The sequence below is a fragment of the Vigna umbellata genome, chromosome 1 (assembly GCF_029865625.1).
Source record: "Vigna umbellata cultivar VRB3 chromosome 1, Vumbellata_1.0, whole genome shotgun sequence".
Classification (NCBI taxonomy): domain Eukaryota; kingdom Viridiplantae; phylum Streptophyta; class Magnoliopsida; order Fabales; family Fabaceae; genus Vigna; species Vigna umbellata.
In genome coordinates, this window is record NC_142165.1 from 99,259,248 (window position 1) to 99,403,426 (window position 144,179).

At 31.9% G+C, this 144,179-nt stretch overlaps 15 protein-coding genes across 21 annotated transcripts in view; 7 read left to right on the forward strand and 8 right to left on the reverse strand.

Annotated features, from left to right (window-relative positions):
* The window catches only part of LOC124835263 (agamous-like MADS-box protein FUL-L), a 5,842-nt gene extending 2,339 nt beyond the window's left edge, over window positions 1-3,503 (forward strand). Inside the window, exons 2-8 of the mRNA XM_047310159.2 lie at window positions 841-919; window positions 2,123-2,187; window positions 2,266-2,365; window positions 2,540-2,581; window positions 2,793-2,834; window positions 2,928-3,037; window positions 3,233-3,503. Coding sequence (XP_047166115.1) covers window positions 841-919; window positions 2,123-2,187; window positions 2,266-2,365; window positions 2,540-2,581; window positions 2,793-2,834; window positions 2,928-3,037; window positions 3,233-3,332 — 538 coding nt within the window. The 3' untranslated portion in view covers window positions 3,333-3,503. The remainder of the gene's footprint in view (window positions 1-840; window positions 920-2,122; window positions 2,188-2,265; window positions 2,366-2,539; window positions 2,582-2,792; window positions 2,835-2,927; window positions 3,038-3,232) is intronic.
* A 5,497-nt stretch (window positions 3,504-9,000) lies between these two features.
* On the forward strand, window positions 9,001-10,307 carry LOC124835269 (uncharacterized). The gene is made up of 3 exons (XM_047310165.2): window positions 9,001-9,315; window positions 9,480-9,565; window positions 9,650-10,307. Exons 1-3 carry the CDS (start codon window positions 9,027-9,029, stop codon window positions 9,932-9,934), a joined length of 660 nt encoding a protein of 219 aa, XP_047166121.1. The 5' UTR covers window positions 9,001-9,026; the 3' UTR covers window positions 9,935-10,307.
* Window positions 10,308-16,572: 6,265 nt separating this feature from the next.
* On the forward strand, window positions 16,573-20,440 carry LOC124835267 (hexosyltransferase GAUT11-like). The gene is made up of 2 exons (XM_047310162.2): window positions 16,573-16,998; window positions 18,614-20,440. Exons 1-2 carry the CDS (start codon window positions 16,843-16,845, stop codon window positions 20,066-20,068), a joined length of 1,611 nt encoding a protein of 536 aa, XP_047166118.1. The 5' UTR covers window positions 16,573-16,842; the 3' UTR covers window positions 20,069-20,440.
* A 3,973-nt stretch (window positions 20,441-24,413) lies between these two features.
* LOC124835272 (isoaspartyl peptidase/L-asparaginase) lies at window positions 24,414-26,220 on the reverse strand. The gene is made up of 4 exons (XM_047310168.2): window positions 25,950-26,220; window positions 25,612-25,845; window positions 25,432-25,518; window positions 24,414-25,084 (listed from the first exon to the last, which is right to left on the reverse strand). The coding sequence occupies exons 1-4, from the start codon at window positions 26,109-26,111 to the stop codon at window positions 24,599-24,601; spliced, it is 969 nt and encodes a 322-aa protein (XP_047166124.1). The 5' UTR covers window positions 26,112-26,220; the 3' UTR covers window positions 24,414-24,598.
* A 976-nt stretch (window positions 26,221-27,196) lies between these two features.
* BASL (breaking of asymmetry in the stomatal lineage) lies at window positions 27,197-28,532 on the forward strand. The gene is made up of 4 exons (XM_047310167.2): window positions 27,197-27,333; window positions 27,455-27,780; window positions 27,855-28,126; window positions 28,311-28,532. Exons 1-4 carry the CDS (start codon window positions 27,276-27,278, stop codon window positions 28,417-28,419), a joined length of 765 nt encoding a protein of 254 aa, XP_047166123.2. The 5' UTR covers window positions 27,197-27,275; the 3' UTR covers window positions 28,420-28,532.
* A 1,316-nt stretch (window positions 28,533-29,848) lies between these two features.
* MPB2C (movement protein binding protein 2C) lies at window positions 29,849-34,266 on the reverse strand. Its single transcript, XM_088105071.1, has 5 exons — window positions 33,983-34,266; window positions 33,627-33,710; window positions 31,554-31,886; window positions 30,718-30,936; window positions 29,849-30,237 (listed from the first exon to the last, which is right to left on the reverse strand). Exons 1-5 carry the CDS (start codon window positions 34,148-34,150, stop codon window positions 30,067-30,069), a joined length of 975 nt encoding a protein of 324 aa, XP_087961197.1. The 5' UTR covers window positions 34,151-34,266; the 3' UTR covers window positions 29,849-30,066.
* Window positions 34,267-46,791: 12,525 nt separating this feature from the next.
* On the reverse strand, window positions 46,792-48,153 carry LOC124835270 (dof zinc finger protein DOF5.4). Its single transcript, XM_047310166.2, has one exon. It carries the CDS (start codon window positions 47,870-47,872, stop codon window positions 47,006-47,008), a length of 867 nt encoding a protein of 288 aa, XP_047166122.1. The 5' UTR covers window positions 47,873-48,153; the 3' UTR covers window positions 46,792-47,005.
* Window positions 48,154-61,170: 13,017 nt separating this feature from the next.
* LOC124835266 (uncharacterized) lies at window positions 61,171-69,028 on the forward strand. Its single transcript, XM_047310161.2, has 6 exons — window positions 61,171-61,651; window positions 61,980-62,080; window positions 65,782-65,879; window positions 66,603-66,808; window positions 67,690-67,742; window positions 68,742-69,028. Exons 1-6 carry the CDS (start codon window positions 61,396-61,398, stop codon window positions 68,760-68,762), a joined length of 735 nt encoding a protein of 244 aa, XP_047166117.2. The 5' UTR covers window positions 61,171-61,395; the 3' UTR covers window positions 68,763-69,028.
* Window positions 69,029-71,966: 2,938 nt separating this feature from the next.
* BIM1 (basic helix-loop-helix (bHLH) DNA-binding superfamily protein) lies at window positions 71,967-78,974 on the reverse strand. 6 transcript variants are annotated; one of them, XM_088105073.1, is made up of 12 exons: window positions 78,843-78,916; window positions 78,640-78,749; window positions 78,418-78,459; window positions 77,918-78,307; window positions 75,466-75,568; window positions 75,238-75,365; window positions 74,280-74,385; window positions 74,064-74,133; window positions 73,886-73,981; window positions 73,215-73,660; window positions 72,526-72,661; window positions 71,967-72,412 (listed from the first exon to the last, which is right to left on the reverse strand). In XM_088105073.1, the coding sequence occupies exons 2-12, from the start codon at window positions 78,653-78,655 to the stop codon at window positions 72,305-72,307; spliced, it is 1,641 nt and encodes a 546-aa protein (XP_087961199.1). In that variant the 5' UTR covers window positions 78,656-78,749; window positions 78,843-78,916; the 3' UTR covers window positions 71,967-72,304. The 6 variants fall into 6 exon arrangements, with proteins under 6 accessions (XP_087961199.1, XP_087961202.1, XP_087961200.1 ...); XM_088105076.1 differs by lacking the exons at window positions 78,418-78,459; window positions 78,843-78,916 and adding an exon at window positions 78,956-78,974; XM_088105074.1 differs by having other exon boundaries at window positions 73,215-73,657; window positions 78,640-78,931.
* Window positions 78,975-85,932: 6,958 nt separating this feature from the next.
* On the reverse strand, window positions 85,933-93,922 carry LOC124835260 (uncharacterized). The gene is made up of 3 exons (XM_047310155.2): window positions 93,500-93,922; window positions 86,705-88,004; window positions 85,933-86,335 (listed from the first exon to the last, which is right to left on the reverse strand). The coding sequence occupies exons 1-3, from the start codon at window positions 93,797-93,799 to the stop codon at window positions 86,100-86,102; spliced, it is 1,836 nt and encodes a 611-aa protein (XP_047166111.1). The 5' UTR covers window positions 93,800-93,922; the 3' UTR covers window positions 85,933-86,099.
* A 909-nt stretch (window positions 93,923-94,831) lies between these two features.
* On the reverse strand, window positions 94,832-95,610 carry LOC124835258 (uncharacterized). The gene is made up of 2 exons (XM_047310154.2): window positions 95,447-95,610; window positions 94,832-95,361 (listed from the first exon to the last, which is right to left on the reverse strand). Exons 1-2 carry the CDS (start codon window positions 95,492-95,494, stop codon window positions 95,035-95,037), a joined length of 375 nt encoding a protein of 124 aa, XP_047166110.2. The 5' UTR covers window positions 95,495-95,610; the 3' UTR covers window positions 94,832-95,034.
* A 14,877-nt stretch (window positions 95,611-110,487) lies between these two features.
* Window positions 110,488-111,955, forward strand: LOC124834834 (uncharacterized). Its single transcript, XM_047309635.2, has one exon. The coding sequence runs from the start codon at window positions 110,755-110,757 to the stop codon at window positions 111,772-111,774; it is 1,020 nt and encodes a 339-aa protein (XP_047165591.1). The 5' UTR covers window positions 110,488-110,754; the 3' UTR covers window positions 111,775-111,955.
* A 2,520-nt stretch (window positions 111,956-114,475) lies between these two features.
* On the forward strand, window positions 114,476-115,395 carry LOC124834841 (uncharacterized). Its single transcript, XM_047309653.2, has one exon. It carries the CDS (start codon window positions 114,589-114,591, stop codon window positions 115,222-115,224), a length of 636 nt encoding a protein of 211 aa, XP_047165609.1. The 5' UTR covers window positions 114,476-114,588; the 3' UTR covers window positions 115,225-115,395.
* Window positions 115,396-121,978: 6,583 nt separating this feature from the next.
* On the reverse strand, window positions 121,979-131,752 carry LOC124834825 (serine protease SPPA, chloroplastic-like). 2 transcript variants are annotated; one of them, XM_047309623.2, is made up of 13 exons: window positions 131,332-131,752; window positions 131,057-131,240; window positions 129,866-130,003; window positions 129,502-129,672; window positions 129,320-129,423; window positions 128,949-129,016; window positions 128,138-128,304; window positions 125,056-125,125; window positions 124,582-124,736; window positions 123,907-124,012; window positions 122,797-122,884; window positions 122,570-122,713; window positions 121,979-122,484 (listed from the first exon to the last, which is right to left on the reverse strand). In XM_047309623.2, the coding sequence occupies exons 1-13, from the start codon at window positions 131,668-131,670 to the stop codon at window positions 122,254-122,256; spliced, it is 1,965 nt and encodes a 654-aa protein (XP_047165579.1). In that variant the 5' UTR covers window positions 131,671-131,752; the 3' UTR covers window positions 121,979-122,253. The 2 variants fall into 2 exon arrangements, with proteins under 2 accessions (XP_047165579.1, XP_087961203.1); XM_088105077.1 differs by lacking the exon at window positions 129,866-130,003.
* A 6,908-nt stretch (window positions 131,753-138,660) lies between these two features.
* On the reverse strand, window positions 138,661-140,871 carry LOC124834776 (uncharacterized). Its single transcript, XM_047309570.2, has one exon. It carries the CDS (start codon window positions 139,293-139,295, stop codon window positions 138,870-138,872), a length of 426 nt encoding a protein of 141 aa, XP_047165526.2. The 5' UTR covers window positions 139,296-140,871; the 3' UTR covers window positions 138,661-138,869.
* Between the last annotated feature and the right edge of the window lie 3,308 nt (window positions 140,872-144,179).

The following is a 144,179-nucleotide window of genomic DNA, read 5'->3' on the forward strand; positions in this document are numbered from 1 at the left end:
TTAAATATTTTTATAAAATAAATCTAATTTATCTAAATGTTATTTTATATTACTTTTAACATTTACTTTGGTAATCTTATTTTTTTTAATTAAATATTTTTTTATCTATTAGATCACTCAAATCATTCAAAAGAATTTATAAATTTTATTTTTAAATTTACTCAATTTTATTTCAAAATCCCTTAAAAAAAAGACAACGTAACTTTTGGTCACTCTTGGTCAAATCAATCTTGTCAGCACAACCTTACTCCTCAGTCCTCAATCTTCCAGAGCTTGATACTTATCCACTCGAGAAAAGCTGAACACAATATCTCATTGTTGAAATATCATGACAGAAGCTTAAAGCAATGTTTGACCGCTATGGACGGAAACGTCCAATAAGTTACAGTAGAGTATAGTAGATCTTTCAAGGAAAAACATTCGGTATTAACAAAATATTCTAGGTAGAAATTGATAATTATAAATTTCCCTTATATTATTAATTGATTGATTTTTCAAATTATTACATTAGTTTCATTGTATTTAAATGGTTATTATAAAAGAAATTTGAAATTGTTAGTTTGTACTACGTTTCTTTTTTATATTACTTCTCTCTCTTACTAAATTAATAATGGAAATAATTTTGTTAAATTTTCATATTTTTGTTAACCACTTAAACGCACAAAAGGATTGAATTAAAAAATATAGTAAAAAAAGCCTTTAGCCTGCTATATTTGAAGTATGAATTAAAAGCTATTTGCTTTCCAATGCAGTTGTTGTGTTTGTTTGTAGGCTTTTAAGGTGATGCAATGAGCATATAAAACTTTGCTCACTGCAACTTTTAATTTCCTGAGTTAACAGTATGGAAAGAATTCTTGAACGGTATGAGAGGCATTCGTATGCGGAGAAGCAAGAAGGTGCAGCTGATCAACCACCAAATGTAAGTCTTTAATTTCCTCTTAATCAAATTTTAACTCTTATTTTCATATATAGTTTTCCATTGTTGTCTAAACTTTTAGCTGTCAACTAATTAAAGATTATTATCAGTATCGTTTTAGTATAGTTTGATACTAAATTGTTAAAGATATTGGAATGATGATTAAATTTTCAGCAATGAGATGAATTTGGACTGCAAAAAATAAATAAATCTATTGCATCATCTATCGAGTTTCATCATAGTTAAATGCGGACCAAATTTGTAGGTTGGTTGGAGAGTAAAGGAAAATACCAAATGCAAAAACAATGGTTGCTTGGACAATGTATATAAGGTGGATGAGATAGAAAAGGACTAGGTCACGAGGTCATTGAAATTGCTTTTTAAATTTGGCAAAAAGAAAAAAAAAATAGTTTAAAACTCATATTAAATAGAAATGTAGAGTTAAGTTAAGAAGAAGAAAAAACTCACAAACACTAAAGGTTTAAGAATTTGTGTTAGAAGTGGTATCGTAACATCTTATATAAACAATTTATATCTTAGATACAAATGATAAATATTTCCAAATTTTTTCTAATATAAAAAATTGTATCGAAATTATTTTGCAGGTCATAATTAGTTTGTTACCGTTTTAATTGGGATAAAATTTAGTTCCAACTGCAATAGATTTTTTCAAGCAATATGTTTCCATATTTTTCTTGTTTTCTAAATAATTGAAGATAGAATATTGTGTAGTTAAGTTTTTTGTCCTCATGAATTTTTAATTAGTGATACAAATAATTGCAATTTCTGAAAAATGATTATCTAATTCTAAGAAAACAATTAGCTTCAGTTGAGTTGTAATAAATTTAATTTATTTTATGTAATTAACAATAGCTTCGGCTTATTTCATAAAAATAATGCCAAAATCATTTTTCAAAAGTCAATTTATTCATATTGCACCATTCTACTCAGCGTAATATGTTATAATTAGAGAAGGAATATGTAATTCAACCCTTATGGACCCAATCTTCTTCCTTTCTTTCCAAACAAATAATCTTAAATACATGAACCCAAACTCATGTTATACATTTAATCATATTTCTAAATGGCACGGATCTTCAAGAAATATTCTCTTACAATCATTAAGATAAATAATTGTTAGCTGTTACTGTTACAATAAATTAAAAGCCTTAGAATACTGGTTTAATCATCTGCTTGCATTGCTAGGAAAACTGGGCTATAGAACACGAAAAGTTGAAGGCTAGGGTGGAGGTACTACAGCAACACCAAAGGTATTGAAATTTTGTGAACAAGACATGTGTTTGTTGTGTAACAAAATATGCAGTGACAGTTTTAGTGCTTCCTTTCAGGAATTTCATGGGAGAAGAGCTTGATAACATAAATCTTAGAGGACTTCAGAGTTTAGAACAACAACTTGATTCCGCCCTCAAACACATTAGATCACGAAAGGTGAAACAAAACTATATATATATATCTATATATATATATCTATATATCTATATATATATATATATATATATATATATATATATATATATATATATATATATATATATATATACATGAAACCTACATATCCACAAATGCATAACTACGTATCATTATCTGTGTGTTAATGTGCAGAACCAAGCCATGCATGAATCTATTTCAGAGCTTCAGAAAAAGGTGAGTTTTTTTTTGGGGTGTATAATATTGAATGTAGTAAACCACCGGGTTGTCATAACATGAAACGTAGTGAACAGTTTTTGTTTCTCTCTTTTTACAGAAGAATAGTGAAATATTGTTTTCATTGACAAAAAGTTCTGGATCAGTTACCCGTGTATGAATCATGATTTGATTAAAGTGACATACGTACTTGTATTATTCTGTCATGCAGGATAAGGCACTTCGGGAACGTAACAACTTGCTCGCCAAGAAGGTTATATATATTGTTGGTTTATGACAGCTTGTGTACTAGTTTGTGAAATTTGGATTTCAAATCTTAAACATACATGGTTTGAGTGCACAACAGATAAAAGAAAAAGAGAAGGCAGTGGTTCCTCAAGAACTGGAGGGGTTGCTAAATAACGGAGATGTGACTTCTCTCATGGTAACTAAGCCATTGGAGTCCCTGAATATTGGGTTAGTATCTTTCCTCTGAATCTATTTCATGTTTTTACATCATTTATCATATTTTTTTCACTGCATTCTCAAAATAAGTTGTATGCAATTAGGGATAAGAACTCCAAGAAGTGTGTCATTTTTGTAATTTATTATGAGTTCAATTGCATTTGTAACTAATGATACTAATTAAGTGACTTGGGAGACTTGATGTAGAGGCTCCCCAGAAGCGAGATGTAATGAAGGAACTCCAACATCAACTCAACCTAAAACCATAATTCCTCCTTGGATGGTGACTCTTCCTACAGATGAATAGAAGAAGCCTGTTAGATCATTCCACTTGTATATAAGTTCACGTACATGAAGACATTTGCTGCTGTCTATACCGCTTGGGTTGTAACTTGTATGTGAGCTATGTTACTGCATTTTGCTAAGTACATCAAAGGTTCTGCATATAATAATACTAATTAAATTGTTTCAACTAAAAGGGTTCGAGTTTACGACTTGTCCAATATAAAATTCTTGATAACTTTACCTATAGTGCCGAAGCTTTTTTTATAGGCAATGAATATATTAAAAGGAGCATTTTATTCATATGCACAAAAAACCGACAAACTCACGATGATCACTATGTTATATTGTATTAGTCAACAAATATTAAATAATCACCTTTGTGACCCGGTGTAGAAAGAATTCGCAGTCCAATTATATTGTTGCAATACCCAAAACCATGGAGGTCATTACATAACAGCTCTTGTCATGCCTATCTGTGTAACCTTTAATTATCTTTGCTTAATATCTGATTTCTTAAATTTCAAATCTCAAAATTGATTGATTTTCTCCTTTTTGTTTATTTTTTAATTCTTGTTTTCTTATGAGATTACATCTATGTTCTAATAACACATAATTTTGTTTGGATGATAATTAAAAAAAATATTCATCTAGGTTCTCTTCTCTTTGTAACACCATTTTCTTCTTACATGATGTTTTTTTCGAACAAAATCATGCTAGAATGAATGTTCGACATATTCATAGTTGTCCAAGTAAATAAGTTAATGTTAACCTTCGGTGTCCTTTCTAGAGCCTTCTCATGCTCTCGACTCAAGGAATTGTCAACGTTCATGACTTGACCTTTTTTTTACTAAGACCTAACAACTTGATGTCGCTTTGTGGCTCCACATGGTCTTTTGTGTTTGTTCATGGGTCTAAATCGATCATCGTCACCTCGAATCTCTTTCTTCTTGAAAGGTATGTAGGATTTAACTTTTAACTCTATCACGTAACACTCTTGAGCGGTCTTATGGTCTGCGTGGATTGTGCATATTGTTCCCCTATTAGAAGGGAACTTCATAACTAGGTGAGACGTGGTGACGATTGCACCAAAATCAGTCAGACATGGTCGCCCAATTAGCACATTGTATGAGGTGTTCGCTTTCGCTAACATGTACATCACCTTCTTTGGATGGTCGATTTTAACATACATATGGAGGTGACCCGCCTGGATCAACTTCTCTATCTTGTTGTAGAGGATTGCGCACTCCTCTGTTGTTTGCCTCAAGTTTTGATTATACTGATAGTGTTTTTTAGTGTCGACATTCCATGCACTAATAAATTAATAATAAAACTAAAAAAAATGAAATAATAAAAAATTGACACATATATGAAGAAATAAAAAGGATAAGTGAACAAAGTAAGATACCTTAAACATCTTTACTAATAAGATGTAGACTTTCAACTAAGATAGGAAATGTATATATTTAATCAACATAAATACTAAATAAAGTGCATTGAATACATAAACTATTGTGGAAAAATAAAATTTCTTATATAATTTAATTAAGAAAAAGATAACATTTAACTTGAAAAAAAAGTATTTATGTTATCCATAAGTTTCTACTTAATTTATATTGAACTTGATCTTTACCCCTTTTCCAACTCTCTCTTACTTTCCACTCTATGACATATGCATTAAATAATGACTACATTAAAACATAAAGTGAACTTGACTAAACGTAATTTTTAATTATAATACGTGCACCATATGATCGTCTGGTCAGTCACAGATCAAATGATCAACTGTTATTGGGACCTATAAAAAAAGCTATCATCAAGATCAGATGGTTGGGAAGTTGGACTGATTGGTCTATGGTCAAGATGATTAACTTTATTGCTGAACAACTTAGAGATAAAATGTCATTATTAACAATTTGGTCATAATTAGGTCATTATTAATCAAAAACTTATTTCAATGCCTATAAATATAAGTTTGAGATAACGAGGTAAGTGATATGTATTTATGGTACCATTAATAATTAAATTGTCAAACCTTAAAATAGATTATTTTTTGGTGTATTTACTTATTAATTCTTAACATATTTGGTTTAGAATACTACTTTGATTCATCTTTCGAAAAGTTTGGAATGTTGATGGGTAAGATTTTCTTTTCAAAGTTTCATATTTGAACAAATTTTTATAATGAAAAAAAGTTGTATTGATGAAATCATCGTTCAAAAGTTAAATAATGGTGGCTTAAACTTAGTTTAGGATTCCAAAAATTTTATTTGTTCTTTTAGATATTTGTTATTGTCATTTGTTTAATAATCAATATCAAATATTAATTTTAGGATTGAAGGATGTATTTTTAGACTCCACATCTATACAAAATAGAGAATCCAACCAGTGATGTTTTTTTTTTTATTTTGGAGTCAAATATCGAACCAGAGTTAAACGGTCAGGTTTGACATTTTTTCACTTTTAATAGATGTTATAAATGTTATAATGATATTTTTATTAAAATTGATATTTTTATTAATATTTTTAATAAAATCAAGTTTATTTAAATTAATATTTTACATTAAACTTTATTTAAATTTTGTTTTTAAATTTTAAATTGTTATAAAACTATTTTAAATTTTATATTTGAATTTATAAGATTTTTATTTTTAAATCAACTCTGACATTTATATAGAATTTATTAATATATAAATATTTGAAACAAAATTTAAATAAAGTTCAATAGAAAATATAAATTTAAATAAATTTAATATTGTTACAAATATTTAATAAAAATATCAATTGTAATGAAAACATCATTATACATCTATAAAAAAAAGTTAAACTTAGTCTTAATTTGAAGATGAATGAAATTGCTCCAATTTAAAAAAAAAAGACTGAATTGTGACAAAATACAAATAAAATGATTAAATTAAATATTTTTGCATATGACACCTTTTTAACCGTAACTAATGACATTGTCATGTCACACTATCTCTACCAGATGGTAAAATCTTCATTTGACATGTGACAATTTTTTTTAAAATATATAAAATAAATTTTTTAAAAAAATAATAAGTTAAAAAAATTAACAAAACCACGTGGTACTGAGTTAACATCATTGGTACTTTATTAAAAAAAAATAAGACCAAATTGCATCTTATTTTAAAAAATGAAAACTTAATTGAAATAATTAAAATCGAAAAAACCGAATTGAAAATCCAATACAAATAAGAATATCATCCGATAGTTTTAACCTATTTAAAAATTATGACATTGATATTCTTTAATTTTGTATACTTCATTTTTCAGAATTTTCTAAGTTTCAAATAAATCCAACATTGCTAATTGCGAAACTGTTGACATAAGCATAGATGTTGTTTCGGGCAATGATGTGGCAGTCGCGCCACTAAAATCAATCGTGGTAGTTTTGTAATTAACACAAAATGAGTTGTCGTCGAAGACTTCAAGAATAAATGTAAAAATTAAAAAGTGATTATTACAATTTCAATGTATTTGTCTAAAATGTTAAACCGTGTAATATTGAGATCAATTTTTTTAGCTACTTATTCTTTGGGGTAGTTGGTTTTGTTACATGTAGTATGAACAATTATCACGATTCGGTAGAGGAACTATGATACTATAAATATATAAATAGGAATTGTTTAAGTTTATTTGTATTGAATATGAAATTATTTAATCCTAATTTTATTTTGAATTTTTTTATGTTTTTGAACTCCATGACCCCTCCTTTTTTGGGCTACAGAACTCTAGACTCCAAACCATTGAACGAAGGCAGTTGCTCCATTCCACCACCATCAAATGTTTCATACACCACTTCATACCAATTTTGTCCTTCTCTAAAACGGATATCAACATCCGTTTCACCTTCAACGGATATTGACATCTATCCGTTCATATATTTTATATTTTAATATATTTTTTTAATTTAAAAAGAAAAAAAAATCTTCAACAGATGTGGCGAGGGATTGCCACATCCGTTTTAATAAAATTTTTAAAACTATTTTGATTATTATTTAAATAATAATATATAAAATAAATAATAATAATTATTTTATTAAATAAAATAAAATTAATTCATAAATAATTAAGTAATAATTTTAAATTAATTAAATAATATTTATATATTAATTTAAAATATAATAAATTAAAAACTAAAAAATTAAAAAGAAAAAACTTCATGGATGTTGCCACATCCATTTTAATAAAATTTTAAAAACTATTTTATTATTTAAGTAATAATACATAAATTAAATTAATAATAATTATTTTATTAAATAAAATAAAATTAATTTATAATTAATTAAATAATAATTTTAAAAATTTAAATAATATTTATATATTAATTTAAAATATAATAAAATAAAAAACTAAAAACTTTAAAAAGAAAAGAACTTCACAGTAGCATCCGTATCCGTTTTATTAAATTTTTAAAAAGTATTTTAATTATTATTTAATATAATAATACATAAATTAAATTAATAATAATTATTTTAAATAAAATAAAATTAATTTATAAATAATTAAGTAATAATTTTTAAAAAAATTAAATAATATTTATATATTAATTTAAAAACTTAAAAAAACTAAAAACTTAAAAAAAAAAACACTAAAGAGATGTGGGACATCCGTTCAAGAGAAAAGGAGGAGGTGTAGGATATTTTAAAATATAAAGAATAGTTTTGGAATTTAAAAAAAAATGTGGTGATACAAGGAGCAATGTGTGATGGTGTAGGGATAACCCTCTTGAACGAAATGGCTGAGATTCACAAATTGATGTGGGCCAAACAGTATTGGACCAAAAAATTTAACAAAGACCTAATTGAAAGTTTTTACTTCATTTTACCTTAATTTTATATTATTATGGTTTTATATAAGTCAAATAATGGCAATTAATGCTATTATTTTATTTCATTCTATTTGAAGCTTGTTTCATCCTTTTAAATATAAACTGAGGTTAACGTTACACTCTTTTAAATAAATAATAGAGAATCAGGTGGATATAATTTGTAAAGAATTAAGCAGAAACATCAACTATTTCTATTTAGATCTTCTGCTTATAAATTAATGTTGATTAGATTTGACACACTTATTTAATTCTTCACAAAATTATCGCAAGGAAAGGAACATGTTTAATCATATCTTTGGGAGCTTAATTGTCATCGTTTCCTTTTACATAGAACATCCTCCCATCCAATAATGGAAGGATGTTTTGTGAGTTCTGTGATGAAGGAATCTCTGAATGATTGAGATTACGTGACTCCATGTTTCGATCGCTTAAAATTCTAAATCAACGTGATCTCCATGACTCCACAAACTGATATAAGTGCTTTTATTTTTTTTGTTTAATGATCAGTGCGCACAATTCTAAGTTAATAATTTTGTATTGGTGGGTGTTGTGTCGAGAATTATTCTTCCACGCGTGTGGAAAACCATTAAGGATTAAAGAATTTATGTCAACATTGTCAACTCCGGTTTATCATGCAAACTCTTCTTGATGGTTGGCACGTTCAAGATTAGGCCCACATCGAAGACATCACACGGAAACAGACGAAGAAACCATTAATTAGCATTTGAAGGAGAGACATAAGAGAACAAAGAGGTTCAAAGTCAAGGGTGAGTGAGAGTACGACAAAGAAGCTGTCCTTCATTAATTTTGTTCCTATTATTGTGTGTATATAAGGATACAGTTTGAGTGTTTTGGGACCAAAACAACATGGGAAAACCACGTATCAGGCTGTGCTTTGGTCACGCCACGCCTCGTGTTCGAGCCTGTTCTGCATCTACTTTTCGCTCCAAGTCTCCCTCCTCTGCTTCCATCAAATATGCGAACAGAACAGAGTTTACAGGCCACCACTCTAATGGGGCAGACGAAGGCAACAAGATAATGGTGGTTGTGGATTCTAGCTTTGAAGCTAAAGGGGCTCTTGATTGGGCACTTTCTCACACTGTTCAAAGCCAAGACACTCTTGTTCTTGTTCATGTCACCAGACCCAACATGGAAGGTCAGAAGTGATATTCTGTTATTTTCTGATTCTACCTTATTCTAATTAGCATGCACTTAAAAATTGGCTAAAGCCGTAGAAAAGAGGTAAAAAAGAGAGGCAAATTAAATAGGCAAGTGAATTGTGTACAAATATTAACAAAAGCAGTGTGTTTGTATTGACAGATAGGGAATCTGGAGGGAAGTTTAATGTGAAGGCTTATAAACTTCTCCTTGATATGAAAAGCATGTGCGAAAGGAAGAGAGCAGGGGTAAGTTTGTTTTGTGATGAAATGGAGATGCAAGAGAAGAAGAAGTAGTGTACTAACCGTGTTGTTGTTGTTGTGGGGTTTCAGGTGGTGGTGAATGTAGTGATGTTGGAAGGAGAGGAAAAGGGTGTTGCCATAGTGGAAGAGGCAAAGCAACAGAGGGTGTCATTATTGGTTGTGGGACAAAGAAAACGATCCTTCTTAAGGTGCATCTTGCGAACATGGGCACGAAAAGGAACAAGACCTGGCTTAGTCGAGTATTGTATACAGAACTCACCTTGCATGACAATTGCCATAAGGAGGAAGAATAAGAAACATGGAGGCTACTTGATTACTACCAAACGCCACAAGAATTTTTGGCTTTTGGCTTAGTGTTATCACCATTTCTCAAATCTCATCAACACTTTTCTCTCTAAATTTCCTCCTTCTTCATATTGTTTGCTCCAACTTTTACTCTACTTCAAATTAAATTATATAGATACCTTTACTTGTGCATTTTACAAATACTCCTTTAAAAGCTTGCACAGCATTTTGGGTGATTCTCCACACTGTTCCACACCACGCAGGGGATATAATTGAAAGCTCAAATTTAAAGTTTATGATTGAAGGAAGTTAGAAACAGAAAATGGTGGACAAAGTACAGATATGAAAGTTAGAAACTCAGATATAAGAATAAAATAAAAAACAATGAAGCATTGTTTTGGTATGGGCTAGCCCGATCTAAAAAGGTAGCCCAACAGGGTGAAGGGTGAAGGCTTTTTCTTGTTGGAAGAACAGGTTTCAACAATTTTAAATATCTGAATAAAGAAATTAAAATATCTTATATTAATTCATTTTAGAGAAATTATATTTTTTTTCAAGGTCAAAATTTATTTTCCAATATTAAATTTCAAAATTCAATTTGACCAATATATAAATAAATATATATATATATATATATATATATATATATATATATATATATATATACACACTACTGAAAACATGTGTTCAATTTTTTTATGATAACAAGAATAACAAAATTATTATCGTTATAGTTATAATTTTAAAATAAAAAGTCAAATAAAAAATATCATTTTAAAAAAAATAATCGATAAAATGGTAAAGTAATTATTTTAATTTATAAAATCAGTTATTTAAAGGATAAAATGTAAAACAAATGTTTATATCAAAATGAAGCCCCTCTGTATAATAAATAGTACAGTAAAGATAGCATTGATAAAAAAAAACAATAAAATAGTTAAGATTAAAAAACAGTAAAAAGAAAAAGAATGATTAAATTTCCAAAAAAGAATTATTACAAGGATAAAATCAATAAAATAATCATTTTAATTTAAAAAATATATTTAAAAGATAAAATTAAAAAACAAATGTGAAAACAAAAAGAAAAATTCACTTATATATAGATATAGATATTTATACTGGTAAAATTTTGAATATTCATATAAATTACATTTAATTATATAATATTTAATGATTTAAGTACACAAGCATTAATATTTTTATTTTATATATCAATGACTTTTATAAAAGAACATAATGTTATTTACTGATTATTTCACTCAATAACGACAAAATAACTTAGTTATAAACGTTAGAAATACAAGACATATCATAAAAGCGTAATATCATTAACCACGTATAATTTAACTCACTATAATAATATAAACATGTAAATCGCTGTGAATCTCTTTCTTATAATTTGTTTTCCAATCATCTCTTAAATTTATGATGTCTTGAAACCCTTGAAATCCATAAAAATATTAATATGAGCTCAATTTGAAGTAACATATGCTAGTATATTCTTACACTTTTGTTCACTTAAATGGATGTGGAGAGAAAATAATTGAATGTATTTTAGAGAATTTAAAGTTAAATTTTTTGTTATTTATTCAAGTGAATTTGGAGTTAAGTGAGAGTGGATTTAAAAATAATTTTTTTAATCTGTCATATCAATCAAATCCTACACTAATTTTCATAAACTTTACTTCCAAATCCACTCTCACACTTACCTCCAAATCTACTCAAATAAACTACAAAAAATTTATTTTCAAATCCTCTCAAATCTATTCAATCACTCTCCCCCAAATTCATTTAAGTAAAAACAAAGTCTTAACGAGTTTAAAATTGTTCATATTAAATTTCTCAACCTATTTTTGTTGTTCTATATACAATTTTCCATTTCCTCTTATCATGAACAACTTTCATGCCAAATATTTGTTTTACTATGAAATTATCTCTTGCAAAAGATTTTCTCAATTCCTTTTACACATTTTGAATATAGTTCATTTCATGATGAATAATTAACATGTCATCAATATAAAGTAAGAGAATAATAAATCTTTCATTATAAAATTTCTTCACAAAAACATAATGAGGTTTTGTCATACCTGTAGTTCATCATGAAACGTTGGAAACCCATAAAAGAAAAACGTTCTTTTTTCTCTTTTTTTAAGCCAGCATGACCCATAAATTAGTGACACGTTTTCTCTAGAAGAGCATTTGAGAAAAAAAATTTAACATTCACAAAAAACCATTTCATAATCAATCAATTTGATTTGTGTTTCAGTGGTAATTTTTGTGGGACCTAGACACTAACCTTTCTGACGTGACTTTCCTTCTTCTAACCTCTGAATCTCCTGCTCCAAGTTCTTCAAGTCCGAGGCGAGGGGAGAAGTACCTGCAAAAGGCACTCTGACGCTCAAGTTAGGTGTCTATAAAAGGAGCTGTTGCTCACAAATGATTATGATAATTGAGTATTATGAACTCAGTAGAGTATGAGTAGAATGTAAATGGAATGTTTTGGAGTATGAATTGAGCCTACCTGGTTGATGTCCCTGACCTTGTATTTATAAGTTGTCACAAGCCAAACAGACTTACCTTAAAATTCGGGTGGTTGAAAACAAACTTCCCTTAAAATTCGAGCGGTTGCTCATAAACAACTTTATGAATATCTTTTAATCAGATATCTTTGACTGTTTTGATCATCCACTGAACACTTGGCCCAATAAGCGCTAGCCCAATTTAATAAAACTGATTACCCTTGTTGGCTATAGGGTTGACCGAACGGTGCTGAATGTATGACCGTTTGGTATCTATATAATTGACAAGCGTTGTCGTGGTTTGACCTGGCTGATGAACGTTGTCTGGTTGACGAGCACTGTTGCAGTAGATAGACCGATCGATGTTGGATGCTAACCGTTCGGCCTAGATATCATACTATACATAATGTTTCCCAAGTCCGAGTTAACCGTTTGGCTTTACCCAAGGTTAAGTATAGGACTTATATGAGCTTAGGGAAGGCAGTCCTTGTTCTATTGGTCGATCAGCTTGTGATTGGAGTTCTTTTTAGAACTTTTTCCCTATGTTGATTAGCGACTTTGATAGCTTTTGTTTACCTGCAATATGAAGTCGACTGGCTGAATACTTTTTGGACCAAATGGCCAAATGTCTGTGAAGCCGAACGACCTAGTACTTGTGAGGCTGCATGGCTGAGCACTTTTGAGGTTGAATGGCCGTGTACTGGTGAATGCGTACGAGTGAGCGTTCGTCCGGATGATAGTCCACGAGGGACTGTCTTTACCGCTTGGTTTATATATTCCAGGAGGACTGTCGTTATCGCTCGGTTTATAGTCCATGGGGAACTGTCTTTGATTTATAGTCCATGGGGGACTGTCTTTGATTTATAGTCCATGGGAGACTGTGTTTTGATTTATAGTCCATGGGGGACTGTCTTTGATTTATAGTCCCTAGGGGACTGTCTTTTGATTTATAGTCCATGGGTGACTATATTTGATTTATAGTCCACGGGAGACTGTCTTTACTGCTCGGTTTATAGTCCATGGGGGATTATCCTTGATTTATAGTCCATAGGGGACTGTCTTTGATTTATAGTCCATGTGGGATTGTCTTTACTGCTCGGTTTATAGTCCGTGGGGGACTGTCTTTGATTTATAGTCCATGGGGGACTGTCTTTGATTTATAGTCCATGGGGGACTATTTTTGCCGTTCGGTTTTGAACGTTCCCTGAGTTTTGTGGACGACCCTGTAAGGCTGATTGGTCGAGCGCCTGTGAGGCCAACGAGACCGAGCGCCTGTGAGGCTGGATGGCCGAGCGCCTGTGAGGCCGGATGACCGAGCGCCTGTGAGGCCGGATGGCCGAGCGCCTGTAAGGCCGGATGGCTGAGCGCCTTTGAGCCTGATGGTCGGAAGGTCGAGCTTCTGTGGGGCCGGATGGCCGAGCGCCTGTGAGGCCGAACGGCGTAATCGAATGCATGGGATGCCGAATGGTTGAATACATGTAAGGCCGAACGGTCAAATGCATTTGATAAAGCGTGATGGTAGTGTCATAAACGTTTATTCCAACAAAAGAATTTAAATAACAAAAATATCTTTTAATCAGATATCTTTGACTGTTTTGATCATCCACTGGACACTTGGCCCAATGAGCTCTAGCCCAATTTAATAAAACTGATTGTCCTTGTTGACTATAGTGGTGACCGAACGGTGTTGAATGTATGACCGTTCGGTATCTGCATAATTAGCGAACGTTGTGTGGTCGACGAGCGTTGTTGCAGTAAATAGACCGATCGATCTTGAATGCTAACCGTCCGTTCGGGCCTAGATATCACAGTATAGAATTTGTTATCAAAATGATAAAATGTTGAATTCATTCCTAGTTGATCTTAGAGAATTTTGGGTGTGTGGAATAATGCAATATAAGTATAATAAATACTTCGATAACTTCTGTTGTTTAACACTTTCTAGAAGTTGCCGAAGCATATCTTCACTTTAGGAAAATGCCATGAGTTAACTTTTTTGCCAGCATACGGACAAGGATCCTTGGATGACCTCATATTTTTATTTTTATTTATTTTTTAGAACTTTTACTTGTATTACTTGTATTCCTGTTTCATAAGATAAAAGAGGAGGAAGAGAAACTGATGACAGCAAATGGCATCATGTGAAGCTTCATGCACAAAGTACATCTAATTAATTAGGTTATGTTTCCAGTTTTTATGAAACTATCATAATAAGTAAGAAGTTATTTTAGTTCTATGAAAAAATTTCCGACAATTAATGTCATTTATCATACCTTCATATATGTGGAAAGAGAGTTATCGGTTTAAACTCTCTATGTTACTTTCACATTATTTCAAATTTTATTGCTTAATTAAATTTTTATTATAATATAAATTGCATTTCTGAAACTTTATATTGATATAAAACTGTTTAATATTTTACAGTATACACTAAAAATTATCTTTTTTCACAGATAACCTATTTTTATATGAAAATTATCCTCTTCTATTTCATTTACATACCCTCTTTTTATTTACTTGTTATAATCGAATCCTCAACTCATTTCATTTATTTATGATAAATGATGAGTATCAACATGAGTAACATGATTTAATTTCAAATATTTTTAAAATTAAACAAAAATAAAATTATAATAAAATATAATATATTTTAAAAATTTAAGATTTAGTTAATAATATAATCTCTGTAATAAATAATATACGCGATGAGAGTTTTGAGAGAAAAAAAGTAGTCTGTAAATATTTTTAATGAATTAAATATTATTTTCAATTCGTTTTAACATTTTTCAAAAATAAATAACTTTTTGGAAAAATAAAAGAGGCCAAATTTGTGATTTAGAATAATAAATTGTCGTCCTCTCGCATACATTGGAAATAATCTTCGTATGTCTCGCAGAATTTAAGCAATTGCTTCTGTATTTTTAGGGTGAATATTGATGTAGTAATAGACAAATACATTGAAGAGTGTATAATGGAGAAGCAACTATGTGATATGCTGCATCTACTTTATCATATAATGCACCAAAATTCTAAAGATAATAGTATAAAATATGATGAATTACACATTTATATGAACTGTCATTTTCGTTAACTTATTGATTTATTAATCTATTACTTATTTATCTTTTTATTTAATAGTTCATTAACATATTAATTAATTATTTTTTATTCCATTAGTTTATCAAGTTATTTATTTAAAATATCTTATGAACTTATTAATTTTTTTAAGTAAATTTTTTAACTTATTAATTTTTTTTGACTAAATTTCTGTTGACTTGAATTAATTTAATAACTTACTAGATTATTAGTTTATTTTTAAAATGATTAGACCGACTCAACAAGCAAATGTATGCCTCCATTAAAAATTAAGAGATATTTAAATCTTAATATATAAGTTTTTAAAACGATGACTTTAAGTTTAACTTAATTTTATCAAAGTGATTCGTAAGAATAAAATTATATTTATTTACGTATTATAATTTGATATTATTTTTAACTAATATGAAATTTTAATAAAAAATAATTAATAAAAATTTAAATAATTATTATAAAACATATTTATAATTTAAGTATTCTTAGTAAAAGATTAATCCTTTGACATGTTGAGATTATTTTAAATATGGTGTGACATGATAGTTGATTACATTATGTGATAGATTTTTTCTTTATTTCTTTAACTATAGATGTCAATTTTTAGTAGGGATTAAATTTACGTCCTCTCTTGCTCATTTCTCAATTTTTATTATCAGGTCAACTTTATCATATTGAAATAAATTATTATACTTTTTATATTAATTCCTAATTTCATTACTTAAAATCAATTTAGTATATTAAAATTTAATCACTTTAAAGACTAAAATATTTGAGTAATTACATTTAAGGATTAAAATAATACTAAGAAATAAAATTCAAAAAGTAAGGTGATAGTTTTCTAATTAGAAAACTAAAGTGATAAATAAATTACTCTTTCAATTTTTTATTTTTATTTTTGAAAATGAACTCTCTCACAAATTTGAATAATGATAAATAATACTTCCATTTTCATTTCTAACAAGAAAAAATTTATATAATGTTTAATACAGTAAATTTTTCTAAACTTAAAAATACGACTTTCTTTGTATAAAATATAGCGAAGGTATTAATAAATGAAATTTGAGTTTTGAGAGTGGAAAGAGTGTTTTTAACTGTAAGAAATAATATAAGAGTTGGCTAACAGGTCCGAAGTGACAAGTTTCAACCTCTATGTGTAGGTTTCATTTGATGGCATCATTCATAATTTTTGTCTCTGATTCATTGAGGGAGTAAATGAATCCACAGTGAGTGAAGCCTCGCAATTGCATGCTTCTTTGCAATAGCAAGTGCCGTCAGATTCAGATTGGAATTGGAATCCACAGTTGAATTTGAATTTATGCTGTTGGGCTGCCGCCGGTTCTGGATTGACTGGTGAATCGGTGAAAGATGCGACGACGGGCTGCCGATTTTCGGCGCCCGGTTCGACGGAGGTTTTCATATTGGATCTGGCTTCTCCTCGCCTTCTCCTCTATTATTGCTCTCCTTCTCTTCCTTCTCCAACACAACCACCACCACCGAGATCCGCATCATTATCCTTTGCCGGTAACTTTCAACTTCTCTTTTCACTTTTCATTCCCAATCGCAACTAATTCATACTTAACTCACATATATCTTACATTTACTTAACCGATAAGATTACGATGCCACTCATTAGATCCTATTTCAAATCATGTGTTTTCGGTTATTCACTCTTATTCACTAGCTTCACGCCATTAGCGTGCTCCTTTGTGGTAATCCGGTGTCCGTAAGTTTGGTGATAGATGAAGTTTGTCTACAGTGAGCCAACAAGAGTGCTTATGTTTTTTAATTTTAGTAGGATGAGTTCACTGCGCGTTTTATATCAAATCTAGGGTGGATTCAACTTTACTTGCTCCTTTCGGAGGAATTTATCTATACAAGTAACAATAGTAACGTTTATGGTTGGATGGGTTTTTGGTCGGAGAGGAGCCTTCAGGACTCTGTTCATATGGTCTGAATCTGTTTACTTTTGTTACCGGTGGCTTTAGCTTAGCATGTTAAATCTTTTTTTTCATTGTACATTGGGTGCACTGGAATCTGTGTTTGAATCGTATTCGAAACACGAAGTAATGGAAATTGGTGATTGTTGAATTAACAAAAAAGAAATTTAATTACCTTTTGTTCTTTTGAAATGTAAGAGATTAGAGAACTGGTACAATAGGTGGAGATCGTTTAGTGATTAACTACTAAAATGGGAAGCAGACACTAATTACTGGGTTTGGGAACTGTTCTGTATTACTTGCACATCATTCCCCTTACAACTGTTCACTCACATGCCACCCAATCTTAAGAAATTTTTATGCCATAGTTTCTCATTTAATCAAAACCTGTGACTTGTTTCGATAGTCATTCTACTTTTCAACAACAATCTATTACTCATTTGACTCCCCTTTCCGTGTCATGTTTAGTATCCATCTCTTGTTCATTTAACCTGTTTCCAGATACGTAGTTAATCCGAATGATGATAAACTTTTCGTCATTCTATTATTTGCTATCCTTTGCTGTGGTTATATCATGTGACGCTCTTTGAAGTCATCCAACAATCAGGAAAATATCTAAATCGATGACATGCTTCTCAGGAAATGTTTTCATTACTGAGTTTGGTTGGGATAAAATTATCGATAAACACTTACAGGAGAAGGAAATGCAATGGTAAACTAAATCAAACTTCTCTAAACAAAAACTGAATTCAACATATGTACCTCGCCTGTTCTGAACTTTTATCTAATTTTTCCAAATCCGGTCATGATGCTAAATGTACGCATTTACTTCTGTATGCATAAATTACTTTCAAACTCAATTTTCTGTTTGATATCAAAATCATATGTTAAGTGAGTTCTCATCAATATGAAATAGTAAACAGGATTAAATAAGCTTTGATAGTGTAAAAGAGTGGGTCTTGAAGACTACTGATGCATGTGAAATAGACTATAGAAGTTAGAGACCAGAGACCTTAAATTAGAGTCCCAGAGAACTTATCCATTTCTATGCACCACTGGAAGAGATATATTATATCTGCATATATCTTAGTTGCTTTTGTTACCTTTTAGTTAATATCACTTTCTGTTGTTACAACTTACAAGTATTCCTTTATTTGTCCGTTTTGGATACTGATGGAGCAGGTTACTTTGCTTTGCAGGAGAGAAATGAAAGAGTTGAACAATTTGCTAAGGAGAGTTTGAATTTTACTCAAGAGATTTTAAGTGTTACATCATTTTCACGACAGTTAGCAGAACAAATGATTCTGGCCAAAGCTTATGTGGTTATTGCCAAAGAGCATAACAATCTTCACCTTGCCTGGCAGCTTAGCTCAAAGATCAGGAATTGCCAACTTTTGCTTTCAAAAGCGGCCATCACTGGTGAGCCCATCACGTTGGAGGAAGCAGAGCCAATTATTAGAAGCCTTTCTCTTCTGATGTTTAAGGCACAAGATATCCATTATGACATTGCAACCACAATAGTGACCATGAGATCACATATTCAAGCTCTAGAAGAGCGAGCCAATGCAGCAATAGTTCAAAGCACCGTGTTTGGTCAAATAGCAGCTGAAGCAGTACCCAAAAGTCTTCACTGTCTAAATGTTAAACTCATGTCCGATTGGCTAAGGATGCCTTCCCTGCAGGAACTCTCAGATGATAGGAAAAACTCCCCACGGCTTGTGGACAACAATCTATATCATTTCTGCATATTTTCAGATAATGTACTGGCAACATCTGTAGTTGTAAACTCAACTGTCTCCAATGCTGACCATCCAAAGCAATTGGTCTTTCACATTGTCACTACTGGAGTCAGTTATGGGGTAATGCTAGCGTGGTTCCTACGCAATGACTTTAAAGGAGCCACCATAGAGATACAGAACATTGAGGAGTTTCATTGGTTGAATGCATCTTATTCTCCACTTGTCAAGCAGCTCCTCAATCCTGATTCAAGAACCTTCTATTTTGGAGCATATCAAGATTTAAATGTTGAACCCAAAATGCGGAATCCCAAGTATCTTTCTTTATTGAATCATCTTCAGTTTTACATCCCTGAGATTTATCCGCAACTCGAGAAGGTTGTCTTCCTGGATGATGACCTTGTAGTCCAGAAGGATCTAACCCCACTTTTCTCACTGGATTTGCATGGGAATGTGAATGGTGCTGTGGAAACTTGTCTTGAAGCATTTCATCGATACTACAAGTATCTCAATTTCTCAAATTCAGTTATTAGCTCGAGATTTGATCCACAGGCATGTGCATGGGCATTTGGTATGAACATTTTTGACTTGGTTGCATGGAGGAAGGCAAATGTGACCGGAAGATATCACTATTGGCAAGAGCAGAATGCTGATGGGACACTCTGGAAGCTGGGGATACTTCCTCCTGCTCTTCTGTGTTTTTATGGTTTGACAGAGCCACTTGACAGAAGATGGCATGTTTTAGGATTGGGTTATGACCTAAATATTGACAATCGACTCATTGAAAGTGCGGCAGTCCTTCACTACAACGGGAACATGAAGCCGTGGTTGAAGTTAGCCATAGGCAGGTACAAGCCACTATGGGACAAGTACATAAATCAAAGTCACCCTCATCTTCAAGATTGTGTCACAAGTTGAAATGCACTACTTCTCGATTGCTGATGGATTATGCAATCTCGGATTATTTTATACTCTTGATCTTTGGTTGCCTAAATGTAGAGTCAGAAGTAGAATTTTTTTCTTTTCTAGGAATTATTTTTCATCCCCTCTCTTATCTATTCCCCAAATTTTCTTTTGAATCAATCTTGAAAGGAAGCAGAATGATTTCTTATACACGACAAAGTTTATATGCGTTAGGTGAAGAGATATGGGAGAAATCCATTTTTGGCCGGGAGGGCTATCTTTTCCCTTTATGCAAGTGGTAGAGTGATTGTTCTTTAGTAATTCTTGTAATAATTTATCAGCTCTTTCAAATAGCAATGTAATCGAATGAAAACATTTTTTCCCTTTTCCGCGTGTTATGGGTTACAGAAATCTTACAGTTGCCTTTTGTCTTGTGAACGCAACTTTATTTGCTAAACCAACTGTAATTTGTTGGGTGTTGTGATCCATTTAAAATACGTATCATTGTGAAGGATAAGGCAAACCAATTCAAAGCTGATTCTATTATCACTGTTGATTTTAGGTAATTGGTGGAACAAAGACAAGGACTGAGGAACAAACCAGTAAGTAAATTACCACAATGGTAGGACAATGACAGCATAGGTTACCATTTCAATTCCTCGGCTTTAATTTACCATAATAGCAGAACTGGTTAGACTGGAAGCATGTTTCAAACAACGTCTTTGCAATACATCTAACACTTAACATCAAATCACTAAACTAATGTACAATAGAATCACATTAAAACGAATAGCTGTTGTGTTAACTACTTCGTATTTTGTTGCCTAAATATTGTTTTAATTGTAGTTTTTGTTCTCTCAGTACGTAACATTTTTTTTTCAAATTGTTTTCTTTAACCGTGATTCACCAATAATAACATTATAATTATTAAAAATAGTTCTTTAAAATATTACATACTGATATCTACCCATAAAAAGTACTTAATGAAAGATGGAATGATTTTACTTTAAAATTTCATAAATGAACAATATACGTAGTACTCAAACGGTTGAGATTAGGAATGACAAAAAAATCCGCATCCACGAATATTTGCGGATAAAATCTGCGACGGATAGTTGATTCTCGCAGATATTTACTACCCCAAAGTTGTGAGTAACGAATATTTTCATACTCGTTTATAAACGGGTCGGGTACGTGTATTATACTATCCGTACTTGCGGATATTTGCTATCCGTAAAAAATAAAAATAAATATTTAATTTATATTTTATTAAGTTGAATTTAATTAAAAATAATATTAATTTATATTTTATAAGGTTAAATTTAATTAAAATTAAATTTTAGTTTATATTTAATTTAATTTATATTATATTTTATATATTTTTTATAATTTTATTTAAATTTTATTTTAATAATTTATAAAAATATATTTTTTAAAATATCCGCAGATATTTTTTAAGCGAATATAATGCGAGTAACGAGTTGAGTTGCGGATAATTTTTTCTTTTGTCGGATCAGATTGCATGGGTAGGCATGTATCCAATCCGACCTATTATCATTCTTAGTTGAGATTGAAACTCTAATTACCTAATTTACCAAATTGACTTGTGTATTTATTTAAATATTTTTTTTAAAATATTGTACCATTTTGAATCATGAGGAATTGACGCAAATAGAAATTGGATTTAATATTTTCTCATAATGACTCATTAAAGCATTGAGTTGAACCAATTTTTACAATTTTAATAAATAATATTGTTATAATGAGTTAATCCAATATAATTTCTCCTGAACTTGAAAAAAAATTGGGTTTGGTTAATAAAAAGAGAAAAAAAATATGAAAAATGAGTAATACATAAATTAAATCACCAGGTAAATAAGGTGATATAGTAAATAGTTATAAATAATCTAAATATAAACATAATTTTACAATCATATTTATTATCCGACTAGATTATTTTCGCATAAATGTTCTTCACAAACTATAAATAACAGTCTAATAAATATAGTGTAAAAAAATATTGTAAAATTCACAATAGTTTACAAAAAAGATGTTTCACAAAATAATATTTAACAACACAATCCATCAAAATATTTTCCACTAAAATCCCAACCTATCATGCTTAGATGTATGAAAATGAGTTTGAATCTCTAAGTTGGAATGACTCATCATAAGACTGACTCATGTTAGATTGAATAAAATATATTTTTTGAAGATTAAATTGAATTTGACCTACTTAATCTTTGTCTTTTATAACTTTGATTCGAATTGAAGATGGGTTGACCATTAATTTATTAACAAGTCTTTTATTATTTTCTTATTATAATTATTTATCACTTTTAATTATATAGAATGATATTTTGGTTTGTTTTAAAACAAAAATGCCGTTAGATGTTATTTGAATTATTTTAATGCTTAATTTTTTATTTGTCAAATTATATATTGCTAATTTGATTTTCATATATTATTTATATAATATAACTTAATAATTAGGCTTATTGTTTAATTGAATAGATGAACACATCACTGTAATTATGTAAGCTAAGTTATTTTACTTCTATTATACTACAATGATCATATGAAATAAGTTAGAAAAACAAAGTACAATATATGCTTAACTTAACCATTCCACCTAACTCACAAATATGTGTTGGCTTAACTTAAGTAATCGACTTTTTACTCATACAAAGTGAGTTAAGTTTGGTTAAATTTTTCTTAGTTGGTAATTAACTATGGTGAGTAAACATGTATGAATCAAACTAATTAACTTTTAACAACCTTCCTTCTTAATCAATTACGGTACTGAGCGTGTTATGCAAGTTAAAATATTATATCAAGTAACTCAACCTAATGCCATTTAACATTTGACATGCTTATACATAAGTTATATTTTCAACACTCATCCAATCAAACAATTATATCAAAAAAATAATTTTCCTCAGCCCTCTTAACACTTAATGGTAGACAGAGTTCATGGTGGTTGTTAGGAATCCAAGTGTGAGTTTAAGTTCCACATTGAATAGAAATGAGAAAGTAGAACATCTTATAAAGGTGAAAAACCCATTAATCCATTGTCTTAAGGCTTTGGGTAGAGCGTAGTGTCAATCCTTTATATAGTTGGTTCCAATGTTATTGGTGTCCCTACAGGGAGTATTATGTTTATTTTACTAAAACCTTGATAAGTACTTGTGCATTTTTTTGTAAAGAATCTCCTGGATTATTTATCTTCTTCCATATGTATTTATACTTGTATTATGATAGTTTTTTCCTAAAAAATCATTGCTGTATTCTTCATATTCTCTTTATAATTTTTTCCTCAAAAAATCATCGCCTTATTTCATGTTCTCTTTCTTTTATGAATGAAAAATTTATTCCTTTCTTTTCATGAAATTAAATTGAATGTTTAATCCTAATTTCATTCTAGTCTTTCATCTTCAACCTAGCTCCAAATGTCACATTTTAGTGGCAATTTTACTGTAGTAAGTAGTTCATCAGATAAAGTGCTAGAGTTTCTTCTGTTTACGGTACATCATTATACATTGTTCTTTTTCTCAAATGGGGCAATCTCTTCTACGGAAGTTAGTAGTTCTGTCACGCTTTGTTAGAAGTTTGCGTTGTTGCTAGGAATTTTAAATGAGGGAGGTTTATTACAACTTTCCCTATCAATTATCAACAACTGATACATCAAATTAATCAAAACCTATCTCATCATTCCGAAATTAACCAGTGGTTGGAAAAATAAATCATGCCAGATAGTTTTATCCCTCTACCTTACCACACCAAAGTTAACATTTTATAACATTACGAAACTTTTCCGTGACTTCTGGTTTTGAACTGAGCTTGGTACTTACTGCTAAACTTAAAATGTAACCTAATTTCTTCACAGAATGGAAAGAATGTCGTCCTCCCCCTTCCCACAAAACAAAAAAACTAAAGGAAAAAAGATAAGCATTGTATGAGAAAGTCTATAATAAAGGAAAACACTGATATATATTGTAGGAGAAACCAACAAAAAAATTAAAGTACTGTAATTCTGCAAGAACTGTGCATAACAAAACAAACAAAGAAGTCTGTATGCTGATCATCTAATTTGTGATAAATTAACTCTTGAAGTCTTTAACCTTCCCTGGCCAGAAAAGTTCACAAGTTCTCTAACACTCCGACAAACAGGAAGTGTTGGTTATCGTTTTGCCTTGACAAAGTCCATGTGGAATCTCACGTGAGATTAAATTTTGATGTTTGATCTGGTTCACTAATAAAATTTACGCTGTTATTGACAGTTATGCTCTATCAGAGGTCAAGAGCATAGGTTATATTGCGTTATGGTTGTTTTCCCGTCAGCATTTATGGAAGACGATGATTATAAAACACCTGATAATGATAAGGTGATCACATTCACAATGTGGCACAAACTACACAAAAAAACACAGATGTCATCGATAATGGCAATCTGTACCTTGAAAAGCATATAGATTCTCCTTTGACATAAGCGCATGAAGCATCATCAAATGTCAGAATACATTAAGCTTGGGAATCGGAAAAAGATCACTCAAATTTGGCAGCAGGCCAAATTGAAATCTCAGAATACCCATCTTCAGTAGCACAAGCTCTGAACATGCCTGTTGTATTAAAAGGCATTGCAACTTCTCCTTTGGCAGACACAGCAACCAAACCAACAGTGCCTTTTGGCGTGCGTTCATGCACAACACAAGTCGCAGCTTCCTCGAGAGAAAGACCCTTAAACTCCATCAGAGCAGCGACATCTCTTGCCACAGTTCCTCGTATTATTGCTTCACCTTTGCCTGTTGCCGAAACTGCACAACGTGTATCAGCATAGGTCCCAGCACCTATGACCGGTGTGTCACCAATTCGGCCAACCATTTTGTTCACTAGTCCACCAGTAGATGTTGCAGAAGCTAAATTTCCATTACCATCAACAGCCACACACCCAACAGTTCCAATTTGACTATCACCATTAGCAATTGCTGTTTCTTTCTTGGTATCGTTTTGGATAGGTTGGGTGTAGTCAATCTACATATATGTGAATCAACATCGTTGGAAGAATAAAAAAGAAACTTTGAGGCGATTAATGTAGGAAACAACTTATATGTACTTTCTTAAGCATGTTTTAGTAATGTTGTCTGATTAAAATTAGAGCACTTAAGCAATTTATATTAATATTTAATGCAAACCTACATTGTACAAATGATTAAAATGAAATTACAATTCCGACAAGAGGATGAGAATAAAAGCTACATTAGCATCAAAGTGTAATAAAAAAATACTGAAAAGAAATGAGTTTTGATAAGAAAACAAACAGTATGACATAAATAAAATATATGCAGAGTAAATGCATGCTTGCTTTCAAAATTAAGTACCTGGACCCTATTGGCTTCTATTGCCTGCTTTAGCCTTTCAATGTTTTCTGCGGTGATAAAATGGCTTGAATGGAGAGTCTCAACTCCCTGAAGACGAAGGATGATTAGGAAGAAAGACGAGTGTTGTTGAAGTTATAGTAGTAATAAATGTCGATGATAAGAAACGGAAAGGAGAGTAACTTGTTGTCTCGCAAATTCCTCTGCTCCATCGAAAGCGAGATAAATGTGAGGCGTCTTCTCCATGACCAATCGAGCGAGAGAGACGGCGTTGACAACCGTAGTGAGGCCGGAAACGGCTCCGCAATTCATAGTGGTGCCGTCCATGATTGAAGCTTCCATTTCGACGGTGCCTTTGGAAGTGAGCACAGATCCCTTCCCCGCGTTGAACTGAGGAATGTTCTCCAACTCCCGAACCTAAACGCCCTCCAAGACAAAAAACAAGACAAAAAACGAATCAATAAATCACCATACATAAATACGTAATACGTACTTGTGAGGATGATTGATATGATACGTACGACGCGCTCAACCACATCGAGAGGAGGCAGTTTGGCTTTGAGAGCTTCGACGCCGATTTGGAGGCAGTGGCGGAGGGCTTCCTCTCGTGGCTGACGGCGCTCCGGTGGTAGCGAGAGAGGGATGTCGCCGGCGCCGCCGTGTAGAGCTATGGCCCAACCCATACGTTGCTGTTGTTTGTTGAGTGTGTCTCTGTTGTGAAGATGACTCGCTCTTAACTACCCACACTAACTCCCATTCTCTGTCACACCAAAATATTATTTCATACTTTCACACGTCAAATCTCAAATACGTGTAAACAAGGATAAATATAAACACTCAATTATTATAAATATAAAAAAAGTTCATAAATCTTGTCAATCTTGTCAATCTACAGTAAGCATGAAAAAAAAAAGGGTGAAGGTGGGATTTAGTTTCAATTATTTTTGTGAAAATGTGGAGAAAGTGGTGGATGACTATGAACATGCTCCTCATCCACCTCAGCCATGATTTCAGAACTGAAAATCACTTTAATAAAAAAGTTTCTTCTCAGTTTCTCCTAACAGTGTAAACTATGATATTAGGATTAAACATGTTTGCAGGATTTGAATACTAAATTAAAATTAATCTTTGTTTCAAAATTTAATGTCAAATTTTAAAATTGAATAGATATAATTTTTTTAATCTAATTAAATGAATTTGTTTTGATATATTAGAGAGTGTTTCATAAGAATGTTTGAGTTTTTTACATCATCTACTACATTTCATTTCATTTTTAAAACACTGTTTAATTTTTATATTTAAGAACCAAAATATAAATAGGGATGAATTTCCATTTTATTTTAAAATTATTTTAAATGTGCGAAAGAAACCCTTTGAAACTATTTTAGTTATATTTTGGAAATAGGTAAATATATATTAAAAAAGAAGGTTAAAATTTGATACCCAATAAAGATCTGTAATCCCTAATGGCAACGGTCACAACTCACTGAGGATAAAGTTTATCCACAGCCCATTTTTTAAAATACTATCATTATTTATTTTTCTGTTACAATCCTTTATTTATTACATCAAAATGAAACATTTGATCAGGAATTTAAGCCACGAATTATGGTACGTTTACTCCAAATTTATGTTAGTTTATTGTAGCAATTAAAAAAGATGCCATGTAATGACCTTTCTTTCTTCAGCTTCATTTTCTCTTTAATTTCTGGTCAGTTTCAATAGGCAAAATGAAATTGTGTGACATTTGGTTTTTGTCTAAACTCTGATGTTAAAGCAAGTTCTCCTAATTTTAATCTGTTTCAGGTGAATCATATCTCCTAGTATACCCCAACAGAGAACAAAACATGACCACAATGACGTGTCTACTCAGATCATGTTTCTCTGTTTGCCGGTTGCCCTTAGGTAAAGTGAGAAAGCTAATTTCTTGCTTAATATTTTGTAGCTGTACATTTATTTAAACAGGATAAAAAAAATTACAATGTTTTCATTTTTATTCTCTCACCATTTTCTGAACTGTTGTCAGATGATCACGAACTGACTTCACCCCCCTGTGTGGCAGCGAAAAACATGACATTCAACAAAAGCGAGGAAAAAAACTTCAACAGTATCTGCAACAACAATTTCTCACGGTCGAGCAACAAATGCAACAGCAAAAAACACCTGAACAATCCAATAATAAAGGACAAAGATGTTGGTGGGGTTTCCATCGGAAAGAAGTTGAATCATTCGAGTTGGTCACTCTCTGCAGATGAAGATTACATAGTTTTTTGCTTTGGAAAGGATGTGACACAAGAAAACAAAGAAGTCAAAGATCTCAATCTCAGAAGTTCAAGGCCGGTGAACAGGAAGGTACGCAATTGCACATCATAAAATTTTGTTACCCTGTTTGGCTTTGTTCGATAACCTTCGATAATCTTTAGCAGCTGAAGTATGGTAAGGATGAAGAACAAGACAGTGTTTGGAACATTCATGACAAAAGTTCAAACTTTAGCCAGCATCGTAATGATGAACATGATGGAGCTTATGTAGTTCACTACCACCACCCTCAACTATCCTTGCATGGAAAGGAACGAGTGATGGTACAAATGGGCACACAGAAACAAAGGGCGTGTCACGTTGAGGGAATTGAAGAATCTGCAGAATCGAGAAACTCTGACCAATCTGAGAGCAGTAGAAGTTCTTTTGCCTTTCCTGTGTAAGTTAATTTTTGTACGAATTTTCGGCAAAGTGTGTATTTATAATAATAGTAGATTAGACTCATCCTAGTAAGTAAATTTCATTACACAAATAGCAAAGGAATAGTTTAACTATGATTAGAAATAGACAGTATGGATGAAAAAATGAACATATGTATTGATGGTTTTGTTTGAAAAACACAGACTAGCTTGGGAATGGATTGGAAGCCCTGTACAAATGCCAAAATCAGAAGGTTTGCACCTGAAGAAGCACAAGTCGAGAGCGGTGACATTTCAGTGTTGGAGATTCTGATTCCTGCTCATTCTTTTATTTTATTATTGTGTTCCTCAAGAAAGAATTCTTTTAGTCAGCTACCAAATTGTACTTTTGTTCATAGTCAATATGTTGTTATGTATTTTCATATCTTTGCTTTGCTTTGATTTTTCACGCATCAATTTACATCCATGTGTGACATATCATATCCAATGTACAACCAAATCCAGTGTTAGAATGAGACAATCAATTTACAACCAAGGACATATCATATCCAATGTAGGACCAAATACAATGTTAAAATAAGATAATCAATTTACAACCAAGGTTACTGGTTGCGCCACACAAGCCAAGCTTGGTGTTAGCCCATTTTAACATGAGGGATAAACTTTAAAATTAACTACCAAATCAAGGTTATAGTAAATTTTCATGTAACATATACATCTATAACTCAAAATATACATAACAATTATATTAATTATTAAAATAAGTTTATTTGTAGGTCAAAATAAATAATTATTATGTAAAAAAAATTCAAAATTATTCCTTTGAAAATATCTCACTTAAAATTTATGAAATTATAAAATGTTTCTTATCAAAATTTATTTATTTGATCGTATCATTTAAACAAACAAAATATTCATGCCAAAAGTATATTTTAAATAACACAACATATATTTCATAAAATACCTCTAGTTAAATATCCTCAATAATCCCGTATCCATTAAGATTAAGCACAATTTAAATATTCATTATAATTTCCCTTCTTGTTCCTTGGCCGGAATTAACTTTATAAGTAAAATAATTACAAATTACTACTACTATTACTGTTATCATCATCTTCATCCTTACTTTCTCTATCATTACATTTTTATCATCATTACAACAACTGTTACCATAACTACTGTTTAATGTTTATCTTGCTTCTACTGAAATATTATATCATATTATATAATATCTTCACCAAATGTGTCATAAATCGATTTATACAAGAGTCGATAGATAAACATAAGTGAAAATAGATAATCATCAACTGGGTCGACGCAGAGAGGTAAAAGGCGTATAATGCCTACTAAGCAGTCATCACCGTTCCTTTCATTCAAGATAAAATAGTACAGGTTTTCAAATTTCCACCGGTTTGCATGTTCAATGGATATGGACTATACAAGGAATTAACCAGAAAACAACTTGGGAAAAAAGTGTAATTTTACACAAATACTTTGCCATTGTCAGCCGTAACAGTTGCAGCTCGCAGGTGTGAAAAAAACACGGTACACAAATCGATACAAGTATATATATATATATATATATATATATATATATATATATATATATATATATATATATATATATATAACTACTGCCAATGGGAATCAGCTGCTAGAAGAAAACTTGCAGAATGCCACTTCAAAGAGAAACTAAAACAAATCAGGTCATGATTAACTCTGGTTTTGAAAAATCCGATCCATTGGTCTGGTGAAATTCTGAATGCAGTTAGACCCGCGAGAACACATTTTCATTTCATTGAACATGCTCGTTTAGTACTTCGTCACATAAACGGCACAACTTTAAATATTTGTTCAGAAACAGGCTTGTAAGAAAATCAATCTCCCTAAGACAGGATAAGTGCCTTACCATTTTGACTAAAGGGACATAACGTGTAGACATCAAATAAAACTAGTGACTTTACAGGTTAAAATCTTTGGATTTGAAAACAAATGACTGAAGATGTAACCTAGCATTAGCAGCAGCCGCAATAGATTCCTCGTCTTGTCTTTCCTTGGTAATAGCAACAGCAGCCATATAAGCTTTTCTTGCTTCTTCCATTTCCTGTAAATCCATCTCGTCCAAATCATCCTGTTCAACGTTTACTTGAAAAGCTCAGCATCCAAGAATTAGATATTTATGCACACTAACACAATTCTGTTCTAGGAAACAAAGATATACACTAAAAGTCGATTTGGTAGGTAAGAAAGAAGTAGAATGGACGAAGCAGGAATGGTAGAATGAATGAAACAGAAAAGGCACATGAAAACAGATTAGAAATAAATCAAACAACCAATATTGTTTTCACTCTCTCCCTCCTATTTTCATTCTACCAAACAATGTATAAATTTATAGTCTCGTACCATATACCCCTTTACGGAAGTGAAAAGAATTAATAGAATCACTGAATTTGTAAGCATGCACAAGTGGAAGCCAAGCACGCTGATAAACAAGTTATTCACGTATCTTGAACCAGGAAGGCAATCCAAATCATAGGACGGTGTTGAAATTGTTATCATAAACATGCGGAAAAATGTGCCGTGTACATTTGAAAAATATTCATAAACTCACAATACTTGGCAGATGACTGAAATCATAAGGCTTCACATCATAATTGTCGGTGTATTTAGCAGTGTCAGTTTTTGATAATCCTTCCAGTAATAACGTGAATGATGAAATATCCGCTTGCATGGAACCTAGCTCATCTTGAAGTTTCTCTACTTTCTTGGTGGATGTCATAGCTTCCCACTGTATCTTTTCAAGAGCAGCTTGCTTGTCTGCGAGCTTAATCTGTGGAAAAAGGAGACTTGTTAATGTGTGAAAAGAAGTACTTTAAAACTTCCCTAAGGGATACAAGGTTGGTTTGGTGGTAAAAGTGGAAGGGAGGAAGGAATAGATGGGTCATGGGTTTAAATCCCGGCTAACAAAAATTAACATTTAACAACTAACTTCTTGCTGATAAAAAAAACAAAAACTTTAAAACCTCCCCCTCACCAAGGAATTGAGGAATTCTTCCCCACTGTATATTATCCATCAGAAACTAAGATTGGATAAGGCAGTATAAGATCTGAACACAACATTTTATTTCATTGCATTCTATGATTGAGGTTCATAAAGTCCAAATAAACCTATAGTAACAATTTCTGTGGGGCAACACGCGTCAAATATTGAACCGTTGCAAAATCTTAAGTAGAATCGAAAACAAAATCAAATCTGTCAAAGTTAATCGTGTTGCAATTGTTAAGCCTTTCAGCAGATAGATAGATAGATATATAGATGTATGAAGCGTCCGTAATAAGTGAATAGGTATCATTAAGACTAAGTGTTAAACTTGGCTAAAGTAGATGTATAGAAAGACCTTACGACAAATTATTAATGGAAAAAAGAATTTAGAAGCGGATCATTACTTTAGCATCAGAGAGCTGCTGTTGTGTAACCTTCAGTAACGTGTCCTTTTCTGAAGCCTGGTGCTTCAGCTCATCAAGTTTTGCGCTAAAAGCATTCAACTGGTCTCTTGTGTTTTCTGCTGACTTTAGAAGTTCATCTTTCTCCAACAATTTCCTCTGAAGTTCCTCTACCTGTTCCTTCAACACATTCAACTCTTCACTGTCTCTTGAAGAAAATGTGGAATAAGCATCAGTGTCATTGCCACCAGTTTTTCCTTGTTCTTTTTCTCCATGATCCCTTTTCTTTTTGGCAGGAATAGATTGGGCAACATTCCTACTTTTAGTATCCGTTACCTATTAGAGGATGTAAATGATTCACTACAACAATCACGGTAAAGAAATGCAGTCACTCAGTCATAATGCACTATGCACAGAAAATTTAGCATTTATGAGAAATTATTCTTTTCAAAAGAATAGTTTCAGACTACCTATGAACAAGACAGGAAAAAAACTAAAATAACGGCAATAAGCAAGTTGAATCAATAGTAAGAAATCGATACAGATATTTATAAATTGAACTTCAACATTTGGAAATAGGACTAAAGCTCATGTTACTTGAACTACATAATACCAATGGTCAGTCAGAAAAACAACCTGATTCGAATAACAAAATCTACATCACCAGAGTCATACGAATGGACCTAGCATTCCTTTGCTTGTGTTGTATAATATTATTATTATTATTATATCACATTATAAACAAAGACCTTTCTGCTCTCCATCTTACTGAAGGTTTTCCAGTCTAAACTAATGGAAATTTTTTGTTCAATGGTTCAATCTTCACTGACTGAGTCAAGGTGGTAGCAGTGCCAACCACCTATGATGAGAACATGGGTTTGAATCTCAACTTCTAAGGAAGCAGCTGCTGTAAAGAGGCAGTCAACCCATGTATTAACATGATCACACAGGGATTAGTCTCCCAAGTAATTCAAAGGGCCCAAACCAATAGGGATACTTCATGGGTTCAACAAAAGGGAGAAAAGGGGAAGTGAACTATTAAAAGGAAGGGATTTAATCAGGTGAAGAAGTATGTAAAAGGTCCTAATACACAAGCACATATTTCAGATATAATATGAAAAAAAAGGACAGTCAGCAACGCACGGATATTTTTCATAACATACAAAGGATCGAAAATTATTAAATTTCATATCAAAAGTCCAAGTATCGCTAGAACTACATTTGTTTCAAATCAGGAGATTGAAGAGACAGAATAATAGAGATTTGTTATGTTACTCAAATTGTGTCCTCATTTACATGAATAACTATCATATTCAAACCCATGCACAAAAGTTTCCTGAAGTAAATGTTGCTAGGCATTAACTTTTGATTATGGACACATGTACAACATGCATTTAAGAGCAGTAAAAAGTACCAAATGTGGTAAGTTGGAAATATACAGAGCTTTTCTGGTATTTGTGCTTGAGGAGGAAATAGCTTAGTTCCACAATTTTTCATATAGAACTTCCATCATGGCACCACTCATAAATCATAAACGCAGTCAAAATATGCAAAATCATTCCACACACAAGGATACTTGTACTAATACCAGAGACTCAAAATTAGGTAAAGCTTCAGCCTGTATTGATAACTGAAACTGAAGTGTGACAGATTCAAGTGGGAATTTAAACAGAAAGATGGAAACAATAAAAACTAACTCTGCATCATTGCAAGGTTGTCAAATTTTTGAGTTGACTCCTAACTATTAATTGTTTACTAACCTACGCAGAGAAAACAAGTTAACTATATGATACGCATAAATTTTTCATATTTTTTTTACATTAGTTAAGGAGTTGAGTCTATCAGCCAGGTCTAAGGAAGTTCCATTAGTAAAACAATCTTGATTGCAACTGCCATGATAGAGAATTTCAAATATTTGCATAATATATCCAACGAAAGGAAGTCCTTAATTGCTCCCATGATTGAACGTGTAGAGTAAGATTTATGAAGATTAGAATAAACCCAAAAGAAAGGGAAACTTCGAAGAAATGGAAAAAATTTAAACAACCGCAGAGGGAAAAGGTGATCCGGTCTTACTCTTTTAGACAACGATTCTCTTGTAGGTGTCTTGGTGTAGATCATGGAACCATGCCGCGTGAACGAACTGTTCGCTTTACGATCCTAATCATAATTACACAACAGAGTACTTAAGATAATTAAATATAAATTCAAGAACACCAAATGTCAGAAGATCGCCAATTGTCACAAGTCACTAGATTTCAAGATGTTGTCAGCACACAAGCCAATACAGTAAAGTGGAAGTTACATAATTCCCAAGTTGTTATTTCCTTTTCCTCTTGCACAAAAAAAAAAAACAAAATTTTCCTCCTTTTTGCGTTACCCTGAATTCGGAAGAAAGGAGAGGGAAAAGGGTTGAAGGGTTAGAGGGTTACGATGAGTGACTGAACGAGAGGGACAATGCCGACGAGGTCGTTGTAAAGGTCGCGATCCACATTAGTATTGGGCGCCGCACCGGAAGCTAACGCGTGCTCTTTCGATGAAAGCCATGAATTGGTCTCAGACAACTCCGAATTCTCCTGCAAATCCATGAAACGCTGCATTTTCTGCACTTCTCGCCGCAGTGGAGAGGAGAGAGAAAGTTAGAGAGAGAAATACTCTGAGCTGACTGCACTTTGAAAATGCCTCACTCCTCTCTGCAGACAGACAAAACAAAACAACGGATATTCATCTTTAAATGACGGATATGCCCCTACACCTTCCTCTTACAATTATATAACCCTGCTAAAGTTTAATTATATTTGTAATGTTGAAATTTAAAGTGAATTCAATCTTAATCTCTTAAATTAAAAATATTCTATTTTCCAAAAACTATATTGTTTTTACCTCAAAATATTAAAGTTTAGATACTAAAAATAAGTTTTAAAAATTATTTTAAATTCTCAAATTCAGTATTTAAAAGTTTTAGCCATATTTTTTTTTAAATTTGAGAAATTAAAGTAAACTTTTTTACACTTAGAAGATATAAATAAATTTATTTAAAATTTCAGTAGATCATTTTAATGGTATTGAAAAAGGAAGAACTAAAATAAGTTATTTTTTTCTAATTATTTTAAATTTTAAATCTTTTAAAAGTAAAACATTATAACTTTAAAGAATTGTTTCTCCATGATATAGTATTGCAAAAATGACAATAATGTGAGAAATTCCTACAAGTTTTGTAATCATCTAGTTAAAATGTATGTTTTTATATTATATTAGTATACATTATTCATCCACAAAAATGATAATTAACATTACGTAGAATTAATTGTGAATAAAAATTAATAGTGTTCTCTCAGTGTGTAAAACTCTAGAAAATGGTATTTTTAAGAGTGGTGGTAGTATAAAAATAGTGAGACTCGACTATTTTATTATTAAATGGTTTTATTATAAATAATTTTATTATAAAAGAGTTTCATTATTTTAAAATGTAGCATCACTCTAGAAACCACTTTTTTAGAGTTTTATATCTTCTCTCTAAGAGTTCTAACTCCTGAGTCATCTCTTTGACCATTAGGAGGTCCTAATCAACCACGACAACGAGGTCTACTTTTCTGCCCGATCAGTTTCTTCAACAGAGCAAGTAGGTTTCGACTTTTTTTCCCCTTTCATTTCCAAATCTGTTTTAGACGAATTTAATATTTTTGCATGTGTAAACATGTCTCTCTTACTTGTTCTTGGTTCATTTAGAGTTCTAAGAACTTTGTTCGTTTGGAATTTGGTGTTTCGTAGGTTCGTCTAGGTATTCCTTGCGGTTCAAGTAATCGGTGGAGCGTAGACAGTTTCTTTGAGAGGTAAGGGAAGGTAAACCTTGTCTTAATTGTATTTGTAGTGTAAATTTTATAATTTTATAAATTTTATACGTTTTAGTAGAAATTGGGGTTAGAGTAAAGTTGACGTATGTGAAATTTGTGTTTTTGTGATATGGTGTTAGTGCAAATGATATAGGGATGTATTTGTTGTTGTATACTGTATTGTTTGTGTGTGATGAGGATCTTTCATTGTTTAAAACAAAATTCAAGTGGTGGTAAGAGTAGAAATTAAGTTACTTAGAATTTAAGCTTAAATGGAGGGGTCTTAGGTAGTGAAATTTAGAAATAGGTATGGGAATGTTATGGGATCTGTTTTGGCACTCTCATGAGGTTATATAGAACTTGTTAGAAGGGTTATATGATTTAAAAATTGTATGAAATGAAAAGGGTCATTTATAGGGGCTATTTTCAAGTGTTTTTGGTGTAAAAAGAGGGTGTTAAGTGGTAAAATGGTGAGGTAAATGGTTTGCATTGTTTTGGAAGGTTACAGGTATGTTATCACACATATTAGGACTTGTCTAGGTGCTTAAACCAGTAACATCTGTTCTAAAATGGAAAATGGCTTCATAGGTTGAGTTTTTAGCCCATTTAAGGGGTTCTAAGAGGTGAAAATGAGAAGTAGGACAACTGAGAGTATTTGGACTTATTTATGCAGGTTGCAAACTGGTTTGATGGTTTAAAATGATAGAAATGAAATTGAGTAGATTATAGGAGTGAAATTGGGTTTTCATAGGTCAATTTGGGTTTAGAGGGGTCAATTCAAGTTAGATGTATGTTTAGGGGCTTTGTGTAAGACCCATAAAAAAAAAAAAAAATATATATATATATATATATATATATATATATATATATATATATATATATATATATATATATATATATATATATATATATATATTTATAGTAGTAAATTTTAGTATTTTATTAGTAATAATAATTTTAATGGATATAAAATTGTAAATTTTGGATATAAAATTATAGTAATTTTAGAAGGAGAGGTTCAAATTTTTGGTAACTTATTTAGTAAATTTTTTTTAATGGAATAGTAAAAAGTAAATAGTAAATAGTAAAAAGTAAATAGTAAAAATAAATTTTCAGCATTAAGATTCCTTAGCATGGAAGAAAGTAGTAGGTAGAAATTAGGATCAGATTTGGTGAGAAAATGATTGAAATATTATTTTTAAATAATATTAAAATAATAAATAATATTAAAATATTAATGAATAGTAATTTTTTTTTACTATAAATAGCCATGGGAGGGAAGGGTATTTTGCACTAAGAAAAGAGGAATCAAGTGAGAGCTTGAGAAATAGAGAAGAAAGAGTTAGGGAGAAATTTTTAGTTGCAAGAAGAGTAGAGGTTCTGAAGGGTTTCGGGGAAACAAATTCGGAGCAGGAGATTAAGTCTGGAATAGAGGTAAGGGGAGCTAATCTTTCTTGTATATGATTTTTATCCATGTTATGATAATGAATATGAGTATGTTAAAATTTTGGTAATGGTAGTTATCTATTCACTTATATAAATTTAGTTTTCATGATTATAATTTTCTTATTTTCAAGTTAGTATGGTAAAAATTTTCTTTTAATTATTTTGACCGTTGGATTTAGCTAAAATTTTAATATATGAATCTTAAGACCTATTTCTTCACTTTGACCGTTGGGATTTGTAATTAGAAGTCTGTACTTAGAGAAATAAATCCTGCATGTTTGAGTAAATTAATTACCCCTGTAGATCTGTTACTGAGTCATCTCGGTAAAATATATATTACGACTTATTTGACCGTTAGATCAACTTGAAAATTTTATATATGATTCCTAAGATATATTAATACACTGTGACCGATCGGATTATAAATTGAAAGTCTATGTTTGGAGAAAATAATTTTTAAGTTTTGAAAAAATCTGATGAACACTATATTTCTGTTCTTAAGTTATTATGGTAAACATTTCATATATATTTTATTTACCGTTAGATTGAGCCCAAAATTTAGTATGTAATTCATAAGACATGTTAAGTCATTTTGACCGTTCAGATTTGTAATTAAATGTTTGTACTTAGGGAAATTAGTTCCGCATTTTGAGTATAATTGAAAACCACTTAAAATTCTGCACCTAAGTTACCTCGGTAAAACCTCAATATCTATCTAGTTAACCGTTGGATCAACCTGAAATTTTAATATATAGTTTATAACAAATAGTGAATTATTGTGACCATTCAGATTTGAAATCGGAGTTACAGATTTATAGATATTAATTTCGTATCTTCTCAGAGATCTCAATATTGCTTAAATTTCTATTTTTTGATATCTATATTAAATTTCGGTGTTAATATTATATGCTGTTGTTTTAAATCTGTAAATAAGAAATTTGTTAAAAACTATTTGAGGAACACTTTGGCTAAGGAAAGACTTGGTACTTAAGTTGTCCATTGTGACGCACCTCTCTTTCCTGGAAGTCTACTCGACAAGTTTTTAACTTAAATCCTATTGAACAGATTATGTACTGTTAAATTATTGTGTAATATATCTTGTTGGAATATATTCAGTTTGTATGATTTCTGAAATAATTGGACTTTATTAGATTTGAATTTATGCATCTGAATAAGATTGTGAATTATAATGATGTGATTTATGTGGAGAGTATGTGAATGTATGCGATATAGTCAATTTGTATGACTTTTGGGATGGATGGACGTGATGCATATTGGTGTATGCATTCTGATTTGGTGTTTGATGCATATTGGTGTATGCATGATGCATATTGGTGTATGCATGATGCATATTGGTGTATGCATGATGCATATTGGTGTATGCATGATGCATATTGGTGTATGCATTCTGATTTGGTGTTTGATATATATTGATGCATGCAATGTGGTTTAGTGTGTAACTCATATTTGTTTATGTAATTTGATCTGGTATAGTGAGCATAGTATGGTTTGATATCGAGGTATGTTTATTGTATTGAATTGTTAGCTCACCCTTACATGTGTGTGCATGTGAATGCGATGATCGTATAATGCGTGATATTATACGGGAGCAGATGAAGGAATGTCGTCTGAAGCAATACCAATGAAGAAAGAGATCGAAGATAAGTTAGAAGGATTCAAGTTATACTTAGGAGTTTATAGTTGAAATCTGAGTTTAAAATATGTATATCAACTGTGAATTTTTAAGTGTGAGATTACGGGATGTTACCGTAAATGTAATAATATGAATTATCCAATGTGAGATATTGGGATGTTACACTTTGCCTTGGCCTAAGGCGAGTCATGTCATGAGAATAGCAAGAGGTCATAGTTTAGGGGCTTTGTCTTGGCCTAAGGCGAGTGATAACGAACTAACCTTGTGTGGTAGCTTGGGATAGACCAGCTATTTCACCACAACAAGTGGACGAACTGCTATAGCTACATATTCATACTAATCTGGATGGTCAAGTAAAAATGGGTTGTCATGCATAAAAGTATTTGGTTGATTTGGTGTGAGATATATATCATTAAGTAAAATGTTTAATGTGTTTTGATGTATTATGAAAATATTTTGTAGCACTAGCTTACCCTTGCTTTTCTGTTGTTTGTCTTTGTATGTTGTTTCTCTTTTTGCGATGATCACCTAATGGTATGAGCTTAGGAGTCGTCTTTTCAGTCGTTTGAGCTAGAGGGAGAAGTAGATGAGTTGTTAGATAAATCTACGGAAGTAGATTTCTTATTTAAAAGATGTTTTTTTTTATTTAGTTATTCTTTTAGTACTATGTAACGTTTTATTTTGGTGGTTTTATACTATTAAAATGAGATGCTACAGTTTGTTTTATATTTAAAATAGAATCCACAATTCAATATTAATTGATTTAATTTTAAAGAATTAAAAAAAGCATATAAGAAAATAACACAATATTTTTAGGGTTTAACTTCACTAGCTAATTGATTTAATTTTAAAGAATTAAAAAAATATATAAACTTCACTAGTTTGGAATTATGATAAATTAAAAGTAAAAAAAAAATTAACAACAGAACACAATAATGTAAAATTAGAATAAGTATTTTTTGAAAAATAATTTATCTATCACATGATAGATATATAAAAGCTAACATTAAAATAATAAAAAAAAAATCATGGTTAGAAAGAATACATGATATTGGATGCAAAAGCCCAAACCATAAAGACAATGGAGACCGACATCACTGAAGATAATATAACTATCAACCTTCGTTTTGACATAACATTGGAGGCCATGATCCAACTTATACATGAACAAGTATCATGATATAATAACTAGAAAAGAAACCAAGTTATTTATTTAACTATGTCTTTTTTCCTTCTAATATCTATTAATTATTTATCATATATAAAGTAAATTTTATGTGTTAAAGATCTTTTAATGGATTGATATTTTTAAGTGAAATGAAAGTAAAAAAATTCACCAAATAAATGTATGGATTATAAGTTCCATAAAAGTGATTTTGAATGAAAAAAAAATGTTTGTTAGTTAGTGATTCAAGTTTTAGGGGGTGGGAATTCAGGCATGGAACTTTTTACAAGAATGGTTTTATATTAAATACAGGATACACCCTTAAAAAATACTAAATTTGGAGATCTTTTAATCTTAAAATGGACGTCTCCATATTTTAAGTGAAACCAAAATAAATAAATAAACTTTGATTTATTGTTCTCTAAATTTGTCTTGTGTCATCCCAATATAGTAGGTTCAAATACAAGATTTAGGATCTCGGATAAATAATCAGAATTAGGAGAAAAATGTCAACTTTGACAGAACACGACTTTTTACTCAGGAAATTTTGGCATGAAACATTTTTGTATATATATTTATATTACGGGAGTCTGATATTTCACCAAAAATATGATGATACACATTAGAGTTATTTATCTCACTTTAAATGTTTATTTTGATGTAAAACTCTTAAGCGTTACAAGTTTAGAATTCATCTTTGCTTAATTTGAAAATATTTTCATACTAAATTTTAAATTCATAATTCAAAACCAACTCAATTTAAAAGTTATTTAAACCTACAACTTTAAACAAGCTTCATTTTCAATAGACTTGATAGTATTCTAGTAAAACAAAATTTTGACAACTTTATTGTAATATCCTTTAATTTTTTTTATCACACCATTAAGATGGTAAAATATAGTTCATATTTATATTATAAAATTTGACATATTAAATATTATGGTATATTAAAAATCTATTGGTTAATATTATATCTACTAACATTGCTAATATGTTTTATCTCTTATTATAAGTTTGATTATACATATTTTTTTAGTTATGTTCAAGTGGTGCATTATTAATTTCAGCTAATCAAATAAAGTTTAGGTATTCTTTCTATTTATGAGAATGTTTTATTTTCAATTTCAAAAGTTCAATTGCATAACTTCATTTACTAGGTAATAGAAAAAAAAAACTTATCTTATGTATTTGCTTTAATCCTTAATCGTTGTTTCAATTGAATATTGTTTTTGAAAAAAACAATTTTTATCATCACTTAACTATTTGACCAATTAGATAACTAAAAGGTTTATCTACTTTTCATTTTATAATATCCATTAATTATACATTTTTTTTTCATTTGTACAATTTTATAATTTATTAAATCGTTTCTAAGAATTACTTTTTAACATTTTAATTTATTATTTATTAATGTTACGTAAAATATGATTGTGATAATTTTTTATATAATTAATTTTGTTTTCTAACTCATTTTTATAATATAAAAATGTTTTGTCTATACAGTAATTTAATGTTATTATTAGGAATCTTGTTTATCATAATGCAACTTAGACTTAAACTCAAAAGATAAAATTTGTATGTTTAAATTTGGATTATGGATGTTTTTGTTTTCTGTGTGTGAATTCATTCAAGTGGTATGCTATAATCTTTACTAGTGTGGAGAATAAAAGCTAAATTCTAACTATTTTAGCTGTCAATTGACAGTCTATTCCTTTGATCCTCTTATGTACATATATACTTTGCTTTGTTAATGAGAAATTAACTCGTTTCTCTCCCTCTCTGCCATATACTCTTCCCACTGCATAATTCAATCATTTACGTTTAGAGGCTAACAAATGGTATCAGAGCCCATGGTTCAAGTCTGGTGACCAGGCTTAGACGAGTACGTCCCTCCATGATAAAGTGAAGTCTAACAGGTGGTCGGATGTATTATGAGAGGTGAAGAGCAAGACATGCTCAGTGTTGTAATCATGGATCGTGAAAGAGGGCAAGGAGATGCTTAGTGTTGACCATGGTGTACTCGAGGATAAGAAAAGACTTTTGCTGCAGGGAGGTAGAGTTGGAGAACCATAGTCCTTTGTTTGAGGGAAGAATGTTGGGTACAAACAAAGTCCCACATCGGATAAAATAAGATATGGACATGAGTTTATATACTCATAAGATACCTTCATTGATAAGAGATTTTTTGGATTGGTACCAAAAAGTACATATATACTTTTTCACTGACAACTAGTGTATTAAAAAAGAGATTTCATACAAATTTAGAAAGGAACTTAAGAAAATATTTATAAATATGAATATTTGATTTCTTTTTCTAATATTTTATAACTTTATCAACTTTGTTTCATTAATGGTTGCAAACTTACTATATGTTTTTAATCTACATATTGTGTCACTTTGGAAAAGGTTTTCTTAGTCATGAATTCATATTAAGTCTTCTATAATGTGACATTTAATTATGTGTGTTCATTTGTGAAGATTTAATCTCTAATGTCCATTAAAAGATGGTGCCTTACTTCACTCTAAAGAAACTCATTGAGTCATGAATGTATATCAGGTTTCATGTAGTGTATAATGTTCAATCTTGTGCGTTGATTTGCCAGAATTTAATTAAAAGGTTGTGCAGTTATTTATACATTACCTTACTTTGAAAAAGATTGATTGGATCATGAATGCATTTAGGATCTTATGTAATGTAACATTCACTCATGTGTGTTCATTTGTTAGGGTTAATATCTAAGGTTCATTAAAAAGTGATTAGTTGAAAAGTTATCTCTAAATTTTAATTAATATTAGTTTAATCATTTTTATATGTGTGATTTTGGTTAAATAATATATTACAACCTTAGTGTATAAAAAATGAAATTTCATTAAAATTTTAAAAATTGAAGTCAATTTTTTAATAGAAAATAAAATAAAAATAATTTAAAAAATTAATTTTTATATATTATATTATTTGAAGGGTGTAAATATACAATAATATTATAATTTAAATTATTAACAATTATTAATTAAGTTTTAGTTATTAATTATAATATGTAAAAATAATAGATATTTCATTTATTCATTAAAAATATTAATTAATCAATTAAAACTTAAAAATTATTTAACGTATCTTTTTAATATATATATATATAACTTTAAATTTAACCCTGTAGAATCACCTTGTAATTCTAAGTTATTTATTATAAATATGTTTTATTGTATCACATTTTTAAAAAATAGAAATCTAATTTAAAAAACAAAATGAAAGACTATTTGAAATTTTCTTACAAAAATGAGAACTGAAAATGTATTTAAACCTACCCTGTAAGTTTGTTTTTATTTTTAATTGATATGAATTTCCAGCACACCTCACTCAGAAATATATATATCTTCAATGTTTGACTATATATTAATGATGACTCAATAATAATAATAATATTATAAATTTAATAAATAATAAATCTTTTTAAAAAGTATACTTTAAATTTAATTTTAAAAAATAAACTTGTAAAATTATTTACTTTAAACCTGTCTTATTTATAGGAGATATGAATCTCAAACTAAAAATTGTCACTGCCAACAAAGAAGTGATGATATTCAGGTGAAATATGGAACGCACAAATCAACAGGTTGATCTACATGCAGAGTTATCTGGAAGAGCATGTTCTTGTGCATTAGATCCTCAATTTCTCCTACATCGTAAGTTGTTTTTGGAACAAAATCTGAACGTGCGCCGTAAATCCAATGACAGCAAATTAAGCAGAACATATCCTCAACCAGTCAATTATGCAGCACATATTAATGATACGTGTTGTCGATACCATACATCTGTCGGATACAATATGTTATATGTATCATACACTTATTCTTAAAAATACACAAGATATGATTATATATCTATACGGGTGTGCGTTGTACATATTTATACCAAAAAAAAAGGACTTAAGAATCATAGAGAAAGCAGCTTGGACCACAACTGGAAAAACAAAACCAACAACGTGGACAACATAAGACAAGGGAGGAAAAAGAGAGAAGCCACTACACTTTTTTTCTTTTTGAGTGTTTTGGATATAGATATTCTACACAGGAACAGTCTAAAAAAGAGGGTAGGTTCCATTTTTAGTTCCTCAAGAGCAATTTTGTTTTCTCTTGCTAAAAGAAACCATAATTATATTAACTTTTTATAGTTTTTAAAATGATACTTATTTATGAGATATGAATAGTTTAGACAAATTAAAAATTTGTGTTTTATAGCTCCTCGAAGTGCAGGAACACGTACATGTGGAGGGAATGGTCGGTGAAAATGGTGGAAAGACAGTATTGAGAGTATTAATGGTGGAAGACATATTTACTCTGCTGCAAATTCTCAGTGCTAAACTTTAAAATTTTCACCTTCGTTGTTGACACAGAATTGATATTAAATTCTTCTAATCAACACATAGGCAAAGGGAGAGGAGTTTCATTTTCAAATCCTTTTGCCGGGAGACATTTATGTTTTGTGTAGTGTGAGACAAGCAGAAAACTTTGCGGTTCCATGTTTCACTTTCATGGTGTCATACGGTGCTAGTGGTGATAATGTAAATTCTCTTGGCGTTGCCATATTTATGACTAGATATATGTCGTTTTACACATGAGGTTGGAGCTCCTCATTATTGCATAATAACCAATAGAAAAGATATTTTTTCCCCAAAACAAGATAAGGATTTACGATATTTCATGCATTGAAAAGAGGGGTAAATGCTAGCCCCACATCCAATTATTTTAGATGAAGAAGTCGTTTTTCTATGTCTGCAGGAAGTGTTTATGCATGTTTAGCCCGAGTTGGAATAACGGGTACCTAATCCAATTAATCAATGAAATATAAATTTACAGATGAAGGGTGAAAAGAAAAAAGGTACAATTGGTTTAATTGCGAGGTTGAAAAGAAGGTATAATGTTCGAACATCTTTCTGTGCAGTTTTTTTCCGTGAGTAAAGTCTGTTAATTTGGATCTAAGTAAAGTTTTGAAAAATTCTGAATGTATTCAGGGTTGGGATAACAATGTCTTCATAACTCAAACGATGGCTGAGTACATAAAAAATGAGTTTCTCACTTGCTTCGAATTGAATGCGAGTTAATAAGTCATGCAAAAGCATAAGGTGTTACTGTGGTGGAAGAGTGGATGTAAGTAGGAAGAGCAGAGGCATGGCGAAGAGAATGAAAGATGGCATTAATAATATGGGAGTTTGATGGATATGCATTTGAGGCAGAAAGTACAGAACCTCGTCCAAATGAGCCCACACCGGTTGGGTAAAGTGATTGATTGGATTATTACGGAGAGGAGAAGTACATGTAGATAAAAAAAAGTAGGAAGACTTGTACGTTACGTAATTAATATAAAGGGAAAAGATCGTGGGAAATCTGTTGGCAGAATGGGAAGGAAAGGAATACATTCCTAACCTTAACATCAAAGGAATACATTCCTAATATTAACGTCACTCGTCACCAGACATATGGTCTACACTCTGACTCTCTTCCAGAGAGCAATATAATAATGATAATAGTATTAGTTGAAGTGTGATTAGGGAAAGGAAAGAGCTAAGCAATAATGGTAGAAAGCACGAGTTCAGACGTCAAGGTTTGAATAGGGGCAGCTGTGTATGACAACACAATAGTGAGTGGAGAGAAGGACCACGAAAACCATGTGCCTACTTCTGAGGCCCTAACATGGGTGAAGTCGCAATCCACGCTGCTCTGTCACATTAAAAGGCCACGCCATGGACCAGTTGTCTCTAGTCTCACTCCATCCTTCCATCACCTATTTTGGCAAACAATATGGGCTAACTCTGCACACCCCCTTGACTTATCTTCATGCATTTCCCCCATCCCTTCCAACCTCTTCCCTACGTCTTACTTTACTTTTTATTACCTCCTTTGTTCACTAACCCATCGACAACAAAACATTCACCTTCGATCTTACATCTATATAAATAGATAAATACACCCAGATTGCTCGCTCCTTTCGCTATTCATTCTACCCATCAATTCTTCCATCATATCACTCACTTTCGTTCAAACTTTTATCTTATTGTTTGAGGATTGCACTGTGCATGTATGTATGCGTATGTAGAAGAAAAAAAAACTACGAAGCCACCACACCTAGCCGATGATGAGAAGGATTCCCTCTAGCCCTACCTAGATTAATTTAAATATACATTATGTGAATTTGGGTTGTGACTGTATTGGGACAGTGCAGTAAACAGTATAGATGACAAAATTTGGTATGTGTTGAGACGGGGGAAAACAGTAGAGTATATGGTGAACGATAAAGAAATGTGATCCTATTTTAATATGGTAAACAGAGGAGTGAGGGAGATTTGAAACGAAAGGTTGTTGGTTTGGCGTGTTGGAACAGAGGCATCCGCGTCATGAATAAATAATCAGAGTCAGCTTCAACTGTCGTTGATTTCTGGTGAAGAGAGAGGCCATCATCATGACCACCTTCTGTTCCCATGCATATCCCCACAAACAACAGTGCTTGAGTTGATACTCCACTATGAATGCACTACTTTAGATATGTCTTCTCCACCACTCCTACATCCAGATTAATTGCTCTTCCCTTCTCATCCACCACACCACACCACATCACATTCTTCTCTTCCCACCCAAACTCAAGCCCACGTGTCCCCATTTAGATAATTCCTCTCACGCACGCGGACTCATCAACATGATCGCGCATGCAACTCATCACTACCCCACGCCCCAACCTACCCTATCCCACCCAATCCCTAATTTCTTACTTTCATTTCCCTCGTCTTAATCTCAATAATCAAATCCCCGCAACCCACGCTCCAATCAATCTCACACTACAAAACCAGAATACCAACCCAACTTACGATTTAACTAACATTCAACCAATACTTGTTATTTCTTCGCTCATTCTTCGTATATAAAATAACAGACATGCCATGATCATCGTACGGAAATAAATAAAAAATGCCAAACATAAGCGACCGACTCGATAAACAATTACGCTCCGTATTAAAACACTCTGCTATAATTCTCTGTTAATCAATCAAATTCCACAAACATATATTAAAACGTGATCACATCAAACAAAGGAAAAAGAAAAATCAGATAGAAATTAACATGGAATTAGTTGTGCATGCACATCACTGATTAGAATCAAGCTCAATCACCCCCCAAATTTATAAATTAAAAAAAAATATACACCTCGTAATTAATTATATCAAGTCCTTCCACCTTCGCTTTGGATTTTTTTTTACTTTGAGTTTGGTTTCAAATATCCTTTGCCCTCCTTTAGAGTTAAATTATATAAGAGATTAAAAAAAACAAAAGGTGAGATGAGATTTGTGAAGGAGTGGAGCCGTTTTCAGGGGGGGAGATGGAAGAGAGAAGAATTGTCGTGGTCAGACCAGTGAGTGTGACTCCAGTAAGCGTGATCGACGGTGTTAGGGAGATCGAACAAACCTTGATCCGCACCGCCCTGCCAATCCAACGATCCGAATGTTCCGTGGTTGGTTTTACCATGCAGAGTCGACAAATCAACGGTGTGATCGAGGAAGGAGCTTTCGGCCAACTTCAATTCCTGGTTGCTGCTCACCTTCGAGTGCTGCCACTGAAACGACGACGCATCGGGCAGACAGTTGCCGAAACCGAAACCCAAGGGCTCGTTAGTGGAAGTAGCGATCAGGCTGGTGAAAGGTCCAATCTCTGAGAAGATACCACCGCAGTCCCCTGCTCCCTGCTCCAGAGGATTCGTTCCCAAAACAGGATCCACGGGGACCGACAACTTCGACTCTTGCATGTTGGTGGAATCGGAGTTTATCGGCGCCGATACGGGCTCCGCGGCAGCGGCGGTCAGGCTCGAGCTCTCGCTGCTCGAATGGTCCGGGTCGGGCGGCGGGGGCGGGGGGGCGGCGTCGGAGGTTTTGGCGGGTTTGTTGGAGCGTTTGGATTTACGGCACCCGCCGCCGACGGGGACGTTGCGGAGGACGCCGCCCTTGGTCCAGTAGCGGCGGCAGTTTTTGCAGAAGTGGCGAGGCTGGGAGAGGTTGTAGTTGTTGTAGTAACAGAACTTGGTGTTGAGGGAGTCACAGCGGGGGCACTTGAGGGCCTGGTGGTTCTGGTGGTGGGGTCGGAGCCTCCTGTCCGCGGAGGCGGTGCCGGAGAAAAACCTGGCTCCTCCTCCTCCTCCTCCTCCCGCTGTTCCTGGTGCCATGGAGTGTATTTGCTGCATTTGGTGGAGTTAGATGGGAGGGAGAAGATTTGATTAGATGCACCTGAAAGCAGTGTTTATGTCAGCGAGTGTGTTGGTGTTGTGGTCGTTGAGTAAACACACATGTGTCTGTGTGGAGAGAGTACGGAGAAGAAAAAACAGAGAGAGAAGAGATAAGAGAATTGGGATGCGGAATGAGAACGGCGTTTGAGAGAGTGACAAATATGCCTGCACTCTGCAACTATGTCCTTCTGAGCTCTCTATATTACTTACTTACATCTGTGTCTATCTAGTGAGTTGTAATGTTTATGTTATGTTATGATATCTTTCGGGATTTCGACCGAAGGTGAATTGACCCAACAAGCCCTATAACATAGCCGTAACTACTTTCGCAGCCCAACCCACGCACTTTTTAATACGCCTAAGATCTTTAATAAATTCATATTTATTCTCTATAACTCTCTCAATTATAACATAACTCACACCATAATTAAAACCATATAATATGCATATTACTAAGTTTATATACCAAACCTACTTATCCCTCTACAAATTTGGAAACCGTATATTTGCCTCATATAACTTGGTTAAATATTACGTGACAGATTGGAATGGATAATTGCATTTTTCTTATTTTATAATTATTTATTTCGTGAAAGTATCTGGTAATTATTACCACATTATTCTTATATAAATCAATTAATTTAAGACAGTGATTATCAATATACTTTTAAAAACATATGTTAAACAATTATTTTGACAAAATTCAAGTACTGTTTTCTATTTAAACTATTTAAATCCAAAGTTTCCGTCTCTTCCTCTATTGAAAAACTAAAGTGTATTTTTTTTTAAATAATTGGTGTTAGTTACTACATTATTGATAAACTAAGGTTTTTCCATAAAAATATGGTTATTTTTAACCAAAACCAAATAGTAATCTTATTTTCACCTCTCTTGGACCGTATAAATATATGTATTTTTAGATCATTTTTAATTAGAAAATACCGACACACTCCAATAACAAGTATATACATTAATGAAATTTAAAAGTATTTGTTAGTGTATACTTACTTTTTTAGTTTAATGTTAATAAGATATGTCATAGATGTACGCTAGAAATTTAATAACTCGTACATTATACTAATATTTTTTATTGGCATAAATTTTATTGTGGAATTTAAATTATTATTATTTTTTTCGTAACAGGTAAGTGATGTTGAAATTAATAATTGAATTTATATTAAGAACAGCATATTGATTATGACATTGTTACTGTTAAATTATTTCAATATTCTATTGTACTAAAAATAATATTTAATATCGATATGTCTTGATATCAAATTCAATGATTTTTCAATAAAATTGAGTGATACATTTTAGTTTTAAATTAATAAGTATGTTATGTTTTTTTGTTGTTTGTAGTTTTATATTAATATTTGTACTAGATGATCCTGGACGACACCCAACAAACATCTAGGACGGACGGTATTTCTCAAACACCCAGGACTGGACGATTATGATAGATAAGTCTTCAGACATGATTAAGGTAAAACATTGGTTAAAGGATTGGGCTCTGGATTGGCCCGTAATTAAGGCTTTGCTAATCCAAGACCCATGACCAAAACTATAAATACATGTTAAAGGTAAGAGGTAGGCATATTCATTAATTACGCATTCATTGCAGCGTTTAAACTAGCTATCAGACCATTATTGACTTAAGCATCATAGCACCTTTGACAGGTACCCTCCCAAACGGACAGAACGGACGAACTTTGGGAAACAGAGGAAAGAATCTCACGAAGACCGGACAGAGATAACAAAAAGTGTGCAGATTTAGGTGACTCGATCCCATACAATAATATTTTTAGAATGTGTTAACAGAAGATGTTAATTTTGTCCTACAACGCTTAATTGTATGTTTTATATGTATTTTTATTAAACATGACTAGTAATAAATTACATGAGAATTCTATATTTCTATATTAGATAATTATATGACATCAACTATTTAAAAATAATAATATATAGTATGCTTAAATTATCTATTAACATTTTTTTATGTTATTATTGTCTGTAATATCATTTGTTTTCAGAGCATGTATTATTGTAATTACAATAATACAAATAAAAATGAACCAATTATATGTGTGCATATCACATTTATTTTATAATTCTCACTTTACATTATAGATTATATTGTTATACCATTATACTAATTGAGACATTATTAATATGATATTAAGATTCGTAATTATATCAATGAAGTAGAAAATGTCTTATTTAAACACCTTGTTACACACTAATATCATTCTAAATATCTAAACACACCATAAAGGGTCATATATCATAAAAATGTCATGTAGATATATTATATTGCATATCATTCATTAATAATGTAATATTCTAATTACATATGTTTTGTAGTTAATAAATTATATTAATGTTGATTAAATTTTTCTCTAGTTTTTTTTACAAGCCTATAAATTACATACTCTCTAAGGTAAAGAATAACACTTTAGTTATTCATTAAACTTATTTTCTATCCCCTTTCACCTTATTTCCATTTATCTCATCACTCACACCCTTATTACAAGATGTTTTGTAATGATTGTATCTAGTTGAATTTCTACTTCCAATATTTTTCTGATGGTTTGCAGTGCAGTGTAAAGCTTGCGACTTGCCCACATATGGCCTCATCCCACCCTGTTTTTTTATTTAACTAATTATTATTATTATTATTTATCATCAATATTGTAATAATAATAATAATAATTTTAACTAATTTATCGATTTTTCTAGCCTATATATATATATATATATATATATATATATATATATATATATATATATATATATATATATATATATATATATATATATATATATATATATATATATATATATATATAACAAACCATGCAATTAATACATCGTTATTACAATTTGATTATTATTATAATTTATTCTTACCTTATCAAATAGATATATATACACTTAAAGAGTACCAGTAACAAACTTCAAAAAGTTTCTTCATTTTGAATCAACCAAAAATTCATGTTTTACAGGAATAATATTATTCACATATAAATAAAATTAATATTTTTTAATAAATACCCACTTCATAATCACTTTTACTTTATATATTTACAAACATTTTAATTTCTTTTACTTACTTATCACCGTTATAATTTTGTCTACATAAATTTAGGCTCAAAATTATGATAAGATTACAATTATTACCACTTTAACACATTAACACATGCCTCCAAAAATCATAATTGGATTTCTTGTATATTTATTAAGTATCAATTTTTTTTGGTTAAGTATCTCACAATTTGCATTTCTCTCATTAATTTTCAAAAGTTCAAGTATTGTTTAATTAACGCTTTAGAAACTAATTCTCACTTAGCATACATCCTCACATGGTTACATAACTTGTAAAGGTTTTAAAACTTGTGTAGTAATATCATAATCTTGTTTTAGTGACTATTGTGCAACATCAAGATTTCCTTCTAAAAGATTAAGTTTTCATAAATTTTTTTTCTTCAATTATAACTTTTCGCTTGAGTTATTTTCTCAATCACTTAAGCGTTCAATTATGACAATGAGTGATGAAAGCAATCACTAAACACAACTTAAACTTGAGGATATTAAGTATAAGAGCATTTGTTTTCATATTTCAAAGAAAAATACAAGGAAAAATAAATCCAAACCATATTCAAAAGTCAACAACACATTTCTTTATCAAAAATTAACTCTATCTGATTACTACTTCCACTTATTATTTGTTAGGATACAAACAAAAATCTCACATAGAATAAAACAAGAAATGGACATAATATACATATAAGATACTTCTATTAGTAAAAAACCTTTTGAAATAAAACTAAAAAACAAATCCATAAGGACTTAACTTAGAATGGACAATATCTTGAAAACAAACATTAGATATTTTATCTACCTAAAACTAAATTCATTGTAATTATTAAATCCTCTTACTAAGATGTAGGGTGTCTACAACATTTATATTCTATTGATAAAAATTTTATTTTAGTTTTAATTTTTTTTAAATCATGTTACAATACGTAATGAAAGTGATAAGCATATTTTTATTTCAATTTTGTAAAAAAAATAAAAATATTCTAACAAATTACACATCTTCTAGATTTGAGCAAATTGCAGAATATTGAGTAGTTTCCAAGAAGAACTGCATTGATATACTAACTAATAAATTGGACCAGAAAATTACTTTCCAAAGTAAATCAAATTATGTAAGTTTATTTTAAACAATTCATATCTCCAACTTGTTTGGTCAATATAAACATAATGTTGTCATTCTGATTTATCATTTGCCGTAGAAGTGAAATTAAGAAAAACAAAACACACTGAATTTCAAATTTAAATTTAAATTTAATAAGTTTGTTACCATCATGCTCATAGTTTAACTTTTACTCCTTTCATTTCTATGATTTTATCAAAATTGGTATTAAGAAACTAAATACTTTGCAACTATTATGGGTTGATGCTAACGTCTTTCGTGAGGGGTTTCTTATTTTTTTTTTAGTTTTGAAATTATTATAGACTTTAGCTTCTTACAAAATTTAATAACATTCACAAGGGAAGATACTCCAATCAAAATTCAACATCAATATCATCAATTATTTTGTTATTAAAGTAGAAAACAAATGAACGAATAAAGAAAAGATGAAGATGAGAGAAAAACAAATTGAATAAGTGAGGAAGGTAGATTAGGGTTAGGTGGGTGTTTGTGATTTTTTCACTTAAAACTACTGTAAGGATGACAGAGAAAAGGTTGGAGTCAGAGAGATGAAAGAGAAAAGGTTGAGAGAAATGAAGGATGAGAGATGAGAGAGATGAATAAGGGTTTGGGAGTTTCTTGTGTTTTTTTTTTGTTTTCAAAACAAAAATTATTGAAATATTATTGACCTTAAAACTTAGAATCCATAATGAGAGTATTTTTGTCTACTAAAATCCGGTACACTTTGTTAAAATGTATTAACTGAATAAAGAGTCACGTGTCTTAGCAAAACTCTATATATAATAAATACAAAAATATGAGAAAAAATATAATTTTCTAATATAATCAATTCAATTTTAATAAAAAATTAAATTATAAAATAAACTCATGATAATCGATATTATGACATTTTTGTATATTTTTCTTGAAATTAAGGTGAGAGCATGAGAGTACTAAAAAGGAAAATAAAAAATGAAAGAGTTGAAAATGCAACAGAAAGTTTGGGGATGTAGGGTAGGGTGGGGACATGGAGCGAAGTGAGGGGTAGTTGAAAGGTGTAATCCAGAAAACCAGTTGTCGCATTGCTTTGTCGGCCACTCCTATGTGTATGTGTATGTGTACATCATATCTATTCATCCATAGTTGAACAACACAACTAACTCCCTCCTTCCTTGTGTGTTTTTTTTTCAAACACATGGTGGACAATCACCCACGTCCCTCGTCTTCTTCTTTCACAAAATCTCAAATCTCTCTTCTTACCGATGTATTCTGATAAGAAGGAACAAGTTTTTTGTACAATCCAACACCTGCATTCCGATGCTCATAAAATGATTTTTGACTATATTGAAAAAAGTTTAACAAACTGAGTTATTGTGGATTCAAAAGATAAGTTTAACTCAACATTTAACTTCCCAGAAAACTTCCTTTTGTTAGTCTATGGAGGTTAATGTAATGATATCAGTAACTTGTGGCATACTTATTCAACGGTTAACTAAACATTATACTTGTTTGACTAATTGTTTAACCTAATTTAAGTAGTAACCGTAATTGCATGTCTTTGTTTGCTGTTTATGTGCTACTGAAAAAATGTAATAATTTTTCTGGGAATTTTAATGTTTTGTAATAAAATATGTTTTGTTAATAATTTTTTAAAAGAATATGATTTTAAAAGTATATAAGAATGATTGAATTATTTAAAAATAGATAAATTCAAATTCACCTAAAATATAAGAGTTTGAAATTCTTCTTATTATCAAATTTATGTCTCTTTTTTATACATTATCTCAACAATCTAATTATAGTGGTGGTGTCATTTGTTTAACTAAGTATAATATAATAATTTTTTATATTAAAGTAGATTATGTTCACCTTTTTTTTACTGACATCATTAACGTTATTTTATTGTTGATGTGTGTAGACTATCGTTATTTTTTAGTTAATTAACGTTAGTGAAAGTTTTCTTGGTCTACATTAAATATATTCTTACTTAATCTTTAAAAGACTTTTCTTTTTCAATTTATGTCAACTCTTGCAGTTGAGGTCAACCATGCTTATTTTTTTTAATCAATATTAAATATAGTTATTTTTTGAACAAGGTAAGTAAGAATTATTTTTTGATCAATACTTTGCGCACCACTTTTAGATTTTTTTTTCTTATTAATGTTAATGAGATTTTTTTTTATCTCCAGTATTAAGATTATGTTGTTCTTCTATATCATTGTTATTTTTCAGTCAATATTAGTTTGGGTTTTCATTATAAATGTCAATGAGACGGTTCATGCATGAAAGGATGTAGAATGAATTCTATTGTTATTATTTGTTCATCATCTATATTTATATATAAAGGAACTTTTCTCGTTGTTGATATATATTTTTTTAATTTAATTATTTTTTAATTATAAAACTACTTACAAACTAAAAAAAATATTTACAATAAAATTATTAAAATTATTTATATTTAATTTAATAATTATAAAAAAAAATCAATTTTATTATTTGTAATTGACTATATGTTTTTTCAATGAATTATGGAACATTTTCAGCCATATTAATACAAAAGTTAGTAAAAAAATGTGTGTATCTAATTTGATGATTATGTTCCTATAACTATGTTGTTTACTTCTACAACTGAGTTATTCTAATTCAAGAGTTTTCATATTCACAACTATATTATTTACTTCTACAATAATGAAATATGATTCACTTTCTTAACACGATTTAATGTACAATTTGTTTAAATTTTGAACTTATCCTGTATAACGATCAAAATGATTAGAAAATATAAATAGAATGATTTTGTATTTTACTAAGATGACAAATTGTGAAACAATACATACATGTTGAAAATGTTACGAATAGAAAAAAAATATTATTCCAGTATTAAATGTTGCAATTTGACCACTTTTATTAATTTAGTTTTCAAGTTCTTTTACTCCCATTGGTAATTTAGTTTCTTCTTTTTATTGTGTTCTTTACATTTCAGTACAATTTGTTTATTGTCGTCACCTCTACATCATTTCTAAATTTACTATCTTAAATTTATTCTTCATCCATTTTAATTTTGTTCCATTTTCATTGTTAGTACAAAGAAAAAAACACAGATTGTGTTAATGGACATACATGAAATTCTACGTAAAAGTTTTACACAATAAACAACTGTTACATCAAACTAATCTTTTTTTTAGAAGTTTAAAGACAAAACATCCTAATTAATTAGATTAAAAAGTAATTATTTACTAGTCTTATGAAAAAGAATTCACATGATTTAATTTAAAACAATAACAATACAACTATCAAAACTAAATCATCAAAAAATAGTTATATACTCAATCCAAAGCTTAAAAAAAGAAAAATATCCATACTCATTGTTAAGACTAAGGTATATAAACTTACAAACTATACTGTAAAATTAGTGAGTAGTTTCTCTTATTTTTTAGATATTATTTTATTTCGAGCATAATGTGAATTTTGTAACGTTCCGGCAACTTACATGGAATATCGACTGTCCCCACACATCACCACCAGGCTTTCCAATGTGCTTTGTCCTCACTCGTACACTTTCTGGGAACCCATCCCTAAATTGCTTCAGACCAAGCACGCTTAACCATGGAGTTCTTATGGGTCAGGCTACCGAAAAGCAAATGCATTTTGGTGGTATGAGTAGCCAAATCAATCCCTTTAAGCTATCTTTCAACTGTATAGTCTCATACCTATACAGTCTCTAGATCCCTCTCATTCCGGTGTATGTTCGATTTGTTCCTGTGTCCCTTCCACTGGAAGCCTGCCAGGAGCCGCTCCTTGTCAGTGTCCCTTGCACCATGCCTCTTGCACCGACGATCACTCCTCGCCTACGTCAGTGTCCGGGTGTCACAAATTTGTATTTAGATAATTAAAACTTGAAAAAGTACTTTTCAATAAATAAAATTTTAATTTTCTCTGCTACAATCATTCCTTTTTTCAGTGTCCTCTGCATGCTTCATCCCACCCACCATTGCCACGAATAATTCCCCCCTCTCCTTCACTAAATAACTTTTCGTTTGATATTACTCCTATTGTTTATGTTATAATTTTGATGCTTTTGATACCTATGCTTAGTTTACTTTCATATTTTTCTTAATAGAATTTGATAACAAAAAAATTATACCAGAATTTGTTCATGGTTTATCTTCCTAAATTTGTTTGAATTATGTCAATCAAATTAAAAAATATATATTTATTTAAAATTAGTTTTAAAAAATTAAAATTTCATTTTATGCTTTAATTATTTTTCTTGACAGTTTTCCTTATTTAAAAATAGACTCAATACTAAAGCACTTTAAAATCCAAATTGTTTAAGTAGACATTTAGTAATGTTGATTTGTTCCTAATTTAAGCCTCTCTGGGGGACTCATATGCTGAACTATTTCATTGCCAATAGTTACCTCCTTGGTAATGTTTGCAATTTCTTCCTCCTCCAATATTTTTCTTTAATTTCTCTATTACTCATCAAATCATTTTTCAGATTTGGTTGGTTTTCGATTTTGGTGATATTAATTTGAGTCATAAAATTTGTCAGCGGTGGATTTTAAACCCAACGAATAGTTATTAAAGTTTATGAGGTATTTAAAAGGCCCGTTGGATTAAATATCGGATTGGTCCACGAGAATGTGAACAAGCAACTTGTGAAATATTTTTGTATTAGCATGACACTAAATTGAAATAAATAGTTATCGGAAAGAAAGTACTAATTAAACAAAAAACTAATAGCATTATTTTCATTGTTACAATTGTTTGACTAAAAGAGCGGTCATTAATTAATGTATAAAACATTTCGTAAGGGTTGACATGACATGTAAAATAAATGGCGTTTGTGTAATTGAGGATTTAATTTCCTCTTACACCATACAAAGTCACAATGAAGAGTAATTTTCACTTTGTAATACATCCAATTATAAAGATTAATTTGTTGCTTGTTAGGAAATATTTATAAGATTTTACGTTAAGTTTTTTAATAATATTTAAAAGAGTATTGTCAAATGTTTCTATTTACCTAATGGTTTTACAACCTAAAATAATTTAAATACTCCTTTCACTTTTTTAAGGATATTGTGACAAAATTTCAGTTTCCAAAATCGACAATATTTTGAATGTATGATGATTGATGTCACTCAACAAACTTGGAATCGGAACATTGATGTTTACCGTGAGGTTGATAATGGAACAATTGGTTTCTTAAGTCCTCCATTGAAGATGATCAATCATTTCTTAGACCTCAACTAAGGGTTTATGTTTCTATTACACCAAATAGTCTCACATCACTAAGAGTTGAAGCTTAAACAATTTAAATATTTATTTCACCTTTCAAAACATATTTTAAAAACAAAGCTGTAACAGAACTCCAATCTCCAAAACAATAATACTTTGAATCTATAATAATTAACCCTAAAAATATCATTTAACGAATTTGGGATCGCACCACACAAGATTAATTATGTTAAATTATTCTTTTTCTTTCAATCCCTAAACACCTTAATCTCCTTCCTCCTTACTTTCAAAAGTGATAAATTCCAAATAAAATAAAATAAAAATCAAGTTGTAAAGATAATTGAAATTTAGATGGTGATTTAAGTTGTTCAATAAAGTAATGTGGACTTGTAGTCAATGCTAATATGTTTTAGCAACCTAAATCTGACATTAGTTTGCATTAGTTAATGATGGACTTGCTAGTGTCCTTCTATAACCTCCACTTTGTCTTACTCATGGTACGTGTTTTCTCCACAAACTTTTTTAAGACATCAGTGTCAATTTTATAACTCTAAGTTGTCGGCAATTTTTTCAATACAATGCATTAATTTTGGGCATTACTATAGCGTAATGCCAATATTTGATAAAAACAAGTTAATATTTGATAAACTAATAAATAATAATTCATTGTGTCAATGAAACATACCTCCATAAGAGAGGTTAGTATTATTGTGGTGTAGGTACATTTCTGATCTTTATCTAATCTTATACTTCAAAAGATAATGGTTGTTCGATCTTATTTTTTTTGTCTGTCTCCACTCTATCGGTTTCCTATTCATCATTTATTAATGTATATTTAATAAGAAAATTCTGATATTGTCGTTAAATTTTTTTAATTACTTTTTAATAAACGAATATTACACTAATAAATACAGTAAATCACACAGTAAACAGGAAATATTAATATCAGAACAATTATAATATATTATGCTATATAAGAGTACAAAATCCTCTTCCTACTCCTTGGATAGAATAATTATATTTATAGAAATTTGAAAATAATGTTCTTAGTATAGATGTAAAATTTTATATATAAGTTAGATAAGTAAGGTGGAATTAAAAATAAAATTTACTTTTTAATATATCATCAAATTCTATTAAAATGAAGTATGTTGGGTTTATTGTGTCAGCTATGTTAATAAACTATTGATAAATATATCTAGTTTCACACTTGAAATATCATATCTTCAATGTACCAAATTGTATAGATTTCACGATGATTTAAGATGATTATAAATCAGAAAAAAAAAATTTCTAACTTATAGGACAGTTTTGTTTTTTCTTTTTCATTTTATCTTGAACTAGATTTAAAACACACTAGTTGACCTAGTTGGTGGAGTTTGGTGAAAAAAACATAAATAGGAATATCTAGGTTAATTTTGGTGTATGCAATGTTACCAGAAGTGGTCAAATGGTACGAGGGAGTGAGTGTCTGATCAGTATCGGAGTGAATGAAAGAGAGATCCTGGCTTATGTTGGGATTAAATCTTTACTTAGTTAATGGTGCGATAATTGATAGAAAAGTTGTTGTGCCTTTGCGCGGTGATCAAACAGAGTTTGGGGACTAGGATTGGATTGGTAAAATATAAGACTATCCAAAAGAATGCTACTTTAGAGAATTGATAACGAAGTTGTGATTGATATCAACATTAGGGATATACATGTGTGTCTGACCCAAACGTTAAACATTGTACGAGTACTAGGTAGAGAGTACATGTGTTAATTTGAAGATATATATATATATATATCGTTTAAAACATGGAATGGTGTTGTGGCAGAGAGATAAAACGATGATCGCTCTCGTTGTTTGGACATGTTATGTGGAGGAGTAGGCAAGGAGGACCACCATATCCAAAAACAATAAGTGAAATTACCGTAACGAAATTGATGGACAAACGAATTGGACAGGCAGCATCAAGAACAGTATAGAGTGTGGAGTATGTAGATATTCAAAACGGTAGAGCTCGATGTTCTGGTGTTACTATTATTGTTGTTGTGATGATTATGAATGTGTGATTGGAAATATTGCAAAGTGTGGCGGGCGAAGAATAGTGAGTGACACTCGAAGAGTTTAATTAAACACATAGATAGGACACCCACCCTTAATTATTATTCCAACTAATTTGGACAAAAGTTGATCGATCCACGGTCAGCAACATATGCCTGCTATTTATTCAAGACTTAATTGTTGCTGTTGGTGAATCATGGTCACATCAAAGCAACAGAGCAGTGAAGTGAAATAATTGGTAATAAGAGAAATAGTGAAGCGTGATTGGAAGAGGTCGATATGCACATGGGACGGTGGGGGGCTCCCATTTAGGTCTACCGGTACTTGTCCACATCTATGAAAATTGAAAAATTAAAAGCTGGGTGCCTTCTTTCTGTGTTTGCTTACGTGTACGTGTGTGCATGAATAATAACAATAATGCTAACACAATTACAAGTTTAAACGGGGGGCTGCATCTTATGGACTTTTTCAAAAATCTCCCTCCAGCTTTCACGATCCATCAGATCGTGAAAGATACGCTATTTCATGCTTCTTCGTTTAATGGATGTCACTGTCACGACCCACCAACCATGGGCTTCATCCCTATGCCTCAGGCCCAGTCTGTTCTACCTCTTGGGCCCCACGTTACCCCTATTGTCTTCTCCTTCGGTCCCACCACCGTCTCCACCTATTATTGCCTCTCTACTCTGCAATCAACTACTTAGCTTTTCCTTTCACGCTTTTAAGGAACAAATGTGAAACCCAATTCATCGTTCATCCAAAACACGCCATTAACACAACATTCACACTTGTTAGTGTTCCATGAATTAATTTTCAGAGTTAAATATATAGTATATTTGTGGATGACTTTACTTTAAGCTATATGTTTTTTATTTTATGTTTAAAAATTTAAATGTTTAAATAATTCTATAATAATCACATTTCCTAACTAATTATGATGCTTTATTTTATATGAAGATATTATGTATTCTGAAACGCATTCTGTAAAATATAGTTTGGTTTTACAAAACGAACATCGTATTTTTATTTAGTTTTATATAATATTAACATTTATATATCATGTCAATGAATTTATGCCTCTGGCCTTTTTTTTTTTAATATTATCGAACTTTAATTGAATTTGGTTCAAATTGAAAAAAAAAAAATCAATCCAAACTCGTTAAATTTAGATGAATTCTCGGATGAAAAAACTGATTAAATCTGTTGCAGTGGAAATAAGAAGAAGAATCACTTAAATTATATTTATGAATTTTTACGATATCATTTGGTTTTTTATATATATTTGAAATAAAGAAAGTGCTATAAAAAGGTTAAATCTGGCTAAACAAGGGGTAAATGTAGAAAAATTAAATTCGCTTGGATGCAAATAAAGCCCAACCCACTAAGAAAACAAGACAAAGAATTCCTGCACCTATCAAATTTCTTGGTGCACTCTATGAAAAGTATCGTAATAAAAATAGGATGATTGTCTATAAAAAAATTTCCAGAATTATTTTAATGTGTTCCGAAAAAATGAATTTCGAGGAATAATAGGGTGTAGGATATGGGCCAAGATGTATAATTTTAAATTATGAGATGTTATAACAGGTGTACGTTTTTTTATTTAATTTTCACACTTTTTCTTATATGTTTAACTTTTTTCACAAAAATACCTAATTTTTTGTTAGATCAACATGTCAAATAAAAGTACATTTTTGTTGTGCACAGCGAATTCGTCCACCCTGTTTTTGTTTATGAAATTAGTATATGTTGTTTTACTATGGTCATAATTTGTTCAAGATATTTTCTTAAAAAAGGAAAAAGTTGTGACCTTGAGGGAATGAAAATAAGGAAGAAAAAAAAAAAGACAGAGAGAGTGATGAAGCACAGTACGTGGCAACCTGCACTTGTTCTTCTCTTCCATTCCCAATGAAAATTCTCGTCGTTAATTTGCGATAATTCTTTGTCTGAAATTGGTAAGAAAAAACGTGTAATCAATCAGAAGAAAAGAGAAAGATGGAGCTGTGGAACAGAGCCCGAAGCTTTGCGGAAGAAGCAGCGAAACGATCGAATGATCTGTCCTTGGGAGCTTCCAAATTGAGCGATATCATTACAGAGACCACCAAAGAGATAGCGGCACAAGCTTCCAAGCACCTGACCCAACCTTCGCTCATAAACGACGTCGATCTCCACCGTTTTGGCATCACCGAAGAGTTGAGAGAATTCGTCAAAGGGATCACCATCACTACCTTTGAAGATTTCCCCCTTGAAGGTCTTTTCTTTACCTTTTATTGTTTCTATGGATTGACATTTGCTTCGTTTTAGTGAGAAATGGAAATTAGACTACAGAGTGAAGATAGTTTGCAATTTGTGTCATATTCTAAAGTGAAAATGGGGGCATTTTATTCTCTACCATTTATTTTTTGTTATTTAAAATCTGTTTTAAATGATTTTTCTTTCCAAAATTTCCGTCATTATCAAACACTAATAATTCATTACAAATGCTACCTACCAAGTTTGAATTCTGTATCATTCGGCTGCTACTTTCCTTTATTTCACGGGAGGATCTTATCGCAGTTTTGGTTCTCATCTATTTTCAGATGATACGGAGTTTTCTGATGTTCCTGCGATTTCAAATGTCAGGCAGGATCTAACCGATTGGCAGGAAAAACATGCCGGTCTTGTTCTTTCTACCGTCAAGGTAGCATCTGCTGTGTTTCTGTGAATCAGAATGTTATCAAAGCTGTGCATGGCATGGCTGCTTTTATTAATATTAATGCGCCGCGTGTTTTCGCAATGCTTTCATTAAATTTAAGAGAGGCACCTTATCACATGCAAATAATGTTTGGCTTAGAAGTACTGATTACTTTTATTTAAGGAGTTTAGTTTTAGATTCTTAGACATTTTTTTTTTTAAATCAATCATATTAACTTGAAAACTTGACATGTCTTGGATATTATTAGTATTCTACACCACCTCACACAAGAGGAGAAAGAGAAAACGAGAGGGGAAAGGAGACCGGAGAGAAAAATGAATCTAATTAACAGAATTGAATGATCTCAGTTTATTAGAATATGTACATACTATGCTATTAGAATACACCAGAAAGAATGAAAAATTAGTTACAGCTTAACAGGCTAATCTTGAAGTCCACTAATAGAATTAGTTATATGTAAGATTCACATGGGATCAGTGGGAATTTCATCCTTATTGTCTAGTAAGGTCCCAAAAGCCGGAGTATGTATATGATACAAGTTTGACTTGGACAAGTTCTCATGATAGAAACATGAATGTAGAAGTTTTGTCAACATACCAACCACTTGGGCAGGGAACCGAATTGAATCCCAAATTGACGGGTTAGTGTGAACTTATCCATGCGGAGTAAAAAATGAATAAGACCTTCTTGAAGCTTTCTCAGAATAAAATGAGAGTCAACTTCTATATGTTTTGTTTGACAAAAAAAGAGTAGAAATCTCTCTGTACAAATCATTACACAAATACTGTGACTACTGTAGGTCACACACAAGCAATTCAAGAGCTCTATACTCTGTCTCCATAGAAGACCCGGACATTGTTGCTGTCTTTTCAGATTTCCAGGGAAATAAAAATATTTCCCATGAACACACAATGATCGGTCACTGACCTTCTGGAGTTAATGCAAGTACCCCAATCAGAAAATCCTTTGATAAATAGTTGATTATCACTTATGAAAAATAAACAAAGTCCTGGATATCCTTTTAGGTATCTTAATATACACGTTGAGCTGCTGTTGTATGATGTTCTCGTGGGACTAAAACAAATTTACTTAGCTTGTGAATTGCAAAACTAAGGTCAGGCCTAGAGCGAGTAAGATGTAAAAGGCATCAAATTAACCTTCTGTATTCACAAGATTGGAAGTGACCCTTATTCATCATATAAATGACAAGATGGCTCTATAGGAGACGCGGCAGGTGTGCAGCTAAGAAACCACTATGAGAGAGCAGATCTAAGCAATATTTTTGTTGGTGATGAACAAGTCGCGAGGATGAGCGACTTATTTCAAACCAAGAAAATATGTGAGTACCAAAATCTTTGATGCTGAATGAGTAGTGAAGATGAGACTTAACATGTTGAATTTCTGGAACATCATCACCTGCCAATACAATATCGTCAACATATACAAGCAAAGTTATAAAGCAACGACCAGTTTTGCAGACAAATAAAAGATTATCACCTGAACTTTGAACGTAACCAAGGTGAATCAATGTCTAGGTTAGTTTTGAATTCCTTTGCTCGCTAGCCTGTTTTAACTCGTACAAATTCTTTCTAAGTTTACAAACTTGTTTTGGACGTGAAAGAAGACCAGGAAGGAAGCGGAATCATGTAAATTTTTTCATGGTTGTCTCCATCAAGAAAAGTGCTATTCACATCTAACTAATGTAGAAACCAGGGCTTAGCACATGCCTTTAGCAAAATAAATTAAATGGCAGTAATCTTTACAACTAGAGAGAATGTCTCAATGTACTAAAGACCTTTGGTCGGAGTATAGCCCCTGGCAATCAAATGGCTTTTTATATATCAATATAGCCACTGTTTTATGGTTAGCTATATCAAACCATTTACTCCCAATAGGGTGCTTCCCTTGAGGCATATCCACTGAAGACCGAGTTTGATTACACTCAGGAGCTGAAAGTTCGTGATGCATTGCTTCTTTCCAACAATGATGTTGAAGAGTTTCTTCAAAGGGTTCAGGCTCTTGGATAGATAGAGGAACTATTAATTGAAAGATGAATATGTTGAAGAATGACTACGACAATAAATATAATTTTGAATAGAATATTTAGTACCTAAAGAATGATTGGAAGTATCCATTTAGGAAAAGAAAGTAATGTGGTAGTCTTTCCGGTATCTTGTCTTTTGTTTAGGACGAGTAGAAACTCTATTTGGGTTGAGGTTGTAAAACATGATTTGGATTTTTTAAACCAAGAATTTCATTTGACTGGGATGAATTGTTAGAATCAATATATTATCACCGATGACAAAATGGGTTCTGAAACAGAAGGGACAACATCTCTAACAGCTGTTGGGACTACAATATCATTATCACAAAAAAATAGGGAAAGTAGGCACAACTTTATATGGATCAACTTTATCTAAAATTTCATTCTCGTGAAATGGAAAACTAGTTTCATGAAAAGTGACGTGTTCTAACAATTTTTTTTTCTAATCCCGATCAAAAAGTGTGTAACCTTTTGGTTCATCTTTATAACCAAGAAAAGCAAACTTTGTTGCTCTGGGACTTAGTTTTGCCCTTTGTTCACCATTAGTACTGGCAAAAGCTAAGCAACCAAAACCCTTTGCATGAGAAAGATACGGGACTACATTGTAAACCATTTGAATGGTGATTTATTATGTAATAGGAGTAGAGTAGGTGTTCTATCTATATTAAATGGACAACATGCTTGACCACATATGACCATAGACAAAGAGAAAACTGAGATTGAAAAATGAGTACACGAGTGACATTAAAAATATGTCAATGCTTTCAGTCAACAATTGCATTTTGATGTAGTGTTTCCACACAACTAATTTACTGAACAGTCCCTTTTCTATCAAAGAAATCATTCATTATTATCACTTCTCAGCACTTTCAAATGAACATTAAACTGACTTTCAATCATGATAATAAAAGTTTCCAAATGGCTGTTCCAGCCTAAGCTTTCATTCATGTATATATCTAGTAAAATCATCTACAAGTGTTATGAAATATTTGTACCCTTTAGCGAAATATGACTCAATGGGCCCCATATATCTACATGTAGTAGATCAAAGAAATTAGCTGATTTAGTATAACTAGAAGAAAAGGGTGATCTCTTATGTTTTTTATGATGACATATATCACAAGGTTTGAAACATTTGAGTGATATGACGACAAAGCTGTCAACCTATCATGAGATAAGTATACCGTTCTAAAATGTCAACTTTTTTCATTATCAGTATCTATACAAGTTTTATTAATATTATTAGCCTTATTTTGTTTGTGTACTTGAGGAAGAGAGGAGTGGTGGGGATAGAGCATTGGTGTAAGAGTTAAAAATCGTGAATTGCACCATGGTGAGTTATGGTTGTCCTTTTTCATTCTCCTGCAATTGTGACCTTGTCAGATGCACTCATGATGGTTGGTGATATGCTGCATGGTAAATCATAAGATGCTCGGTATTTTTATTTCCAAGTTTGTTGAAGCAAATCATTGTGTCAAAGACATTGCATGTTTTTATGTTAATCTCGCATGACTAAAGTAAAATCTTTCACCTAGGTGTATAGGGTGGTTTGTGTATTATAATCTGTCAATTAAATTTTTTCGTGCAATCACATATTTGAAACATAATGCACTCCCACTATTTAGTTGATTTTTTGTTACAGGAGATTTCTCGATTGAGGTATGAACTGTGTCCACGAGTCATGAAAGAGAGGAAGTTTTGGAGAATATATTTTATACTTGTGAATAATCATACTGCACCGTATGTAATTTTTCTTGTTGCTTGAGTATTTTGGTTACACATTAAGTATTGTTTTTGAGTTTCATCTGACTTGGCTTGATTTAATAGACGACTGCTAGATGTTTGTAGTCTTGAAATACTAAAGGGTCATGTATTCTATGCAGGTTTTCTTGATACTCACCAAATGAGAATTGAAGAGAGATATATAATATGCTGTTTTCAATTGTAAATAACTAAATATCATATTCTAGGCCTTAAGCAATGAATCCTCCTAATTTAGGACATAGGAAGTATAAATGTTCCCATAGTTCCGAAAGTACGAAATACTCTCATCCTGGAGGTATAAAAATAAATACGCAGAAAAAGAAATTGAAGGAACTTCTGCTATAAGAATATGAACATGTGAAGTTTTTAGAAATGTAATTTAGATGATTAAAGGAGAGTTCACACAAGCAACAGAATGTCGTTGAATTTTTTAAAATAACAAGTATTTGGTACAGTATAATAACAAAATTTAGTTGGATGTGCATAACTTATTGCAAACAATAATTTTAGCAGATTATTGGTACACTTAAGCAATCAATATACTTGTGGAAAATTGTCATGCTAGTTATGCTAGCCCATGTGTCATATGAAATGCATCTAGCAATTAACTCATTCAGCTGATCATAACTTGGGTTATATTATTATATTTATGCTGTTTTTGTGACATTTAGTAAACTTCTGTCTTGTGATTTCTGTCAGCTATGAGAATAAGTACATGGAAGATGAAAAACTAAAATCTTCTGAACAAGGAAAAGATCGCATAGTCACGATGAAACCATTAAATGCTGAATTGAGCTGTAACCAAGAGGCGCAGGAAATGCCAAAAAAGGACAATTTATCAACTTCAACTGAGCAAGACTTGGATGTATTTCTTCTGGGAGAAGGAAACAGTGATGATGAGCCCGGTACACCTTATTACTTTAATCTATTAAAAATTGTTATTTATTTCTGAAACATGGCGTATATGAGTTTGGTACATCCCCATTTATAAACCATCCAAACACATTTAAAGTCTCAAAGTAATTGGAAGGATGTTAACCGTATAGGAAAATAGATGTATTGTTGGAAGTCTCCCATCAACTAAAGATAAGATCAATTTATAGTATATATATAGGTCCAAATTTCACTTTACAAACTGGATTTGTAAGATTGAGTTAAATTTAAAGTTCACTTCTTTAAGTCAAACAATTTATTTTTTGGATAATTGAGGTCTTTTGATTATTCACGAAATTTCAAAGTTTTTAAGAGAACGAGATAGACGGGAAGGGAAGGGACAAAATTGTGTAATTTTGCATTCCTCGTGTTTGGATGATTTATGAGAGAAGAAAGGGCAAGGTAAAAATTGCTCCTAATATCACCTTTAAAAAATTTCAATATGACACGTTTTCATTCAAACAACTAAATTTATTCAAATAGTAAATGGCACGTTCTTAAGATAACAGCAAAGCTCCTTACCCTCATTACACCCTAGTTTGAATGTGAGCAAAAGTAGAGCTTGAGGGCATTATTTCCTTTCCATGACTTCCCTTTCCACTCCTCATCAAGCAAGTAATCTAGATGTAACTCTTAATCAATGCAGACAGAACTAAAGTCACTTGAACTTTCGTCATGTTTTTCCTATTTGTTAGCCTATATACCACCATGTTCTCTGGAGTTGGAGTTATATCCAATGACAGTATTAGATTATTCTTTTGGGTGTTTGAGTTAAAGTATAGAATAACATGTGCTCTGGGTGAATTTAAAATTGGTGACTTTACATTTGCCTATAATCTCTCTGGACTTTCAGATGATGGCGATGGAAGATACAATGAAGATTTGGACAAACTGATGGATAATTCGGTAAGCATGATATAATCTGTACTCGTTAAAATTTAGGATTACTTAGCAAACAATAATTTTATATTTGGCAAAATGTTTCTGAAACGGTTGCTTGTTAAAACTTCTCTGTATGTCTTTTATATTCCATGAGTGAAAATGTTATCTATAACATGAACTCAAAAAAGAACTACAATTTGAAATATTTTTGGGGTTACATTAAAAATTTAAATGTTATAGCTGATTCTTCTTTTTGCTTTTGTTCCTTCATGAAAAATAAAAAACATTTTTATTTCCACATTTACAAATTGGTCCCTCACTATTTTCTGACATGATAAAGTTAAAGTTGTCAGATTTAGTACTTGCCAATAATTTTCGATTTTGTCCATATATGAAACAAATATACACTTTGTTTTGATCTTTGCAAGAAATAGATAGAAAAATCTACCATTCGATTCTTCCCTTGACACATTTTCTTTTGTTTTAATTCTACTTTTTTTATCACCCATTCAATATTTTAAATTTAGGTTACAGTAAAATATACTTATTTGGTAAACTTCCCGGTGTTCCAGTTTTTGTTTACTTAATTCTAGATCAAGCCTTTTGTTATTGGATAAAGAAGAAGGTTAGCCTTTCCGTTTGAAATAAGAACCGTTTTCTTTTATACAGCCATAACCCTAAATCCATTGTAGTTCTAAAGTTAGAAATAACAATATAAAGAAGTTACAGTTTCTATAAATTAATTTTATTACCAAACAAAAAAAAAACTTAATTTACAAGAAGATCCCATGCACACTACAAAATATTAGTATTACTTTGTGTTATAATTTGGCAGTAAAAGAGGAATGTGTTTTGGTCAGCAAAAATACTGTTGAACCATATATCGGATACTCTTTTCCCATAATAGAAGATATATTTGGCCTTTGGAACTTCAGTTTGGTCTTGAAATTTGATTAAATCATTCATTGAAGTTGGTGGCACTTATGGATATTAATTTATTTGAGGACTTACTTGAATGTACAGGATGATGAGAAAGGGAAATGACAGATGTTGGATGAAATTATTGGCTGACACATACGATGGCTGATAAGTTTTGTGATGCCTACGTTTATTGTTTCAACCCTTTCTTGCAACTTTATTGAAGTGTTAGTAGTCGTTTCCCCTGAATGTTGGGTTTCTGATCATAAAATTTATGATTATACGGTGTCCAGCTTTGTTGTTGTTTAAATGTTTTTTTCTCTTAGCGTGTAAAAAAGTACACATTGAATGTTCAGAAAGGAAAAGGAAAAATCATACTTATATTAATTGTAGATCCTTTTGTATGGACAGTTAAGAGGTTTGTCTGGGTCAATAATGTTGAGGTAAAGGAACTGTTGTAGTGATTTGAAAAATGTGTAGCTTTGGAAAATAGAATGACTAACAATAGCAGCTAAAACGATGTAAAGAACAGAGTACCGAAAAAAGAAAGAGCGCAGTTTTTAATCACCCCGCCCTCTTTCTTTTGTTGTTTCCACCAAATTAAGGCTAGGTTCCTTGCAGATAATATGTTCTTGTTTTCCTATGGCCTCCGTATAACATCGGAGAAATCACCCGTTTAGCTTCTGCAAGTATTGCAGTATCATAGGCAACAATGTTCTAAGCACATATGTACCAAATCACCGGAGACACACTAGCACCAAAAAAAGATAAACTTTCTCAAACAAGGATGACACAATTGCCTTTACTTAGATGGTGGGAACTTCAAAGGCATAAACAAATGTCAACTGGAGGATACATAATACAAATTTGTATAGATTTTTATAATAGTTTAAAATGAAGGAACATAATGAAATTAACAATTGAAAAAGGTGACTTTCTTGGTGGTGTAAGGTGTCGGCATTATGCTAATTGCTGAATAGTAGTGCGTTGTATTCCACTCTGAAACACTTCACCATATTCAATTCCTCATTCACACCATAAAAGTGGCAAACACACAATTTCAAACCACCTTTTTCTCAAACCCTAAAAATAAAACTTCCAGACAAGAGATGATGGAGAATCTTCTTTGTTTATGAAATCAAAGAGACTCTCAATTGACAGCAATTAGAGGTAAATAGAAAAATATATTTTGGTACATATTTTTGTAATAATATTTGAACAGTATATATATATATATATATTATTCATTATTTATTTGTTGTAGTATGAAATCGAAGAAAATACCGAGAAACTAATCCAGTAATTATATTTTAATATAGGTTGAAGGATCCAAGAAACACCAACTGTCAAAAGTATCCACTTCTATAAATTATCTGAAAAGCTATATATAAATGTCATTAATGCTGCTAATGGTAACACTAACTCAGAGACTTCATAACTATCAAATTATTATTCGCCTTTGATAACACGTGCTTATATTAATGCATGCTGCTTTCATGGACGTTTGTCTCAATTAACAACCGTTAACACGAGCCATTATCAAGTAGATAATAATTAATTAAATGGAAGCTGTTTTCTAAAGCTTTAACATAAAGCGACTAATTGTTGACTTTTCAATCTAATATACTATCGTTCTTATACTTTACACCATTAATAATGAAATTCTTTCCTTCTTTTATTTTAGTTTATGTTCATTTCGAAATATGGATTCGATGCATAGTGATTAGGTTGATTTTGTGTTATTTCTTTTAGAGAATTTGAAGATGAAAATAAAATTTGTAAAAAAATTGATGAATGTAACAAAATAATATGTTTTAATAGATTAACATGTAATATTATAATTTTAATTTTTATAATTAAAATTAATATAAAATAAAATGTTATTATTATATATCATTCTTTACTTTAAAACATTAGAATGCATTCCTCCAGCACCGATTCTATCATTCCGTGCTCTTCATAAACACTTTCTGTAGGAATAAGAATGTGTTTGCATATTTAAATGAATTTTAATATTGGTCATGCTAAATTCAGATTAAAGGGATCACAAATACACATGTAGACATTTTAGTATTCATTTATGTCAGAACGTTCTATTTAATTTATTAAATAACTAGTAAAAATACATTTGTAATATCTGTGTTTATTTTTTTAATAATAATAAAAGGTAATGAAATTATGATTATAAAAATAAATATAAATAGCTTTTATATTGTAGTTTTTATTTATTTTATAGATAATTTTTTATAAAAAAAAATTAATTTAAAAATATTATTAAATAAAAAAGAATTAGATACAAATAATTAAATTTTATAAGTAAAATTGATAAGATAACTATTTTAGTTTTAAAAATGTTACTCATTAAAAGATAAAGTTAAAAGAACATATACACACAAAAAAAGATGAATATATCTTTATATGATGATGATATGAATACATAAAAAAATTAAATTTTGAGTTAAATTTAACTTGGTAACACGAAAAATGAACACGATTTTTTTTTTTCAAAAAATTTAAATCCACGCTCTAAATGCGAGTTACTCGAGAAATCTTTTGCTTAAATTTATTATTTACACTTTCATCCTCAAGTAAAATTTTAATCACTTTATGTAAATGTATTTATTATGATATAAAAGTGTAAAAGATAAAATAGGAAATCTCGTAAATATCTTATAAAAGATAATTCTTTTTTATTATATTTCTTAATTTGTTCATAACAAAATCGTAAAGGTCATGCTCTCCCTACCTCTTCGTTGCTTTGCCAGATAGAACTACCACACGTCTTCAAAGGGATCAATTTTCCGTACACAGTCATCAAACATTTTAACAACAATGCTTTTAAATTTTAAAATACCCAATAGACGTACACACAAAGAAATTCACCAACAGTAGCAATTTTTACAGTTTTAAACCGTCAAAAATTTATTTATAGTTACTAAAAACTAAAAACAATTGTTGAATTTTTTTTAACCCACTAGTTTCTTCACGTTGAAAGTAAATGTGATGGAAAGAACTACAGTAAATCACTTAAAAAAATATAAAAGATCACACTAAACATAAAAAATAGGATATAATACTGCAGGTAAAATTTGTCCTGTGAATTTTGAAAATATTAACCAGAATTGCTATTAAAATCGTTTGAATAGTTGCCTCCTTTTTAGTTTTCTAACTTTGATCCATTTAACGAGTTCGTCATTCTACTAAAACTCAACTATGGTTGGCTATATTATACCATCCAAACATTCTAAATATATAATAGGTTTTCGATGTAGTTTATACGATTTCATAAGAATTCACTAGACCACCAAAACAAATACCACCAAGACGAAATGTCAAACAATATGCAACAAATAAAGGAGTCAGAGTTTACAAACTTTACATGAATAGAAGCTGTGGTTAAAAAATAGCTTCTCAATTAGTATGGAAGCCTTTTATATTTATATGATTAGAAACTAAATTGATTCATATTATTTTGTTGGGGTGAGCCTAACGATCCCAACAAACTAAGAGGACACTGAATGTACAGTCGATCTCACCCTCGCAGGATAGCAGGCCAGCAGAAGACATAAATACCCCTTCCAAAAATTAATTTTAAAAAAGTTACCCCCAAATAATTAATAATTAATGGAAATTATAATAATAAGGAAAGAATGAATATAACGGTCCAATTAATTTCTGCAGATCTTTAGCTTCTTAATTGCTTGGTCAGACTTCCCTGAGCTAGCAACTCTTGAGCGCATCATCTTTTGATTGTTGTTAGAAGGTACTTCACCATCCTAGGGGAACATCATCGACAAATTAGATAATGTGAAATTTTAATTTAATACTAGAACATAGCTTATGTTCAAAACAAAGACCCGGAAAATAAGTAATTAGAGTGTCACTATACCTTAGCACCACACACTGACACGGGTACAGTTGGTCTGATGTTTGCTTGTTTACCAAGTTCAATTTGCACTGAGATGCTAGCCTGTGACAGATCCACTCCTGAACTTTGCAGTGCATGTGTAAGCGTATGCAGCAACCTGTTCAAGTGTAATACATTTATCTTAGTATATTATAACCAAAATGCTCCTACCGGGTCCATAAAAATATTTTCTCAAATTATCTGAACTAGTTTCTAATGTTGCATACCTAATTGTTCGAATGGAACAGAGCAGCACTATATGCCATCATTGCATAAGACAATTGATCTAAATTATTAAGAGATAAAAAGGATAATTTTTCAAGTATGAACTGAAATCATGAACTTCTTCCACAATTACACAGCATCATGAATTGCAAATCATAATCAGCGAAAAAAGTGAATTTAGTTTAAATTAAGGTTGCATAGCATAATCCAATGACTCTTCGGCATTATGTCAGGGTCAAGATAAGTATGATGCAACATTAATAGGTTATTATCAAAAAGCGTATCTCCATAACGTGCGACATCTGCGTTTCCTTTACATGAATGATTACTAGAGAATAGATCCATTTTTTTATGTCCAACAGACCAACATAATTTCAAAATGGTATAGCGATTTCAAAACTACTTTTTATTATACACAAACAAATAAACATTATATAAATACTCACCCTTTTGAGTACACACTTGATATGCTAATTGCACCACCTTCAATAGCGAGCTCTTTCTCTTTCAGCTTTTCACTGGTAGCCGCCATGGTCTGACACTCCACTGAAGGTTGATATTTGTTCTCGGCATCAGAAACCGGTATATGTGCGACCTGAGACACTACTCCACCTGGACCACCCATTTGGGCTGGAGGGAAGAAATTTAGCTGTGAGGAAATAGGAATTGGAAAAGCGTTATTCACTATTCCGGCCTGATGGTCCACTGTCTTGGAGGTAGTTGCTGTACTCAAGCCAGATTCTACATTCTGGGTACTCCCAGGAATTGTTGGGGAGATGCTAATATTTCTCTCCTCATTCTTTGAAGAAAAAAGCAGTGCTGGAGATGGACTTGACCCATTATCAGTGCCACGATGTTGGAAGTTTTCTGCTGGCTTGTCATTATTTCTCTGCTATAAAATTAAGAAAAAAAAAAAAGAAAAATAAGTTTTTGGATGGTTCGCAATCGTTATTATATTTCTAAATTCAAATCCGTTGCAACATGCTATTGATACTAATGAATGAACCCAACAAACATATGCGATTTAAATGATAGGAAACAGTAAATATCTCAAGGAAGATAAAGTTTTAGTCCTTTAAATCCCGCGCAGCTTATGATAGGTATATATGGTATTTACCCATGGCATCAATTTTTCTTGCTCGTTACTCCACCCTTGAAATGAACCTTCATACTTGTGCACCTTCTCTTGTAAAAAATGAATATACTCAATGACCTAAAAATATTTCAGATTTAGCACTAATCAGAAATATTGTAAACTTATATAAGATAACAACTGTTTTCTCATATGAATGTACCTCTAATAAAAAAGATGCTTTGTCCCTCTTTTGGTCACTGTGTGGAATAAGCTCTCTTAGCATTTGGAATCTGCATAATTAATTCAAATGTTCTGTCAGAAGACTATGAACACCATAAGGAAATTTGCTTTTAACCATGTTAGTTTATGTTCAGTTCTTAAATAATAAAGTAAAAAGGAGAGTTCCTTTAAGCCTGCATTGTTAGGGAACACATGCCTGTCATTAATTTTGCTCCTTCTCCGCTGTTCTGTTGCAGAGTGTTTTGATCTTGGTGTATTTGGCTTTTGATCGGTACTCTTACCATCCACTTTCACCCTCAGCTCTGTCGTAAGTAATCAAACAAATTAACTTGGTCAGAAATTTTTAAATAAATGACTTTGAGGACAAATACTCACAAGCCGAAACGATATAATTACATAAATAAGAATTACAAAGTGGTTGTTGTGCACAAAAGTTTCTCCCCCTCTTTACATTAAATTAAATACAAAAGCATGACACAGAAGAATAATCATCAAAGAGTAAAAGATATAGTTTATGCTAAGCATCACCGGAATGCATCACAAACTTCGACTTGTTTTGGATTGAGATTCCTTTCTAAAGTCTCTCCCAAATTCTACTTGAATGAAGAGAAGTGTAATTGTACGATATTTTATTTATAAGAAACTTCTTCCAACACATTTTCTATTATTAGCTATAATTTATTAAGAGCTATAAAAATTATAAATAAAGAATGAGACTCACAAATTTATGTTTTTTCATATGTTTATGCAACATAGAGAGAGAGGTACAGAAGATAAAAAAAATGTGAGATAAAATTATATATATATATATATATATATATATATATATATATATATATATATTAAAAAAGATACTATTAAAAAATATTATAAAAATGATGAATAAATAATACGTTTTTAAAATTAGAGAATAATAAAAACTGTTCGATTAGCTACTTATCCATTCATAGTAATACATTTAAAATTTATTAATTCCTGAAATTTAAAACAAAAATGCCCCATTTGTGTGGAAAACCCAATATCTAGTTACAACTTTACAGCTAAAAGGACAAATTTAACATGAAAATTATTTAGCAACCTGAGCATATTGCATGAAATATGTACGGTCAATGGTTATGGTGCACCTTTCTCAAGAATGGAATGTTAAAAGTTACCTCTTTGGTTATTGGAAGGTTCTTTCTTGAGAAAAAATGTTTCTTCATTCTCCAGCACTTCATCCTGGGCACTATCCCTTGCGGACTTCATCATTTCCATAAAACTCTGGTTCTTCTGCCCAGTTGTCCTGTTCATCAATTCCACAAATACAACATAAACATTAATAAAATTAAGAAGACAAAAAAAGGAGTATAAATATGGAAGAGGTGGCAGAGAGAGAGACTGACTGAGATGAAGAGCGAGAGCTGAAGCTGTCGTGACGATTGGTACAAAACGACTGTGAGGTCCGCTCCGTTGATGTCCACTGCCCTAGCTTTGTCGCCGCACACTCTGTCATATATTAAAACCGTTAGACATACCAATTATAGACAAACTAAATATATGTATATACTGCAATTCATATTTGACTCTATCATTATTTCTACTGTTTTTCTTATTGCCGAATACCGATAGACAAACACTGAATTTGGTCTGGCTAACTAGCCCACAACGCTGCTTCGGTCTATCTATGACATTACATGTAGATCTTAATGAATCAGCATGTTAGATCATGTTATTAAACCTAAAAAAATTGTTAAATGAATCAACGGACACATTATTTATAAGTTGAATTATTTTTCACCTTGATATTCCTATAAAAAATATTTGAACAAATGTTTTTCATAAAATCTTTTAAATACTACGAACATAATTTCATATTGAAGATATATGACTTTTTCCATCTACTGGGTTAAATTTCCCAGCAACTATATTAAGATTATTTTCTTTTCCGCTGTGAACAGAAAGGTAAGAAATTCACATGAACGAACAACCAAAATTGACAATTATACTAGTTGACATAATCAGATTATTTCTTCTGCCGGTGACTGAATTTTTATGAAATAACGGAACAAATTTACAACATGAAGAACACCTTTATTATAATATTTGTGGAGAATAATTAAATGAATAATCGAATACGTTACAAGTAAAATAAAGATATCTTACAACAATGACGTGATAATACACAAAAAATACAAACACGATTTTGATCATTTCCAAAAATAATAGAAAATGTGGATTGTATTTCACGAATTTGTTTGAATTATATACAAACAAAAAAAAAACAAAAAAAAACATTGATTAGTTACAAATTTAAATAAAATTCAAAAATATAAATTAATCAATTTAATATATATATATATATATATATATATATATATATATATATATGTGTGTGTGTGTGTGTGTGTGTTTTAGTGTTATTAATAACAGTTGCATATTTCATTATATTAAATAGAATGAAATCAGGAATGTAACATGTTTAAAATAAATAAAAAAGATAAATAACCAATTTATTCCTTAAATATGTAAGGCTGGATTGATTTAGATCTTAATAAAATGAGAATATAATACAATTTAAAAGCTCGTAAAATACTCAAAATGGTTCGTAATAATTTAACAGTAAAATAGTCCTATAAAACTTAAAATAGGACATAATTTCAGGAAATTTATCAGATAAATATTTTCTCTCTCAATAATAAAATTAAAAATGTCTTGGACCAGGTCATTTAATTAAAACGGAAATTACTAAAATCAACGGTCGTCAATTTATTTACTGAGAATATCACCAGATTTAAAACTTAACAAAATCCAACTTAAGATTCATTAAATTAAAAGTGTATTTATCCACAAAGGAAAAATTATACATAACTCGATACAATGTGTCAACTTTTAAAATAAAATGAAATTAAAATCAGAAATGATATTTGGAATGAATAAAAAAAATTAAAGCAAAAGTAATTATTTAAAGCAAAAAGTGACTTGAGTTAACAATCATGAAAATCACTTTCAAATTATTGTAAAATGAGGGTTCTGATTTACTATGGAATGATAGATTTTAACAAGTAAACTATGTTTAACACTGGAATTTTCAGCAAGTGGGTAGAGTATAGTATTTCAACAAACTTTAAGGATACCGTATTATTTTTTCAAAAAGAAAATACACAACAAGCTTGTCAATTTGAAATTAATTAAATATTAACTATTTATTTATGTAAAATTGCGATTTTTTTTTTTGGTTTTAACAAAATTTTGTAACTAACTTATTTCAAATATTTTTTCCCTTTAATATTTGTTTAGATAATGTTTCAATTGATGACATAAAATAATTTAGATCAGGGTTTCGACACTAAAATAAAATTAAAAAATGTTGGAATAAAAATTTTAAAAATAAAAAATAAAAAATAAAATTCAGTAATTTCTCAGAAAAAAAAACATAATTTAGTCTTATTTTATGAAATAATAAAATTATAAGAAATATAAATTCGATTTCGTATTGCGGAAATAGGAAAATAATTGTGATTGCTTGACCTTGTTTTGATTTAGGTCTATAAAGGTTTAGGAAACTCCATGAAAAATGTAGGAAATTGGTGGGACAAAATATTTAATAAACATTTATTCAATAAATTACCATGATACGAACTTTATCTAGGAAATTTATTGAGATAAGATGAAAAGTATTTTTACATTAACAAACCAAAAAAATATTAATAATCAATAATAATAAATTAAAAAGAACTTACAAATGTCATTTATTTATTTATTTTATAAATTACAATCAATTGGATGAAGTTTTTCCTAGATAGAGAGAGAGAAAAAAAAAGAAAAAAAGAAGGAGAGAGAAAATTTATGGTTTACCTCCAGTAGAGGGTCTGTCGCCCGAATTATTCTCCTTTCCTGTTTTGCCCCTCTTCCCCGATGAGTCTTCCCACAAAGTGAAACCGCTCGAAGTAGTATACGAACTGCAGTTGGAGTTCTCATCGTTCCTGTCCGTACTAGTTGCCTGACGCGCAAAAAGAGACGTCTCCGCTTTGGGAAGCCTTTGATTATTATTGTTATTGTTATTATTAACATATGAAATGTGGTTAATGCTGTAAGTCCCAATTCCTCCAGGTAAGAGGTGCTCAACCGAAGGTCCTGCCTTCTCAACAACCCATGATATTTCATCCGTGGCTTCTTCCTTCGCACTCCCCTTCGTCTCTAGCCGCTCCAGTGGCTGCAGGAAATCATGAGTCTTCAGACAACTCCCTGTATGTCCACAGGTAAAAAACGCCAATAAGATCGATGCAAGTCAACGGAACACAAACCTAATTCATTCGTTTCTCGCAACTTCTCAGCACTCTAATCTTATTACAAACCGTTCTCACACAGGAGCAGAACGCAACAGACTCCCGTTCCTCCTTAAGAACAAAATTGAGTTTCAATATCTCACTCAACCGGCACAAAATTCTGATGAAACTAGGGACTATAGAGATCAAAACTGGAAATGAAAGGAAAAAAATACGAAACTAAATTCCAGAACAGTTCGGGCAATGAATTAAGTAATTAAAAAGATAGAAACAAGTAATTTATGGCGAAACCTCCGTTGGCAGTCATGACGGTGGTAGCGGCGAGGAAATCTTGAAAAATCGGCAGCGGTTGGAGGACGGAGATCTAGATCGACGGCGGTGGTGGTCGGACGTGAGCGGATCTGAAATGGTGGAGAAGAGTGGAGGAGGTGAGAAGAGCAACGAAAGGAGAAAGCGAAGGGAAGGAGTAGATGAAGAGAAAGAGAAACAGGTACATGCAGTGTGGGTGGAGAGGGAAGAGAAGAGATGATAGAGAGGGAAGGGTATGTATGTATCGTGGAATGTGTGCGTTTGGGTTGGAGAAAGAAAAAGGGAGAGAAATACTTACATAGACATCTACCCAATACGTAAGCATTACACACTACCACTCCGTTAATCACAGCGCATCAACTCACACGTGTAACACAACAATAAACACCTACCTTCCTTTCATAACCCTCACACCGTCATAAATACATTACTTCTTCTTTAGTTCACTCCTCTCTATAATTCCCTTCTTAAACTTAATTAAAACCACTAAACCTTTTCCATCTTAAACCGGATAATCCCTCCCACCACACTCAGGAATGTTTGGATTTATTACTACAATAAAAAAGATAGGTTTCCAGTTTCAAATGTTTTTGTAACAGGTGATTAAATACCAAAACGACAAAGGTTTATGAGTTTTGAGTGTAGGCGTTGAGGAATGGTTAAGGTCACGTGAGAGAGGAGGGTAACGTAACGGGTAACGGGAGCGTTGACACGGGAACAGGAGGTGGTTGACGTGGTTAAATGAAATTAAGAAAGTGTTAAATAGAGGCCTGTGGTGATGATTAGTGCACAGATCCCTAGCCGGAGTTACTAATTAAACCCCTCCATTTTTTTAAGAAACTGGAAATGGATTTACATTTCCTCTGTTTCGTTTTTTATCCATAAAAGATGAAAAAGAAAAGAATGAAGACAGAGAAAAGGAACAGAAGATGTTGGTGGTGAGGGAGGAAATGTCACGTGCCGCACGCACCACCTCACCTCACCTCCCCACTCTTCATATCCCCTGCTCTATCATGGATCTTTTTGCCTGTGCCGTCAAACGCCCCATTTTTCTTTTCTTTTTTATTTTTTATTTTTTCTTTTACTTTTAAATCTACCCTTCTCTCCATTCCATCATATCATGCCTTCTCCTATGCCTCCATGTGCATGCCCCTCAACATTCTCTCTCTCATACCACCACACATATCTATCTACATTCACATCAAATATAATATAATATTTTTTTAATTTCTCAAAATATACATCATTTAAAAAAATATATTTTACTTAAGCGCATTAAGAAGTAAAATAATTAATTAAAAGCGGGAACTGACACCGAATCATGGCAATTAACTAGCAACTTTATCATCTGCCTACGAACGCTTTATGATTATTTAAAAGAAAGAGTTGTTTGAAGTATTTAGATATAATTTGCGATAAACAGAAAATTTAGAAAGTTGTGACGTTAGAGAATTGATTATGCAGAGACATGTGAATTTTGAAGGTTTGTCGTGGGGTGCAGCTTCCCCCTGGCTTCTTTGTGTTTGTGTTTGTTTTGTTTAATAGTGTTTTACAATAATTGTTTGTTTAAATGGCTTTTAATTAAAGAAAGAAAGGAATATGAATTGATTAGTGAAAGGATTCTTTAGCCCTCCGACAATCATGGCGAGCATTTACAGTGTGATGCAAAGATACAATGGTACAGCTTGGAGTTACGATATCCATGCATCTTTATCTTTCTTCTTTCTCTTTTCGGATATATAAATACACACACAACTTATCTTTGCTTCGGACTATACTAATTAATCCATTCCTACAAAGTACAAACACACTCAATTTTCGGACACATGCCAATGCTTTTTCCCGTCAAATATATAATACTCCACGCTATCTCATTACACACCTCAAACTTTTATTCCTATTAGTTGCCCTGCTTTATAAAGAGTTTCAAGTTTAAAATGTATATTCTGGTCCGCAAACAGGTCAGTGAACATGCATTACCAAATTTTTAGTTATTCTCAAATTATGAACGTTATATGATATTCTCAAATCTGTTCATATAGATCGATAAGGTTAAATACTGTTCTTTTAAAAAAATTATTTATAATATTAAGGAAACAATATGAGGACTAACAGATCAGAGGTTTTTTTTTAAACCATTTTTTCATTATGTTATTCAGATTTAATTTACCAACTTCAAATATATTGGTATATCAGTATCAGAGTAAATTATCATATTTAAAATATTGTTCACTTTATCATAATTTCATCTTTAAAAAGTACTTTAATATTTTAAAATCTAAATTTAAATAATCTTACATTGAATTAAAAAGAAAACATTACGTAACATATAAGAAAAAAATTCATAAATTCATTAATTTTAGAGTTTTGATTTAAGGCACGGTAATTCTTTAATTCAAGTTTCATTAGTATTACTGAATATTTCTTTTTATAACTGATTTAAAATAGTATATATAAAATTTTCATTACATTTTAAATTAAATTGGTTATGCTACCATCGATTATATATTGTGTTCTAATATCATCATTTTAATTACATTATGCATCATCTTTCTAATTTAGTTGAAATATATATATATATATATATATATATATATATATATATATATATGGGTTTGCTAACGCGCGTTTCAGTTGGTACATTTTAGGAATGTGTATCGGGTTTTAGTAGACAAAAATACCCTTATATATAATGGATCCTAAGTTTTAAGGTTAACAGTATTTTAATAATTTTCATTCTCAAAACTAAAAAAAACCCAAACTCTCACTTCGACTGTCCTGTCATCCCCATTGTAGCCCCAATTGAAAAAAATTAAAACAGTTGTCGTTAAACAATCTTATAATGATTTTATAATAAGTTTTCATTTTATAATTTTTGTATTATCTAATTTTATCCAATTTTCACAAGCATGAAGGAATTGGTAATTGACTTGGAAAAAATCAGAAATAGTCACTCTTAAACAATTTCTCACTAAAAATGATTTTATAATGAGTTTTTATTTTATAATTTTTGTCTTATCTAATTTTATCTAATTTTCACAAACATAATGACATCAAAGGAATTGGTAATTAACCTGAAAAAAAAGTCAGAAACACTCGTTGTTAAACAACTTCTTACCAAAAAATGATTTTATAATGAGTTTTCATTTTATAATTTTTGTCGTATATAATTTTATCTAATTTTCACAAGAATAATGATATCTGGAGGTGAATTTGTCAATGACTCAACTCTTTACAAAAGCTGGAGTGAGAGGAATGAGAAAGATGAGAGAGAATGTAGGGTGAAAAAGTGATGAGCGGTGATATGGTTAGGTGGGTGGGGTTAGCGATGGAAGGGGATGGAGGCCACGTGAGGTGATCGAAAGTCACGTGCATAAAAACAAAAGGAGTATGCGAAACACAACACAACACTGCATACTCAACTTGTATGACCTCCCATAAATCATATGATATGTGCAGTGCAGAAGATCACACACACAGCAACTCTACTGTCTCTCCGTGGGCCCACTTATGTAATGGGGTCCCCCACTTTATCCCTCACGCATTCCACTGCCCTCACATATTTTCTTCATTTTCATTTTCTATTTCCTTAAAATAATATTATTTTAGGGTTAATAATCCATCTATTTATCTAATTTCGGTGTATACAAGTCATTAATGTGTAATCTTCCTTTTGCTTAATTTTATTTTTTACGTGTAATATGAAGAAACGGAGTGTTGTTTAAAAAACAAGATTAAAATAGAAAAAGATTCTGATGCGTGAAGACAGCGTACAAGGTTCATGCACGGAGTCGCAACTCAGTGCTTCCTCAACATAAAATAAAATTAATATCATAAAAATATTGCTTAAAGCTCCTTATCGGCATCGGACTCTGTTTGGTTACAATAATTGTTTCACTGATATTTTATTAAACTGATGAAATGAAAGCAAAATGTAAAAGATGGATCGAGCCCTATTCAGTGACCACAGCTTTTTTTCATACAGAATAACAAAAGTACCATCTGACTATGCTCTACCATTATATAAATATATATTTATTAGAGAATGAATTGCACAGTCGTACTTCAAAAATCGGAAAGCAGAAATAAAATATACAACCAAGAACGTGACACTCTAATTCTGTAGTGCAATGCACTTTTTCAAGTACTAATTCATTTACTTTTTCTACAATATTGCCTATAAAGATGATCTCAATCATTAGTTATGTTTTTCATATTTAAGTAACACTGAAGATAGATCAACACCGAAAAATGTATACTAAAAAAAGATAATTATATACACAGAATAGATTAGTATGATTATTAAAAAAAACAGATTGTCTCACAACACATTAACATAAGCAATGAAATAATTATGAAAATTTTAAGCAGATATAAAGATTCGGTTAATTTTGGTGAAAAAAATAATTTAATATTTATGGCATGTGCTGGCTGAGAAGGTGGTGACATTCCTCTGTTAAGGAATCAGTTTAGGGATCAGTTAACAAATCCATTTTAATTAAGGTGATTTAATTATTACGAACTCATCCCCTCCACTCATGATCCTAATAGAGACATTCTTGCTAATAATCTAATTACAGAGTCGTCGAAGAACACTTCTAAAGCTTTTTTTTTTTTAATTTTAACTTATGTTGGGTGTGTTTGGGAATCAGAAGTTAAATGAATATTTAATTAATAAATAAGTTGTAATTAGCTGTGTATGAGTTATGGCTCAAGTTAAGGCAACCGAAATGGAACAGAAAAGCATATCGGGTTCCTGCACGTCTTAATTGAACGGACACGTGTCGATTTCTCCGGAAGACCCGCACCCCATCACGTGATTAAAATGTATGCACACTTTCTCTCTTCACGTGGCCAACTCACCTATCATAGTTGGTGGCTCCACCATATTTACGTTAATTAATTAATTAATTAATTAATTTAGAAACTTAATCCCTTATGCATATGAAATATGGTTCCTCTGTATAATTTAAGCGAAAAGGAGCATACGGCTCACATGAAGTTTTAATTATTTAAAAGCGGTTATGGTTTATGTCTAGTGGTCACATTTGGTCCAATCAAAGTTATGGAAACAATCTGAAAATGGTAGAAATGTACTAAAATGAAATTCAGGAGAAGGAGTAGGTGCAATTAAACAAAAATTCCTAATAGTTGTGTATATGTGTTGGTGAAGAATGAGAAAGGAGTTGAAACGTTGAGTTACTTTGTAGAATCTTCAACGCCATTCAATTTTTCCTCGTTATTCGTTTGTACTGCCATCATGTTGCAGAGTATGTGATACATCAAGTGACTCTTCAACTACTTCTACTTTAGCTTTTGTGATGCAAGCGTGCGTCATTTCACTCACTTTCATCAAAATGAAATAGTTTTAACCTTTTTATGATTAATAGAGAGATTAATTAAAAAATAAAAATTAAAACGAGAGAAAGAGAGAGAAGAATGGAAAAGATAAGAGGTTACGAGAGTTGCAGGGGATGGTAGTTTGTTGTTAGAAATAGGGGAGCACGGTTGGGAGAGCACGTGAAGAAGCAGTAGGTCACGTGCGATGATCCCCTGCCGTTGGTCTACCCCGCGTGCGGTGGGGACCATTTCAGCTTTAACCGCCGTTGGGTGGTTTAGTTACTTGTGTGATGGATGATGATGTATGTGTATGAATGGATGATGGATGGGATGGGATGGGATGATGGGGTAGTGGGTGTGGGTATCTTAGTGGTGAGGGTGTCACGTGGGGGTGGGTGAGGGACCCACAGAGGAAGGGATGGAAAAGTGGGAAAAGAGGAGAGTGGGGGCATGTGCTTTCCTTTCTCAACTGACCTGTCGTTTATGGGTGATTCAAATCTGAAAGCGATGCAATAAGAGAGAGACTTCTTTCACATGAGGTGCCTCACTCACGTGCCTCACTCACGTGCTTCTCTTTCTTTGTCGTTTATCTCATGCATGCCACCCAATGGACCCACTTCTGGTAGGACAAGTGTCTCCATCCACCCCACTCTGTCCCACATTCCATTACTTTTTTTTTCTCAATTTCCTATTCCTATTCCTATTCCCTCCACTTTACATTTCTTAATACAACAATAATACTTTTATATTTTTATTTCTCCAAAATTTAAACAATATTCATTTTCTTATCCTCGCAAAATAAATACAACATGCCTCTCTACCATTCAAAAGAAAAAAAAAAAATCAAAGAACGCGTACACTATATTTTTTTTTCGAACTCTAAATCATGTACGACTACTGATTTAATTTTTTTATTAAACAAACAATCCTGTCACGGGAAAACTGTTACAGAGTGTCCAATTGGCATGAATCCAATACTATTTAGATCAATTTCATAACGATTGCTATTTGAAAGCGTTTAAGGATGAAACAATAAATTATTGGAAAATAATATAGAAGCTTCAAATTAGAAATCCTTAGAAGTTTGTCGAGATTACATTATTTTGTTTATATTATAAGCAATATTTTATGTGGAAAATTTTGGCAAAGCATTTTTTACCTAGTTAGTAAATATATAAATGATTGCAACGTGATATTTTTCGTACCATTAAGAGATATTGATGTGAGAATAGAAAAAAATAGAGATTAATTGTGTAATTTCTCCCATTATCATAAATAGTTAGAATAATTTAATATGGAAATTAAAGCCGCACCTGCTTTAGCTTTATTTCCTCTTCCAAGCTTTCCCAATTCTGATGCTCAAATTTTTATGGACTGGGCCATGAGTTCTGAATCAATGCTACTGTTGAGTTTGTGCTCGGAAATAACCAAACACTCCACATCCACCAAAGAGCATGTTTGGAAATTCGTTTCGATATCATTTCAACATAGATTTACGTGTATTGAATATATTTCTTTCTAAACACGCAAGAGTTTGTTTAAATATGCAAAACGAGTAACTTTGTACCCTGATATATACTTAAAAATTTTAAATTAGTGACAAAATAGTCTCTGCTTATTTAAAAAATTCTTCATTCAAATTTACTGATCCAGTAATTAGCCACAAAAATGTCACTGAAGGGGTTGCAAACAGAAGCTGCTTTGGTACGGCCAAAGTTCGTGCCGAACGTAGTACAACACTCCTAATGTTTTAGTGCTTTCATGATTCGTGACGCAATAGGACTGGAGTTTACACACTCATTGGAGGCAACTGTACATTTTGCTTTTTCCCTGTACGACTGTACCCAAATAAGTGATACACTTACATAGTGCAGAAAATAATGTCATCATGCATAGGCTTCGAGTGATGAGAATTGTGCATACTAGAAGAATAGGTAAACAAATACTACGTGTTTTCAATTTAAAAATCCTCTCTTATTCCATCCAGGTAGAAAGTAAATAGATTACACTGCTATCCCCTAACTCCGACTTGAATTTTACAATGGAGAACCATAATCACAGCAATAGATAGAAGCACACAAGAAAAAAAAAAATAACGCAGATCAAGCACAACCCACTTTCTCCATCATGGTGGAACTGACAACGTTGTTTACAAAGGCGTAAAAGCATTGCCTGCAACAATTCGGCATTAAAGTAGATTTCTGAAACTGAGGAGTATTGTCGGAATGACAGCATACTGAGCAAGAGGAGGATGTGCTGCACTTTTGCTGCTCAGAACTGCAGGCAGCCAAGATGGTATGGGTGGCCTGCCTAGCAACTACCTTGAAGGTATCAAAACCTGCATCACGAACAGAAGTGAAATACTTTCATTCAAGTAACAATTATCATTTGCATAAACATGTTTAACAGTTTTACAACAAGCATTCGAGAAAAACCACTTCAAAATAAGAAGTTTCTCACACAATTTTTGTTTTGCGTGATAAAAATTGAGAAACCAAGATGAGGGATGGAATTTATGTTTGGTATAGGAGTGCATTCGGCCACATGACTGATTATTTCTCCAAAATAAGCTGAACTATGCACACACGCTACCTAATTAAAGATCACATATGGATTGTAAAATGTGTAGACAAAGCACCTATAAATATTTCAGCCAATACGATAATGTAAATCTAGCGCAAAAAACTGAATTTTTATAACTAATTACCTAATTTTTTATCTCTGGTTAAGAGCTTCAGATTCAATTTGACAAGAGACTGGATCTCAGTTTTTGCATCGTCAGTTTTTCCTGTGCTTCCATCCTCGAGACTAGCAGCTAATTTCTTTTCTTCATTGACAAGATCCTCCACGTCCTTACAAGGGGAGAGGTCACTAACAAACTTGCCACGCGAGGAAGCTAAATCTACCGAAGTTACCTGGCAAGCATTTCTCTCTTCTTCACGAAATGGAGCACCACCCTGGATATTAGTAGGGACCTTTCTAGACAATGGACTTTCACAATATCCTTCTGAATGAGTAGTATGGTCCCTTACACGGTGTATCATCTCCTCACATCTAACTCTACTTTTCTTTTTCTCTTCCAACTTTAGAGTTGAGCAATTTTTTAAATTCTGGAAGAGTCTAGAATAGTCACACTGCTTCTCTTTCGCAGTGTTCCTTAAGTTTAATTCTTTGGAATGTTGATCTTTCAGTTCTGGGAAATTAGAGTGTTCAACTGATGTTTTACGAGCTCCACTGGATGAGGGTCTATCTACTCCCTGCCGATTGCTTCTAATTCTTTGAGGATTTACTTGCTTCCTCCTTGCTCTGTCCACCATTTTCCAAGCCTTGTCAACATTATCTTTAAAGACTCTCTCATTCAACGTTTTGCTAGAAGAAGGACCACCCTGGACAGTGGATTGCTGCCCGCTTGTGGAAGCCCCGGATTGTGAATCATATAGTTTGCCATGTGATGATGATCTAGAATCTTGCTTTTGACTAACCGTACTGCTGGCTTGATCTGCATCACAATGGAACCGTAATGAACCACTCCTCAAAGCATTCCAGTTCTCACGAAATGCCCCAATATTACGCTGCATACTATTGACACCTTCGGCAGGACTTTTTCCTTTGAATCTACTTAACCTATCTGATAAAGGAATAGCAGAAGGAGATGACAGGTTCTGTTGTAAAGGAGATGTCCTTGGTCTTTTAACCACCCGACTGCCTGTTTCCCTCACAATATCAAAGATATCAACGGTTTCAGTTGGCTCAGCCTCTGGCACAACACATTGTTGGTCTGATTCTTCATTGGCATTGGTCCCCCGTGAAATAGCACAATCGTGACAAAACCAATCACCTTCAGGAACAGTATATCCCAGGCCAACACAGTATGTGTGTGAAGCAGAATCACAAAGATCACAAAGTAGTAGAAAATGTTCATCTGTTCCAGCACGACAAACACCACATTTGGTTTCGCCATAAGAATCGACAGGACCAATTGCCACATTCCCATGAGGATGATAGGCCTGCAAAACATAAGAGATCATTTGCATATTAGCATTAGTTCATCTACTATGTAAATACTAGCTCTTCATTCTTCAAGTTCATTGAGTCACCAGTTAGAATTAATTTATAAATCAAGAGTAGTATGATTTCTTCTCTGGTTGCGAAAAAAAAGAAGAGAATTATGATTTCTTTGAACTTTGTGATTCCCTGTTTGGTTTAAAAGAAGTTTTTACGCTAACTTATAATTTTGCCATTCACTTGTGACATCATGAGTTTGACAATTTGAGATGTCAAAATTACTAAACAATGGCATGTTAGATAATGTAAATTGTATATAAACACCAAACTTTTGGCGGGACAATGTATAGCCACAAACAAAAACGTACAACGAGGCCGAATGATGTATAGGACAGTGAGGCAATAGCAATTCCAAATTTACACTTTGTTTGGACTAAGCGATGGAAAGTGGGAGAGTGTAAAACGAAAGAAAAAGGATAAATAGAGTGGAAAGTACCACTGTTTGGATTAAGGAATAGACGGTGAAAGGAGAGGAGAGTGGAAAGTTTGTAAGTGATTATTATGATTGATTTGAAAGATATAAAAATATTTGGTAATTTCTTAATTTGGTATTTGGACATTAGGGCATAAACAAATATTTGCTATGACAATGAAAAGGGCTAAACATGAGAGCTTGTTGGTAAGGGTCCATACATTGTTATTTTGGCACACACATAGACATATTTTGTTATGATTAGGGCATAATCGATTATGCTCTTCAAAACATAAGCATTCTGATGACTTTTACATAATTATGTAGGTCTGTGGTGCCACCATGAAGTGATCGAGGATGTGCATAATCAATTATGCATCATACATAATTGATTATGATTGGATAATAATTGATTATTCGTGGTAACATAATTGATTATGATTGGAGTATGATTGATTATACATGATAGAGAATCGATTTTGCAACCATGGTAAGTGAAGGTATGGTTATTGGTTGTTCTTTGAATAATGATATAGTACCAAACCACTATTGTGTTCCTTCACAACGTCTTCATCCTACTGAAATGAGCTTCACAAATCACAACATTCACAGGGTGCTAAGTTCATAGGATGATGCCAATATGTGGTAGCTAAGTTTAGAATAATGGCAGTGTGTGGAGTGTTGGCAGGGTAGTAACTGATAATGGATAGACACGTGGATGTACCAAATGTCAGTACCACAATGACTTTCCTTGCATTTTGTTGAATATAGTGAAAAACTATATTTGGATTAATCTTCCTTGTGTAAAATACACACATAGGGTTCTCTATTTATAATAGAAGAAATATGGGCTAAGCCCAAAATACAAATGAGAAATAATAACAAACTAACTAAAAGATAAAAGATATAATATATCTAACACTCCCCCTCAAGCTGGAGCATACAAATTGTATGAATTAAGCTTGGAATAGATGAAGTCAGTGTTGAACTAGATGATTTGTCTTCAAGAGTGTGAGGCAAACATAGATGGACTAACAACATCTTGTGAAACTTCAACTTCAAAAGTGGATGAAAGAGAGCAGTGGACAATGACAAGCTGCAAGGACTGATTCTCAATCAATGATGGATGAATGACAGGATCAACTGTAGTAGCTGAAAGCTAAGAGCTACAAAACTGCAGGGACTACACTAAATCCTCATCAATGATGGATGGGTGACGGGATCAACAGTAGTAGCTGAAATCTACAAAACTGCAGGGACTACACCCATATTTATGTGACTTGCAGTGTCTTGGAAACGTACTCCCCTTAGTGTGAAGGTGGAAATGTGAAAGATCACAGTTGCTGAACCACTAAAACAAAACAAAATATTAAGCTACAATGCTGAAACAAAGGCATCAAAGATCCAAAGACATGTTGGAGGTCCAAAATTCTTTGCTGGACAACTCCCAAGTGGTGATACTTAGCAGTGTATCACAAGAAGATCGGGCTAAACTCTAGCCAAGAAGAACTGACGCAGTTGTCTGAGGCGGTAGCGACTGCAGCGGCGGTTGACTGCTATAAAACTGTAGGGACAAAATTGCCATCACTGACTGATGGGGCCTGTAGTGGCTGGAAGTGACAAAACTACAGACAAAACTACAGGGACTGCCATCACTAACTGTGTGATGGGGGCCTACAGTGGTTGGAAGCACACGGCGCCTGGACAGCGGCAAACGGCGCCTCGACAGCGGCAAACGGCGCGGACAGCGGCAAACGGCGCGGACAGCGGCAAACGGCGCGGACAGCGGCAAACGGCGCGGACAGCGGCAAACGGTGCCTGGACCATCAATGGCGGAGATGAAGACAGACGAAGATGGCAGCAATGGCTGCTCTGGAGGGTCTGAACAGAGAGAGGGAGGTCCTGCGACGGCTATGGAGGTGTCGCGGTGAAACTCCGACACAGGGAAGGCGGCGCGTGCAGAACACGCGGCCGAGACTGGCCGAGAAGAAGCGGCGCGTGGAGGCGCGTGGAGTGGAGTCTGGTCTTCACTCCGACGGGGTTGGTCGTCGCTCGAGGAGACGCTTCAGATACGCTGGTCACCGGTCGAAACTGTGACGGTGGCCGGCGGTGGCCGGCGATGGCGGAGTGGCCTGAAAGAAGCACTTCGTGGCGGCGCGTGACTGAGAAGCAGCTCTCGAAACCGGCGTGGTTGGCCGTTGCTCGAAGTGACGGTCCAGATCCGCAGGTCACCCGTCAAAACTGTGACGGTGGCCGGCGGTGGCGGCGACGACGGCAGCGGCGGCGACGGTGGCCGGAGTTAGCAGCGATGGCAGCGGAAAGTGGCGGCGACAGCAGTGGCACACTGGGTCTGGACTGGTGCTGACTGTGGCATAGATTTAAGAAAAAATGGACTGCCCACTGAGATTTTAGGGGCCGTCGGCAGACAGCAGAGACCACCAGAAGAGGATCAGAGAACTTGCTCTGATACCATGTTGAATATAGTGAAAAACTATATTTGGATTAATCTTCCTTGTGTAAAATACACACATAGGGTTCTCTATTTATAATAGAAGAAATATGTGCTAAGCTCAAAAAACAAATGAGAAATAATAACAAACTAACTAAAAAATAAAAGATATAATATATCTAACACATTTTTGATGGTTTGAGCAAGGGACATACAACCAAGGCACCCACATACTTTGTTTTCATTTCTCCTCAAATCATCCAATCCAAACCACCAATTTCCCATGCAAATTCAGCCCTTCACTTTCCTCAACAACAGTACATCACTGGAAGCAGACAAAGTCTGATTGCAGTTATGCAATGCAACATGGCATCAGTTACATAAATATTTGTTTAGTGTCTTTTAAGCTTTTGTTTCCTTATTCAAGTCACTTTGTAAAGCTAAGATTATATCAACTTCAAGAATAGAATTGCTTCTAATAAATATGAGGGTTTAAATTTAAAGGCTAGCTGATTCTTAACCTCCAAAATAGCTTCCTACTGGTTGTGTGGTATATGCATCCATTCTTTTATCTCCACTCCTATCTAACATCCGGAACCCTCCAAATGATGTTGAATTTAATTAAAATGAATTAGCATTAATGAATAATTAAAACATTATTTAAATTATTTGAGTCTATGGAACCATAATTTTTACTAATGCATTTAATCAATTTTTAAAAAGTGTAACTGAACTTTGTGACCCGTGATGAATTGGGTCATTCAAATTTAGTGGCCTGCTAACAGGTCCATATTCTCATCCTCATAACACGCACACTTGCACTTGCTAGACGGACTATAATTGTCTCTCACAAACCGATCAATGCAGTAAATTCTCTTCAATTATCATGGATTTTGAATAAATCCAGGTACTTGTTCTTGATATACCAACATCATAGCATAATGATGCTTCACATGTTAACTTGTGTCTATAAGTAATCTGGACGTTCTAAATTTGCATTAAATTCTTCAAGTGATATCAAATCCATGTAGATCCAATTTTGAAGAGTTCAAGTGATGCCCACTCACAAGCTAGCACACAATTAGGTGTCTGGGCCCATCTAAAAGGTAAATTTATATATCTATCGAAAAATATTTACAAATAATCTTGTAATTTTGGTAGGTTTTCTAGATTTTTATACACCAGTTTAGTCCCTCAACTTTGAGGCAAAATTGAAATTAGTCTTTGTCCAAAACTTTGACGCACTTTTGTTCCAAACTTTAAAAATCAATGGATATAGTCATTTTAACCCACCTATGTTAAATTGTTTTAACGTATCAAACGCGTTTCATGATATCATTTGAATTGTTTACCCTGTTTGACGCGTTCCCGCTTCAATGTCAACGGGAAAACATGTTTGACACGTCAAAAAGATTTAAAATAATTGGAGTAAAAGGACTTTATCCATTTATTTTTTAAGTTTAAAAACCAAAATATATCAAAGTTTCGAATAAGAACAAATTCCACTTTCATGTCAAAGTTGAGAGACTAAAAACATATCTATCATTATTCTTTTCAAGGTAGATGAATTCGATAGAAAGTATGAATTGGAAACCCTATTTTCTGAACAGCAAATCAAATCCTACCTTGAAATGTAAGATTCATGATCAATAATTAAACATGGCGTATAAATGACATAAATAAAAACATATCTCTAGGATCATTTTAACCTAAGGAAACATATGAGAATTGAAAATATATATATATATATATATATATATATATATATATATATATATATATATATATATATATTAACATAATTCCAAATGTTATATGTAAATGAGACAAATCGAAGCTATCTGATGGGCTTTCAAGTTTAAAATTGCACCCCGAATTAGCTATTTAAAATAAACAAAATAAAACATAACAAACAGAGATTTTAAAAATTCATACGACGCACTTAGCTTTCTATGTGTGATTTCTTAAAAACATATAAATTTTGAAACCAGCAAGGCCCATACCCGATGCCCACACCCGACCTAGTTTTATTTCCTTTCCTTTCTTCCTAAACCCTGACCACCACTTTCTATCCCTGACCCGCTGGCTGGATTTAGCCTCTGTATCTCGTCAGAATACCCTTGACAAAAATGCATAGCCTAGGACGCAATTCAAACCAGTGATGCATAAGGCAGCTGCAACTGCCTCTGTTGCAGACTTCACTACGTCATCACATTGCACTTGCATTTATGTCGAAACCCGCAAAGTTGTGCCAAAGTCGTGGGACTTGGAGATCGCAAATTGCATCATCAGGCTTCCAAATCATGTCAAATCAATAATACCGTATGCTGATGCGTTCGATACTAACTAGCATGTTTATTTTTATCAATCTGAGACTATTTTAATCATAAGTAGAATACTTTTAGGTAGTTCTGCTGTTGGGAGTAACACAACAAGATTAATAAGACATCTTTTACGCTACTGAATGTGTTAAAAGCGTATCCCTATTCCCTAAATTAAGACACCGATTAGGGAAGGTATTCTTCATCATCTTCACTAAATAATAGTCATATATAAGAAAGGAGTATGACAAGAACCTGGTCACGATGAGGGACCTTCACGTCCCGGGAGGAAGAAAATACGCCGTGCATGGGGAGCCTGCGAACGTTGGAGAATCTCTGGCGACAAATTGGGCATCGAGACTCGTGCTTAGCCCATTCCATGATGCAGACGAAGCAAAAGTAGTGGCTGCAGCAATCGATTTCCCCTGCGATCGAAACGCCTCGCTCCGCGTAGCAAATCCCGCAACAAACGCTCTCTTCGTCGTCCTCATCCTCCTCTACCTGGGATTTCGCTCTCTTCTTTGGAGAACTTAACGACGCCGACGACGACCCCATCCTCGCCGGATCTCTCAACTCCGAAGCCTGCACCACTTCTCCTTCGGATTCCGAATCACCCACTGTTCAGAACCATATGGTGAAGAAGACGACAAGCTCCACCGCACCAGAACTTTGTTGCCCTGGCCCAACTCATCACTGCCTCGTATAACTCTTACTCTTGGGCCGGAGGCCCAATTTCACATATGAATAAGAAGTGGCCGTTTGAACTTGCCCAAACGTAAATTTTCTGGAAGAAGATCATATTTTATTTTTGTTAATTCAATTGATGAATTATAACTATTTATTATCTTAATTATGTATGAAAAATTATTATAGTATTAGTAAATTTATAGTTAAATAATTTCTTCTAACATATTTTAAAAACATAACTAGTTGTTAGTTTTGGGTTTAAATATATTATGTCTCTCAAAGATTTTTTTATTCATATAATAAAAAAAAATCTTACTTAGTTTCTTAGTCCAAATGTCTTACCCCTAAACTTCCTAGAAGAATAATTTGAAAAAAAAAATACATAACTTGTTTGATGAAAAAAAAATGTAATATTAAAGTAATGTGAACAAGTCGTAGTTATCAGACAATTTTCCTTTTGAAAAACTAAAAGTATATTTACTTTTTAAATCAATATTAACTTTTAATCCAATAATGAAGTATTCATTTAAAAAATATTTAACAACGTTAGAAATAATATATCTACAATCGCTCAGAATGTGAATGTGTTAAAGAATTAAAATAAACAAGAATTATAATATGTTAATAAATTTTCATAATAACTTTTTTTTAGCATAGATTAATTGGTTGGTATATTTGAAATAGACTAATAACATCTAATGTAAGTGTTGGAAAGGAGTTGTCAACAAAATTATTAAAAAAACATTTTTCAATAAATAAAGCAAATGTTCCAAGTTGGGAGAATTTTGTTCTTTTAAACGAGTTCAGTAATGGATTTGTTAAATGTCGGATTTAACCAAAGAATACTATATATTTAAACCAAATCTTAATATAAGTAGTGGAAGAGCTCCTTTTGGGAACACTAGCTGAGTTCACATTCAAAGCCTCAATTTACATACAAGTATAATCACCTATAATTTACTTGTAACTATTCTAAACAGTAACATTACAAAACTGAGAGCAAAACCAAAGCAAATATGGTTAGAAGTAGGTAAAAATTAACCAAACTAAAAAAACACTACATATATATGTCAAATCCTTATATATGCTTCAAACTTTGTGATTCAGTTGTTCTTGGGAGGGTGAGGTCTTGGAACATAGTAATCAGCATTCAGAGGCACCAAACCAGACATGTTGACTTTCCCAGAATGCCCACTTATATTTCTTTTACCAACTTTATACTGTTTCACATTCAAAACTTCTTCATGGTTGCAGTTTCCAACCACACAACGCGCTTTCCGTTCGGTGGTCAAGCCCTTTGCCGGATTACTTCCATTCTCAGCCTCTTTCACCTTCAACTTCGAGTGCACTTCTCTAGACATCATCTTTCTCCCAGAAAGAAAACTCGTTCTCTGATCTGTCTCAGCAACTGCTGGAACACCATGATAAACCTGTTGTGAAAAAAATGCTGCCACATTAGTTAACTCACTGTTTGAATCATCACTATTCATAGCATATATACAGTATCACACATACCTCCAAGTTCACTTGACTTCTTGATGTTTCAGTATTGGTAACCACCATGGTCTTCTTACCTGAACAATTAAGGTTGCAACAAAGTGAGGCAAACTGATTCAACACAATATGACAACAACAGAAAAGAAAAGAGAGAGATGATGAGGAAATAGAAAAGTTAGTGAACCTTGGTTTTGGGTGTGTGCGCCGGAGAATATTAGAGGAAGCAAAATGAAAACTAGGAGAAAGGTGGTGGACCTTAAGCTTGCCCACACCATTATTGCGAATGGAATAACAGAACGGTAATAAGGGTATGTCGTTGAACAAAAAGAGGAGAGGAATCCTGAGAAAGAGAAAGGGTCTTTCCTTATAGGGTCCACATGCATCTCAAATTCTTTTAGCTATTTGTGAACAAATCACAGAAAAACGATTAATTTATTACTGAGACTTCCATGGTCGTTACTTGGGAAAAGGAATTAACGACTAGCGAGAACAATGTTGAAAAAGGGATTTGTTTTGTTTGTGGGAGTGAAACTAGGGTTGAAGTCAAAGTGAAGAAAAAGGTGTATGATCGCGTGAAATGGAAGATACGAGATGTTAGCTCTTGTCGGCCGTCATGCATGCAACGAGGAGAACTTGTTCGGTCAATCCTCCATGACTCCATGCTCCATGCTCCACTTCCCATGAAACTTCATACACCTTTTTCGATTCTCCTAACATACAAATGAGACAAGAGATTAGTGGCTATATATATATATATATATATATATATATATATATATATATATATATATATATATATATATATATATATATAATAAGTGTTCGATTAAGTCTATATGTAAATAGAGTTGTTTCTTAGTTATAACCTATGTTTATAAAAGATTGGTCTCGGATTCAGCTTTTAGAGACAACGAGTCCAATATGTAAGGTTTGTTTGTTGAAATCAATATACTATTATTAAACAGTGATTTTGATAGCTTGAAGTTTATACAATTACCTAAAAGTGAGTGGGGATGAGAGAAATAAATTAGGGCACGCTATAAACTAGGGCACCCTTTGTGGTAAACTGTGTATAATGTGCATTATTATATGAAATAAAAGGTGGTTAGTGTAGACTAACAGTTGTATCTCTCCTTCTTGGGGTTTTAAGTATGGACATCCCTTGCAGATAGCTTTAAGCCTTTTCCCATTTTGACCAAGATTATAGGATATTTTGTAAGAAGTGTTCTGATTTGACCATTACCATTGGCCAGCAACAATGTTATAATTAAGAATATTTAATTCATTCAAAACAGTAAGAAATGTCATTACAGAAGTGATTAAATAATGACGGTGACCACAAATGATTAAATATAAAAAAAACATTTTTTTTGTAACCTTTGTATTGGCAGACAAGAAAGAATAAAGAAATGTTGTTTTTTCTTGTTTCTAAATTTTTTAAGCTATTTTATGTTTAATTAATATATATAAGGTAAAAATGAGGAATAGTTAAGATTTCGAATTAACCGATGATGTTTTATTTGACCCGCCTTTTTTATACATATTATATAGAAATTTATTTAAATTTTATGATAAATAGTTAGGAGCTCAAAAATTAATGGAAGAGAAAATATATTATATATATTAAATATTTAATATATATAAATTAGTGTAATGATTTGATTAAATTGGTATAATGATTCGTTAATGATTGAACTAATATATTGATTGTAGCCCATCCAAACATTACATAACCATTAAAACACATTCATCATCACCATTAACATTGTGATAACATTAAAATTCAATATTCACTTGATTATGATAGAGAAACATGACCTTCTAATTTTATTTTATTTTTTTAAGATCATACACTCTTTTATACCAGTACAATATTTTGATTAAATTAATACAATTAAAGTCTAAATAAGTAATGTCAATTTAGTATATACAATTTTAGTATGTTTGCATATTATAATATACGTATTATCATTCACACAATAATATAATGCAAAGTTGTGGTTAATATGCAAAATGATGAGATTGCATCATTATTTAATGTGTACCACTAGGCATTACTATAAAGTAAAGTGAAACCCTATAAAAATTGGATATGATTAGATAGAGTGATGACGTAAATCACCAATAATTATGTAATTTATTAGTAATATTGCTAATATTTTTATCGTGGATGAGTACTTGTAAAGAAATTGTCCATGACTTATATTTGCATTAATTAGTTGGTAAAAAAAGATCAATATTAGTATTATACCTCTTTTTCTTATTGCTGAATATGAATTGTCCTATTTGTTAATTTTTAATTATCAGAAGATATGAATAAAATAAAATATAAATATAAAAATTAATTTTATTTTAAAAATTAATTATATCAAGTTTAATTAGATTTAAATTCATTTTTAATTTGATAGTAGAAATAGTGAGATTTTAATATTAAAAAATGTGTTTAACATGAGTTATTTTTATTATTTTAGCTATTTTAGATCTCTTGCGTGCGTGCGTGTGTGAACATATAATAATAGTTACAATGCAAATTATTTAAAGTTGAGTAAATTAGATTAATAAAACATCCCAATAGATCAATCCTAAAAATAAAATTGTAAGAATTGATAGTTTAATTTTATACCAGTCAAAACATATCTTATATTTTAAGAGCATTTTGACGAGGTGTTTATATCAATGTATATAAACATTAATATCTTTGTATCAAATCTTGAGAGATATGAGTATCATTTTTTCTTATAGTGTTTTCTCTCATATATCTTAATAATTTATTTTCAAAACAAACTATAAGATTTTTTTTTAAAATGTTTATACTATTATTTACAAAATTCATTTGACAGAAAAAAAAAATCTTACAATAAACATCAACATTAAAAGGATCTCTTAAAAGTATGTTAAAATTATTTTACACTAACAACATCTTAGAAAGATGTCCCTATACACCAATCTCATACTACCCTAAATGAAGTTAAAAGATATCTTACAAAAACTTCCAAAAATTATGTTAAATATTAATATGTGTCTTCAAATTGGAGTTTATATTAAATGATGCACGGAAAACATTTAATAGAACTTTGGATTAAAAAAATGTCTCTAAGTCTCACAACAAGTATAAAATAAGAAGTCACATCTTTCCAAATATTTCATATATATATATATATATATATATATATATATATATATATATATATATATATATATATATATATATATATATATATATATATATATATATATATATATATATATATATAGGAGTAACTTTTGAATAAAGAATAACTCTTGCACAAAAGTCTGTTGGCCTATGATTAATCCCATAAGTGCAAAAATCTTGTAAACCTAGCTTGTTGATAAAACAATGTTATGGTTTTTAGCAATATAGTAGAGTGAACATTATATTGTATCCTTATTGGGACATTATAACTTATTTTAGTAACTTCTTGTAATCAAAAGTTTTAATAAAGTGTATTTCAAACAATATTTGACTGTTTAGTCAAAAATAATTAAATTCCAAACAATATGCAGTTATTTAATTAAACGAATATGGGTCAAACAATAAGTAATTGTTTAGTCAATGAATGTTTTTGAACAATATTCTTTTACTAAAAGTGTTTGTTTATGTAGTGCAACTTGATTGTATATCAAGAATTATATCTTGACTTTTTTTAACAAATCAACCAATATAAAAACACAAATAAGAATTTATATACCTTTATTTCGTTCAGATTGCATATTATTAAACTTAATCTAATTTTAAAATGTGTTCTTAAAATATTTTTAGGTCTTACACATTGCTTCCTGAAATAAAATAATAATAATATTTTATTTCATTTATTATTATTTATTATTATATTTAATAACATTTTTTTGGTATTTTGATTTTTAATCGATGTAATTTTAATTGGTATCTTTATTCCAAACAAATGGATTAAGCACTATTATACTATAACAATGTTTTATTAAAATTGATCAAACACTATTATACTATCCTGTAGTCGCTAACAATGTTTTATAACAGTTAAATTCGTAATTGTAAATGTTAATGATATTAAGTAAATTCGAATAGAAAAAAAATACATTGCAAGATTTTAAAAATAAAGAATTAAATCGAAGTAAGATGGAATTCAAAGTATAGATAAATAACATGACACAAAACATTAATAACGTGTGCAATAATTTATTTAGTCTGTTTGTATAATCCCGGCACACTAAAGGATACTTAGTACCAGTGTTATTTTATACACATTTTTATGTTAAATAAATTCACCATTTTAGTCAGAAAAACCTAGTTATTATGGAAAACTAATTAAAATGATCTTAAATGGTTGATATTAAATTTAAATAACATTTTTTAATTTATTTCTTCATTGTCTTGTTGACAGAGTGATTTTCAATAACGTCATTTCAATTTTAAAATTATAAATTTTTTATCGAAAATTACATTTACATATATAAAACTTTAAAATGAATAAAATATAAAAATATTTCCATCAAGATATATTTAGGAGCAAAATGTAACAAAACAGGGTGTTTTATTCTACACTTCCAACCTTTTCATTCAGCACCACCAACTTCTTCACCTGCACCTTCCCAAAGATATCCTCTAATTAATGAAGTGATTGTACCTCTAACCTTTTCACCTGCATCTTCAATTTCTAGAAATGTCATCTAATTAATAAGGTGGTTATGCTAAATATATATATATATATATATATATATATATATATATATATATATATATATATATATATTAAGATATTTATTTATTTATTTATTTATAATAATTATAATAGTGTATATATAGTAAATAGTTAATTATTAAAATAATTGTTTTGTTATAATTATTTAATTTTGTTAATATAAAAATCCATTTTAAATGTTTAATTTTTATAATATAAAAAATACACATTTATAATTATTTAAATTATTTAATTTATTTTTAAGTTTATTAAATTATTTATAAATGCATAACTTATTTTATCAGATTTTATAATTTAATTATAAATGTTTAATTTATTGTATTAATTTTTTATTTTGTTAAAATTTTTGTATAAAAAAATATAAATAATTGAAAACAACAAAACTTAATTAAAATATAAATAATTATTTATTTAATTAATATAAATATATGTCTATGAAATAATAAAATCTTATTAACAATAAAAAATAATAAGACATAAAATTTAAGCATACAATTTTTTTAGAAACGCAAAAATAAAGATACAAAAACTCAAATTAAAAACGCAAGACATTTAAACATAACATTTTTATAAAATAAAAATAAATTAGAAAAAAAATATTGTCTCTTGAAACGCAATCAAACATATCTGATGAAATCTATATCGCGTTTCAAATTTGTTATTGTACGAAAGATGAAAAAAAAATGAAATATGAGATAGAGGAAGTTGTGCCCCGAAAAAAAGAGTGCGAAGAAGAAATCAAAGCCCAAATAAGGAAGAAGAGGGAGCAAATGAGAGAGATTTTTGTGCTGGACAGTCTCAAACTCTTGAGTGTTGCTCCTTCTCCCACCCCAAGTGCTTCTGCATTTTTTCACTGTTTTTTTTTATTTCAAAAATATTTTATATCTCTTTACTGTTTTCTTTTATTTCAAAAGTACCCTACACCTCCCCACTATCCTCAATCTTCTTTCTCTTTCTCTCTCTGCATTAATGTAGCATCCATATGGCTTAGATTTGAACTTGTGATATATTACAAAATATAAAATTCAGAGTAAACTTCAATACTAGTGCTTCTACCACTTCCATTTTATAAACTTAAAAGTTAGATGCAAATACAAAATAATAAACATAATAATATTAATAGTAAATGATATATTATTATTATTATTGTATACTAACTTTACAACGACAAAAGAACTAAATAAATTTCAAATCTTTAACAAATAACTTTTCTTTTATATTGTAAGTATTTATTTAATAATATTTTTATATTATTTATCTAATAAATTAAATACTTTATTCAAATTATTTGAGTCAAACATGTCGGTAAGTTAAAACATAATATAATGTTAAAAATTATAGATATTAAATGTAAAAGAAAACACACACATGTATAAACATTTTTCTAGAAATTTAGAACAAAATTTTATTGAAGAGTGAAAATAAGATTGAATCAAACTTATTTAAGGGAAAGTGTAAATAAAATTTTGCAATAAATCACAAGTTTAAATCTGAGCCATGTGAATGCTCCATTAATGTGGAGAGAGAAAGAGAAAGATTGTTGAATATAGTGGAGAGATGTAGGATATTTTTGGAATAAAAGAAAATAGTGGGGAGATATAGAGTATTTTTGGAATAAAAGAAAATAGTGGAGAGATGCAGGAGTATTTGGGGTGGTGGAGGGAGCAACACCCGAACCTCTTAACTGTTTCAGAATGTTTGAGTAAGATATTTTTTGTTTTCAAGAATTATTATTATTATTATATACTAACTTTATAATGACGAAAGAACTAAATAAATTCCAAATCTTTAACAAATAACTTTTCTTTTATATTTTAAGTATTTAATAATACTTTTATATTATTTATCTAATAAATTAAATACTTTATTCAAATTATTTGAGTCAAACATGTTGATAAGTTAAAACATAATATAATGTTCAAAATTATAGATATTAAATGTAAAAAGAAAAACACACATATATATAAACATTTTTCTAAAAATTTAGAACAAAATTTTACCATTTATTAAGTAATTTGAAGAAAAAAAATATTGAACAGTAAAAATAAGATTATTTAAGGAAAAATGTAAATAAAATTTTGCAATATATCACAAGTTTAAATCTGAGCCATGTGAATGCTCCATTAATGTGGAGAGAAAAAGAGAAAGATGATTGAATATAGTGGAGGTGGTGTAGGATATTTTTGGAATAAAAGAAAATAGTAGAGAAGTGTAAAGTATTTTTGAAATAAAAAAAATAGTAAGAAGGTACAGGAGCATTTGAGAAAAAGAGAGGGAGCAACACCCAAATATGAATTGAAGAGACATTTTAACTTAAAAGAAAAGTTTAAATTAGCTTTTAAAGTAATTAAAATTGATACCTGTACAGAAAAAATAGTATATAAGATCATTTTTATAAAATTCAGACTTTGTATTTTAAATAAACAATTCCAAGAAGATTTTGTCTATGAACAATTCTTTTAATATTCAATATTCTTTAACTGAATATTTAATAAACTAAACATTTTAGTCTGAGTTTTTTTTTCTTTTTTATATCTATTTTTTATTTTTATATATTTATTAAACTAAAACATATATCAAATAATTTAAATTGTTAAATGTTATTATTTAACAACTCGACCATCACATTTTACAAGATTAATTTATTACATTTTAGTGTTTGTTTTTAAGGATTTTGTGCTAACAAATAAATAGATATAGTATTTCATCATAACATATATATCCAATACTCTCTTAGTTTTTCTTTTATTCATACAAATTAAAAAATTCTTTTATTAAATTGAATGTCGATTTTTTTTTTCAGATAAATCTTTATCATGTACAATAAAGAATTGATTCTAATAATAAGAAACATTCAAATAATTACTAAAATCTTATCACTTGTTCAATTATTCATACCACAAAATATCGATAAGAACGCATTATGTAATTTTTATTACATGTATCATCAAAACATGTGGAAAATAAATCAAATATTACAATAAAAAATTATTAATAAAAATAATTATAAAATATTTAGAAATCAATCCAACAAATCAATATAATAGAAGAACATATAAAATTATTTTAAAAAAATAAATAGAAGTATTTATAATTTATTAGTTCAAAACGTTTAAAAAACTATATTAATTTAATATTATTAAACACTTAAAGCTAAAATATGTCGTATATTAAACCCATAACACTTACTTAAATCTTAAAGAAAATTATAACAAATGAATCACCAAATCCTTGTAATTGAATTGAAGGCTATATAATACAATAAAAAAATGCATTATAAGTTTTTTGAAGATATTATTACAAAAGATTAACTTAACAAATTAATCTGTTAAAATATTTGATTTATCAGAATTCTTCTACGACGTAAGAAATAAATGTAATTACTTTTTTCTTATGGTTGATATATTTTATTTATTAGAAAATTTTATTGAAAATTATATTTAATGGAATATTCTTTATGTTTTTTCTAGGATTCTGAACGTGAAAATTCTGCCAATATGAGTGGATTAAAGAATTTTAATATATATGTTCTTGTGTATCTTTAAGATACTTGAGTCAATAAAAAAATTATATTTTTATGAATAAAAAAATATAAAAGAGTGTATATTTCCTAATAAAATATCGTGTATATTTATACATTTTTTGAATTTTATAATTTATATAATAAAAATTTATAATATTAAAAAAATATCAAATAATATTAATAAAAATAATAATTTACTATGTATATGGTAATAAAAAAATAATCATAATAATATAATATTTGATTAAAGGTTTAATACATCATTTGGTCCTACTTTTGGGGTTTTTGTTCAAAATGGTCCTATCTTTCGAAAAAGTTCAGTAAAGTCCCATATTTTGGTTTAAAATGTTCAATTCGATCCTTTTCGTAGACGGCGTTAGAAACTTAACAGTAGTGGTGCTACTGTGACAAAATTTGAGTGAGCTGTTATGTTTTGATGGTTAGGTGGCACTGTAAATTGGGGAAATATCCTAAATTGGGAAAACCCTAAAGTTTTAATAATCCTAAACCCTAAATTAGAATCAGAAACCCTAAATTGGGGATAAATCCCCAATATCAAAACCCCGACCCTCAACCGGTTAGTCTTTCTCATATTTCCCTCCAACAACACTGCAGGGGACTGAGGGATAGGAGGATGAGACTTTCCCTTAATGTTGCAAGGAGGTTTTTTGGTTTGCAAGATATGTTGTGCTTTGACAAAGCTAGCAATACCATGGAGTGGCCGCTGAACCAAGCAAAAGCTGAAATCAATCGTCTAGCGAAGGAGAAAAAGAAGTAGAAGAAGAGTGTTCACCGCAGTTGCTGCAGTGCTGGTTCGGAATGTGAAGAAGGTGTGTCTAGTCTGGATGAGGTTGCAGGGAGTAGAGATGAAGAAGAAGCAGGAGAAGATTGGGGATTTTTCCCCAATTTAGGGCTTCTGATTCTAATTTCCACTTTAAGATCCCCAATTTAGGATATTTCCCCAATTTACAGTGTCACGTAACCATCAAAACATAACAGCTCACTCAAATTTCGTCACAGTGGCACCACCACCGTTAAGTTTTTAACGCCGTTCATGAAAAGGATCGAATTGAACATTTTAAACCAAAATATGGGACTTTACTGAACTTTTTCGAAAGATAGGACCATTTTGAACAAAACCCCCAAAAGTAGGGACGTATTAAACCTTGATTAAACAAATATTATGTGTATATAATATTAAAAAATACCATAACGTAATTACATTATTAAAATTTAATAATATATTTTGTTAATATATAAATATTTATATTAACAAATATATTTTAAAATATTATATTGTTACTTTATATTAACAATATTCAAATAAGTTTTATTATACTCTGTCGCTAAAGAACATGTTGAATTATATATTTTTACTTGGTAGTGATAAAGTTGAGAGTTAAATTTATATTATATGAACCAATGTAAATAGGAATGAAATTGTTATCATTAAGACTAGAGGTGTCATTTGAGCCCCTAGCCCATGGGTTGACCCTAACCCCTTCCAAAATCAAGTCCCAATTTTCTAACCCACTTAATAGGGGGCTTTTTAAAAGCCCCAACCCCTAAAGCCCCACATAAAGTGGGCTGGGGTAGGGTTAGGATGGGGCTAGCCCCCAAACTAAATTAATTCACTTTTAATGTTTTTTTAGTTATTTCTTTTATTTACTTTACAAGTTCAATAATTTTCAAAATTTACATGATATTTAATATCTTTTTAATTAAATATAAATGTATAAATATTGATTTTATAAAAACTTATTTAAAATAATTTTTTAATTATAAGTACATTTTAAATATATAATTTTATTATTTTGAAAAGTTAAAAAAAATTATTATTATTATTTTTATTTAAAAGAAAATGAAAAAAGTTTCAAAACAGAAATTATAAAAGTAACACAGTTGAAAATTCGATTTTTCAATAATCGAATTCTGATATTTATATAAATATTTGAAATATTAATTATGGATAGATTTTAAATTCAAATCTACTGATTGGATGAATTTTTAATATCGGTGTAAAATTTTTATTTTTTATAGTTTAACATATAAAATTCTTTTGTTGAATGTTTTGTATAGATATATATACATTAAAAAATTAAACCACAAAACTTTGTAAAGTTTAAAATTAATTTCACCTAATAAAAGAACTAACTTTTTAGTGAAAATCCTTGTTAGACAAAATTCTTATAAATATCATATATGTTAGTATACAAGATCTAGATGTAATCCTAGTGGTTATAAAATCAGATTTTTTTTTCTAACCTTTTAGATTAAATTAATATTTTAAAATCATACTTATCTTTATCCAACAAAGATCGTTTTTATTGAATTATTTATCATAATTGAGTCGATTGTAATAAAAAATAATTAAATAATAGATACAATATTTTTAAATAAATATAATGTTATAATTTATAATACTAAAATTAAAATTATTATTGTATTTAATTATTAACATATAAAATAAATAAAAATTATAATAATTATAATAATAAATAAATTACATCAATGTCTCTTAACAAGAAATTAATAAAAAAGACAAATTAATATAATATAAAATATATGAAAAAGACATAAAAATATATAAATTGATGTAAATGACTAAATTATACGTTTCATAAATTTTTTTTTAAAAGAATTATATAGCTTTGTAAATAATAAATATTAATTTTATTAAATTTGGAAAATTAAAAAAGTTAAAAAGTTATTAAGTCAAAATTTTAACATGTTCACACCAATTAAAAATAATGTAATTTTGATCACAAATCTTAATCGAATGATATTGATTTAAACTAGTGACAAAATAGATTACCATCTATAAATAAATTCGTTAGTCCATCAAAATTTTACAAATTAAATTAAATTTTTTAACTTTTAAACCTATTTTATGTGGATATCTCTGAACCGTCAAATTTACAAACCAAAATTAAGATGAAAAAATTATCAAAACAAAATTTGGAAATTAAGGAATAATTGTATAAAAGCATTATTATTAAACTAATTAATATAGAAACAGTTATGAAGTAGAAAATTAATTTTATTGGTAAAAAAATATAATTACACATGAATCAATTATAGTTATAAGTTATTACTAACAAAGATAAAATGAAAGCTGGATAAAAAATACACATGATTTGTGATTACTTGTATGATAATATTATGTTTCTGGACGTTAAATTTTGTAAAAAGGAAAGCCCATGGACTGGCCCTGGCCTATAGGGCTTTAGGGGCTTTTAGCCCTGTGGGCTTTTTTAATAAAGAGTTTTTTTTGGCCCTGTGGGCTTTTTTGGCCCCAACCCACATGGGCTAGGGCCAAATCTTATTAAAGGGGCTCATTTGACACCTCTAATTAAGACCAATAGCGTAAAGGGTGAGATAAAAGCATTTATGGAAACCATAACGTAGGAAGCTTTGATGGATCATAAAGATGCTAATAATAATCCCATTCCATCTTTTATTAAAGAAGGAAGCAACTAATGTCAGAAAAAACCATAACATTTTTAATGTTCTTGAAGTGAGAGGAATCTTTCCTTCACATCTAAGTACCCTTTCTTAGCCAAATAATATATTATAATAATTCACCTTTATTATACTCTTATTTTTATGTTAATACTATATATTAATATTATTTTATCTTTAATTTTTTGTAGTATACCTTTTTATTCCTAAAGGGAACTGAACAAAAAATGGTTTAAACTATTTAGAAGTACTTAGTTAGATTCTCGTTTTATTGGATTCTCCAATTTAGTTATAAAAAATAAAAATTTGAGTCAATTGAGTCTGTTTAAGTTTTTCTATAAGTTGGGCGTTGACGTGCCCAGTTTTTGAAAAGTGACATAAGCAGGGTATTACATGAAATTTCTTAAGTTTGACGTGAAAAATGTTTGATTTAAAAATTTAAAAAAAGGTCATCCTCAATTATAATGAAATCATCTTCCATCTTCATCACCCATAAATCTTTTTCCCTATGCATCACACTTGTGAGAAGAAATCCAAAAATCAATTCCAAATTACATTTGAATCGGGCCTCACATAAATCTGTTAGCCGTGAAACTTAGACGCAAACCATACTCTGTCGCCTCTTCTTCCAATCCCATACTCTGTATCTTCTTCAATAATATTCTTCAACAATCTTCTTCAATACCCTAGACGAGAAGTCCCAACAACTTCTGCATACTCTGAATACTCCACGGATTAAAAAAACAAACTATGGCGCACATTTGCCAAAACTTTGACATTTGAAATGTTCGGACAGAAAACAAAATTGAAATGATAAAAGGTCTTGAAGTTTCTCTTGGGAACTGGCCTTATAACAGCAATTCCACCAATCAACTTTGGAGCACTCAATAACAAGCTCCTTCCCCTTCTTCACAGCTTATGCTATTCCTTAGTTGGTTTATCCAATTGCTTGTTAAGACCATCTATCTGCCTACCAATCGGTTCTACTTTTTCAAGGATGGAATACAAATTTTCCAGGGTGTCTTTGAACTTCACTGCCCTGTCTTTCATTACCTTAACAGTGCTCAACAGATCATCAAGCACGTGTCCAACAAGAGCATTCAAAGCCATAGCCATGATTACTGCATGCAGAAACTAATTAATTAAAAGCACCCAAAAACAGAAACTTTGATCTAGGTTCCAACACTATTATGTAACCCAAACAAAATCAATAATAAGATAGTTGGGGACGACGAGGATGAAAAGGAGACTGGAGGGGGAGGTTTGGGTTGGGATGGAGGAGCGGGGAAAGGTTCAGAACAAGTGGATTGCGTCTATGCGTTCTCTGAATATAGGGTCACTGGAATGGGAATGAGATTGAAAGATGGTTTGGGGATCGATAACTTCAAGCACACTAGCCAAACCGGGCTTCACCCCCTTCGACATTACTAAGGCCTTGCAGGACTAATCAACCTGATAGAGAAGGTCATTGTCGGCGCTTGTCGTTAGATTGGTAAGGTTGAAGACGATGAACCTTGGGTTTCAATTTTTAAATTTTTTTTAATTATATATGTCACATATAAAGGTATATAAATGTCACGTTTACAAAACTTTCCACGTCAACATCACATGTCATAAAAAATAAACTTGTTAAGCCAATCTAACGGCACGGGCTAATTGAGTCAATTTTTCATTTTGACTAAATTGACAAAATCGCATAACTAGGAGGTTTAACCTAAAAGGATAATAGATGCCAAATAAACCCATGGAATGGCTATGGTCTAAATTCCTAAACATTTTACTTTTAAAATTCTATATTAAGAAAGTATGAATGTGTAATATTTAATTTTTAAACTAAGTAATCTAAATAATATATATTTATTTTGTTTACATAATTTTTTCTATCTTTATCCATTACTTATGATTATGACGGTATTATATAAAACATAATGATAATATTTTTAAATCAAAATTTTAAGATTCTATGTTCAAATTTTTATTCTTCATATTTATTTAGTTTTATTTTTTTTAATTTATAGTAATAAATCTTTGATCAACAATTTTGAGAGACTAAAATAATGTTTTTAAAGATTAAAAATATTTTTGGTTCTTCAACGAGATTTTGGTTTTAGTTCCAAATCAATTTTATCTATTTTTTTCATAGAAACTCGTGGATTTAATTCTCCAAAAGGTTATTAAATTTTTATGATGTGATTAACTGTGTGTCACGTGTAAATATAGATATACAAAATTATGATTATTTTTTGAAATCGAAATTTATCTTCCTCAATGGAAGTAAGTATTTTGTTTTTCTATAGCTTCCGAAATTATGGAGCTCAAACTCCACACATCAATGACTACTGTAGGATTCATTTCATGCGTAGCAATCTCTGTCGTGTTTACCCATTCCTCTACCTCCATTCTTATTTGCACCTGGTTCCAACAGGCGTGCAACAATACTAATCATTCCACTTACAAAACTCCTCCTTTACGTAAGGGGAACCATCCCATAACCCGAATTGAAGCTTGATCTTTTGGGAAAACCAAGAAGAAGAAGAAGATGATTAATCATCCAATATATTTCAAAGTAACTCATTCCACCAAACTTCATTTCAACTTATTTGATCAACTTTCTCAACTTATTATAGATAATAAATAGAAGAGAAATCGAAGTGAGTACTTTGATATTTGTTAAATACTTTTAGTTTAATATGAAATTGATGAACTCTTTCATGGATTTGAATATGAGAAGTGAAAGGTGTTCCTAAAAAATGAGAAAGGAGATTTCATCCACATGCAAGAAAACAAAAGGTGAAAAAGATTCAAAAATAGACCAAACCTTTTGAATAATCGACTGAAAAGAGCATGTTAATTTGTTATATGTGTGATTTTGTTATTATATAACCCGAATTAAATTTTAAAATGTTATTAAGGACATCTTTAACTTCTTTTATTCTAGAAAATTCAAGAAAAATAAATCACTTTTTCCTGTATATAAATGTCACGTCACATTATTATCGTTATATGCACAATGTTAACTTGACCTATGATGTTTTATTTAAAAAAAAAATTTAAAAATTCAAAAAACTCACGAGTTAATATTTAACATCTTTTAAATGATATTAGTATGGAACTAACAATAATAATTTAATTATTCAAATTTTTAGAAAATAAAAATTCAATTAAAACGAAAGAACAAGTAAAAGATCTATTTCAGATAAGCAATCGAAGACTTTTTGAACTATTAAACCTTTTAGATAAGTTAGGAAATAAAAACTAAGATTAAATTAAAAAAAAAAAAGAGAGAGGCTACTTACCTTAAAAAATTACAATATTTGAACAAAAGAAATGTCAATTACTATATAATTTTTCTTTTTCTGGTAACGGATGGGATTGAGCATTTGAATCTTCTCCAATAAATAATAAAAAAAAAAAGTGGAGAATTAATTAATTTGTGTGGCGCAGAAAAGGAAAGGGGACACATTCAGAACGTGTGCGCAAAGAGAGCGGAAGATGGTGTGCTTCCCCGTATTCCGGAGGCGAGAAGGCACGGAATTGCAACAATCAGGGGCACTTCCGTCATTCCATATCCCAACCCATTATAGGCCCAAAAATCCCACAGTTTCCATTCACACCACACTTTCTTCCTCCAACAAACAACAATGGCAGATGTAACCACCTACCCCCGCCACCACCGCCACTCCCGCCACCCCGACGATGACCAAACTCTGATCCCTTTCCCTTATTGGGACTTAGATTTTGATTTTGATCCCGAATTCCACCCCAACCGTTTCTCCCTCACCGACCGCGAGAACCAGGTCAATTTCGTAATGGATCTCTTTCACCAGCGCGTTGAACAATCGCAACTCACCGATCCCCTCTCTAACGACGCCTTTTTCGGCGTTATCGACGCCCTAGACGCCATCGACCTTGGCTTCCCCGCCGCCGACGACTTACTTGTCGGAGGTCGGCTCTCCGTCGGATCTGACTCCGACGAATCGCTCTACCAGTCTGGAAACATCGACAGCGTGCTCGGGATCTGCACGCACTCGGAGGAAGAGTACAACGTGAACGACGACGTTTCGAACATCCCTCTCTGCTTGGACGCGCTTCAATTGGAAGACAACAGAGACAGTTATGATGATTTCGAGTGGGAGGAAGTGGTCGACGAGAGAGAAGTTCTGAGCATGTTCGACGACACCTCCGTTTCCGTCTCCTTTGGAATCGAAGAGGAGGCGGAGGAGGAAGTAGAATTTGAAATGGAGACCAACAATTTGGGGTGGCAGGTTCTGTTGAACGCCAATTTGGAGGGAACGAATTCCGAGCCTTATTTCGGAGACAACGAGGACTTCGTGTACGCCGCGGAGTACGAGATGTTCAGCCAATTCAACGACGTCGCCTTCGTCGGGAAGCCTCCGGCGTCCGTCTCCGCCGTGAGGAAACTGTCGGCGGTGGTCGTGAGCGCTGCTGACGTGGCAAACGGAAACGTGGTTTGCGCGGTCTGTAAGGAGGAGTTTGGGGTTGGGGAAGAGGTGAAGCAGTTGCCGTGTTCGCATCGTTATCACGGGGACTGCATTGTGCCGTGGTTGGGGATAAGGAACACGTGTCCCGTTTGTCGCTTTGAGTTTCCCACTGATGATGCTGATTATGAGCAGAGGAAGGCACATACATCTGTTATGTGATCATGATGATATGTTTACTTGATGAATTTTCACGTGTAGGGTATTTGATCAAGTATAGATTTTTTGCTCCTGAAAAAATGCATGTGATGGTCTTGTTTATTTTGGAGATTTGAGTTTAGGGATTTTGTCTTCGAATTGTACTTTGGGATACATCACAGAAATGAATCATTTTTGCCTAGAATTTGTGGTTGTTGTGATTTCTTCATGTTCTTATTCTAGATGATTCAGCTCTCTTGTGCCGTTCTGAGTCACCGGCATATTGGAGGAAGTCTCCGGCAGATTGGAGGAACTCTGGAAGTGTAAGCAGACCCTTTTGACGGATTTTATCCTCTCATATCTTTATTATTGTGTGCATTCACATTCAAATCTGAAATTACATTGAAATATAATGTTAATTGTCATAACTTGCTGTGATTGGTTGGTGATGTTCAAATTGGGAAAAACTTTGCATATGCAAAAGTAAGTATTTGGCAGGGGAAATTTTAGGGAGTTCATATGTTTAATTTTGGATTCTGACTTCAAAATTTATTATTTCAATGTTTTTCTTCAAAAAAGTTAGCTAAAAGTTGAAAAAACTAGTTAAAACTGAAAAAGTTAGGTTAAACTAGTTTATCAATTAGTTGAAGTTGTAAAATTTCAAAATAAATGTACATTAATTTTTGAATCAATTATAATCTAAATTTTTTATATAAGTTAAATTTTAGGTAATATTCATATAAAAGTATTTTTCATTATAGTTTAAAATAGTTATCATTATGAATAAAAGAGTATTTTACTGAAACTATTTTTTTTTTCTGCCAGAAGTCATGTCATGAAACTTAAATGCCAGAGGATTGAAAATCTTCCCTTGACTGTGAAATCGTTTTTCATCATAGAAGGGAGTCGAAGAGCCTTTGTTTTGAGAGAAAAATGGCTGTTGGATGGGTATTATTTGTTCATGGTTTACCAATTAGTTTTATATATTAATAGTCATTGGATTTTGACAGTTGGCTTCCTGTTCTGGTTTGTTATCCATTCTTCATGTAGCTGAAGTCTTGCTGGCTTTCTTTGTTCTTGAGGAAGAAATTCTTACCTAGATCTCTTTTTCTGATTGGAGTGTGATTTCTAGGATTCGTATGAGTGCTGAGGTTATAATACTAGAGTTCAGCTTTATGCTATCCTTTTATAGTTAAGGACAAGACGGGGTGAGATTTCTACACTATTCCTCAGCCACTATATGATATATTTAGTATTTTCTGTGACTTTCTTGAATGAAGTTACAGTTTAGGACGCACTCAAATTTGGTGCAGTTGCCTGAAAATGGAATAATGAGGAATGCGAAGTTGCATTTTCTTGTGAGAGTAACTTGAAATATGATATTTGTTATTGAAAATATTATTTTGGTTGTAGAAACGTAGGTATTCATTCCTTTCTTTTAGGGGTGTTTTTGTTGAAGATTCATTTGTTAGGAGGAGTGGTCATTCTCACTTCGGTGTAGGTGATTATTGCCACGCACGGCACGCCTATGTAAATTAAATTATAAGATAATTTGTCACGTGAACTCAATATTAGTAATAATAATGACAATGAAGAGCGAAAATTCACTTCAATATCTCCTGCTATTTTTTTCATAATGCTGCATCTGCAAGATATTAGTAATAGGTTTTATCTCAATAAATTGAGCAATAACAAACCTATTCTTTTCTGTTAGCTGTTGGTTAGCATAAATATGTTCAACTTCAGATTAAAGAATTAATTTATATAGTTTATTAAGATGTCTATCTAAATAAATTTCAGTTGGATAAAAACTTGTAAAATGGATGTTAATAGGTTATAAATCCACATATGCTTGGAAGTCAGTGATTTGAAACTCCATGTAACAATGGGATCAAAAGCTGGTGATTTACTATGCACGAGAATACCTATTATAGGCAATATATTAGGCTTTTAATTAGCATCTGCGCTATATAAGCAATGAATAGAGAATACCTATGCCATTGCAAGTATCATACTTGTTATATACGTGTTAACCTTGACATATAAATGTCATCCGTTTAAGCAATATCTCATTGTGATTGCCCACTAAGTAAAAGTGATAGTTTATGATGGAAGATTCCATGGAGACGCCAGATAACCCAATTATTTGATTTGCTTTTCATATAACATTTGACATTTTATTTAATCCAAAGCTTAAAATGCTACTGTAAACAGTGTCTTCAATTTATCAAATCTCCTTAAGTATAAAAAATTATAATGTTTATTGGGTAGAGTGAATTTGTCTACTTTTATTTAATTTGTTGTAACCTAATTTTAGGTTGAAATACATGAAGTAAAATTTTAACGCGCATTGCCATTTTTTCTTGGGTAGAGTATATAATCAAGACCAAAAATAGGAAAAAAGAACTGCAGATAGAGTCCTTAGCCAGCATTTTACTGAATGGGGTATAAAGTTCTGAGCTTATATGGCATAATTTAATTTTCTGGCTCTTTTCTAGGTTAGAGAATCACTAAATTTGCTGCTTTGTATAAATTTTTAGGCATACTTATAATCAAAAAGTCAATGGCATTGCCTTCACAGCCATTAAACCACTTTACTTCTCAGATCTCTGTCTCTAGGTCAATTATATCCCACCATTTTACTGAACAAAACTTATCTGACCATTAGTTGTTATTAATCTTGATCAAATATGTATTCTTAACTTTCCTAGCATCGGCCAAATGTCAAGAAATTCCCATACCTACTCGTGTTCTATCTGCATTAACTATCCAATTCCAATCTATAAAACTTGTAGGTCAGTTAGTTCCGTCTCTCATACTCGAATGAAAAATTGAGACATGGAATGCAATGAAGATGATGAACTCCATGTAGCCCCTTATGCTTCCTTAACACAGTGCTTTCACTATCCTTCTCCAACCCAGAAACCTATCCCGACCTCAACAATGGAAACTGGTGAAGGCCATAATTTGACCCATCTGGACCAACCTCATAGTTTACACCACTTTCCATTTTTCTGCTCCCAATTGCACCTTCCAAGCAACAACCACGACCCAATTAAAATCCCACTCCATAAACCCTCTCCCAACACATCATCAAACAGTAACAACAATAACAATTCTGATGAAGCAAAGGCTCTCCTTGATGACAGAAAGAAGAAAAGGATGTTCTCCAACAGAGAATCTGCTCGCAGGTCTCGCATGCGAAAGAAACAACAGATTGAAGTCCTGCAGTATCACGTGGATCATCTGCAGACACTAAACCATCAACTCTCCCAAAAGATCATTTACTTGCTTGAATGTAACCAACAAATCCACCAACAGAATTCTCAGCTAAAAGAAAAAGTTTCCTCTCTTCAGGTAGTACTCTCTGACTTGTTGGTTCCTGCAGCCGGTGCAGAACAACCTCACCACATCCCTAATGGCTTCCTAGCCGAGCCTTCTTCAACTAGACCAATTTCAAGTTCCCGAACATAGCCATATGTGCTGTAAGAATAGTTATGGGCACTTGAGTGTGAATCTGACGCAGACCTTTTGGCCTGAAGTTCTGGTTGGTTTCGGTGATGCAGTCACATAGAAAGCTAGCTCAGGTAAATATTATAAGACATAGTTTGTTACTACTTCCCAGCTGGTTAATGCAGCATCCGAAGTGGCAAATGTTGCTTAATATGACAATTTTATAATATTGGTGATCAAATGCTATGTATGTCCTGTAAATGTTGATTCGATACTCTACCATGGGATTAACATTATATAATATACTGAATATCTGTTGAATTAACCATCATGATTCACTTCTCCTGTACAAACTTTGCTTCTCTTTAACCAAAAGAAAGAAATAGATGAAGTTATACTACCCACTGGGAACGAGGATCGAACGTTTAACCTCGTGCATATTATCCAAACTTTTCAGGCTGATTCCAGTAGTTTATTTTAATACCTTTTTTTTTTGTCATTATCAAAGTTTATACTAAACTTTATTCGGTGTCGATGAAAGTGAAAGATCATGTGTTTGAAGTTTTCTTTATTATTTGTTTCGGGTATAAGGTTTGGGACGTCCTACGCTAAAAACACTCCATGTTGTGCCGAAGACAGGGCAGACCTTGATGACCGGATGTAGGTTGAAGACTGAACAGGCCACGTAAATACTTCAAGCGCTCCAAGCTGTGAAAGACCGAACGGTTACCTGTTTGTTGAGGACTGGACGTGCTGGCGAAGACCGAACGAACTCTCTCCTCTTCTTCGTATCCTAGTTGTAGTGTTTGTTCTCCCTCCTCGTTCTCCAAGCCGGGCGGGCGGACACCTGTCAAAGGCACTCCGACGCTCAAGTCAGTAAAGTGACCGAGCTGTTATTATAGCAAGTAGAGCATGTATTATGCAACCTGGTAGGAAGTCATACCTGAGACCTTTATTTATACTGGTTGTAATGGGCTTTTACCTTTCGTGGGCCTGATGACAACCCAATCATACCTTAATCTCCATTAGGGGCTTTAATGAGCTCGTTTGTAATCTAATCATGCGGTCTGTTCGACCGGGATGGTCGGTCGGTCGGCTGGGGTAATTGGCCTGGTGTTGGCCTAAGAAGAACCGTTCGGTCTTAGGAATAGCCGTTCGGTCTGGACCATGTGGTCGGCCAGAATGATTGGCCTGGTGGTCGGCCTAAGGATCGTTCGACCTATGGGGTAGGGAGGACCGTACGGCCTAAGGACCGTTCGGCATGTGGGGTAGGGAGGACCGTACAGTACATAAGCCTCCCAAGCCCGAGCATGATTTTATTATGCGAAGGGGTTATGTTTATGGCCTTCCTGCTACAGATGGGATCTTCTGTTGGCCTTTTTTCTGTCTTCGTCGTTCGTTGATTAAGATGACTGGCTAGAAGGCTGAAACGAGTCATGCCTTAAGGACAAACCGTCGAGGTTGAACGCTCGATACCTAATTCCGCGAAGTTTGAGGCCATCGAAGGCCGAGTAGTAGAGGTCGAACGACCAGAGATTGGTGGTCGAGGAGGACGGATGGGGTAGAGGCCGAATGGGCGTGTACTGAACGCCGAATGGCCATATACAAGGCCGAATAGTCGTATAGCTGATGCTAATTTGGTTAAGTATCTGAATGGTAGAGAGGTCGAATGGCCGAACGGTTGGGGCCGAACGGTTGGGGCCGAATGGTTGGCTGAGTATTTGTGAGTCTGGACACTTGATGCCACTTTTGGCTAAGTACCTGAGGCCGGATGGAAGAGGTCGTATGGCCGAATGGTTGATTACCGAATTTGGCTAAGTAAAAGTGAGGCCATGGACGGCCGAGAGGAGGAGTTGAGGCCTTTAGAGGCCAAGTTGAGGCCAAGAGATGGCCGAACGGTTGAGGCCTTTGGAGGCCGAGAAGTTGAGGCCTTTGGAGGCCGATAAGTTGAGGCTGAGGGGGCCAAACAGTTGAGATGTTGAGGCCTTTGGAAGCCGAGAAGTTGAGGCCTTTGTTAGGCCGAACGGTTCAAGCCTTGGAGACCGAGAAGTGGAGGTTTGTGCAAGGCCGAGAAGTGAAGGTTTGTGCAAGGCCGAACGGTCGAGACTTGTGAAGGTCGAACGGTTGAGGCCGTGGTGGCCGAGAATGTTGAGGCCTCTGAGAGTTGAACGGTTGAGGCCGCAGAGGCCGAGGAGTTGAGGCCTTTGAAGGTCGAGGAGTTGAGGCCGAGAATTTGGGGGCCTTTGAAGGCCGAGGAGTTGAGGCCGAGAAGGTCAAGTTGAGGCCAAGAATTTGGGGGCCTTTGAAGGCTGAGAGGTTGAGGCCACGGGAGGTCAAGATGTTGAGGCCTTTTGAAGGTCGAACGGTTGAGGCCACGAGAGGTCAAGATGTTGAGGCCTTTTGAAGGTCGAACGATTGAGGCCTTTGGAGGCCGAGATGTTGAGGCCTTTGTTAGGCCGAACGGTTCAAGCCTTGGAGGCCGAGAAGTCGAGGCATTTGGAGGCCGATAAGTTGAGGCTGAGGGGGTCGAACGGTTGAGACTTGTGAAGGCCGAACGGTTGAGACCTGTGAAGGCCGAACGGTTGAGGCCGTGGTGGTCGAGAATGTTGAGGCCTCTGAAGGCCGAATGGTTGAGGCAGCAGAGGCTGAGGAGTTGAGGCAGCAGAGGCCGAGGAGTTGAGGCCTCTGAAGGCCAAAAGCTTGAGGCCATTTCAAGGCTGAACGGTTGAGGCCTGTAAAGGACGAACGATCAAGGGCTGTGAAGGCCGAGAAGCTGATCTTTTGAAATGCCTCGAACGACAAGGTGGACCTCGAAACGACTGGTGCGACAGGGTGTCCCGTTCACCGCGCGACCAAGTCGACAAGAGTGAAACTCCGTTCATCAACTTGGGTTTCCGTAGTAACCGGGTGGCAGTGGTTCTCTGGGAAGAACTCATCGTTCACCACCCGACCAAGTTGACAGGAGTGAAACTTCGTTCATCAACTTGGGTTTTGATACGTTTCGGCCGAGATTCCTCGTAGTATGGCTGACTGGTTGAGGGTGAACACTAGGGGCCGAATGGTTGGTTAAGTACCTGTGAGGCTAAGTTTTGTAGAGTACCTGAAAGGTCAAGATACGACTGAATGGTTGAACGTTGAGGTCGGATGCCGATTGTACTTGAGACCCTACGGCCAAATGATTTGACGTTGATGCCAATTTTCACCATGTACCTGGAGGCCTGGTTTAAGAAAGTACCTGATTACCACGGCCGAACAGTTGAGGCATTTGGAGGCCGAGTCCCTAAGGTCAGATTTGGCCGAACGGTAGGGGTCACGGAAGGCCGAGAAGCCGAGGCCGAACACCTAATGCCAGATTTGACTAAGTAGTTGCGAGGGTAGGTTTGGGGAATTACCTTGGAGGCCGAACGGTAGGAAAGTGGAGACCGAATGGCCATGCGAACGAGGCCAAGTGGCCGAGTTATCGGGTAGTCAAGGCCGAGCGTGAGAGGCCGAAAAATTGAGCTGACGTTCTTTTGAGGCACCACTCACTGGTTCCTTGTGGCTACAATGGGGAATACTAGCTCGACCTCACGGTGGACGCCAAAATGTTTCGGGTATAAGGTTTGGGGACGTCCTACGCTCAAAACACTCCATGGCCGAAGACAGGGCAAACCTTGATGACCGGACGAACGTTGAAGATTGGACGGGCCACATAAATACTTCAAGCGCTCCAAGTTGTGGAAGACCGGACAATTACTTGTTTGTTGAGGACTGGACATGCTGGCGAAGACCGATCAGGCTCTCTCCTCTTCTTCCTATCCCAGATGTAGTGTTTGTTCTCCCTCCACGTTCTCCAAGCCGGGCGGGGGGGCACCTGTCAAAGGCACTCCGACGCTCAAGTCAATAAAGTGACCGAGCAGTTATTATAGCAAGTAGAACATGTATTATGCAACCTGGTGGGAAGTCATAACTGAGACCTTTATTTATAATGGTTGTGATGGGCTTTTACCTTTCGTGGGCCTGATGACGACCCTATCATACCTTAATCTCCATTAGGAGCTTTAATAAGCTATTATCGTTTGTAATCTAATCGTAAGGTCTATTCGGCCGGGATGGTCGGTCAATATGGGTGGTCGATCGGGGTAATTGGCCTGGTGTTGGCCTAAGAAGAACCGTTTGGTCTGTACCATGTGGTCGGCCAGAATGATTGGCCTGGTGGTCGGCCTAAGGACCGTTCGGCCTATGGGGTAGGGAGGACCGTACGACCTAAGGACCATTCGGCATGTGGGGTTTGGGAGTTAGGGTTTACGGTTTACGGTTTTGGGGTTTATGGTTTACGGTTTATGTTTTAGGGTTTAAGGTTTAGGGTTTTGGGTGGGTTAATTAGAGGGAGAGGGTTAGTTAGAGATTGGTCAGGGGGAGAGTTGATTAGTTAAAGGGTGGGTTAGTTAGTTAATGGTGAGGGTTAGTTAGTTAGACAGTGATGGTTAGCTAGTTAATGGTGATGGTTAATTAGTTAGAGGTTGGGTTAATTACATGATGGGGTCAGTTGGTTAGATGGTAGGTTAATTAGAGGTTGAGAGTTACTTAGAAAGTGAGTTAGTTAGAAGGTGAGGGTAGTTAGTTAGAGGGTGAGGGTAGTTAGTTAGATGGTGAGTTTGTTAATGGCGAGGGTGAGTTTGTTAATGGTGGGGTGAGTTAGTTAAAGAGTGAGGGAGTGAAAGTTAATTAAAGGGAGAGGGTGGGTCAGTTAGTTAGAGGGCAAGGGTTAGGTATAGGCTAAGTTTGTTAAAGGGTTTAGATGGTAAGTTCGTTAGGGTTAGGGTCTAGGATCTAGGGTTTAGGATTTAGGGTTTAGGGTTTAGTGTGTGAGTTAGGTAGAGGGTGGCTTATTTAGAGGGGAAAGGTTAGTTAGAAGTTGGTTAGAGGGGAGAGTTAGTTAGTTAGATGGTGGGTTAGTTAGTTAATGTTGAGGGTTAGTTAGTTAGATAGTGATGGTTAGTTAATTAATGGTGTCGGTAAATTAGTTAGAGGTTGGGTTAATTACATGGTGAGGGTTAGTTGGTTATAGGGTTGGTTAATTAGAGGGTGAGAGTTAGTTAGAAAGTGAGTTAGTTATGTGAGGGTTAATTAGTTAAAGATGAGGGAGTGAGAGTTAATTAAAGACAGAGGGTCAGTTAGTTAGAGGATGATTTAGTTAGAGGGTAAGGGTTAGTTATAGGCTAAGTTCGTTAGAGGGTTTAGATGGTAAGTTCATTAGAGGGTTTAGATAGTAAGTTTGTTAGGGTTAGGGGTAGGGGTAGGGGTAGGGGTAGGGTTTAAGGTTCAGGGTTTATGGTTCAGGGTTTATGGTTCAGGGTTTTGGGTTTAGGGTTTAACGTGTGAGTTAGTTAGAGGGTGGGTTAATTAGAGGAAGATGGTTAATTAGAGGGAGATGGTTAGTTAAAGGGGAAAGTTAGTTAGTTATAGGGTGGGTTAGTTAGTTAATGGTGAAGGTTAGTTAGTTAATGGTGATGGTTAATTAGTTAGAGGTTGGGTTAATTACAAGGTGAAGGAGTTGGTTAGAGGGTTGGTTAATTAGAGGGTGAGAGTTATTTAGAAAGTGAGTTAGTTAGATGGTAAGGGTTAGTTAATTAGATGGTGAGTTTGTTCATGGTGAGGGTGAGTTAGTTAAAGATGAGGAAGTGAGAGTTAATTAAAGGGAGAGGGCCAATTAGTTAGAGATGATTTAGTTAGAGGGTAAGGGTTAGTTATAGGCTAAATTCGTTATAGGGTTTAGATGGTAAGTTTGTTAGGGTTAGAGTTAGGGTTAGGATTTTGGGTTTAAGATTTATGGTTTATGGTTTAGGATTTAGGGTTTAGGGTTTAGGGTTTAGGCTTTAGGATTTAGGGTTTATGATTTAGAGTTTAGGGTTTATAGTTTAGGGTTTATGGTTTAGGGTTTAAAGTTTAAGGTTTTTGGATTTTTGAATTTAAGATTTAAGGTTTTAGGGTTTCGGGTTTTAGATTTAGTATTTAGGGTTTTGAGTTTCGGATTTGGGGTCTCAGATTTGAGGTTTGGAGTTGGGATTTAAGGTTTAAGGTTTGGAGTTTGGGATTTATGATTTAGAGATTAGAGTTTAAGGTTTAGTAGATGATGAGTTAGTTTGAAAGAAGGAGGTTGGTTAGTAAAAAAGCAAAGATGTAAGGAAGGTAAAATCTGTTAACTAGGATTAATTAAACACTATTATCATAATTAATTATGATTAATTAATTAACTGTGAGTTAATATATAAAATTAATTAACTAAATTTATTAAGTAATTTAATTATATTATATGTTTCACCAACATCAACACTTCAAAAAACACGTGAAGAATACGCCACATTGACCATTGTCTATATGGTAAAAAAAATTATATTTGTTAAGTTATATTGAAACTCAATTAGCAAGTTACAAATAGTGAAAATTTATCAATAATCAATTTGCAAATAAGAACTATAACAAATATCAAAAAAGTAAATTAATGTTTTTCTTTAATATTATTGCAAGACAATCCCATTTTGTTACTCTTGTCTATTCCACTCTATATGCAAGCTTTGGGGGCTTAAATTGCTTTTCAACCAGGAAACTCATTTCAAACATGGAGGATTATAGGTAAAGTATAAAGCTCAAATATATGAATCTACAATTACACTAATTTATAACGCAATTAAAAATACTTATTTGGTTTTCTTATTTTCTTTTTCACCTTTTCCTTATCAAACCCTGAAGTCCAAATAATTTCTGCGTTCGAGTAAATTAGCATAACTTCTAATTTGTTTTTTGAATGAAATTTTCTCTAAAAATGTGGAGACAACATAGTTTTCATGGTACATGAAACATCGGAATGAGATATTCTCACAGTAATATTCTCTCTATTATCTGACACTTCAAACACTTATCTGACACTTATTCTCTCTATTTCTCTTTTTATTACATCATATTATCTATCATACCTCCATTTCTTTCTCTCTCTCTCTCTCTCAAATAAGCATACCTCACACTATACAATGAAAAACACAAACAGGAAAAACACTTAATACTTAACAACTAAAGGGAACTAAGATAATCTTTCATCAATGCCAAAATGGGGTTGGCGTATGGATATCCTTCCAATTTCTCAAACACGATTCCGTCCATCCGTGCTTGGACTCCATTGGAAAATGTCAAGTCCTGTAGTAATTCATTTAAAGTTCTGTCTACTCCAACGAGAGAATTACCTAGACCACTCAAAATCTCGGGCAGAGAAGGGCTGGGTCTTGTGACCTCCACAACAGTAACCTGACAGATCAAGCACAAAAATCAAACTGTCAATTGAAGTGTAAAGCATACCAACTCTAGAAACAAAGGCATTATGAAAACCAACCTGTCTATCTTGAGGTATACCGGCCTTCAATTTTGCTATGGCAACAGCTCGAGAAAGGCCACCAATAGCATCAATCAAACCATTAGAAGCTGCATCCTTGCCAGTCCAAACCCTCCCTTGTGCAACCTCTTCCATCTTGTCTACCTAGTAACAAGTACTTATGGTAACTTCGATGTACAAAGATGATCAGAAAGACATCAAAATAGCTTGTTTAATTTAAAGCGTACAGTCATAGATCGAGAAAAGGCTGCTTTATCTCGAAATTGTTTATAAGCATGCTGAACAGACTTGGAAAATAGCTCTGCTTCATCTGGTCTGTATGTAGCAGAGAAAGAGAGAGAATGATCATGAGTACCAACCCTCCAATCAACCAAAACTAATGTTTTTTCACTTGAATGGATTTGAGGGAGAGTGATTGAATGGATTTGAAGGTAAATTTTGTTGTTGTTTATTTGAGTGGATTTGGAGGTAAGTGAGAGTGGATTTGGAAGTAAAGTTTGTAAGAATTAGTGTAAGATTTGATTGATGTGACAGATTAAAAAAATTTACTTCCAAATTCATTCAAATAAACAACAAAAATTTACCTTCAAATCCTCTTAAATTCATTCAATCACTCTTCCCCAAATTCATTCAAGTGAACAAAGTGTAAGTGATTAAGCATAAGTGGAAGCTAAAAAGCAAGACAATAATGACAAACAGGCTATATAAAACGAAAAAAAAAAACTCATTAAATCAGCATTAGCATCAGTAAAATAATATTCCAGCACTGCGAGCAAGCCCTGGACATGTTTAGGGTGATCTGAAGAACCTAGAGGATAGAGGCAGCATGAATGTTCTGCGTATTTAACTTCTTTTGCCATATTCCGCTCGCTCAGATTAGAAAACTTACAGTAGGGGAACAGCTGCATTGATGACAACGAGGGCAACTGCAAGTCCTTGGAAAAGAAGTGTACATGTTTCCATCATACATTTCAACTATTTGCACCCCTAAAGTCATTAATACCCCCAATATGCTCTTTTAAGGGATACTGAAAAGGAAGAATATAATTGATACCGGTAACAACTGATACATTGGAATCCTAATCACTGAATTAAAAAAATGAGTACACTGAACCCAGAACCGTGTTAAATGAAAGGATTTCAAATACCGCCACAAATATGGAATTTCATTATCAGCGTATTAGAACTACATTGGAGACCATTCAAACCGATACATTATGTCTTCCATTCTCAAACAGACAGTGCCTCGCAGTCAGATATCAGATGGCCCAGTGCGCTGGTTAATACTCTCTACAGCCCTAAAATCTTGATAACTGAACAATAACAAATTCCATTACCTAAATGAACGCTGTTCAGCTGCCCGCAGCTCAGCATATCTACCCCTTGATATGATTTCTTTGTTGAAGCCAATCTTCTCATAGAGTTTCCCAAGGTTAAGCTTTCCTACAAATATATTTGTTATCATATAATCAAATTGTTAGATTACGATGTTTGGAGCGCTGTTTGTTTATAAAATTACAATGTTTCCCTCATTATTTCAGAGCTCAAACAAAATATTTTCGTTTCAGCTACAATTTCCTTTGGTTGAAATCAGTTATCATTCAAATAATCCTACAGACTGCTACATTTTTCTTCATAAAATGCTATATTATATTACCATATAGACACAACTCATAATATGCTATACATATTCCTGGGTGGGAGTTAACAGAAATTCATGCATATAGACATTTCTAAGTTGATTTTCAAGAAGAGTTTAGATTTGACTAAAAGGGAAAAATAGCAATAGTCATTATAGTCATTATAGTCATCTAGCTATAGATTATGAGTCTAAATCACTAGTTTCCTAAATTTAAGAAATGCCAATTCAGTTTTTAACAAAGAGATCAGCATTGTCGACCATACAGCATGCTTATGTGGGTTCGTAGTAATTATTAAATTTTATATTATTATTTTCAGTTAAATTTATCATCCATAAATCCCGTCTCTCGTACTGTAACACCAAGGTTCACCTGTGACCACTCCAATTGAACCAGTTAAGGTAAGACTTTCTGCCACAATAACTCCTGCTCCCATTGCCATGTAGTACCCTCCACTTGCTGCCACATCAGACATTGAAGCAATGACTGGTTTTGAGGCAGCCAGAAGCCTGATTTCTCTCCACATCCTGCAAATCATGACACCCAAGCTTTATTAGTAAACAAGCAAACTAACCGAAATACTTGCAATTAGAATCATAATTTCATGACAAAGATCACACGTATTTCCATTTTCACTAGATCATTAAAGCCCTCTTAATTACTCTAAAACTAAAAGCATCATCTGAAAGAAATTATGAAGAAAAAAAATTATAGTACAATCCTTAAAAAAAGTATTACTGAACCCAGAACCGTGTATAAATCTTTCTTAAATGTATTCAACCAACCCTATTGTATGTCACTTTAACAGAATGAATTTTGAACAGTGGGTAATCTACCAGCACTTACAAATCAGAAGCAAGGGCATCCCCTCCTGGACTGTCAATTCGGATAATAGCAGCCTTGTATTTATTTGACTCTGAGGAAAAAGAAGGCTCAGTGTGACCTCAAACTATGAAAGTATATAACCAAAAAGAATAAAGATCAATATCATAGGCCAAATGTTTCATGTTTGACAAACAGCGTCATATATGAAAAATGATAGCCAATGTTATCCCTATATTTTGGTCCTAAAAACAAACAGAGCAGTTGCACCTTGCCGTTTAATACTCACTCAAGTTACCTAAATGAATATGATTAACTCCCACTGCATACATCGTGCAACTTAAGGACAAAGATCTCATTTGTTATTTACTATTTCTCCAGCAAACAGGTTTCGGCCAAATTATACATCAGACATACGAAGGAAATTATTCGTCTAAAGCCTCATTTTTAGCTGCAAAAACATAAAAGGAGTGTATTCCCTAAGATTGTTCTCACAGCCTCCTTTTTACAACCATTTGTCAAAGTCTCTAGAGACAGAAACCTTATTTCTTAAGCCCATTTAGTTGAAAAACTTAAAAGAACTCCCTGAGCTTGTTCTGGCAGTTTCTTACGTACAATCATTTGTCAATGTTTGGGGACAACCATATTTCTAAAGAACCACGTTAACTTTAAGAATGAGTTATTGGAGGAAGGTAATTGGGAATCAAGGTAGTGCTAACCTCAATTGGGATGGGATGTCTACAAAAGTTAGGAAGGGATGTTAGACCAATCTTTAGTGAATCAAAAAGGTTTCAAACCAAGATAAGCAATCTTGGTTATAGAATGTAAGTATTCAAGAAAAGTAAGAAACAAAAATGAGTGTTTTAAGGCCATACATGTAGGCAATAATGCTGAAATTAGGTAAGACACTAGAAAGACAGAAAGGAGACTGTTAGGAGATGGTGACTTTACGAGAAAAGGAATAAAACATTAAATGCCTAACTGCTAAGGCAGTTAGGAAGGGCAGGGTTATTGGCTGTATAAATAGCAAATAAACAATTGTAGTGGGGGGTCGATTGTTTTGATTGTAGTTCTAACAAGATTTGTCATCCTGAGGGGGGAGGTTAGGCTCTCTAGAGGGAGGTTATGCTCCCAGACCATTCTTTGTAAAGAGGATTCTTTTACTGGAATAATAGAAAAATCCATTCTTCCATTACTGTTTTCTATCTTTTGAGTGTCTTCTTGTTAGGTTCCAAACTCAGGAACCTAACAGAGACCGTGGAAACTGTGACTGAGGCAGACTCCAAAGCTTTGAAGAGTTTTACTGAGATTTAGGGTTAAAGAATAAGTATATAGGGAAAGAAAATCAAAAGATTTGGACCAAGATGTACTAAGGATGAAGAGGGAAATTTTTCGGTTACATATAGATGAAAATATCAGAGGGATAGAAAAACTATTTTTATCATGTTTTCAATAATAAACAAGGATTGACCTCTAATATGCAAGAATAACTAAGCAAAAGGAAGAACAAATTTTGGTTTACTATTGATGAATTCATGTTGGAGAGGTAAAAGAAGCCTTTAAAGAGGATGGATAAATAAGGAGGTTGCTGATCCTAATGGTGTTCCTGTTAAGTTTGCAATTGCGAACGAAATTAGGGTATCACTTGACTTACTAAGTTAACAAGATTTATATATAGGAACAAGAAAGTCAAAAATGTAAAAAAGGAGCAATTTGGGGTTTATATATAGGAACAAGAAATGTTCAGAATTTGTAAATTACAAAAAGATAAACTTTAGAGTCACACTATAAAATTATGAGAAAATGTGATTGAACATAAACTAAAGAAGAGATTAAGATTAAAGGGAACCAATTTATTTTTATGCCAAGAAGATCTACAACAAAAAGTTATTCATCTTCAACAGTGTTAATTGAAAAGTACAGAAACAAAAAAAAATGCTTACATATAGCTTTGATTGAATAGTAAAATACGTATGATCAAGAGTCAAATGAGTATTGTTGAAGGTTTCGTAAAACAAAAGTGTTCGTGTGGCTTACATCCGAGTTACACAGTACATGTATAATTTTGTAACTACTAGTATGAGAGATCCTAGAAGCAAGACTGAGGCCATTCTAGAAAGATTGATACGTCAAGACTTTACTCGATTAATAGTCTTGGATGGGTTTGTTAGGGACATTTAAAAATATTATCTCTAACTATAATTTTTTTGTGGGATGATATAGTTTGGATTAAGGAATTAAAAAATAAGGAAAGAGGTTAACTCTAAACTTGAGATTTGTAGGAAAAAGCATAAAAATGAAACGGTTTTCTTTTGATTAGAAGATAGAGTATATGCATTCCAGTCTAAGTAAAAGAGAGATAAATTATTGGGAAGTAAAATTTAGAGAGGTCGTACCACAAGTTTCTATGTTTATTACAAAATGATTGGAAAATTAATAATGTCACACACAATAAACAAGATGGGAGATTAAACTGATCAAAGAAACCAGTGATTATTTGTGACCACAATGTTTCTACCAAGCTCAACGGGAAATTCTCATTGTTACATGATCCGAACAATTATACTTTTATTAAATTGAACTTTAAAGGGGCACAACCAAAGATACATCGGAAGCATCAAAAAATGAAAATCTTAAGAAGCACACAAGAAATAAGAACATACAATAATGATTATACATAAAAAAATATGTTAGTATGCAACCTATTAAAGGAAACATGACAGGAAACCAGTTAAGATGGTTTGTGCATGTGCAAAGAGTGTCACAAGAGGCTCCAATGAAAATAATAGATCACATGGATTTTAACTGTATGAACAAGGGGTGAGGGAAAAAGGAGATGGAAAGAAATCATTAGATCACAGAGAATAATATCACAGGGAATTTGGTTTTTAATCAAGCTGAATGACAACATTTGATTTCATGCAACTAACCTCATTGGGTGGGATGAGGCTATAGTTGCCGCAGCTTGTTATAGTGACATGACAATTGTTAATAATGTGACTCTAATGAAACCAAAATAGGTATGATGTACCACTAAAGAAAAATACCATACTCCATGAAAATAGTTATCGAATTAAAGAAGGTAACTCCATAAGATTAAGTGTACCTCTTATACTGCGTATCTTCTCAATTAACTTCTCTCCAGTGATACCTGAGCTACGGGCACCTAGTGGACTCTCAATACGACGAATACTCCCTGAAGCTCGGATGATGGCTATTAAATCTTTACCATTTGATAGTCCAAGAGTTGATTTCCTAACTCCGGAGTATTTTCTGCATTTGAGGAAAGTAAATATCAACATATGGCTGAGTCTTTAGGTTATTTTAATTTATGAAAAATATTTTCAGATTATTAATCTGTTGGGAAACAAGATGTGATATACTAAGTCTTATTTTGCAATGTTAGTATCACCACTTGAGCTGCTCATTTGCAACCAATAAATGGTGGATGACTACACTACAAAAGCTAGCTATCTTAGATGGAGAGCCCGATGTGGGATTCAAGTCTAATACCTTGCAATTGGATCCTAGCAATAACTAAAATCATGGAATCAGATTCTGACTTGTCATAGTCAAAACCTAAAGATCAAATAAAACCTTCCCCCATGATGCAGGGGTGAGGAGGGGAATCCATGGTTCTAGGTTAATCCCCAATAAGAGTGAAACAATAAAGAAACAGGTAAAAATTAAGGCAACGTTATTTGATTATGGAAGTTATTACAGCCTTCAAACTATAAATTTCTGAAAACGGAAATAAAATGAGACAAAGGAACAAACATTTTAACAGTCAGAAAAACTTTTATTTGAGTAAGGATTTGTCGAAAACTTTGAAGTTAACTTTTTTCTATTCTGAATAAATGCCATACTTCAATGTAAACCATATTAGATTTTTGAGGCTCTATAAGAAAAAAAATTACCTGTAATCAACCATAGGCAGATTTTTATTTGTTTTTACTTGAAGTCTCTCCTTCAACCTAGTAATAACCTGCAAACATTTATCGTTTCTTATCTTTTTAAGTGTTGGTCCACCTTGATAGTATCCTTCAGAATTGTTCACCGATGTTAATTATCAATACAATACATATGAATGAAGTACGCTTCACAAGTTAATTGACTGATGTAGCAAATAAAACCAACAGACTCTAAAGGAGCTGGACAAAACCCCTTTCCAGAAGCTTTCCATTAAATGAGATTGCCATACTCTATATGATTATATTAATCATGCCATCAGTTAGCAGGTTGACAAATGCAAGTGATCAGTCTGACAGATGCAAGTAATCAGTCATACCTCATCCTCATAGATTATGTCTGATATGAAGCCCTCCTCTTTAAGTGTCTCTACTTGATAAACACCTTTATTTATGAAGTTCTCAATATCTTCTCTTTTCTTTCCTGTATAGAATATGCAGAAACTCAAAAAAGTTAATTTATTGATTCAGGCTTCAAGTTGGTCTTTAAATACACTTGCACCTCTAGCAGCAGAGACTTTGTCCAGCCAATGTGTATAGATATTATCAAGCAATGAAGTAAGCATCTCATGATGATCTTCAGACATGGTTCTACGGGTAAGTTGATCTCCTACACTTTTGTACTTGCCAATCCTTTCTACTTCTGGTTCAATTCCAAGATTCTCTAAAACACCTAGAGAATTAATAAATAATATGAATAATTAGTTTTAGGCCAACTATAGTCATCAAAGAACTTAAGGGTCTATTTAATTTGAAAACATGCCCAAAGTTTTAAAACTTTTATTAAATAATTTAGTAGAGTGCACCAAGAACTAAAAGAACATTAGTCCAGAAAAACAACCCAAGGAAAAGCAGAATCCGCGTACCTCTGAAGAATGGAGCCTGAACAGTCAATCCAAACAAAGAAAAATAAGCACTTGGAGGGGCATATATTTCATCACACGCACTTGCAATATAATATTCCTTTTCTCGACAGGAAGGGACATAAGCCACAATAAATTTTCCTACAAGCATCATGAACTATCAAAGCTGCCCGTAACTGGCAAATATCAGAGCTTATGGACCAAGATATTAGATGATTCATAACATTATACATATTTAGTATCACCAATTACCATATTTAAAAAGCCTTTGGAAGAGCTTATATATGGACAACATTTGGCTTAAGAAAATAGTTCAGCATGCTTCATGTATAGCTTATCAAAATAAGCTCTCTTTCTTTAGCTTATTCCAATGAGTCTCGTGGTAAAAATTATAATAGATGGTAAGTCACTCGAATAGCTTATAAATTGCTTTAACTAGCTTATAAGCAGCTTTGACTAGATTATAAGCTATTTTGATCCAAAGTTTGTTTGTTACAAGAGTTTATTTAGTAATTTCTAGCTTACACAAGCTACTTCATGCAGCTTATGAAAATAAGCTAGCTTATAAGCTACTAACTTTTTTTTTACATTTTTCATTTTTATTCACGATAGTTTATTTGGAATATCTCTTTACCTTAAATAACTAAATATGTCCTTTTATGACATTTTTTAATTTACACTTTCAATTCAATTGGCTAGCTTGTTAGTTCATTTTACCAAATACTTATTCACAGCTTATACGCTTCAGCTAGTTTAACAAACACACAACAAAGCCCTCACATGATAAAGGTTAATCGAATAAGCAATTAATTAAACTTAATACTCTCATGCATCCTCACTCGAGGTGCACAAACTTCAGTTGCATTATTGCCTCAGAAAACCACAAGCATCAGTTTTCTATCGTAGAAGAGAAAACACACTGATCCAGGCAACAGACAAATGCTAACCAGTTTGCACTTTAACAACATACTGGAAAAAAAAACATTAAACAAGTAAATAATTCTTTTGAATATCCTCTAGAGGATACGTGATTAAAACCACACAGACTGCCAATCAGTATATCACCATAACTTATTCACTTGACCCTGGCAGATAAAATTATTGTAAAACAGAACGTAGCACTACAAAAATAGTTATACGTAAATTATACGTGTTACTACATTTTTTTTCCACCATAACAGTAATTTCACACACCTGACTTTCTGAAATCGAATATGTGCCTTCGAATTTCTTCAACCTTTGCCCAGCCGCAATTTAAAATATCAATGTGGAGATAGATACCGGAAATTCGAGGATCATAAGCTGCCTTCAAGAAATTATCACAGATTTGAGGCAGAGATAATCCCCGAGAGAACCTACTCTTCCGCTGATCCGATACCTAAAGTGAAGAACCACGCGAAATAGTTAAAACAGTTATTAACATAACAATACTGTGAGCTAAGCGAAAAGCGAGGTTGAGAGGGTGAAACCTGGCCGCGCAACTTGATTGTCAAAACGGTGCCGTATCGGAGCCGGTGCCAGGGTAAGGCCGTTAGCATCTTGAGCTTGACGATGAATTTTTTCCAGCCAGTGAGAGGCTTGAAATCAAAGTCTCCACTCGGATAATTCTCGACACCACAGTTCAAGGTTTGTTCGGGGACAGACGAAGAATAACGATAGTGGAAGTGGAAGGGGAGGGATGCGCGCGTGAGATGTTGTTGTGGACATTGGAACTGAAAGCGTGTAACTGCAGATGAAGATGAGGTGATCGACGATAATGCGGCGTAGATACAGCGGAAGCGGTGGACGGCAATACGAGCCCGTGACATTTCCGTCACTTTGCCGCTTCCCTGAGGCAAAACTTGGGAGGGAAAAGAAAGCCGGGAAATTCCAGAAATTTCACGGCAAAAAAAGGGAAGAAGAAATAATTTTTTATTATTTATATTATAGTTTACTTTATTAAAAGAATTACAAAATAATCTGAATTTATAGGAGATATTAACTACGTGTCCATTTTCTTTTCATTCAAACCAGAATGCTTTTTATTCAAAAACTATGTGTCCACTTTTTTTAACGTCGATAATTAATTAGATTTAAAAAAATAATCAAATTTAAATAAAGAGACTCTTAAATGTAAGAGAATTATTTTAGATTAAAAAATAATTAAACTTAAATAAACAGTTATTCAAACAAAAAATAGTAAAGTAATTTATTTAATTTAAAAATAGTTAAATTTAAATAAATTGTCGTTCAATGTATAAAAATGCTAAAATAATTACTTTCGTTTTAAAAAATAGTTATATAGAAAATGAGATTGAAATAATAAAAATGTTTACATCCAAATAAAAATTCATTTATTAATAGATAGTAATTATAAATTTATAACGTTCAATTAAATTATCGAGTTTAATATTTTGGACAAACATAGCAAATAAATTTATTTTCATAAGTATTATTTGTCTTTATTTTGATTTCATACATTGATATGGGACGAAATGAATATATATTTATCTCGTAATATTTATTTTATTTTCGTTTAAATTGTAAAATATACCTAATTTATCATGTAACTTAAAAGTTATACATATATTGTTATTATAATTTTTTTACTTCTTAATAGTTTGATTTTTTATATATTTATAAAATTTATTCAAAAATTTAAAATATTTTTTTTTCATCACAATCTTAATTATATATTGTTTGGATTGTATGATTATGTTATTATTAATTTCATTAAATCAAATATTCCTATATAACACATTAAATTATTTTTATTTTTTAAAATATTTTTATTGATTATTTATAGTTTATACGATAATGTTTTATTTTCTTTCTATTGTTTAATTGCATAATTTTTTATTTATTTTTGGGTAAAATAAAAATATATATATTTCTTTATTCTTTTAATTTAGTTTTAGTGGTAAAAAAATTTATTTGTTAAAATAATTTTCGACAAGTTTTTTTAGATTTCTAATGTATTTGTCATGTTATTACACTCTTAATTATATGTTCTTTTCTTTTGTAAGATTTTAAAATATTTATATTTGTTATTCATTTTTATAGTCTAGAATATTATATATGAAAAATTAAATTAGTGTCTATTAACACGTGATGGTGTTTCTTTTGACTGTGAAACGTTTATATAGACATTTCTAACCCTAAGATGTCAAATTTACTACTGTGAATGGTGAACCTTGATCCTTACATTTTTCAATAATAACTACATAAGTTTCTTTATGAGCACACATAAACATTCCTCTCCAAATTGACTACCTAATTACTACATTTTTTATGTTTTGTATCACATCCTTTAAAAAAATTGCATATTTTTGGATTTTCTTGATAGTTTCTAACAAAGGTATATTAATTTCTACCTTTCTAAAGGCATCCATGATCTCCTTATCCATCTCTTCCACCATTTTACTCTTCTGGTCAATTCTCTGTGGGAAAGGAAGAGGAATGGACGATGGCTGCTCATCACTTGCACGAGGAGACACATGTTTATAATTATCTTTTTGCTGGACAGTATCTCCTATAGTTGTATTTGACCCATTAGACAATGTAATCCTATCGTCTGATATTGTCTTAAACCTATTGTTTAGGTTGTCTGATGTTATGTTAGTCTTCTTTTTTTTTCTTCTTCATCAAACTATGGATTATTAGGTGCTTGAATGATTTTACTTTATCTCAAAGTAATGGTACTGACATATTTGGAATTTACGAAAGACTGGGCTGGGAGCTTAAAGCCACGAGACTGCAATTGGTTCAAACTAGTAGCCCTTTGTCCAATCTAATTTTCCAAATTTTGAATTATGGCTCCTATTCTCCACTGGATTTGGATGCAGTGAGTTGCCATTTGCTTTACTAATTCATCCGAAGATGATTCACTTTGAGCACGTGCAATCGCTAATGGAACAAGTTGTTATCCTGGTCGTTGAGGATAATAAGACATATTACTCATCGCAACATTGAGTTTGATATGAAATATGGTTGTTGTGGTTGATATTTCCATTCTAGGTTTAGGGTGATTCCTTCCACTTGGTGATGTAAAAAAGGGTTAAAAATTATAATAACTTTAAAAAAATAATAACATAAGGAAAATTCAATATCTTTTCCTGCCATGTGAGTATCAACCAAATAAAACAAAAAAACATAATAAAGAGATAGTAATAATAACTATTTTCTCTCAAACTAAACCTCCTATTGACGATTAAAACAAAGAATTATATGTTTGAAATTTACTGTCCAAAAATCAACCCGATCCAAAGATGAATGACTTTACAATAATAAAAACATCAATACAAACTTTGCGAAAAAGACTTTATCTCTTTCTATCTCGCTTGGTTTTTCTTTCACGAAATAACTCTTTTAGTCCTTGTTAATATGATGATTCTCCACAAAAAGTAAAATAAGACGTAATAATTTACATTATTTAATTATATTCTCATCACATGAAAACAATCTAATAACATAACACTTGTGTCCTATATATGATTGTTATATTATCAAAATAATTTATTAGTTCCATATATATTTGTAACATAGATGGACTCAAGATCATATCTCACAAATATCTTTTTAAAATTTAAACAAGTAAATATATATTTGAAATGTTTTAGTCGATGAAAATGAGATGAAGAAAACAAATATTATATTTTCATAAGTGAAAATTTTTAAAGAGGAAAAATAATAGAAAAAAAAGGTTAAAATTTTTGTGTTGGTGAAAATAAATAAATTGCGTTTTCCAAAAAAAAATACAATTATGTATATACTTATATATAGAAGAGAAATGAGGAAGATATATTTTTAAAAACATACTATCTTTTTTATATATTTTCCACTTGTTTTACTCACTTCTATAAAATAAAATATGTTATATTTAACAGAGAATAACACTTTTATTTTTATTATTAAACAAGAGAATTATTTTCTTTGAACTGATTGTGTTGTACATTTCCATTCTATATATTTTTTTCCTCACAATCAATTAACGCTAATGAAAAGAAAAAAAAGAGTAATGGTTTTGTGATGGAAAGGATGAAAAGAAAAACATAGGATCTGCTACTTTTTTTAAAAGACAAAAATAAATTCTAAAGAGGTTGAGATACATCATAATTAGTTATGTTTTAGAAATAATAATATATCTTCAATTACAAGCTTATCATAATTTGTTTTGGAACCCTTAAATCAATTAAAAGAGGAAGAAAAAATACTTTTAAACTATATTGCTATAATTATAATGAATAAAAATGTCATTTTTATGATAGAGTCATACCGAAGATTATAAAATTAATTTAAGTGTTAGATGTAAATGAAAACCTTATAATTTTCTTTTTTGGAACATAAAGTTAAAGGAATAAATTTTTTTAACAAATATTTTGGTATTACATAATAAGTGAAACTTTTGTTAGTGTACAAGTTCATTTTTAACGTTGGAAAGTGTAAAGAAACTTTTGGTTTCTGGGAATCTAACACTCTTAAATGCATATTACTTTGGGGATATGCTTTTTCCATATCCAAATGGAAAGCGACTTTGTCTTGAAAGCATGATGATGATTTGCGTTTAACTTCTTCTTTAGCGAGACACAGTCGCAAATATTAATGGTGGAACCCAGTAGGTAGCACCTAGCTACCACTTCATCCACATCTCATCATGCACTCCATACCATACCATAACATACTACTATCATTCATCATCTCAACCATTTCTCTCTTTTCTCATACAACAAAGGAATCCCTTCTCCTTCGCACACATCTACACAAATCTTATATTCATTTTATAACTTTTTTAAATGCTGATTTCTACTTAAATTTTTAATTCTTTTATCAGGAATGAGTTAGTAAAAAGTAATACCATGTTTTTTTTAATAATGATTTGCTTTAATTGAAGTAAGAAAAGTAAAATGATATATTATTTTAAGATAAATAAATTTTTAGAATTATAAAAAGTTATCAAACATTCTTGTATTAAATATTTCTCAAAATAATAAACTTTCATTATTAAAATTTGTTCAAATATATTCCACATAACTCATTGTCTAAGCATTTTAAAAAATTCATTTTACGCATCTCAGTTATGTTAATACCACAAATTTCATAATTATTTATTATTACATAAAAATTTATTAAAATAAAAAATAAAAGCAAAACATGAAAATCACATCAAGTGGATTAAAAATCACACTTCATAAAAATAGATAAATTACACTATAATATAAAAATAAATATATAAAGGTAAAAATATTAAACGACATAAAGAAACCATTCATGTTCATTTGGCTCTCTCTAAAATACCAATGTAAATAGTTAAATAAGAATAACCTCTAGTTGCATAAGTAATATATTAATCTTAAAGTAAATTAACAATAAAACTTGTCATATTACATTAATAAATGAAAATCACCCGTTCTCTTTAGTTTGATATATAAAAACTTAAAAAAAAATCAAAGATAGTATTATATATATATATATATATATATATATATATATATATATATATATATATATATATATATATATATATATATATATATATATATATATATATATATATACTTATTAGATTTATTCACAGTTATATGCATTATCTTTTTTTTTTAAATAACGTAAGTAAAAATAATTGAAAAATGAAATCTATTACAATTTTTTATCCTCAAAACTATTTAGATAATTGTAATAATGATAATCACTTTAATAAAAGAATTGTAAAGAAACTTCGTACATTCAACAACCAAATTCAAAGATAAAAATTACAAATTTTAAAAAACTCCCTTCAACCATTTTTACAACTACATAGCAATATAGAACACTAACATAACATGAAAGAAAATTCTCACACAAATAACATAAAATTACACCCTTTTTTTAATCTCCAAATTAAAAGATAAACAATTATTCAATAACTTTCAAAAAAATCAAAATTTTAGTTAGTAGCCCACATCCAACCAAACCAAATTGACCGAATCTACATATTCCATACCATAAAAGTAATATTTTTTAATATTTTTTTTAGAGAAAACACACCTACATCATTTATAATCCAATCAAACACTTCATCTAAATTGACAACAAAATTAAAAAAATTTAAACACCTATCAAAAGCCAAACTAACAATTGAGTATAACTTTATTTTATCAAAATAAGAAATTTTAATCTATGCAAATGTTGGAAATATTAAATACAACCATTCTTACTTAATTTCCAAAAAAAAGTCTAAAAGGATAATATCATATGCATATCCGATACAAATATTTCAAAATAATAAGTTTTTTACCATTCAATTATATTTCTATCTCAGCATATTCCGCATAACGCATAATCCAGTTACGATAAATACTGGAAACCTATATAACTTATATCTTATATATGATTTAAAGATCTTGTTTCGATATTTTAGTGAATTTTTGTTATCTAGCATGTATTATTAAAGTATTTTTTTAGCAACAATAATGTATATAATGGTATTTGATAATTTTATTAGATATCTACTTTAAAAAAAAGTTTTGAAAAGTCCACCAATTAACAATTATACAAACCGAACTACACACAAAAAAATTCAAGGCTTCTCATTTTTTTTTAAACAGGACGACGGACTATTATCAACTTCGTCGTGGGTTTTGTTTTTCTTATATTTAATTGTAGAGAGAATGAATAGATTTAGAAAAAATTGCAATAACGTGGCTTCAATTCTATCACACAAAAATATATATGACAAAGATGTGGCTTTGAATTCCTTTCACACAAAAATCATACAAGTTAAAGACGACATTAATTTCATGATAATATATCGAAATTGTGCATATTTTATTTTTTTAAAGTAAAGTTATATTTATGCACAACTTCACTCTTAAAAAGAGCATAGTCATGCTTCTCATACACACGATTTAAGTTTAAAAATGAAAAAAATTGAAATTATTTTTGTAATGCACAATTTCAATTTAAAACACTAAATTGTTTTCATCATAAAAACTTCGACATATTTAACAAAAAATTAATAAAATTAAAAATATCTTTAATATATACGATTTTTATGGGAAGAAAAAAAAAATCCTAAATGCGACTTACTCGACATTCAATAGTAAAAAAAATTCGTACTACTAAGAACATTTCCCTTGAACATACCTAATCTTTCCTTGTTTAAATTTTTCCTAAATGAAAAAACTTCACAATCCAGTTGCAACTAATATACAGTATTTATAATTCATACCAAATAAAACAAATAATACTAACTAAACGTGGTATGGTATAGAAATCTATAATAATATTTATACCACCAACATTGTCAATTATAGTTATCAAAAGTCTATTATTAGACTCTCTTATACAAACTCAATAAAATATCATAGATAAACGATATGTCAGAATATATAACTATAAATACTGTGTACCTTTAACCAAGTCCTCATAATTCAAACAAAACCTTTTATCATAATTATATTTGATGACAAATCATGTTTCGCAACATGCGAGACAGAGGGACACAATTTATGCATAGTTCATGATCAAAGTTAGTTAAGGTTTGCTGGTGGATTTGGTGCGATGCAACGTTGTCTATATATTGATATATGAAGCAAAAGTATTGTTTGATCAGTACGTAATTACACAATTGGTGAGTAACAGTAGCAGTGCTAAGTTCAAAGATTGTCGTCATTGTTTTCTAGGAAAGCTTTAGTAAAGAAGATTCCTAGCATAAGATTGTTCCCTTCAAGCTCCTTTCTTGACTAAATCAACTAACCAAATGGGATAAGTATTGAATTCACTGCAACTCGGGGGAATCTGATGCAATTGGATGGAGTGTGTTGTTTTTGGAATATCAGAAGTGTAAAAATGAAATGCCTCATAGCATAAAAACAGGAACATACTAGCTAGTACACAGCTGAACAACATGTTTTAGAAAATAATAACCAGATACCCTTAAATCCTTGCATGCTGTAGTTAATGCAAATCAGTAATTGCAGCCATAAATTATTTAGTTAAAAAGGAAACCTAAGCAACAAATTAAGAAGGTGTGGAGCAGGAAAACATGTGTCTATTTCCTTTTCCCCACAAAGTTTCTTTTCACCTTGGCACGGCCCTGAACTGGAGACTTATCTTTGGTAGCAACGAATAACATCCCTTTGTTTTCCGCCTTTTTCCCTTCCATTTGCTTGAGTTGGGTTTTATTTGCCTTCTTCTCTAAGCAACACTTGTCTGCATCACATTCCTCTTGAGCATTTCGCTGGAAATCCGGAAAACCATGATTAATCCCAAGATGACTTGGCCCAGAAGACGCATCGGAAGCCATAGAATCATCATCACTTTGATCGTCATCATCAGCATTCTGTGGATCGGTTTGAATGAGTTGGTGGTCGTTGTCAGCATCGTCGCTGTGTCCACCATCATCCATAGGGGACCCAATGTACATGGTCCATCCAGATTCACTGCTGTGACATTCCTCTCCACCGAATGGCTCCATCCTGCGGGTGGGAAGAAGGAGAATGGAGAATGGAGGAGAAAGGGAATGGTAAAGCAAAGAAAGGGTATATGTGTATCTCTTAAATAGGAAATTAAAAATAACAACTAGTGTCCGTTTATGGACACCTGAAAACACCAGCAGTTGAGTTATTCAGAGAGAGAGATGGTATGTGATGATGGTTATGTATGTGTAAAAGGTGTGAAAGAAAGCAAAGGTTGGGAATATGTCTTAAATGAGCATAGGGATATGTCTTCTCCACAGAAGACCACCTGGAAGTGCATCTAAAGACCCATTAATTCTCTGACTTACCCAGCACCAGACAGGTAGAAGCTGTCAATGAAAGGGAAATTAGCTCTTGAGAGAGCATAAATAGCAGAGTTTTCTTGAATTTGAAAGGACATAGGGGTTGTTCACTCAGTCATTGGGTTCCATAAGGGAGAAGATGCAATCATCATTATTTCTCTGCATACCTCATTAAATAAGAAAGATGGGTTTAAATGCATAATAGGTGGCACAGCCTACAAAAACTGGAGAGAATATAAGACCACTTTGTTTAGCTACCACTCAAGAGGCCTTCTTCGTTACCTGATTCAGCTTCCCAACCTTTTATTATCATTCCCTTGTCCTCTCCTCATAAACAAGCGCCACTTTTCCTCTGCTTCAAAATTCTTTCACCTGTCGGGGCTCTCTCGACAACTCCTTTTGTTTTCTTTTGTTCAAAATTCTTTTTTCATGCGACAACTTTGTGATGACTAGATTTTTGTGTTGGGTGTGGTAGTAGGCATTGAGGATTGCATGGTTGGATTGAGACGGTCAATCCTAGTTGCTGTTACGAGAAACCACATGCTCCACGTTTTTCGTTCTTCTGCAAACACTGCCCCACCATGAAATGAAAAGAAGCATCACGTGAGATTTGTTTTATTAAAAAAACATGAGAAGTTGATAAGCATTATGAAGAAAAAAACTGGGTACGAATAGTTGGGAAGTTGATGGTGGTGGTAAGTTTTGGTTGTTGAAGTTAGATGAGAAGGGAAGAGAGCATAGTTGTGCATGTGCAGTGATAAAGACGTGGAAGGGGTAAAAGAAGCGAAGCAAGAAAAACTGAGTTGTGATAAGTTTGAAAGGCAGTGTAATAGGGTTGGACCACTACCACTTTAGGATGCACTTAGGGTCTTCCCCACCTTAAATATGCAATTCTTATGCTTCGATGCCTAAAATTAATTGCCCCACTTTTTATTCCATTTCTTTCTCTTTTAAATGCCTTGGCCTCTGCTCCCTGCACTTTTCCTTCTTTTCAATCTACACAATCTTTTCAACTTCATTACCTCTCAGCTACCCACTGTAGTGTCTTTCACTTTTTTCTTTTTTAATTAGTAAATGCCCTTTTTATTATTTCTCAGATTTTCAAAAATAAGTCTGCAGGACAAGAATCATCTTTTTATTATTTTCTAATATTTAAAATTAAAATACACCAAAATAATATTTTGCTCTATTTCTTGCTTTCGCTCCTCCTCTTCCCTTTCTGGGTCGATTTTTTTTTATTGCTTAAATTTTAGATATATTTTAAGCATTATGTTGTCAAAATTTGGTACCATTTGTGTGATATATTTAGTGAACCTCGATTTTTCATTTAAGGTTCAATTTAAAATTTAAGTTTTATCTCCCATTGAAATTGTCTGTATGATTTACTTTATATAAAAACAAGATAACAAAATACTAATAATAGTTTATTGTATTAAATCTTGAATCAACAATTCACTACTTGAAAATATTAAATACTTTTTAATGGTTTATTATTACATATACTTTAAACTATAATATATATTATGAAATTTCTTGGTTAATAGTATTGTTTTCATCTTATCATGGAGGGACGTAATTTTGATAATAATTATAGGGAGGGATAACACACATAAATATTACTCTCACATATTTATTTTTGGTATCATCCCAAAAGGTTTTTTTTACTAATAGAGGTATCTTATGAATATATAAACTCATTCCATATCTTGTTTTATCCAATGTGTGACTTTTGTTTGTATCCTAACAATATATCTTTTTTTATCCATTTGTGGCGCATTATGATTCACTCTTAGTGTTTTCTCTTCTCTTTCTTGTGTTGTTCTCTCCCATTTTGTCTTTTTCCATCATTTTCACATTTAACACCTCCAAGAATGACCTTCACTTGTTTATAGCAAGCGTTCTTCCTTACACTTCAAAGATATTTTGACAATGCTATGAATCAATGAAGGATTTTATGAAACTATGATTTTAATATGATGTAATTTTGTAATATAATTTTGTAATATAATTTTGTTTATTAACCTGACATATATATTACATCGATTATGAAACAATAGATGTAAAAAGAAAAAGACTTATTACATAAGTATAATTTACATCGAATCTAAAATCAATGTAATTATCGATAAATAACTTATGTAGAATGTTATTTTTGCACTAGTGACTTGATGTTATTGTTTTATTTTTGTCATAAAGTGAAATGTTACAAAATATTATAAAATATAATAAATGATGATTAAAATTTATGGTTTAGTAAAATATGCAAAAGTGAATATTTATTAATGGAATAATATTACATATTTGATTGAAAAAAATGTGATGTTCATGCATGGTGATGAAACAACAATATAAATCGATTAACTCAACATACATAATAAATAATACGAGGAAAGAGTGTGATAATTTGTTCAATTTATGCAATGTAATGATGATGATAATAAGTGTGATGGATTAAAATTAAGTGTTTTTATGTGAATTGTTTAAATATAAGAAAAGTGCATGTCAGTAAAATTGTGAAGCATATCTATGTGATGATTTTCTTAGAACTTGTACAACATAGACACCAAATTGACAAGGTTGTTGATTCAACCATGAACGACTTCTTTATATACATGGTGTATATGATGTTAGAATCAGTTTGCAAAAGTACATGTATATGAAAATATGTCTAATGATAACTTTGTTTATATTTTGGTTCATTTCACACAATTTATAATGATTTTAAAGTTGATTAAAAACAATTAATGGGCAATTTAGTAAAAGATTTCAAAAAATTGCTTCACTTATTGAAAGACACTGTATTAATATTGGTTTAAATTACAAATTAATATTTTATATGTCGGTTGGGTGAGACAAATATTTAAAAAATATAAATAATATGTTTATTTAATTATGGATAACAATTTTTATGACAAACTTTGCAGCTTACTAAGATCTTCCCTGTGTAATAGACTATTTTTTTCAATGTTTTCCTGATAAATATCAGTGGTGACTCAGTTTTTTTTTTCCTCTTTTGCCGACCTGTCCCAGTTACAATTACAACAACATATACTTGAAAATGGTAAAGTATCGAACACATAACTTACAAAAAGAATATATATATATATATATATATATATATATATATATTATAATTTTTTATTTTTCTAAAATTATTTAATCAATATTTAAAATAATAAGAACAGGAATGTCGACGTAAATAAAAATGGAAAAGCAACCAAAATTTTATATTAATTAAATATGAAGTAAAGATGTAACTTTTAAATAAAAGATAAAACAGTTAAACCATATATATCTCTTACCATTGCGAGTTTTGCTTTAAGATTTAAATATTTTTGTTAAAGAATTATATATGTATGAGATAAGTAATTATATACCATTTGTTTCGGTTGAATTTATTCGAGGATTGGTCATAAATGACCAATAACTCCTATCAGTATATTTCATATAATACATAAATCTTTTAAGTCCAAGGAAGTTTTTTATTGAGCGAGGTGCGCAGGAATTATTATGAGCTTAAGAGATGTCGGTCACGTTGTATTTAGGGAGTCTATTTCGTATGCACTTTAAGTCTTCATTTCTCTCTGCACTGAGCGGCGAATTCTATGAGTTCTCTTTTAAACTTTTTTCTAGGTTGAGCAGTAGGCGCTAGGAGTTCTCTTTGGAATTTTTTCCTAGGTTGAGTAGTAGACTGATATGAGTTCTTTTTTTTTAAAAAACTTTTTCCTAGGTTGAGTAGCAGACGCTAGGAGTTCTCTTTAGAACTTGTTCATATGCAAGAAATTTTCACTTACGAAAAATATGTGTTAAATAAAGTATTCAATATTTTATTTTTATAATAAGAAGTCATCAGAACTTGATAAGGTTGAACATTGGTGGTCCAACTGACCAAGCGGTAAGGGACTGAACCTCACTGTACAGGATATTTTTACTCACAAAAATATGCGTTAAATAAAATATTCAATATTTAATTTTTATAATGAGAAGAGGTTGAACGTTGGTGGTCCTGACCAAGCGGTAAGGGACTGAACATTCTTGTACATGATATTTTTACTGACCAAAATATGCATTAAATAAAATATTCAATGTTTTACTTTTATAATGAGAAGTTATTAGAACCTCATAAGGTTGAACGTTAGTGGTCTAATCGACAAGCGGTAAAGGATTGAACCTTCGTGTGCAAGATATTTTTACTCACAAAAACATGCGTTAAATAAATATTCAATATTTTATTTTTATAATGAGAAGCTATTAGAACCTGAAAAAGTTCAACATTGGTGGTCCAATCGACCAAGCGGTAAAAGATTGAAAATGTCGAGACCGAGCGCGCGTCTGGTTCCTCGTAGTTTCATGGGAATGTCGCTCGACCCCATAATGGGTGCCAAATGTTTTGGTTGAATTTGTCTGAGGGGTCAGTCGTCATTCCTTGCTCTGGTCTCTTTCGATCGTTCAATCATCTCTGTATTAGAAGTAGACTTTAAGCCTAATTAAACCCTACAAAACCGACTTTATAAGGTGAGGTTTGCACCTACTTATATATAATAATTTGGCCTTATCTCTAGTCGATGTGAGACTTCCAAC

What these genes read in the sequence shown, in the direction of transcription:
- LOC124834841 (XM_047309653.2), top strand. Translation starts at nt 114,589, where the DNA reads ATGGAATGCAATGAAGATGATGAACTCCATGTAGCCCCTTATGCTTCC.
- LOC124835267 (XM_047310162.2), top strand. Translation starts at nt 16,843, where the DNA reads ATGCGACGACGGGCTGCCGATTTTCGGCGCCCGGTTCGACGGAGGTTT. An exon ending in CGCATCATTATCCTTTGCCG is followed by an intron (nt 16,999 to 18,613) that starts GTAACTTTCAAC and finishes TTTGCTTTGCAG; the next exon opens with GAGAGAAATGAAAGAGTTGA.
- LOC124835272 (XM_047310168.2), bottom strand. Translation starts at nt 26,111, where the DNA reads ATGGGTTGGGCCATAGCTCTACACGGCGGCGCCGGCGACATCCCTCTC. An exon ending in TCGATGTGGTTGAGCGCGTC is followed by an intron (nt 25,846 to 25,949) that starts GTACGTATCATA and finishes GAGGGCGTTTAG; the next exon opens with GTTCGGGAGTTGGAGAACAT. An exon ending in AGGAATTTGCGAGACAACAA is followed by an intron (nt 25,519 to 25,611) that starts GTTACTCTCCTT and finishes CTTCGTCTTCAG; the next exon opens with GGAGTTGAGACTCTCCATTC.
- LOC124834776 (XM_047309570.2), bottom strand. Translation starts at nt 139,295, where the DNA reads ATGGAGCCATTCGGTGGAGAGGAATGTCACAGCAGTGAATCTGGATGG.
- BASL (XM_047310167.2), top strand. Translation starts at nt 27,276, where the DNA reads ATGACCACAATGACGTGTCTACTCAGATCATGTTTCTCTGTTTGCCGG. An exon ending in TGTTTGCCGGTTGCCCTTAG is followed by an intron (nt 27,334 to 27,454) that starts GTAAAGTGAGAA and finishes AACTGTTGTCAG; the next exon opens with ATGATCACGAACTGACTTCA. An exon ending in AGTTCTTTTGCCTTTCCTGT is followed by an intron (nt 28,127 to 28,310) that starts GTAAGTTAATTT and finishes TGAAAAACACAG; the next exon opens with ACTAGCTTGGGAATGGATTG.
- LOC124835270 (XM_047310166.2), bottom strand. Translation starts at nt 47,872, where the DNA reads ATGCAGCAAATACACTCCATGGCACCAGGAACAGCGGGAGGAGGAGGA.
- MPB2C (XM_088105071.1), bottom strand. Translation starts at nt 34,150, where the DNA reads ATGCAGCGTTTCATGGATTTGCAGGAGAATTCGGAGTTGTCTGAGACC. An exon ending in GAGAATCGTTGTCTAAAAGA is followed by an intron (nt 31,887 to 33,626) that starts GTAAGACCGGAT and finishes ATCCTCTAATAG; the next exon opens with GTAACGGATACTAAAAGTAG. An exon ending in TCAGTCATCTGCCAAGTATT is followed by an intron (nt 30,238 to 30,717) that starts GTGAGTTTATGA and finishes AACGTTGAACAG; the next exon opens with GATGATTTGGACGAGATGGA.
- LOC124835269 (XM_047310165.2), top strand. Translation starts at nt 9,027, where the DNA reads ATGGGAAAACCACGTATCAGGCTGTGCTTTGGTCACGCCACGCCTCGT. An exon ending in CACCAGACCCAACATGGAAG is followed by an intron (nt 9,316 to 9,479) that starts GTCAGAAGTGAT and finishes TTGTATTGACAG; the next exon opens with ATAGGGAATCTGGAGGGAAG. An exon ending in GCGAAAGGAAGAGAGCAGGG is followed by an intron (nt 9,566 to 9,649) that starts GTAAGTTTGTTT and finishes GTGGGGTTTCAG; the next exon opens with GTGGTGGTGAATGTAGTGAT.
- LOC124835260 (XM_047310155.2), bottom strand. Translation starts at nt 93,799, where the DNA reads ATGGGGTCGTCGTCGGCGTCGTTAAGTTCTCCAAAGAAGAGAGCGAAA. An exon ending in AGGTCCCTCATCGTGACCAG is followed by an intron (nt 88,005 to 93,499) that starts GTTCTTGTCATA and finishes TATGTTTTGCAG; the next exon opens with GCCTATCATCCTCATGGGAA. An exon ending in AACCAGAGATAAAAAATTAG is followed by an intron (nt 86,336 to 86,704) that starts GTAATTAGTTAT and finishes TTCGTGATGCAG; the next exon opens with GTTTTGATACCTTCAAGGTA.
- LOC124835258 (XM_047310154.2), bottom strand. Translation starts at nt 95,494, where the DNA reads ATGGTGGTTACCAATACTGAAACATCAAGAAGTCAAGTGAACTTGGAG. An exon ending in GAAGTCAAGTGAACTTGGAG is followed by an intron (nt 95,362 to 95,446) that starts GTATGTGTGATA and finishes TTTTCACAACAG; the next exon opens with GTTTATCATGGTGTTCCAGC.
- LOC124834825 (XM_047309623.2), bottom strand. Translation starts at nt 131,670, where the DNA reads ATGTCACGGGCTCGTATTGCCGTCCACCGCTTCCGCTGTATCTACGCC. An exon ending in ACATAATCTATGAGGATGAG is followed by an intron (nt 129,017 to 129,319) that starts GTATGACTGATT and finishes AAATGTTTGCAG; the next exon opens with GTTATTACTAGGTTGAAGGA. An exon ending in CTGCCTATGGTTGATTACAG is followed by an intron (nt 128,305 to 128,948) that starts GTAATTTTTTTT and finishes CCTCAAATGCAG; the next exon opens with AAAATACTCCGGAGTTAGGA.
- LOC124835266 (XM_047310161.2), top strand. Translation starts at nt 61,396, where the DNA reads ATGGAGCTGTGGAACAGAGCCCGAAGCTTTGCGGAAGAAGCAGCGAAA. An exon ending in TGAAGATTTCCCCCTTGAAG is followed by an intron (nt 61,652 to 61,979) that starts GTCTTTTCTTTA and finishes ATCTATTTTCAG; the next exon opens with ATGATACGGAGTTTTCTGAT. An exon ending in AAACAGTGATGATGAGCCCG is followed by an intron (nt 66,809 to 67,689) that starts GTACACCTTATT and finishes CTGGACTTTCAG; the next exon opens with ATGATGGCGATGGAAGATAC.
- BIM1 (XM_088105072.1), bottom strand. An exon ending in AAGCATCTTTTTTATTAGAG is followed by an intron (nt 73,982 to 74,063) that starts GTACATTCATAT and finishes AAATATTTTTAG; the next exon opens with GTCATTGAGTATATTCATTT. An exon ending in TGTCAGTGTGTGGTGCTAAG is followed by an intron (nt 72,413 to 72,525) that starts GTATAGTGACAC and finishes ATGTTCCCCTAG; the next exon opens with GATGGTGAAGTACCTTCTAA.
- LOC124834834 (XM_047309635.2), top strand. Translation starts at nt 110,755, where the DNA reads ATGGCAGATGTAACCACCTACCCCCGCCACCACCGCCACTCCCGCCAC.